The following is a 140,218-nucleotide window of genomic DNA, read 5'->3' as shown; positions in this document are numbered from 1 at the left end:
GTATCTGTAACACATAAAAAATTTGGGATAAAGAGTGTGTTAATAAATCACTCTTGTAGTTTATATGTTATTTTAATTAACTTATTATATACACTTTCATATCAAATTAAAGTTATAGTATCTATATAATACTTTTTTACCATACTAGTTTAATGTTTTATCAGATCAATCATTTTATTTATTAGAAATTTTTCTTTTTTATTTATCGATATCACTTTTGAAAAAAATATACAAACAAATTATATAATAAATACAAGTTTTCTTTCACCCATACTATAATTATAAACTTTTATTTTTCATACTAAGAAGGCCAAAGGTCCAACTGGCATGAAACAAGGAAACTAGCAGGAGCGGGGCACCATACTGACTGATCTTGGGCCCAAATAGTCTAGCTTAGTAAGTCACAACATACACCATTTTGTACCTGACCAATCTTCATATAATTTAGATTTTCAATTATTTACAAGAAAAAAGTTATTTTTTATACGACAAAATCTCATTGATAGATAAAAAAAAAAAGTAACTAAAAGCACAAGTGCCTCAGCTACATTACAAAACAGAATAATAAGGTTGCAACAAAGGATAATATCACCACCTCTAGCCTGTAAACAAAAAATCACAAGAAAAAGTTAATAACATTTAATTATGTATCACGCGGAGATTAGTTGGAACCATAGTATTCTTAGACCATGTAATAACATCTACTTTGCCATACACTACGATGGGGCTTCTAACTTGAAAAGTGCCATCATCCCACACCAGAGAAGCAGAGAGTATTTCCGTATTAATACTCCCTTCAATTATGACCGAGAATGACTTCTTCTGCCCAATTGATGTTAGTCCCTGGAGCAGCAAGTTCGGGCTAGAATTTCAAGAAATAATGTCAATGATCATTTTTTTTTTTTATCATATCAAAGATGATAATTTGATACGCATTTTAGAATTACCTTGAGAGAGTTAGGGGTAATTAGATTCGGACCTCTAGATGAAAACGAAGCTATGTAAAGGGCTAGTGAATTATTGTCTTCGTCACTCCTAAATATCGTGGCTGTTGAATTTCTGCCAATTGGGAAGCATATAATGAAACAGGTTGAAGTTAATAAATTAACATTTAAATAATTTTCTTTTTGTTCTAGATAAGTCTTGAAAGTTGAAAGGGAGAGGCAATGGATAAAGGAATGATAAATGGGGAAGAGTTCTTATATTTCAACACTCTTAAATATAAAACTCCCCATCAATATTTAGTTTTTTTTTTCTCTTCCTATCATGTCTCATTATCTATCATATAAATATTTTTCTTTATTTTTTCTATAGGTCTCAATTGGTTATGAGTGTTTAAAGAGTTTTCTTTTTTCAATGGAAAAAGACACTATGAAAGATACACCTTGCTACTACTGTTCTTGCAAATAAACTAATATACTTTTATATTATAAATTTAAATATGGTGTTTTAAATATTGTTAATAAATAAATGTATTTTTGAGAATTATTCTAAAATAAGAGTATTTTTTGGAGTTATTATCATTCTCATTGAGTTAGTTGTCTTATTCTAACTTTACAAATTGAACATTTTATTTTTATTTTTTTCATTTCAAATATGTTTTAAATTTAATTTATTTTTTATCTGTAAAAATCAAAGACAAATATAAAAAATTTACAATATTTATATTTAATTGACTTATATATAATCGACTAGGTTAGTTCCCTTGATAAATTTAATTTAATTTAACAATCAGTCCAAAATTTTATTTATCAATCATCTCAAGACTCAAATCAGGTTTTCTTTTAAGCTTTATCAGCATGCTTAATGTTCTTAAATCTTAAACTTTTTATTTTTGTCAATTTAGCATTTTCATGTCTTTTTTTTAAAATTGAGTTTTAATAATGTTTTTCAAACAAAAATCAACAATTAAAAAAATCTTATATTATAATATAAATTATTTATCCTAAATTTAAAATATAATTTATATGTTAAAAAATATTTATTGATTACGTATTTTAATTATAATACAATTTATATCTATTTATTATGAATTTTAGTTATATAAAAGTAACATTTCTCATGTGCATTCCACGTGCTAAAATAGTAATATAGAGAGATTCTTGAATAACCATTTTGCAAAAGAGGGTTTTTGAAAATAGAAAGTTTTTAAAAAAATAAAAGCCTACAACTAATTAAAAAGTTAAAATTATTCATCATTTCTATTCTAAAATAAATTAAAAAATAATTTAATTATACTTTTATATTATAAATTAAAATACACAATTTAAAGAGTGATACTCTCACTTTCCTTACAATCTCAATTAAATATTTTTAATATTTTCTCTTTGTTCTCCTTTAGAAAAAGTGCATTTCATGACTCTATTGAATTAAAGAAGTTTAACTTAATTGATTAAATAAAATATGTGAATATTACACATGTTTGTATTTATTCAATTGCTACTAATAAAAAAATACTTTACTCTTGCAATTAATAAAATAAAAACTCTAAACAATTATAAATAAGAACATATCGATACCTAGATGAAGTCATGTAAGAAACTATTAGTTCAATGCTGTTTAGGCTTAAGGAATGCCGCGGGTAGTCACTACTAGAAAAATGACATTTTATGACACAGAGACTACGACAATTATTGGGGAACCGCCTTAAAAAGATGTGCGGTGGCTTTTTTGTAATTATCTGAATAATAATAGGATTTTACGATATTAAATCTAAGACGGTTATTAAAACCGCCTTAGAATGTGCTTTTACAATTAAATTTATTAACACATTGCGCGCTTCCTCCTCTTTCCCCTTTCGCGCTGAAGTCTCTCTAACCCTCTCTTGTTGTCCTGTTGCTTACCTTTCGAAACTCTAAGTTGTCTTGTTGTTTACCCTAATCTTCTAAGCTGTCAGCAAAGTGAGGCGCCCTTTCGAAGAAACTCCCCCGCTGCCGCTGAACACTTTCTTTTAGCTGCAAAGTGAACCTTTTAAAGGTTCAAAGAACCTCCCCCGCCGCCGCCGTGGAACCGTAGCCTCAGCTCCGTCGCCGCCTTTCGCCGGAGTATCACCCCAACGTCGTCGTCACTGGTGAGTTGTTGTTTCTCCTTACCACTTGCCCCTAAATGTTCTTCTTTCTCAGAAATTAGGGAACATTTTGCACAGAAGCCTCACCATAACTTGCATTTCTGAATAGTGCTTGCTTTATCTCTTCTTGGCTCATACAATTTCTCTGCTCTGCTACCTAAAGACCGTGAAAACAATAAGTTACAAGAAGTAAGTAACATGTTTGATTTCAAGAATGTAAACAAATATTGGGGCCACTAAAATATGTTACAATTACAAACCTCTGAGCAAGATGCTTGTATTGAAAAATCATTGAAGCTGCTTATAACACACTGGTGAATCTCAAGGCCTAATGCTTCTAAGGTGTTCACTGTGGACAGTAGTAATCCTGGCTTTGTGGCACAGCAGATGCTAATCCTTGTGTCCTGGTCTATGATTTGTTCAGGAATTTGGCCTATGATTATGGATCAGTTTAGGGGTTTGAGTGAGTGACTAGAACTAAGCATACCTTGGGGGAATTTCTTACCATTACTTCATTTGGCTTTAGCTCCTTAGAAATGCCCAAGAGGTTTATCCGATTTGTTCCCTCCTCCATTTCTTCTTCTTGCAACTTGCCTATCCTTTCTAGAAGCTCTTTCATGTAATCAATGGTGTCTCCAAGAATGGAGGTCCTGTCCATCTGTCAAAGTTTGTTGTGTCATGTTAGTGTAAACAAGGTTATAAAACAAATCAAACAACAAATGCAAGTGTTGGTAAGAAAAAAATAATCAATCATGAAAAGACCACCTAGTTTAGAAAGCCAATTTCATTTCCATTGATTGAGACATTCATAAAAAGGAAATGACAAGGTAAGAATGAGGTAATAAAAAGAAAACATAATATATCTTTTGAATCACCTTGCTAATCTTAGGGACTATTGACCTTAGCATGGAAAGCCTGTCATTCAAACACTTTCTTCTCCTTCTTTCTGCCATGAGATTCTTTGATGGCTGCCCTTATAGTTTCTTTGATTTGGGCTTTTTCTCCCCACACAAGCCCATGTTAAAGACTGGAATCTCTGTCAGTTCCTCAATTTTGCAGCCAATTTTTGCTTGTTCCAAGCTCTGGCTTTCACTAGTGCAAATGTTGCTTGCACATCTTTTGCAGCAGGGCCTCCAACAAGCATCCCAGCTTCCCCAGACAAAACCTCTGTTAGATATTAATTAGAATAATAATAATAATAAGTTTTATGAGCCTTAAATTGTGGAAGATGAAAGTTGTAAGGTTGTAAGTTACAAAGTCTTGAATAAGCAATTATGTGAGTATTTAGTATTCTTGAATAAGCAAATTATGTGAGTGGTCACTCTATTTTAGTATAAATAGGGGATCATACTCTTGTATTTGGTGTGTCAAATGAAATAAAATCTTCTTCTTCTTCCAACAACCTCAACATGTCCAATAGACTGGAAGCCACCACACAGAACAATTTTTCCTTTCACCAAATGTTTATCCACAGAGTTATCGTAGCAAAGCCTGAGAATAGTAAAATATGAAATTCAAATCCAAATTTCTTTTTGTAAAAAAATTAATAAACAAGGAAAAGTCACGTATGAATTCATGTTCTGATACCTGGATATGGAACTGTTGTATCCATCGGCAGTGTTGGGTACATCTCCAGCGTAAACCATTGGAAACATTTTCCTTTTGAGATCAAAAGTGTTAATTGAAACCCCCTGTATATAAAGCAGAGCCATTCATAAAAATTAAAACTTTATAATTTCATGTAGGTTTAATTACCATATGGTCTATAGTTTAAACAAATTTTTCTTTTAGTTTTGTAGTTTAAAATATTTCATTTTAATCCATATCATCTATAATTGCCTAATATCATTACATCCGGTCCCTTTAAAACCGCAACAATACTGAGACTAAGATTGAAAAATGGTAAAAAAAATTTAGACCATTTCAATTTTACAGTAGTTAATTTAAAGGATCTGGACATATAAAAACATTAGGGAATTTTACACATCAATGTTTTAAAAAAGTTCCAATAGAGGATAAATGAAATATTTTAAACTATAAAAAATTATTGCAACTATTTTGATAATTAAACCTTTCAGATGTAATTGAACTACAACTCTACAAATTAAAATAAGGGTACCTCAAAAACCATGCCGTTGTCCACTTGCACCTTGGTAATGAACTTTCTGTCGATAGTGCTAGCAGCCACAGAAAGGATCCACGGTGGATAAATCGTCGTAGTGTAAAATCCTGGACCCAAATTCATGGCAGAATTTGACGTTAATATGCCTCTTTTCATTGCATGGAAACTTCCTATATTATATGAAGTTTGGAAATACTGAAAAATGTCCTCTAAGTTAGTGGGTCAAGCTGAAATAGAAATGATATCAACTCCATCAGCAATTGCTTCATTAAATGCTGCAAGAGCGTCAACCTCAGGACAACCTATTTTGATCCAACATGCTTTGTATATAGGAAGACGTGCTGATGGAACTCATCCTCCACGGGCTGTCCCTGAGGCAAACCCTAGTAGACTCGCTGACTTAACCAAATTTCCAGCAATTGTGGATGCAGTGTGTGATCCGTGGCCTTCTGCATCTCTAGGAGATATTATATCATCTTTGGAATTGGCACCTTCGATATTGAAGTATTTAGCACCTATTATTTTGCTGCATAATTCATAATTAAGTGGTGACATGCTTTAATATAAAGAATGAATCCGTTGTTAGTCAAAATGCATATATACTCTTTAATATTATTAATTAAAATTTATTAAAAATCATAAATTTTAGGGAGTCTTTATCTGTTGATAAATAAATTTCAAACTAGTACTTATCAAATGTTACTCTATAATCCGATTGAAACCATCATTTTGATTTTGTTTAAATAAATTTCTCTATTAAGACGTACAAAAGAAAAGAAATAAGATAAAATAAATTTAATTTCTTAAGCTAAAATCAGCTTAGACATAACTTTTATAAAATTTCTCCAATTTTTTGTCTGTTTTTTTTTTGTCAATAAATATTTATGGACAAGTTTATATTTTCTTATCTAAAATAAATTTTAACTAATAATAAATAATGTGGTAGCAATAGTGTCTTAGAAAATATATTGTTAACACTTTCTGATCATCCGAGATATATCAAGAGACATGATTACTTGTTGCAGGTAAAGTTTTGCATGATCCCTTCCATTTGCTTGGTGGAGGCTAGGACCAAATTAATCCTTTGTCACTGAAGCTATTAGACTCTGGCCAAACTCCCGTGTCTATTACTCCCAAAATTATGTCACTCTCTAAACTTGTTCTTTGGATTTGATGCGAAACGCCTAAGAAGTCCCAGGATCTAGTTGTGTGCAGATTAGTCTTCCTATTTGGGAAGACAGAAACAACAGTGTCCATTTCTTACAATATGAAAGTATTAACATTTAACACCGTGGTTTTTTCTTCCGAGAACGTTGAGCGAATATTTTAAGTAATAGTTGTTGTAAAAAAAAGGAGATTATATATAGTACCTGCCATTTTTTCCGCTTCCTGTTCTGTTAATTTGATGACAAATCCATTAAAGCTTTTCTTGTAACTGTGAAGTATAGCTTCTGGTTCAAAGTCGCTGGACAAATGCACATTTGAACGGTCAATCTTACAAATTACAATACTTGTGTTGCATAAGGAACAAAGGATTATGTTTCTACAATAATTAATAACATTTTTGCATCTTTTTGCACTTGAGATTGACATTATTCAGTGATTAAGCTATGTTTGTGAAGAATTTCCAAAGCTTTTATATATAAAATGAGATAAAATGAGATTTCATTAACTAATTTGTTTCTTTTATTTCTTAGACAAATCATATGAGAGAATTTCTATAAATTAACTAATAGAAAATTCAATTTTAATTTATGAAAAATCTTAATAACTCATTTTTTTTCTCTTAAAAATACTTATAAAAAAACTTAACCAAACAACTCCATAATATTATATACTACAAAGTTGCCAGTCAAGAAGCATTGGCAATGCTTAAACTAACTCAAACATGAACAATGATTAGACAATAGATATAAATTATAATATCGAACCTGCCAAGGACTTTTTGAGCCATTGTCATATGAAGGGAAGGTAAGGATGCGGGGTCCATGCCCTTAGGGTGGTCGCCCATGTAGACAATATAAGTCTGCATTCGGAAAATGAAAATCTTAAATTAAAGAGTAATTTTTAAGCACCATCATCTTCTTGGTAGTCATATGCAAGGCGATTTCATAATAAAAGAATGTTTATTTATTTACCTTCCGATCATTCTTGGAATATGTCTGATGAATTATCAGACCGCAGTTAAGTGCGTGAAAAGAAGGCTTAGCCTTAAAGAAATCATATTTGCCAGTGGATATCAATGAAAAGCTGAAAGTTTTAAGGAGTGGATATATGAATGCATGTGCTCATGCTTTTTCCACGAAAGACTATTTATGCTGGAAGAAAGTCAACTTTACCTCTGGCTTTCAAAGTTGTTGCACAGGAGAACTTTATTATTACTTAGTTGTTAATCCTATCATTAAAATTTATTAGGTTTAAATTATTTTTTTTTTCATTTTAGATATAATTTTTTTATTGTTTAAAATATTATTTTATTATTTAAAATACTTTAAGGATAAAATAAGCAAAGACATTTTATAATAATTAAAATAAAAAATAATAATTTATAAAGACGAAAAAGAATATAAAAATATAAAATATATTTAAGCCAATTTGCTATAAATAATTTCAAAAAATAAATCTACTTCTCATAGATAAACTACTGAATGATCTGGATGAGATTAAGGCAGTTTTTCAAGAGTAAACAATCTTAAATTTGTAATCGATAATGAGGATGTAGGAAAATTCTAGGGGTGAAGGAGCAAATATGTGGTTCACCCGTGAACTAACATATAAAAAGTGTTTTGAAGTTTGAAAGCCGTTGGATGACAAGATTTGATACTGCTTTTTATTATACAAATAATTGAATTATTATATTAATTTTTTATTTAACTACGCATTGTCCGTTTTGACCCTAAACCTACTCTCTCTCACTTGCAAACCTTCTCTCAACTCGGTTTTTTGTCACTATCTTAATAGCAATTGCGTTTGCAGTCCCACCTCCCCCCTTTTGTGTGACAGAAATTGGTTGTTTGTTACACTGTGTGTGTTAAAAAATATGAATGTTGATTGTATAATTGAGTTGCGTTTATGTGGTGATATTTACCCCTGTGATTATTGATTTTGTTAAAAAAAAAAAGATGTTGTATTCGGGGGTTTCTCTTTAGCAGATTCGGTTTTAGCATTTACATGGTGAATGAATCAAATGCATGCAATGCAATGAATCACTGTATAAAACATTAGTTATGGATGGAGCGATGAATGATGATGGCCCTAGGAACGGGAATGGACAGGTTGGGGGAAAAGTTTTTCCAGTCACAGTTTTTCAATTATTTTAGGGGGTTAATTTGTCATTTTGCACTTTTTGACTGGTTCAGGTGAACCATTTGTTCTCCCATTGTAGGACGACCACACACACAACTAGGGCAGAAAAAACAATTCATGATTGGTTTTACTTAAAAAACGAGCCCTATTATCACATTTTCACGACCAAAAGGTAAACCTGACGCAAAAGCCATGTCATATGCTTCCGTAAGACGACTATGTGCAGTCCTCCCGTTAATAATCAATAATATCCTCCCACAAGGAAATAAATTGCACTTTGCCACTTTCGGGGTTCAGTTTCAAATTTCAACCATTGATCACCTTTCGAAAACTACAAATTAATTTCTGGCTAATTGAAGCCCATTGGAGATTCCCCAAAGGCCGAAGATAAGCTTGCATTTTGCTGCATGATCCCATGGCTACAGTGAAAAGCCGCTGTGCAAGAACCCAATAATGATCTCAAATAATACGGTTTCATCTTTGTTGCCAAATTAATCGGTGTTTAGACATTAAGTTGGAAGAAGATGACAAAGTGAAAAGAAAGAAAACAGTTAGATTGATTGCTCCAAATTAGCAGCAAAAATCAACAAGGTGACAATTTTATTGGAACTTTTGCATCCATTAATAGCAAGATTAGAAACCATTAGGATTATGTTTACATTTGCTATATATACAAAACAATATGAAAGTATTTTTATTGATACCCTCAATGTCTTTTTATTTTTTTATTTTTTATCAAAACTATTTTTTTATCTATCTAAAGTATGATACTTAATCATACCAATCTTATTTAATTATACTATTTATATATTATAGGCAAATGTTTGAAGTTAGATTACATATTTACAAAAGTTTAAATTATCTAAAATATTATTTTACAATGGTTGACTTACAATTGCTAAATAATATGTATTATTGTTATTTCATTTATATGTAAGGATAATTTAATTTTATTACTTATTTTTATATTTTCTCTTTGTCACTTTTGCAATGCAGACTTTGTACCTTTGTTCAATAGAGCTTAACTTTTTCATTTTCCTCGGTACTTTTTTCCTTTGTTCTTCCTTTGATGCATGTTCCTTTGCATTTGCATTCTTTATATATGGTATCATATACTATTTCAATAATGCAATAGTAGTAATCATGATATATATACTAGTATACTTTTTCACTTTTTTAACTTTTAATTATTTATTATAACTAGTATACTTTTTCTTTAATTAATTAATACATTTGTTCTTACAAGTAGAAGATAATATTAAGCACCTGTAACCATTCATCTAATTAAAATATTTTAAATTATTCAAAATATTGAATTTAAATTTCTAAATATTAACAAAATTATTTTCATTTACATATATGTTATAAAATAATTGAATTATTTTACATTTCAAAATTACAAAAACATTTAAATTTAAATTCTTTTCAAATTTTCAAACATAAATTTCCCGTACAATTTTCTAAACATTTTAAATAAAAAAATGTTTTTTAGTTTATAACCAAATATATTTTCGTACATAAAGTTAAGAAATAAAGTGAGGTGGAAATACTGATTAGTTGACTGTTGCTCAAATCATTTTCAACTTTGTCATCAAGTGCACGAGTCATTTCGTCTTGTTTCTAGGTCAAGGGTCTACTCCATCCATATATATACAGTATCAAGGAATGTAGTTAAGAAGAAGAAAAACATGCTACACTCTCGTGATATAACGTGTTTGTGGCCATATACTTAAAGATAAGTCGTAGCCAATGGTTTTATTTATTTTACTAGATAAATCTTTTGCTGATTTTACGTAAGCGTCACTTTATTTTAATATATTTATTAATTTTAAAATATTATGAAATAATAAATAAAAACTGTTATTTTTAATTTTTTTAAAAATTAAATTGATCGTTAGAACTCATCAAGATATTGTTTAAGGTTCAATAATTCAACTGTGGTTAATTAATTAATATTTATAAAATAATAATAATAATAATACACAAAATTAAATAATAGATTTAATTATATTTTTATTTCCAACTTTTTATTTTTTTGGACAAATTTTAATCTTAACAAATTAATTTGACACAGTTGATTTTCAATCTTTAAAAAAATTGTAAATTTTATCTTCCATCAATCGATTGGTTTTTTAATACACATTTTTTTATTGGTTTTTGGCCATTTTTTACTGGTTTTAAAAGCTTCAAATATAATACAAAATGGCATCATAAAAAATTATTATATAACTCAATTAATCAAAATATATGAAGCCACGGTCCACAAAGATTAGCTAGCCATAGTTTGCTAAGTCATCTGCGGTTGAATTACCTTCTTCGAAAATATGATTGCATCAGAGTTCTGACCAGTGATCTCTGAAAGACTGAAATTTCATGAGCCTACGTACGAGGGCTTTGTCTTAACAAAGAGGAGGACATCGTCACCAAAAATAGACGAGATGATGAGGGTTTGCCCTACTCGATTGAATCTAGTTAGAAATTAAATAACAATTGTTTAATATAATTTAAATTGCACATTTTAATATTAAAAAATAGGATCAAAACATCCATTAATCATTTAAATTTGTAGTGGACAAACAACTACAATGGTTTGCTATAGAAGATTTTGTTGAAGCTTCCTTTACATTGGGTGAATTGAATTCTCCTTCATGCGTCGTCAAAGCAGGGGTGTACTAACAGAAACTTCGACATCCAACTCCAAGTCAAAAACAGCATGCGTATTATGTATAATTACATTATTTTGAAGATTAATAGCTGGTTGGTGTTTGTAATACTCTCATGACAATTATACCCTCTTCAAGTACCTTATTCAAACACAAAAAGAAAGGTAAATTTTATTTTTATTGATAAATATTAGTTGTTAATTTTGATTAGTGAAAGAGATTTAAGCTCACAATTTTTTTATTTTTTCATTTTCTTTTCTATTATTAAGTAAATTTTATAATTTTAGAAAGGAGAAGATATGATTGTATATGAAGTATATAAGTGAATAATTTTTTTGAAGGACGTACATTATATAAAAGAATATTAGATGGGTAAATATAACATTGTCGTACGTCCTAAAGAATATGCATGAAAAGAAGTGGACAAAGCACTCAACTTTTGATTGAAGAATGAAAGCAACAATATAAAGAGGCTGTAACTACATGGAGGAAAAAGGTGAAATGTTTGGTAATCATTGAGTTTGTTGATAATAGAACTCACAAGTTCGAATAATGGCTTTGTTTTGTAGTCTTTCACACTAAAGTTGGCAATCAATCAGTGAAGAATGGAAGACAGCATTGATCGGAAGATAAATGGTGGGTGGACTAAATTCATAATGCATGTAGGCATTAATTAATATTTATTGAATTCCTATCCTATAACTTCTCTCCACTAAAGATTTTCACTAGACGAAAATGGATTTCGGATAATTAATATGCAAGAGGGACATCAGCAAGTAGCCAATTTTTGTAATCAATGAGTATGTATTAAATTGTTAATAGCTCAATAAATATATAATTTTTAAAAAATCAATAAATATATTTACTTTTATGGAAAATGAGTAAATATAGACCTTCACAATAAGTTAAGATGATAATATGATTTTTTTTTACAAATTAATTTATGTATAAACTAATTTTCACTTGTAACTTTTTTAATTTTATATTCTACAATAAATATTTAAATATGCATATACTTTTTATTTTGCAATTTGTTTTACTGTAATTTCACGTAATTATTACTGAAAACAGTATTCATCATTGGTAGTATTAATTGCGTATCATATCATAGATAATAAAAAAAATATTAATCTATAAAAAAATAAAACAAATTATTAACATTTTATCCTATTAATATATGATTTTTGTAAAGTGACTCAAATGAAGAATATGCTTTTAAAATTACATGTTATTGTAAATTTATGTATAAGTAACATCTTATTCATTAACCCACGTGAATCAGCCTAGCTAGTGATGAGAGTTTAAATAATTTAATTTGCACCAGATTTTAAGTTCAAATCTTTAAATAGACACACAAAAAAGAAACTTATTAATTATTTTGGACTCATTTTTGTTAATATTTAAAAAATAACTCAAATATTGACTAATATAAGGTTACATGTTCTTCATTTTGGCCATTATCTTTAATAAACGGCTCTCAAATATTGACTAATATAAGGCTAGATTAAAATAAACTAACAATACTAGGATGGAACTATTGCAAGTTTGTACCTATATTAGAATATATTTTCATATTCACAAAAAAAAGAATATATTTTCATAATAATTTACTTTTATATAATAAGTTCTTACAATATTTTTAATAATTATAAGAGAGAAAAGAAGAAAAAAATATGTGAAATTAAATAAATGATATCACAAAGAAAAATAACAAAATATTATAAACACGTTATCAATATTGTTATTTAGATATTTGTTTTATCATGTTACAAATGCAAAAAAAATTTACTGACTTTTATAGATGAATAATCTTGGTAAAATATTTCTTTCAAATAATTTTGTTTTGGCCATTCACATCACTAAAATATGTGAAACTTCAATAAAAATATTCGAATTTAGTGTAATTATACTCGAACCAACCTAACATTGTGAATATACAAATAATGAGTCTAATATATAAATATTATAGATCTAAATAATGTTTGCTGATAATCATAAATTTTGAGTTTAATTGATGGTTAATTTTGATTAAGAATGATTAGAATTTTTTCACTTTAACATTGTTTTTAATGAAATAATGAAGAAATTAATATCATTGTAATTTTTTATCAGCAAAAGTCAAAAGGAACAAATTTTGAGTGCTTTGAAAGAAAATTGATACAAAAACTGGAAGAAAAAATCTTGAAGAAAAGTTGGAAATTTTGACAGCTCACTTAATGCACAAGACCGACCCAATGCACTTGTTCGCTTAGCGGCCAACTCACGTTCAGCGCAAAGAAGGTCCACGAAAAAGTCCAAGGTCACACTTAACCCGAACTACACGCTAAGCGCATGATTACACCACCATTCCTGCTAAGCCCAAGAATGTGCAGCGTTGAAAGTAAACTATCTTAAGGAAGCAGAAGGAAAAGACACATTGACTCTCAAAGCTCTGGGTTGAATATATCCAAAGCCTCGACATTTCTAATTAGGAAAATTCTTCTTCTCTAGTCATTCTCCCCTTCCCTTCTTTTAGTTATCTAATCCTTTCTTCCATTCACAATCCCCGAAGTGTAAAGTCTCTCATAACAATGAGAGACTAAACCCCATTGTTAGGAGCCTGATAGGACAACTTTTGTAATATAACTCTTTCTTATTATTTATTTAATACAATTATATTTCTATTACTCTTTTCTGTGTCTATTTGTTTATTATGATCTCATTATCCATATAGTGTTTAGGAGATAATGTATTAAAAAATTATTATTTTTTAAAAAAACTAGAAAATCACATCTAAATGAAATCATTGCTAGAAATAAATTGATATTTGTTTAGCCTATTTATACATCTTTGATCTTAATGCAATTTATTATTTTTATCTTTGCAAAAAAAATTAAAAGAGAAAAATATATAAGTTAAACTCTTCATACGGGAAATAAAAAATAGAATGTCTTAGTAAATATAGGTGGAAACTAGGATATCATTAGATAAAGAAAATAAGTAATTTTGACATGTTAGGTCACAACATATTTATATTTTGAATTCATCTTTTTACATTTAAATTATTATTATTTTTTTCTTTTTTTCTTTTCCTTTTATCCTCAAATTTTAACCTTACAATTCTTTATCTCTTCTACTTCTTCTAAATTTTGGATTTGTATCACTTTAAATACAACAAAACTTCTTATAGAGTTAACACTTAAACTTCCAATTATTTTACTACTTTAGACGAATTAATATTGGTACAATTTTCAATCAATTATCACTTGCATATATAACTCAAAAATCTCGTGCATGACGCGACAGTTGACTCTCTCTGCTTGATCCCAACTTAGAGGCCCATCACTCAAGTGGTGGAAACTCCATTTCAATGTTCTGATCATGATGATTATACTTATTTTGCATTTGTTCGTCCACTTCCTCAGTAGCAGCAAATCGTATAACTTAGAAATGGATTCTGAAATTGTTTCCCATTTAGTATTGGCCAAGTTGCTGTATATATATGGCCACTGTGATGAGAGTGACCCTCATGACTCCAAATTCTTGCGCTGATTGGCTTGCCAAACATGGACAATCGTCGAATCATTCCCCAATTAGTAATCTGTTTTGTTAGACAGTAGTTGTTTTTCTGTTCTTGTTCTTTGTTTTTCCCAATAATAATAATAATAATAATAAAAGGATACCGATATAAGATGATGATGTAAAAAATGTTTTTTTAATAATATAGCAACGTTCATTCGTTCAAGACGAAAGTGTGGGGTTATCATATTTTCCCTTTCCCTTTAATTATTGGTGCAAGACAAAGTGAAAGAGCAATTATTGATTTGAATGAATCATAATTTCACTAGCTACCCTATATGAGTAAATCTCTAATTGCCCTCCATAAGTAGAAGCCCGCCTACACTGATCATATACTTCAGGAAAATAAGTTTTAAAAAGAACATGGAGATCATTAGCAAGAAGCATGAGCATATGAAACTAAACTTTAAAAAAAAATTCTTATCATTTTGTTTAGATCATTCTTCAAGCGCGCTTGAATGAGCTAAAATGGTGATTACAAACATTAGTTAAAAAAGGCTGGTGAATGTGAGTGACTGACTAGGTGAGAAGTACAGTTATTTGGAACTAAGTTCGACTCAGCAACTCATACATGAACAACTAATACATGGCGGCTAAATGTGTGTAAAACATGATACTCAAAAAGGTAAAAAGAGAATAAACAAAGTCGCCCTCATTCTTTACTCGATTTCACACTTGTAATGGTACATGTTATTTAATTTTCCATCTCACTACCTCAAAAATCTCTTCCCCATTTCATCCCTAAACAAAAGTGAAAGTTGATTTTATTTTTTTTGTTAGATTACTTATTTGTTCTTTATAATTTCATAATTTTTATTTTTTTAGTTTTTATAGTTTGAAAATGATCTTTTTAATTCTTGTAAATTATATTTTAATTCTCTTTTAGTCTGTAGTTTTAAAAGTGGTATTTTTAATCTCTATAGTTTCATGATTTTTATTTTTTTAGTCCTTATAATTTTTAAATTACAAAGATTAATAGAGAATTAAAATGTAAATTATAAAGACTAAAAAAATACTTTTAAATTATAAAAATTAAAATATAAATATAAAAACTAAAAAGATCAATTTCAAATTATAGAAACTAAAAGAATCTTAAATTATAAGAATCAAATAAATAATTTAATCTTTTTTTTAGTGAATAGTGAAAGTTGATTATTTTCAACTTTTTCATTTTTCTATTTCAAGTTTTCAACCCTATATTTGGATGGAAACAAACAACAAATTGTAAAGATAAGACTTGCTAAAGTTTGAGCTTTTTATTTGTCCGAGGAAAAGTGTGTGGTTCACACCACGCGTGGTTTTGTAAAATGAAAAATAATTAGTTTAAGAATAACCAAGATTATGCACTGTTTTTATTTTTTTTAATGACTACCTAACGTGACATTGGTTTGTAGCGAGTGAACTGAAATTAAATCCAACCTTTGCCCTTTATTTTGATTTCTTTTAAAATCTAAATATTGTTTTATTAATAAGGAAAAATGTTGTTTTATTTGGGTAAATCTAATCGTAGGAAATTGCTTTACTACTAATTTTTTTTAAAAAAAGTAATTAAAAACTCTTCTTCTTTTTTCTTTTATAAAAAAAATTAATTACTTAAATTTTAAACCACAAGAATTGTTCATGTTGAGAGTATATCTGTATATATATGCCGGTTGTGTCGGACATACTCATAATTTAGTACTATCTATTTTAGCGAAATTTTTCATACACAAAATTTTAATTTTAAATTTTACTTAAAGGGAATTAAACATGTATCACTTGAATGAACCATCTGTTAATTTTTATTACCTGATCAATCTTATACAATCTTTTGACAGCAGAGTGGATGAGATACAAAAGAATAATTGAGAGACAACAAAATATTAATAATGAGAAAGAGAAGAGTGGAGGTAGCTTTAATCATTTGATATATAACTATAAATTTTTTATTTTGGGATAATGAGTGACAATTGACAAGTGAGACTTAAAACACGTACGTAGACATTGTTGGTTTTTTTTTATAACCTCTTCAATTTCTTCTATACAACTCGTAGGCATTTTTATTAGTTCTTTTTTATACCTCTATTTCTTACAATGTACTCCCTCTAATTGTTTATATGTAAGAAATAAATAGGTATATTTTTTGTGATTTTAATTATAAAAAATGCACATGTGCACCTAGTCACTTTTATGTGTATTAATTGCTCATTCTTTTTTATATCCTTAATTTAATTTAAAATTTATTAATGAGATTAATTTTCAATACAAGTGGATGTATTTGTTTGCCTATTAAGAATATAATTACACTAAGAACAATAATTATTCCTTAAATAATGTGTAGTGTCATTAAATATAAATATCACTTAAACTATTTAGTTTTATAAATATTTTGAAATAAAAGTTAAATTTATATTTGACATTATTTTTTTAGGAGATGACATTATTAAATTTATATATGACATTATTAATTAAAGTTAACTATTTTGTTAATCTTAATTAGTTAGTTGTTTGTTTCATACATCAAAGATACAAGAGAGAAGGGAGTGCTCACTTAATGAATGCACTTTTTTATTCTATTTATAGGAAATATAAAAAAAATAGATATATTATTTTTTAATTTTTTGTACTTTTAATTTACAGTAAATTCTATTAATAAAAAAAACTCATTTATTATCCATATAAACGGATGCATTCATTGGCGTGTTAACAATATAAGGTCACACTCAAGATTGATAACAAAAATTAATCTCTTGACTTAAGAGTAATGTTATTAAATATAGCTACCTCTTGAATTATTTAATTATATGAGCATCTCGCTGAAGTATAACAAAAGTGAACATGCACCAGATCTGGTACAACAGTGGAGGGAATGATTGTAGCATGACCAGTGGGCAGTGGTATTGGATTTTTGTTAAAATACACATGTGCCAATGTAAGTCAGTGGTTCACTTTCTTCCGCCATACATGCCCTTTGATGGAAGTGGAACTAGCACAGACACACATTTATCCCCTTTAAAGCTTTGCCATCTGCTAGCTAGCCACTTAGATATCATAGCAGTGGCAAATATGGTCTCTTTAAGGCCATGCTTTCTTTTCATTCTTATCTGCATCGCGATAATTAATCATGCACATTCCAACAATGATCGGAAGGCAAATACACACTTATATCTTATACTCCTACCTCTTATTCGACACTTCTTTAATTAGTTGCATATGTTCCTTTGTCCTGTGGTTTCCTTCTTTTAGTATCTTGCTTATTAAGACAATAATGGTGCTTAAATTTAAATTCCTTCCTTTAATTTAATCTTATCATTTTCTCCACACAGACTTACATTGTCTATATGGGTGATCATCCTAAGGGCATGGACTCCACTTCCATACCTTCTCTTCATACATCCATGGCTCAAAAGGTTCTTGGCAGGTTGAACCTTAATTATGTCTATTGTCTAATCCTTGTTTGATTATGAAATTTTAATTTCTATTATGATAAGTCATGTTTGTATTACATTCCAGCCTTATCGCAAGGCGCTTCAGTACTTGGCAACTTCATAATTCACAAGTTCTGAATATAGCACAACAGCTTTAATATCTTTGTTACTGAATAAAGAAATCAATGCTTAACTTAATCGCTGCAATAGTAGAATAGAGCTAGATTATTTATTTTTGTTCATTATCCAAAAGTACAATAAGATTGACTATCCAAATGTACATGTGCATGCATCCAGCGACTTCCAACCCGAAGCTGTACTTCACAGCTACAAAAACTTTAATGCATTCGTCATGAAGTTAACAGAAGAGGAGGCAAAAAGAATGGCAGGTACTATAATCTCCTTTCCACACAACTATTTTTCTTAATTATTCATTATATGTTATGGAAGATAAAGCATAATGTTAATTACTTTGGAATTGCAACAGAAATGGACAACGTTATCTCTGTTTTCCCAAACAAGAAGAATCGTCTTCACACAACAAGGTCGTGGGACTTCGTGGGCCTTCCTCAGAATGTGAAAAGAGCAACCACAGAGAGTGACATAATTGTGGGAGTATTAGACACGGGAGTTTGGCCAGAGTCTGAGAGCTTCAGTGACAAAGGATTTGGTCCTCCACCAACCAAATGGAAAGGATCTTGTCATAACTTCACCTGCAACAAGTAATCATTTATTTTTAAAATTATATTTATACTCTTACATTTCTTTTCCTTCTTATCAATAATATTATTAAAATTATTCAGTCCACATCTGAATAGTTTTTTTAAAATTTATTTATTTATTTTATTCAATTTATTTATTTTTTACTTTTTTAAATCCATGTAGTGTACGGATTTCAATATTAATTTTATATATAATTCCCATTTTCTTTGTATTTATCTCTTTTTTTTTAAGTCAAGGAGTCTCACCTATTGAATGGTGTTATAGACTTTATTTTTAAGTTTAGTATGATTTATTTCAAAACCTGATTTGACTAATTAGATTACTTTGCATAGGTCTAATTTTTATATACATAAGTTATACAATAGACTCACAAATCAATGAAAATGGGAGGTTTGTCTATTTTTTACCTAATAACGAAATTTGTAGTAGTAAAAAAAAGTTGAAAAAGAAAATCATATTTTGAAAAAAAAAAACACACACACACACATATATATATATATATATATATATATATGAAATCGTCTGTCATAGGACGATTTATTTATTTTTATAATTTTTTTTAAAAATCTACTCATTTAATAATTAATTAAAAAATTACATTAGTTTTATAAAAAAAAAGTCAACTTTCTGACTAATTAGTGTCATACAGTGTAAAATACATAACTAAAAGAGAAAAAGAGTAAAATACTCATATTATGCAATTAAAATAATAGAGTGAGAATGCCACTTTCCAACTTGAATATTCCGTGCTAATTGGATGTTTACTTTGTAAAAAAAAAAAAAAGAAAAAAAAAAGTAGATTCATTATGAAAGTCAATATTTTTATGCAGCAAAATAATTGGTGCAAAGTACTTCAATCTGGAAAATCACTTTACCAAAGATGATATCATATCTCCAAGAGACTCGCAAGGTCACGGATCACACTGTGCATCCACAGTTGCTGGAAACTCAGTAAACTCTGCAAGTCTATTTGGATTTGGCTCAGGGACTGCTCGTGGAGGAGTTCCATCTGCCCGAATTGCTGTGTACAAAGTATGTTGGCTCACAGGGTGTGGTGATGCTGACAACCTTGCAGCATTTGATGAAGCTATTAGTGATGGAGTAGACATCATTTCTATTTCAACTGGAGCCTCTGGAATAGTACACGATCCTTATTTTCATGATTCAAATAATATAGGAAGTTTCCATGCAATGAAAAGGGGGATATTAACCTCAAATTCTGGCAACAATTTGGGCCCTTCTCTTTACTCAATGACAAATTATGCACCATGGTTAGTTTCTGTGGCTGCTAGCACTTTTGACAGAAAGATTGTCACCAAGGTGCAATTGGGCAATGGGGCTATTTATGAGGTATATATCTTTTGTGTAAATTCTCCATATATATAGCTTGATTTGAATTTATTTTAATTTAAAAAGTATTCAAAGAAAGGCTAAGTTTAATGGATGAGTTTGCCTATATCTACAGGGAGTTTCAATTAACACATATGATCTTAAGAAAAAATTCTATCCACTGGTTTACGGTGGAGATATACCTAATATTGCTGGAAGACATAACAGCTCCACATCCAGGTATCAGCAAATGAATTCTACAGTTTTATTGGTTGTATTATTATTTTTTTTTTTTTTTAGGAAAAAATTGAATTTCAATTTGATACATTGTTTATTTCTCAGGTATTGCGTAGAGGACTCTTTGGATAAACATTCAGTGAAGGGAAAGATTGTTCTGTGTGACCTAATTCAAGCTCCTGAAGACGTGGGGATTTTATCTGGGGCAACTGGTGTTATATTTGGAATTAATTACCCTCAAGATTTGCCCGGAACATATGCCCTACCTGCTTTGCAGATTGCTCAGTGGGATCAAAGACTCATTCATTCTTACATAACTTCAACCAGGTATAAATCCATATTTTATTTTAGTTTTTCTGTAGGGAAAAATAAATTTAATTTTTTGAGATAAAGTTTAATTTTAATCTCGTCAATATATCACAAACTCAACCCCTCCTCCTCTTTTTGAGATAAAGTTTAATTTTTTGCGGAATTTTAGATAAAGTAAATGTATTGCGACGAGAATTATATTGGCATCTTCCCTCATGTTACAGCCACACACACTTTTCTCTAACAAAATTATTGCATCCACATCGATCTATCTTGAGTAAATTAGGTGTACGTTGGCTTTTTAACTTATTGTATAATTTTGTAAAAAAATAATTGTATTATTTAATTTCATTCAGGAGATATAAAAACTATTCATGTTACGTTTTAATAGTGCATTTTGTTATATTATTTATATCATATATTTTAGTAAAGGAGACTGTTCTGTTCACATGCACTTTTATTATTTTTAAAATGTCAATACATTTAAATATTAAGATAACTCAGCAAAAGGAAAAAAGTTCAAGATTGAAATCTAATAATACATTATCCCTTTTGGTGGAGCCTTCCCAATTCTATAAGTTATTTATATCCTCCCTAACTTTTTTCTTTTTCAAGAAAAAAGCTCAAGACTTCACTTGTAATCTGTGTGTGTTTGGTTGTGAAATGAAATTAAAAAGAAACAACTTTAAGCTGTCAGGATTCGAAGAGAAATAAGAAAGAAAAAGTTTCTTTATTCTTATTTAATTCATTAGATAAAAAATATAATTATATAAATAATATTTAAAATTTTATAAATATGATAAAACAAAACTCTAAATAAGAACATTTTTGTCGTTATAAAAAAATATACTTTTATTATTACACATATGATCTTTAGTAATAATTTTTGTTTAACTCATATTAAAAAAATTTAACAATATTTTTAATAAATATTAGATAAAAAAAATTGTTCGACATGTGTCATAGTGTTTCATTTAAGGATTTTTGCTTAATGTACAGAAAATTAACAACTCTTGTAGTTTTGCCTGTATTATGTAGGTTCCAAAACAAGCCACTTACATTGAAATTCAGATTTTCCTTCTTTGTTTTCTTTTTTCTTCAAGGTTGTGTATGTGTCCTACCAAATGAAACGTTATATATATATATATAATAGATGAGTCACGGTTAAATGATAGATTGATTCAAAATCAAACTTTTATCAACTAAATTTTAAACCTATCAAATTCAACCTTTTCTGAGTTTTCTCATTTATTGTTCTACCAATTGCTAGAAATGCAACAGCCACAATATTTAGGAGTGAAGAAATAAATGATGGGCTAATGCCTTTCATAGCTTCATTCTCATCAAGAGGTCCAAATCCAATCACACCAAATACCCTAAAGGTATAATCCAGATCAATTTATCATCCTTCAATCTATGAAATTCTCATTAGAATTAGTTATTGATATTTTAGCCTGACATTGCTGCTCCCGGAGTTGAAGTTATAGCTGCATGGTCTCCAGTTGCCTCACTTTCTCAATTTGAGGGTGACAAAAGAGCTGTACAATATAATGTAATCTCTGGCACTTCAATGGCCTGCCCTCATGCTACTGCAGCAGCTGCATATGTCAAATCATTTCACCCTAGTTGGTCTCCTGCTATGATCAAGTCTGCGTTGATAACCACTGGTAATGACTTTGCTAAATTAGTAATAATATATATACCTTTAAGTGTATTTAAAGTACAAAAATAAAACAAATTTGTCCAGTGCCCGGAGACTCCTCGCAACGGGAAGGTATAAGACACAATTTTACCGCTGTGTCAGGATTTGCCTTCATTTTTTTTATAAAAAAACTAAATTATAATTTAGTAATTAATTGCATAATTCTTCTAAGATACAACTTTAGTCCAGTAATCCGTTACACATATCGTAGGAGTTTCTTTCCACATCCTTTATTGTTATCTCATCTAATTACTCAGCCAAATTTGACCATCTTTATTGCATTCTAATGACAGCTACTCCAATGAGTCCTATTCTTAATCCTGAAGCTGAATTTGCATATGGAGCAGGACTAATTAATCCTGTTAAGGCCGCAAATCCTGGTTTAGTATATGATATTAACGAAGCAGATTATATCAAGTTCTTGTGTGGAGAGGGGTATACAGATAAAGAGCTTCGAATCCTCACAGAAGATCATAGCAGTTGTAGTGGACGAGCTAACAAGAAAGCTGTATATGAATTAAACCTCCCAACATTTGCTCTTTCTGTTAATGGCTTAGATTATAGTCGTGCTTATCGAAGAACAGTTACAAATGTGGGATCGGCAACATCTACTTATAAGGCCAAAGTAATTGCTCCATCCTTGTTCAATATTCAAGTGAAACCTAGTACTCTTTCCTTCACATCTATAGGCCAGAAAAAGTCATTTTACGTCATAATTGAAGGGACAATTAACGTGCCAATAATCTCTGCTACATTGATTTTGGATGATGGCAAGCATCAAGTTAGAAGCCCAATTGTAGCCTACAAGGCACCAAATAATTGATTGATCCTAAGAGTGTGAAACAATATAAAATAAATGAAAATGAAAGTTGAGTGACTGAATGTTTGTATGAGAATTTTAATAGTTAAAAATATTACATATTTTTAAAAAACATGACAACAATCAGGAACGCACATTTTTGTGAATATTTTTAATAATTGAAATTAATTAGTATAAAATAATTGAATATTATTGAGAAAAGAATACATTAATATGAAGGGAAATGAGAATTTAATACAGGAGAGTACCCTTGAGGCGTTAGTCTTTGACGTTGATCTGCCCAAACTGCTGCTTTGAGGCACCAAGGTTGGTTGGAATTCACCTGCACCGAACATTTAAATCAACAAAATACATACCAAGGAAAACAAAAACCAACCGCTGCACCTATACAATTCGTACCCTACTCCATTATCCTCATTAATTTTACCCAGCATATGTATTAATTGCTTTTACCACACCATTTTGTTGATGCATCCAATTCAATGATGAAGCAGCCTACTAAAATAGACAACCATCCAAATACATGTGCAATGGATAACGTTTCCAGGTTCGCAAAGTGCTGCTACCCCCCAAAAAAGAAAAAAAAAACTATTTGTCATCCCTATAACACAATATAGAAATAATTACAAATCAAGTAGAGAAGATTATAAAATGAAAGTGTTTGATTGAACTGACGAATTACTTATGGTGTTAATTAAGGAGTACATCCAGTGTCATGGTTGAGGAACATATTTAATTATTTATTTATGAATTTTGTCAAGAACAGTTAACATTGCTCAATTCCAATTATGTCAAAGCGTCCTTGGATGGCTTAAATTTCTGTGGAGATGAGTACGAAATTAAACGCTTCAAATCACTTACAATGGAGATGAATTTATCCTGGCATGAATGATTTCAAGCAACTTGCACTTTGGTATTTGTTACCTAGATATGACATGATTAATATTTTCAGTGTCCCTGCTTAAAAGAAAATCAATGAAGATTCACTGTAGAAAACCTCAGATACCATTCCTATAATTACAGAGGTGACAGAAAACCTGGATGTTATCTTTGTGACAAACAATTGCACGAAACACTTGTGAAAAACTGGATCTCATTCAAGTAAATGCAATCAAGGTACGTACCTGGATTTTCGCCCTCACACGTCACAAACCATGTCCTTGGTGGGCTTGCAAGGAGGTTTGATTTGGTTCTGATTTAATACTGCATTCAAACAAAAACAAATTAATTGAACTGCATATAATTTTTTTTTGTTTAATTTGTATGATTTTTTAACCAAAAAGTAAATCAAATCACACCGTGAATGCTCCTATAACAATAATCCAATTATAATTAAACTTTGAATCAATGTCATCAGATCAATAACAAACGTATATATAATTTAAAACATTGATATATTATTATAACAAGAATTACATTATCAAATGAATTGCTATTTTTTGTCTATGGAAAATAAAAACATATATATAATTTATATTACAAACGTAGTCTATAACAAAATAATTAATAAATTACTTTAATATAATATAATATTTAATATATTATACTATAATTTACCAATATATTTAAACATAACCTTATTAAAATTAAATGATTGGTATTTGATTTTATTAATCTTAAAAACGATAAACATATTACTTTTTTGCAATCCACAAAATTTTCACCATAGGAAATGAGATACAACTTTAACATACCATAGCTCTTCATCAAAAAGTAGTATTTCATCCCCTATAAATACTTGATGACATATCGCGGACAAGAAAGTAATATATATGTGTATTATTTTTTAGATTAATAGTTTTAATAAGGTTATGATTAAATATATTGATAAAATATAGTAATATAATGTATTAAATATAAGATTATGTTAGTCAGTGAATTTTGTTCTTTTTTTAGACTCACCAACATTACCAGGTTTAATAACCAACCCTGATTTAAAGAATTGATATATTATTTTTTAAAAATTTACACAATCAAAAGAATTGCAATTTATGTTTATTTTTATTGAAAATAAAAAAATAGATAAATTACATTACAAAATGTAGTCTATAACAAAATATTCAATAGATTACTTTAATACAATATAATATTTAGGATATTACCAATATATTTAATCATGATCTTACTAAAATAATTGATATTTTTTTTAATATAAAAAATACTTTATTAAATTCAAAAAATCAATAGATACAAAGCGATCCCATTTGGATCCAGCTATCACCCAGCACCCAGTAGACTAAAAAAACGTGGCAGACAAATAAATAAAACCTATATGCTATCCCCTTCTAGCATTAAGATATCTATATATTTCCTAAGCCTTTTATTATTCCACCCTCTATACACCAGTGTATTTATTATTTTCTTTCCTACTGTATTGATATCAATAGCTTGGCCAAAAATTTTGTTGTTCCGAATATTCCAAATCTCATAAATGGTTTCAGCAATCGCCATTTTGAGAACAGTCGCTCGAGTCCCTTTCCCTTTGGTGTGACGTATGAGCCAATGTAATTCATTAGGCCAATCACTTGGATCATGGCGAATTTGCACCCATTGTAAAACTTCCATCCAAACACGCTTACTGTTATCACACGCAAAGAATAGATGATTCATCGATTCCTCTTCTGAACAGAAACAACAGCTTTTATCATCAATCATTCCATACTTGCACAATCTATCCTTGGTTGATAATCTACCATGGCACGCAAGCCACAATATAAAGTTTGCACGGGGCCTCGCGATGTTTCCGTATAACAAATTCTTCCATTCCTTTCTTTGTCCACAATCTTGCAGCTTACGATATAGTTTACCCATATTGATGCTGCCTCGTATCATGAGTTCTTCCATATTGTTTATTTTTTCCAGATCTTCTCGCTGCTTTAGTATGGCTTTCATGATCCAAGAATCGGTGTTTTTCATCTCAATATGTATCAGGGTGTGTTTGATTTGTATTTTTATTTTTTGTTTTTATTTTCTAAAAATTGTTTTTATTTTCAAAATATTAAAATTTTAAAAACATATTTGACTTCTTGTTTTCTGCTTTCAAGAAATAAAAACACTGAAAATATGTTTTCAAAAGGAAATCTATTTTTAGATTTGCTTAAAATTACATTCATTATCACCGGGTTTTCATTTTACTCAAAATAAGGTTTCTGGTTTCAACTAAAAACATTGAAAACGAAATTTTATTATTTCTAGTTTTTTATTTATTTGAGAAAATATTTTTACTTCACCATTTTCTATTTCCAATAAAAAATGAAAACAAAAAATAATTAAATCAAACATCCGCTTACTTTCTTGTAACCCACGTAATTACATCATGTATTTATTGGAAATAAGATACAACTTTAACACAACATCGTTTTCAATCAAAATTTGCGTCTCATCATCCCTTATAAATACATGATGACATATCATAGATCCCTTATAAATACATGATGACATATCATAGATTTGAAGAAAGTAATACATGTGTATTCTTTTTAACACTAATAGTACCAATTGCCAATCATTTTAATAAGGTTATGATTAAATATATTTATAAAAATATATTCATATAATATATTAAACATTAGATTTTATTAGATAGTGAATTTTGTCCTTTTTAGTCTCACCAAGATCCAAAACTTTGAAACTATATTTACTATTAAAATGCATAGGTAATGTGTAGTTAATTAACTACCATATTTATTTGTAGTTACAAAATAACTACTAATTTTTTTAGCTAATTTCTAAAATTCTTGCACTGAATAACTCATGAACATTATGCAACCAACTTTATGAACTAGACTCCCTAGGTTTGAAAATTTGTTTATATAAAGATTAATGGTGCTTTTATATTTAATTAGTCCTCAATATTTTTTTAAATTTTAATTTTGTTCTCAACTTTTAAAACCAATTATTTTTGTGCCTATATTTTTATAACACCGAAACTTTAGTCCTTAAAACTATCATTTTCCACCGGCCTATGCATGCCTTAAAGTTTAGATATCAAAATTTATAAAGACTAAAATTAATGTTTTAAAATTCATAAAATAAAACCAAAACTTAAAAATCTCTTTATAACCATTAATAACATCTGATGGAAAATTAATCTCACTCTTTCCATTTTCATTCTTAACAAATCAAATCAGATGAGACTTCTTCGGTAGTAATAGTAGTGATTAATTAAGGTATTCAGTTGTCGAATACTAAATCATGATTACCAATAATATTGCTGATCGAAAGTGATTAATATGGTGAAGTGATTTCACAGCTAAAAACGAACAGTGAAAGTTGATTGTTTCTATCTTATCCATATCTTTGCATATTTGCTATTTGGATGGGGGCATATGAACAAACAACAAACTGTACAGACAAGACTTGCTAAATTCAATAATAAGATAAGAGCTGCTAAAACACGAACTTTTTACTTGCCCGAGAGCAAAAGTATGTGGGCATTTTTTCACGTGTTGGGGTATTCGTGAAACAAGTTTACACTTTTCCTATCATAATCAAAACTATGGAGTCAAACACCCTAATCTATTTTTTTCCTTTTTTAACTTCTAATTAACCAGTAGAAAATGTGCACATGTATTCATACCGTATTGGTGCAGTTTTTTTCGCACTAAATAGTAGGACTCTTTTTTAAAGGGTAATACTTACAAAAATATTAGACCAAAGATATACGAAATAATCGCCTTGTTTTTGCTAATTCAAGCACGTATCCTAATCTATTTTTTCCATTTTTAACTTCTAATTAATCATTAGAAAATGTGCACATGTATTCGTGCGGTTTTTTTCGCATTAAATAGCAGGACTCTTTTCAAAATTTGAATTAGATCCGATTGAAGTTTAATATCATAGAAGATAGTTAAGATTATATAAACCCTATTTATTGACAAAACATATTAATTTTAACATGATATATAATTAAATCATAAAATTAAAGAAGTATTTATATTTTAGAATATATATTTTAAAATAAATAATATCAATCTCAGTAAAATATTATGTTAGATAAAACATTATTCATTACATTAAGAAGTTATATTATTAATACATAATTGTCCTAAAAATTAAGTTTTAAAAGAATATAATAATTATAACATATTAGAATACTCTGAAATATAACCGAATTTATTTTCAAAATATATATTGAGTCTAACTAATTTCTTAACCATGCGTGTTTTTGTCGTAAAATCGTTTAAGAACATGAAAGATTACGTGTTGCTCCATTTTCTCAATGACTGCATATACACCAAACGTGACATTGGCTTCTAATTATTAAAATGAAGTTAAATCCATTTTGCCATTTTGAGTTATTATGTGTTATATATATATATATATATACACGAGAAAAAGAATTATATATTTATAGTTACATTAATAAATTGATATAAGTATGAGTCCCTTAATAAATTATAACTAAAAAATATCTTAAAATATACAATAATATAATATAATCTGTTAGCAACACATTCATATTAAAAAATAAAAATATTCATATTAATAAATACTTATAAAATTTACTAGTGTATATACGTTAACAAGTTATGATTAGATAATATTAATTTATTCATACTAATAATAGTATATATATATATATATATATATATATATATATATATATATATATATATATATATATATATATATATAAGTGAGAAGTCAAACAAATGAAATATTACATACTTATTAGCAAGTAAAGTTATAGCAGCTCAATTTTTGTGGAGCTGGACCAAATCCTCCGTCAGCAAAGCTATAAGAATTAGGCCAAATTCCACTATCAATTACTCCAACGACCGTTACTTTCTATGTTTGTTCTTCGGACATTTTCAGGGAGACCAAGGAAGTCCCGACCTTGATGTTTGGGGACTATGGATTCTGTTTGGGATAATAGAGACCACACCATCCATTCCTGGCCAAAATATCTCATTTTTTTCACAAAAAGTATACATCATATAGGAGTTATATATAGACTGAAAAGTATATATATATATATATTAAAATTACCTTTCATCCTTGTTGCTTCTTCATTTGTTAGCCTTGCCACAAACCCATTAGAAATTGTAGCTGTGCAGCAAAGCATCTGGTGCAATTTTTCTGGATGCATACATATATGCCATTAATTTGGAACTATGATTAATTATTTATGGTAAAAAAAATCATTTGAAATACAGGTAATTAGACACTATTATAGGTGGTCATTTTAGATGTATTCTATTGAAAATGGGGAGCTATTGGGTAATAATATGTGATCTGCCGAGGACACTTTGAACCAAGCTAGTGTGAAGTAATTCTGTGGATTCCACGCCCTTAGGATTATCGCCCATGTAGACGACGTACATCTATATATAAAATATTACTAGAGTATGCCCTTTCGTTGTCATCTTTTCTATCCAGTTCGTCTTTTTACTTGTCTGAACCAACATCTGGAAGCAACAAGTAGAAGGAAAAGACAACTTAAGACACATACGTACACACAGCAGGAGCTAGCCTCACCATCTAGTCTTAGCTAAGAAACAAATTACACTAAACTAAACACAAAAGACAACCAAGAAAAAGTCAAAATATTTTTACTAAGTACGTTAAAGTTAATAATAATATTGGATAGAAAAAGAAAAGTATAATAAAATATAGAATAAATTACACATATGCTTTTTTTTAAAAATCAGATTGTTTATAATATAATTTTTTATGTCCTTACACTAACCTTATTAATTGTTTAAAAACATTACAGCACTAACACCTCTAATACATTACACTAATCCCTTGTTATTTAAAAAGTATTATATGTATCTTTGTATCTTTATAAGAGAGATTGTTATAAACATAAAATAAATAAAATACCGTGTGTATAATATGAAAAAATCTCAAGAACTGTCTGTAATTTATTCTAAAATACAATAAATAAGGTGGAATTTACTTAATTTAACACATTAATTAGAGTGAAAATTAATAGTTAAAATAATAAATTAAGGAGATAAAAACTTTATCTTCTAAAAACCAAACAAATGTAACGCTTAGAATTTTTCAAGAAATCCACATGCATTAGAATCTTGGAAAACATCAGAGCTTTAATTTATTATTTACCGTATTATTTATTGTCAAAGACTTTAGGTCACAAAGCAAGAATTTTAAAATCAAGTCAATGGCTTCAATTACTAAAAGAATATTGGATGACGTACAGAGACCTATTCTTCTTCTTTTTTAACCCTTAGCTTGGTTCAATGGTTTTATGATCATCTTATTAATAAAAAAAAGATATCGATTATGTAACAGTAAATTCTTATTGGATACTTACACTTGCATATAAATTAAATTCAGTTTTAAATTGAAGATTCCACGACATCTAGGAAATAAATATAATACGACTCATGCAGTCTTAATCATAATTATTGTAACGTTAAAAATCACAATATTACAGGTATAATTGCAATTTAAAACCGTGCAATCACCAATTAATTCACCATTTTACATGGCCGTGGATCATGATCGTGATTCGAGAAGGACGTATGCTGATTTTTTTTTTTTTCATTTTGCATTGCCAATTAGAGATTTTGGGGTATATATAACAATAACCCCTTTTTTATCAAAAAGAAAAAACCGTTTTATGTAACAAGATCCTTATTCCACGATGTGGTGGTATTGCAGTTATAAGTTATTTCACTCTCATCAATATGAATTTTGAAAATGAATAGTAATTGATAATTAATTAATAATTAATAACTTAATGAATTAAAAAGAAAAACACGTTGCGATTTTCGCGGGCGTTGGAATCCCACATGAAAGTTAAGTCCGTTCAAAGTTCCTTTCTCGTCCGTTAATTTTGCTTCTGCTCACGTTGTTGGCCTTGAATGTGCCCTTTCTTCTCTCTCTCTCGCTCTCTCCTACCCTGTTCCTTGTTCCTCACTCCTCTGCAAAACTTGCACCAAAGTTTGAGTCTTCAATCCCTCTAGCCGCAAACCCAGTTTGATTATTTTACGTTCCATCGTTTAATTTGCATGGCGTTCAAAGTGGACCATGAATACGATTACCTCTTCAAGGTCGTATTGATTGGGGACTCCGGGGTTGGAAAATCTAACATCCTTTCCAGATTTACGAGAAATGAGTTCTGCTTGGAATCTAAGTCTACCATTGGGGTTGAATTCGCAACCAGAACATTGCAGGTTTAGTTAATTTATACGTACAATGTATATTATGTTCTTCATTTTTTTTCCTTTAATTTTGGATTGAGGTTTATTGTAATTTTGTTGGTTTGTACATTCTTTGATTGATTGGGGAAAAATTTGATGAAGGAATTAATGGCTCTTGACTAGTATGGAATATAATTATGTAATTTTAGAATAATGCACTCAATTGTTTAAATTTTATTGAATTTGTTGTGTTTCAATTGGATTCATTCAAATAAAAAAATAAAAAGAGAGAGAGAGTTAAATTGGTACTATTCTAAGAGCAGGGATGCGTTTACATACGAGTTCTCCAAAAAAAAAAATACGAGTTCTCCAAAAAAAAAAATTGATTTTTTGTGAACAATATGGGAATAGATGGTTGAAAATTGAAAGTCTATTAAATGAGAAGTTCTTATATTTTCAAGTTGCTACACTAATCCAGTAAAATCATACTGTACTACTTAATACATGTCACAACATGGTATCATCAATAAACTGATCTTTCACGATGTTAGGAGAACTTCCTCTTTCAATTTTTACTTAGAGAAATGCTAACAATCCATTGTTATTGGGTGAAAATTCATGAATAATTTTATTACATTTTTAACACCAGTTTTTGCACTTGTAGTGTAGCACAATTCACTTTTACCATGTGATGAAATTTAATTTGTACTTAGAAGACTAGGTGACAAGAATCCAACTCTTGACCACTTGATCAAGAATAGGCTATGAAATTTAAGCATGTGTGTGAGGTGCATTTCTTAGCAATAATCATACATTTTATTGGATTGAATAGAAAGCAAATTGGAAGGTTGAAGAACTGCAGAGTGTATTTAGATACTTTCTCCATTGAACAATAGTTAATAACTATTGACAACTCATCCTATATACTAGTATGTATGATAAAGAGATGGGATACTGCCATGCTGGTGTAATCCCATCTAATTAAGAACACATTAAGATTTTACATCTAAAAAAATTGAAATGAAATTATATAACAGTATGCAAAATTTCTCCCCCAAAAGATTAGAAATAAAATTATTTCTGTATGATGAGAATAATATGCTTGTGGTTTGAGGGCTGTCAGCTGTGACAAGTAAGAACAGCAGAAATGTGACATGTTTGATGAGTTCCCTATATGAAGAAAATGAAAGAAATGAATTTCCATTGCTAAATATATATATATATATATTTTTTGTCACCAGAAAGAAGAGTTATAATTAATTCCCTGGAAACATATATATGTTTATGCAGGTGGAGGGGAAGACTGTGAAGGCACAAATATGGGACACTGCAGGGCAAGAGAGGTACAGAGCCATCACCAGTGCCTACTACAGAGGAGCTGTTGGTGCCTTGTTGGTCTATGACATAACCAAGAGGCAAACATTTGACAATGTGCAGAGGTGGCTTCGGGAACTACGGGACCACGCAGACTCCAACATTGTTATCATGATGGCTGGAAACAAATCTGACCTGAATCATCTGAGAGCAGTGTCTACTGAGGATGCTCAAAGTTTGGCTGAGAGGGAAGGTTTGTCCTTTCTAGAGACTTCAGCATTGGAGGCATACAATGTTGATAAGGCATTTCAAACCATTTTGTTTGATATATATCACATTATAAGTAAAAAGGCACTGGCAGCACAAGAGGCTACTTCCTCTACTGGCCTTCCACAAGGAACTACCATAAATGTCTCGAATATGGCTGGTAATGCCGGCGGCAATAGAAGTTGTTGCTCTAACTAATTAACAGGGTTACCATGTAGAAAAGCAGAGGGAAAAAAGCAAAGTTTCTCAAAAATAAAAAAATAAAAAATTGTTATTTGAAAACACATGAGGAATAGTTGCTAGTTAATTGCTACCTTTTGTCGGTTTTGTTTTTTTTTTTTTCTGTTAGACCTGGGAGGCAGATGATCTCTAGTCTTCAACAATCTCAATTGAAAATGAATATGGCGTGTTAACAATTCATGTTCTTTGCTTTGGCGTTAACAGATTCTTCATTCTTGAAATACAGGCGATTCAGTAGTTCAGTGGAATTTAGTCTTTAATGTTGTAACTCTAGTGTGTCAGTTAATGTTCTCTTATTCTTTCAGGTGTATGTTTCATTCATAATAAAACCTTAGCGTTCATAACACAATTTTGTTAGTATTGACAAAGAGATGCTTGGTATATATTGTTCATTTTGATTCATTAATTGTCTATGTATAGTGTATTTAGAGGAATTTTAGTTAAATACTTAATGTTAACCAGAAAATAATAAGTTCAGAAACAGCTTTTCGAAGTCCATTTTCCATTTTACCCCAACCAATCATCTTGCATGCTATCCTGTATCAAGCATTTCTTATCAGAAAAGATAAAAGGCCTTGCCAATTTGGAAACTGAAATGAAGTAGAAATTGAACAAAAGTAAATATAAGACATCTATAAGCATTATAGAATCAGGAAAATTCGCATTTCCTATCAACTTAGTCACAACAATGTTGCCATTAGGTAGTCCAACAGGTAAAGGGATTAATTTTCTTGTAAGATGTGAACATGTTAAAAAAGAAACATATACGGTCACTGTCCAGTACCCTATCATTATGTTTTGCATCTACTGAACAAGTAATACATGTTTTACCTTCATTCCAGGCTCCAGCTGTGCACTCCAAGATAAATTCTATATATAGGAGTAATTTCCTCCATTTTGTATTCATCAAATTAGAAATAAAAATAATTCAGTTTCCTCATTTCAAAACTTTCTAGTTTTCAACTTAATAAAAATAATAATGAACGTCAAATTAAAAAGTGCTTGACTTGCCTCTCAACAAAACATTAAAATTAGGTTCATAATAGGCAGAAAAGGGTCATCATACAATTTTAAATTGTAAGACATTATCCTACAATTTTAGTTGTAAAAGGGTCATCATACTTAAAGTTGAGAAGCTCTAGTATAATACATCTACAAAAAATTAGCATTGCCCCTATCAAATTAACTTAATCTACATCTATTTACTTAGATATTGTTTTCTCATATTTTTTGGAGTCAATCTTTTTTTGGCACTCTAAATGCACTTGCCCAAACAAAAATTCAAACTACTGTTCATCACGTTATAAAAACTAGTTTCATCCGTTAAACTCAATCCCGTTGATGGTTTATGATAACTACTTTTTTGCAACTAAGGTTTGAAATCTTATCAGAATATATATTCACATTTAATATTTGGTTGTCTCAAATGAAGTTGCTTTGGAAGGATATAACATGAAAATAAACATTTATATTAGGCCAGGTTTGAAACTGGTTCATCAAGGCAAGAATGAGAATAAGGAAGCCCATCGTGCATTAGGGACCGCAGGCTCAAGGCAATTGTTTCCTACACACCCGAATTTGCTTCTTGCACCCCATTACAGAATATAATTTGCGTATTAGCTATTCTGAAATGTAAAAATTTGAGCTCCAAATTAAATTTTGGAAAAGCTAATCCAAAAGGTAAAATTTTATTCTGGATTATACTTTCTGAAAAGTAAAAAAGTGTAAGAAGGAATTATGGAAGTACAGGAAGCAATTACCCAGGCTCAATCAGTAGAAGTGAACCATAAGGTGAGAAAGCCTGCTATTGGCCCAATTTCTAGATAACACAGACCCATGTGAAAATCCGGCCCCAACCAACAAGGAAATATCTTAAACAAGAAGGACCCCAAGATGAAAAGATTCAAAATCAAACCAATGGAAATGGCTCTATTAGAAGGAATTAGTTTCTCAAAATATGATAAATTAAGGTTCCAATCTTTATTAGAAAAAATATCACATATAATATTCAATCGTATCTGGAATATGATTGTTTTCAGAGTAAGAAACCCGTGAAAAAAAAATTAAAATCAAAGAGACAACAAATGGGGTTCTTGCATCGCATTAAGTTTTCCTTCAACCAATTCTGACTTGACACGAGAGCTAGGGGAATTAGAGCACGTGGAAGTAATGGATAATACTTAGCACTAAATCACCATAATAATTTGGGAGCTGTCTTTTTTTTATAGCGTTAGATTCACCAAACATCATGAGTTGTCAAACGGATTGTGAAGTGTAACATTATGTGCATCGAAATGTGGTGTATCCGCCAAGCAGCTATGTATGACCACTTAACTGCTTTAGCTTTTGCCAACCAAAAATGTTCTGTCTGATTCATGTACTGACAGACCCTTCCATAGGTGTTTGGGGTCCCTTACACATCTGTTCAGTTTGGTGACACCTAGAAATCACAAATTCTAATTTTCAAACTACGGTAGTTAGATACTTAGATGCATATATAAACTCACACAATAATTTCAACAAATGTATATATATTCTAGTTTTGCTCATATTTTTCATCTTAAGTGACGACAATAGAATGCAGTATGCTTGAAAAAGCTGGTCCAAATAAGATACTAAAAGTTGTATAATTGTAAAGCAATATAAATCAAATTTCGCCTAAAATAAATATAATATCAAATTTCATTGATTTTACATTTTTTAAAATCATCCGAATTCTATTGAATTTTCATTTTTTTAAAAATTTAAAATTATTTTATATCTCAAATTCATCATAATTTTCAAATATTTAAATAGAAAGTGATAATTTTAAAGACTTTAAAATAAAATATTGGCGGCACAATTAAATTTAATTTACTTAGAAATAAAGTAACTTAACTGACTAAAAAAATTAATTAAAGATTAAAATTACTTACAGTCCAAATTAAAAGTGTAGTACTTTTTATGTTACAATTTCATTTTCACTTTTTTTTGTGTGTGAATATGATAAAAAAAAATACAAGAAAACTAAGTTTCAGTCTAGTTGTGCACCTAAATTAGTAAGAGGGGGAAATAATGGGGAAGAAGAGCAAAAAATTAGGAATATTGGAGTGATTCGGTTGGATGGAACAAAAAGGAGTGGAACCCACGTGTGTGTTTTTTTTCTTCTTCTCTCGTATGAGCAGATTTGAGGAGAAATTGTCATTGTGCATCTCCTTTCCCAACTCAAAGCCATAACCATAATTAAAGAAAAGAATGTACAATATTTTTAACTCAAGAACTCAAAGCCATAATTCGTTAACATGATTAACCAAATTAAAATAATCACGTCATACAAAACGTATAGCAACACAAAACCAATACCTAAAGCTAATGCACAAGGAATACTAAAACATAGCAATAATTAAATTGGAGAACATGTTTCAACCAATTAAAATCTATAACAACATATTGATGATGGAAACTGAGTGATAAAGAAGAACTTTAATTCTGCTTATATACTACAAGAAAAAATGCTAGCAAATAATTAGTCAAGCATAAAAAATATCAGCAAATAATTATAACTCAATATGACAGGTACAAACAAAGAAATTATAAGTCTCAAGTAAACTTATATATCAATCACAACATTTTTTAAAAGGTGAAGATTGCTTATACGTGAGTTTTGCTTGGAAACTCAAATTCAAAAGATAAGGTTTTTCTTTTTTAAGATTGTAAGATAAATAATTAGGAAGTAAGAAACAACAATATAACATTTAAATAAGTTCAAATAGAATCATAACACATACAAAGTTTTTACTAATCAATTAATACAAAACATAAAAAATAATAGTAGAGAAATTTTAAAAAATCTGAATCGAAATATATAAGTGTTATCCTTAGAAAGAAAAGGTCTTAATGCCCTTGTAGGATAAATTAATATGTATACACTCCCCTCTCAAAATATGACAATCGGTTAATATAATCAAGTGTAGTAAAAAAATCCTGAACCAAAGCACACCATGATCTAAAACATATAGTTATAGTAATATAATATAATTTTATAATAAAGAAAAATAGACAAATGATATTTTGGGTGTATACTTGGATTCTCCTTATTTTTACACAAGAGGAATGCAACGTCGAACAACAAAATCAAGCATGCACCAATTTAACATCGATTGAGTCCCGTATCCAAGGTATTATCCACTTAGATATTTAATTACAATCATGACTTTGTACTTATAAAAGGTGTATTAATGGGTTGAGAAGAAAAAATATTTATAAATAACATATGACTTTAACTCTTAAATGATGTGAGACTTTACTGTTGTAATATTTTTTATAACATAAATTTGATTTTAAAAAGAATAAAAATGTCATTTACTCATCTCCAATATTTCCTTTCTATTATTTTATCATTTACCAACTAACTATAATTCAAAAACTTACATTTTATTCTCATTTATTTCTCTTCAACAAAATCTTTATTTTTCTCATATATTTTACATATTTATTTTTTCTCCTCTCCTCTTTCCTCCAAACAACCCCTAAACTTCTACGATATCTATAGTACCCATTTCCTTTTCACTTTCTTTCAATTCGAAATTTATCAGAAATTCTTATCCGAGTAACGCAGTGGTTAGGAAAAGCTGCATGACGGTAAACCAATACGTATCAATCGGTGCAACTACAAAGCCAACGAAAAGCCAATGAATATTAAATAATCAAAATGTCGCTTTTTACTACTAAATGCATTAGTTTAGTTAGTCCCTACTAAAAGCTTATTTCATCATTGATTATTAAATCTCTTATAGTAACTCACAAGTAAATGTCTTCGTCAAGGAATTATCAGCACGGACATGTACTGTTTCGTAATTAATAAAACGTGAAGTTTCCTCGTCCGTACGCTTTATTTTTAATTTTTATTTTAATCTATTGGTCATGTTATTGTTGCTATTTGTTAGTAATGGCATGTTTGAGTAGTTTATAAAAGATTTTAGGTTACATTTAAAAAGAACATTATTGTTGTTATTGTTTTATTTACTAAATCAAATCTTTTGTCCATAAAAATCAACCATGCGTTTGTTTCAACTTTCATGTGTTCAACGTTTTAAGCGTAAAAGATGGCGAATGATTAGAATTTAATGGCACGTTCCTAGCAAACAAAGAGGAAAAACACCATAACGCGTTTATGTTAAAATTGAATAAAAGTTCACATAATTTAAACAGTTCAATTTAATTTTTTGATCACCTTCAAATCTTAACAAAATAACCATATAAGTGTTTTTTTTTCCAAGAGAAAATCAAGTGAAAATTTCGAACAAAGAGAATAGGCAAGGAGATATTTCATGGTTTCTTTTACTATTTATACAGTTCAATTATATTTTTTGATTTCAAATATAATTTTTTAATCAATTTTATTATTTAACGATATTATTTTTAAGGTATTATTTATTTAATTAAGAAAAAAATTATTTTTAATTAAGATTAATATAATTAAAATTAAATATTATTAACTAATTTTTTTAACTAGTGTGAATAGACTTTTTCTTTTATATTTGAGATTAAAGAATAATTCAAGAAATACAAATGTCATTTTTTGATAGGAGGTTTGGTTTAACCGACGTTGCCCTAACCTTAATATACAGCTGTCTAATGAATCTAATGTGCCTTCTGAACTTAATTTGCAGACAACGCATATTCCCCATAAAAGCAACTCATATTCGCAAATGGGACCATATCCCCTATACCCGCTTCCATCGTAAACCCTCCTTTCAACGCAAAACTACCCTGCAACCCACTGCAGCGAATAAAACCCACGCTGCTTTAACTTTTCCGGTGAACCGCCCCAACAATATACGTCACCGTTTTGCTCGAGCCGGGTCGCAAAAACGACGTCGCCGACCTCCTCGTTTGAAACTGCGCAGAGCGAAAAGTAACAAAGTGAAGAAAATGCTCGATGCATAGTTGCGAATCCTTGTTCTTCTGATAGTGAAGGTAGCTTGAGGTTTATTTTAATTTAATTTAATTCGGTTAGAGAAAAGTGCGGAGAGATAAAAGAAAATAGAAAAGGTGAAAAATTGAAGCTCGGAGATGCAAATGGAAGCTAGGGTTGGTGTGGCGGTGGATGGTGGTGGTGTACGGAAGTTGGTGCAGCCGCCGCCGCCGAAACATATTGGGACTGTTTCTCAGCTTCTTGCCGGAGGAGTCGCCGGCGCGTTCAGCAAATCCTGTACGGCGCCGCTTGCGAGACTCACCATCCTCTTTCAGGTTCCAATTTTTTTAATTTCATCTCAGTTTTATAAAAAAAAAATTTATTTTTTATTTATCTTTCTGCGTTTATCTGAGTTCGATGTAAGCTAGTGGAATATTGAAATTAAAATTTCAAAAAATAAAGAGTGAGGGAAGGAGTTTAGGTTATGATGATGTTAAACCTTACTTTTTGTAAATTTTTTCAGATTCAAGGAATGCATTCCAATGTTGCAACTTTGAGAAAAGCCAGTATATGGAATGAGGCTTCACGGATTATCCATGAAGAGGGGTTTGGAGCTTTCTGGAAAGGGAATCTGGTCACCATTGCTCACCGGTTACCTTATTCTTCGGTTAACTTTTATTCGTACGAGCACTACAAGAAGGTATGGTTATTGATGTTGTGATGCATGTGTTTGTTTTCTTTTGATTATGTTGTTGAGAAGTAAGAAATTTGAATTTGTGATTTTATGAGTGGTTGCTTGTTCATGGATTGATTTGTGTTTGATGGTATTTTGTATGAGCAGTTGCTAAAGATGGTTCCGGGACTTCAAAGTCATAGGGATAATGTTAGTGCAGACCTTTGCGTACATTTTGTTGGTGGTGGCCTGGCAGGAGTCACTGCTGCCACAACTACTTATCCATTGGATCTTGTAAGAACACGGCTGGCTGCACAGGTAAGATCAAATGTGTTAGATTTTTGTGTTGTGGGTAGTAGCCCTTTCCCCTATGGCCCTACGCATTTGACCTCCATTTATGTTCTAGCTTTGATGAGTATTATCGATCAATGATATGTTCCCAAGTTGTCATCCAGGTCAATGTAATTTTGACTCCACCCCCACCCCCACCCCCATTATAATTAGTTGCATTGCTCAATAGCGTTGTGCAATCCATGTAACCGGCTTCACCTAATGGATAAGACTTTTGTTCTTGTTGTTGTATTTGTCTTCTATGTGGTCTTTAGTATCTTTGCTTGGAACCTTGCATGAATGATGATCCTGACCTTGAAATTTACTTATTTTGAAATCAGATCATCCACTACAGATGTCTGCTTAAATTTGATTCATGTACAGCTGGTGGTTAAAGATCCTTGCATTTTTATTTTAATTCTTAACAATTAGCATTGTTAAAATTTCGCAGACAAATTTTACCTACTACAGAGGTATCTGGCATGCTTTACACACAATTAGCAAGGAAGAGGGAATATTTGGCCTTTATAAGGGACTTGGAACTACACTCTTGGTATGGTGTCATTATGAATTTAACATTACTTGAAGACTATATTCTTGTGTGTCTAATTAGTCACATCTCTCTGGTGCTAATGCAGACTGTAGGGCCAAGTATAGCTATCAGCTTCTCTGTGTATGAAACCTTGAGATCTTATTGGCAGTCAAATAGGTAATCAGTCCACAAATTAATTCATCAGTTTGATGTAACCTCTAATATTCCCTTTAATTTATGTATATTACAGTTAGTATTATATTATATTATTAATATTACTTATCTGTACACATCAGATCGGATGATTCACCTGCTGTCGTTAGTCTGGCTTGCGGCAGTCTTTCAGGCATTGCATCATCAACAGGTGAGCAGTCAAAATGGAATTGTAACTTGTATTTTTGGTGTTCCTTATCATATAAATATTCTTGGTAACTTGTGAATTTCTGATGTTCCTTCTCAGATAAGTAGTGTTGATAATTTGCTTTTTGATGTTCCTTCCAAATGCGGTTATGCACATTCTTTTGGTATTTTACCATTTTCTATCTGTGTGGCATCAGGGCACTCAATTTAGTTTTGTTGTATCAAATGTTAAATTACAGTTAAGAATCCTTTAGTCAAACTATTGAATTTGCTCAACCCAAGAACATCAAAGAAGTTAATGTCTGTAGTGGTTTACTATGCTTTTGATGCAGAGAAAGAGAGTTTGGTGCAGGAACTGCACCAAGTATCTAACCAGACTGACCCATAGAACCAGAGACCAGGTTGGAGTTGTTATTGTATCTGTGGCATATGACAATTTAGTAAGGAAAATGACAAAAAACATTTTTCTCGTCTTTCTGTAACTTTATTTTTTATCTAAAGATCTTGCTCAAGTAATCATCTTCCCAAGTTTTGTTCTATGACATGTCTCCCCAAGCTATGCAGGGGATTCCATCATGTGGTGGCATTACTTGGATGAAACTATATGATTCCCTCAGTTACCAAATGTGAGAGGTGTCCTCTTTGAGCTATGCTTCTCACTTAGGCTACCTTCACCTGATGTTTGGATGGGTACCAGAATCCTTTTCAGCCCTAAGTGTTTCTGAAGAATCTGTTCTTGTTGCTTTAATAGTATTGCTTTCAGCATAATCTAAATTATGGAAATTATGGCAAAAAATTACAATATAAAAGAAAAATTTATAAATGAAATTGTCAACAAGGAACGACTGTTCTTTACATGGGAAAAACACTAAATCTTACTTATTGGGGTATGGATATTTTGTGTCAAACTGTATATTATACAGAGATACTAACCACATGCATCCAAAATATTCACGCATAAAAAACTTTAGTAGTGCCCTTTTATCAATTGTGTTAATAAAGGTTCTCTGCCCCTTCGCTACAACAAATGTATGTTCAGGTAAGGATGTGTTTTACTTCAACCCTTGCCTCTTCTTGCCAATTTTACAGGTAATGCTTTTACATGTTTGGATTTGTATGCTGCAGCTACCATATTAAGATAGACTTGTGCATCCATAAATTTCTTCTTGTTAATTGATCACAAATTCAGAGGGCGAGCCCTGGTGCAGCGGTAAAGTTGTGCCTTGGTGACTTGTTGGTCATGGGTTCGAATCCGGAAACAGCCTCTTTGCATATGCAAGGGTAAGGCTGCGTACCACATCCCTCCCCCATACCTTCGCATAGCGAAGAGCCTTTGGGCAATGGGGTACGAAGTTTTTTTTTAATTGATCACAAATTCAGTAGAGCCACATGGCATCAATAATATGTTTCCCACAGTTATTCTTTAGAATAGCCTATGATGTTTAGGTGCAGGTTTGCAACTTTCTCAGACACGATCACTACAATAAGAAACTCCTATTTTGTCTACAATTCATAGGTTATTGATTTCAAATATAGTTGATTTTGATTTCATTTCTTGTTTTGGAATTGGTTTGCACTTCAGTCGATTAATCATCTTACCACCTTTGATGATGCACTGTCATCTCACAGATTAACGGTCTGATCTAAAATTGAATTTCTGTTGAGTAGAATGGGTATAGTTGAATTCAATTCATCTGTTATACTATTTTCAGCAACGTTTCCGTTGGATCTTGTGAGGCGGAGGAAGCAACTTGAGGGGGCTGGTGGGCGAGCCCGTGTGTATACAACAGGCCTCTATGGTGTGTTTAGGCACATAATTCAGACAGAAGGGGTTCGTGGTCTCTACAGAGGAATTCTGCCCGAATATTACAAGGTGGTGCCCGGTGTAGGTATTTGTTTTATGACTTATGAGACGTTGAAGATGCTTTTAGCAGATATTGGTACTGCATAACTACACCCATCAACCTTGGAGTCTGATATACAAGAAGTAAATGTATGAGGTTATTTACCCATACAAAAAATGTTAAGTTACATTTACGATTTAACAATTGTAAGTTCAATTTATTTCTCGAGCCTCACCTGGGCAATTTTTTAATGTTCCCGTGGGGATTGCATTTTTGCATGTACAGAGACTTGCATAACATTTAATATTAAGCTGTTATCGCATGTATTCTCATTTGGTCTTTGCTTATCTTTGCACTCGAAGAAAAAAGAGGAAGTGAAGTGAGCAATATCTATTAATCTGCAAGACTGCAACTGGTTTCTGATGGCCGGACTTATTCTTTATCTTTAAAGTTAAAAATAATACTTTCAGAATTAAAGTTTGATAAGAACGTGGGAGAACTATACTACAAAAGCTAGTCAGTTGTAGTTGGAGAGGTTATGCCTTATAAATCTCACATTTGAATTTCATACGTTTAATATTGGACTCAAATCCTGTGTGCATGTTGGATTCTAACAAAGTTAAATGATAAATTACTTGTAACGAAGTTGGACTCAAATGTTAATTTTATTATTGTTTTAGTTTAAAATTACCTTTAAATTAAAGGGGGGAGACTAAGAATAGAGACGTAAAAGCTCTTTTAATCAACTTGGAGATTTATTTTAGTTCAGTAAAAAACTGTCCTTTATTTTTTCAGTTTTTATAAAATTATGTTTGGTCTTCTCTTTTTCAAAAGAAAAGCAAATAAAAAAAAAACTTTTTAAGACTTAAGGGTGAATTGCTCACGTGATTATCAGCAAGTGAAGAGGTATCCTGCTGTGTAGCAGTGTTATAAGTGACCCAGCTTCCTAATGAATGGCTACATGAACACCTACTTTCCCATTATTATTTTTTTTGTCAAGTTAAGACGATTAAGAATTGGAATCTATTGTGGTTATCAAATTATAATATCTCCTATGACTTTTGAGTTTGTTAAAGGGTTTGTTGTGCAATCGAAAACCATTGAAGAAAGAGTAAACATTAGAGAGATTTACACTAATATGCCATGAATAATTACATAAGTGAATTTGACGTTATACTTTAATTCAAAATCTTAAGGCTTACATTTATGGATCTTGTATTCACTTATATGTTGTTCAGTCTTCTCATTCTTATTTGATAAGAGATTTCACCTCTCATTTATCTTTCAATAGGATCATTTTGATATTTATTAAATAGGTTGTCATTTTCTGCAAATATTATCTTCAAAATGTCGTTTAAATATGTAATATCACTTCTATTAGAATTACTGCAGTCACTTCTATTGGAATTATTGAAGGAACTCATTTGTTATTTAGTTTAAATTTTAATTGGGGAGGAAGGGATGCTTTATTTTAGAATATTTGCAAAAGCAATATTGCTCAGCCTTGTTAACTTCATTTACCAAAATAATTGCTAAATGCATAAAGAAATAACAGTTACTTATTCTTTGGTCAAGGGAAATAAACTATCGTTGAATACTAACTTGTCATGCATATATTTATTGTTTTGTCAAATTAGACTTTGGACTTCCTCATAGGACCCAAATATCAGAAGTTGTCCAAGCTTCTGTCTTTACTTTGAACCGGTCCTGGTCTATCCACTTGTGGAACCAAAGAAAATGAAAACAAAGCACTTCTTCTATCCATACTTAGAGAACTTGCGTTCTTTTTCCACTGGGAAAAAACCAGTCCAATGAATATGGTCAAGTGTTCTACGCAAACCATATTTATTGACAGCTTCATTAGCAGCTCTAAAGCCACCACCATAAGCTGGGGAAGAATCATTGGCAATCTGATTCTTGAAAAATTCACCCAATTTATTTTCAACATGAGATTTTGCACCCTTCTTTGAGGAGGAGGAGGACGACGAGGAGGAGGAGGAGGAGGAAGAAGAGTAGGAAGAACCAGCACTTGTGGATGTTGATGGCATGTTTTGAAAGCTAGGCATTACTTCTGACTCAAGCCACATATACGAAAGAACCTGACAAATGCCTTCCTCTACTTCGGGAGTAAGGTTGCGATAACCTTCGTAGTTCAAAGTGAATAAATGAGATGAAAGGTCATGAATACTACTGAGATGTTGAATATCATAAGGATCAAAACATAAAAGTATACTATACCATGAAGGCGTAGCCATGCATGCATCAACTCATGGGCAAGTATTGCACCTGTGAGTAACCTGCATCCCATTAAAATATGAGAACTCCTATAATGAAGTTTGAACATCATCAATAAGAAGAAAGTAACAACATTATAGTCTGTCATCGGTACTGTCTTATTAGTATTTGAAAAATATCTGAACCCACAACTATATTCTAAAGGGAATCAATCAGCTGTAATTCGAAGGGTACAAAAAGTAAAGTTTCCATTGTCCACTGGTTACCTAGGAAGACCATATAGAACAAGAATTGCTGTGACTTCACATTTTCTAGTCAGTTTTTGAGGTTGAGTTCTCATCCCTATTAGTCGATGGCCTCCAATTCTTGGTCTTCTATGTATCTGAATCAACATATAAATCATAAAGTAGTGAATTTATCTGAAACAGTGGTAATTTCATTACCACATTCTAATCAAACAAAAAGTAACCAATTTTAATATCATACACTGGTGACAGTCTGCTCTTCTGAAAGGCATAAACCTCTTGTTTCCGGTAAGTGATGAAAACCCTGGCAGAAACCACTGAGAATAAGAAGAATTGGACTAATTATTTCACTAAAACAAAGAAGATAGTTTTTCATACATTTTTCTCCCCTACAATAGCTTCATTCAGTGCTTCCCTCTCAACTAGAAGCATGGGAACTTGTTGATCTATTCTCATCTGCATTCCTTCATAGTAGTCTCTGATAGAATGGTATAGGGGTTGGCAATCACCGGTATCCATTATAGCAGATTCCATGCACTCTAAACACAAACTCCGTCCATCTTCTAGTCTATAGTATTTTATGTTCAGAGGCTTCAAGCGAAACACAACAGTAACAAAAAAGATTCAGATAAATACCTGTTCTGAAAATACGAATCATTAAATAGTCTGGAGTGCTTAAATTAATACCTCCAATCTTTCACAACTACAGCAGCGAGCTGTATTATCATACTCATGAGATGGACAATACTTTTGCGACCAAAAGGGGTGGCACCTATACTCAATCAAACCAGCAGCATTTATAGGAATCTGAAATTCAAATAAAAAGTCATTTGTGTTAATAAAGATCCTTCTTAACTGTGAAGAATGAAGATGATAGGTTAAATGAAAGACCAGAGGTAATCATTTTACTAGACTGGTTCTATGATAGGCAAGTTCTAACAATTTCTATCAAATGTCATCTTATGAGAAACTAGAATATTTGGTTCCTCCATCAAAAACAATCTAATGCCCGTCCTATTTAAGGTATATGAAACAAACTGAAATTTAACAACCTTAAATAGAGAAAATCAATAATAAAGAAGAACAGTTTGATTAAGGAAAGGCAAACTAATCTTACAAATTGGAAGCAAACTTCACATTTAGGATGAGTCAGCTCTTTAAAACAGGACTTGTGATATGGATGCTTCCCTGACAAGGAAAACTTGGATCAACAGAAAAAAAGAAAACAGTAAGAGATGGTCAAAAAGGTAAGTGATGATCTTAACATCCCCTAAAAATATCAAAGAGGGCCAAACTACCTCGCGCTCGGTAATGGGGTAACCACAAGAGTGACAGCGAAAACAATTTGGGTGAAAATAAGTATCCATGCAGCCCAAACAATTTCCATACATTATCTCTTGGTTGCAGCCACCACATACTCTTCTGTTCAATGGGAAACTACACATCATTAGTTATAAATGGTACCAAAATATCCTTCTTTTCCACTTGCTTAGATATTTTTACATAGAACTCTACCCCTCCCCCTCAAAAGTCAAAACTACATGTCTGCACATGCTGCAAGTTTCTTTTTTCACTTTTCAAATTTGTTTAGGAGGAAAAGATTCCGATTCCTTGTGCAACTTGATTCATTGAAGCAAGTAAGGAATGACGCTGCAGGACCATCATTTATTCATATATTGATATGATCATGCGATACCCTATATCTTCATAGAATTGTTTGTAAACATGAAAGTATTTAGTCAACAATAAAACAATTAATTACATAATGCAGACAGACATTGATGCACACTGTCAAAATATCTCGACTTTTGAGCATGAGGAATAAGGAACAAAAAAAGTGAATTTCCATTAATGCTGGCATACAATGTTCTGAAAACCAGCCTGGTCACTGATCCGGTAGAGGCTGTCAATGGATTAGTAGTCGAACTAGTGGGCCAGTAGTTGATTCAGTTTAACCCGGTATATATATATATATAACATAACTGTTGAGAATAGTGGCATATATAACAAACCTCAACCACCTCACTATGGACCAAATGGGAAACACTTGATCTTTGACATTCACATAATACAAGATTTACGAGAGCGAAATTTTTACCTATATTTGTGGGGATGGGGATAAAATGGTGTAGGGGCAAATGGAGGGTGTGCAGATGAGTTAAGGGTATCGTGAGGTGCCTTTGAGTAATCATCACCGGTGTCTTCTCCCCAATTATATCCTTGATGAGCAAATGGAAACACAAGTTTAATTTTTTATCAGAAAGATCTAGATAACTTGATAACAAGCACCTTTTTGAAAATCAAGTACCAACCGTTTGGTCTCTTTAAATCTTCGGCTGAAGAAAGTGCCATTGCATGGCCTAAATCCTCTTTCTCCTTCTGAGCTCTACCACGATCATCCTAATTATTACATCAGGAGTATTATTAAAAAATCTTGCCCTTAGTAAATAAATCCAAAATAATTATTGAATATCTAGTTATGAATTTTTGCTTTCGCTGCCATCTAAGTGTAGAAGAACACATTGAAGTGGACACTCTACAATATAAGGAGTAAAGGGATTCTATAAAACGTTGGAAGTAAATAAAAAAATTCTGCTTTTAGAAGCTGAATAATCTACAGAAACATAATGATGTGATGTATGCTAAAAAAAATAGTCAAAATATGATGCTATCACTTATCAATATATAATGCAGCACAATGCATAATATATGGTGTAATTTGTTGGTGCACAACAAAGATAGACAGATATAGCTATATTTGCAACGAAGCAAGATCATACTAAAATTTTCCTGTCCGAGATTTGTATATTGGTTTCCCTTCTCTGTATAATTCAAATCATTATTTAATTGAAATCAGGAAGTTAATGAAAATGTTCTGTTGTTAAACGTGCACACTCATTGCAATAACCAATAAAACTCAAATTGACTGAATAACTTTTGTATTGGCAGAAAATGAAGAAGTCAGTAAGTACCAAGGGAATGCAACATGTGAAATTAAGTTATCATTACCAACTTACATGATTTTGACTAAGTTTCGACTTTTTTTTACTAAGTTAGGAACTTAGGATCACCATGTATTGGTCCAGAAGTATAATACTACATTGAGTAACTAGTTGCATTTTTTAATTTATGCAAAAAATAATAATAGAGTGCAAGTTTCATATATTGTTAATGTAATGATTTTTACACCATTAGTCAATAAAAAATCAACTTAGTCTTAGACTTTTAAACTAATTATTATAAAAAGTTAACAAAAATTTATTATATACGTGAATATGTTATTAAATGATGGTGAAAAAAAAAACTTTTATGCTATGAGTGCATTTTAATTAAAATTCATAACATCTTGTGTAGACATTATTGAATAAAACTAGAAGCCAGAGCTTCACTTTACCAAAGCTCTAGATGGAGCACCCCGAACTATGCTTTCCTCTGCTGGCTCATGCAGGTGACGACAGCCCCTTCCTCTATTGGACCCACCTCTGAAAAGCTTACTAAGCCATTTCATGAAACCGGACTTTCTCTCTGAGCGAGAAGAACTATAATCCCCTGTTTTCCACAAAAAATTTTCACGATTTATCAAGTTAGATTAGAACCACTAGAAGTTCAAATTTTTCAAGTTCCAAACCTATAAAAACACCATGATCTAGATAACTTTTTTGAAACCATATGAAAAGTAAATTACGGAACTTTGAGGATACCCATTTAGTAAAATCAACTGAAGAAACTTAAACTTCAAATAATTTTTTGAAAAATCATTTTTTTTTCTTTCTTTCATGGACTAAAGTAAAAATCTATGAAGGAATCACTTTGAATCAGGGGTGTACATGAAGCTCAGCTCAGATTTTGATGACTAGTACAGAAAGAGAGAGAGAGAGAGAATAGTGATACCATAGATGCAAGGATGTGAAAGATGGTTAACATCTGAAGAAGAAGCCATAATTAAGGATGAAAAGGCAATAATGATGTTGTGTGAGAGGGAAGAAGGGAAAAGGGAGGAAGAGGAATGAAAGTGACAGAGAGATGAAATGAGAAGAAGAAGGGGCATTGGAGAAGAGTTAATAGTGGTTGAAAAAGAGAGGAAGAGACGAATCAAAAGTAGAGATTCTTGGCTTGGAAAGCAATGAAGAGAAAGGCAGAAAGATGGGTTGTGGGGTGGGCGAGAGGAGGGAATCTGCTCAAGAGCAGAATATTAAGTAAGGGGTGGATTGGAGAGAGAGAATCAAAGAGGATTTAGAGAGAGAGAAAAAAAAAAAAAAAACAAGTGCTGTGTTTGCACGCATGGAGTTGAAGAAGCTCAGCTCAAGTTAGAGAGTGTGTATGCAAGATTTTCTCTTTGTTGCCTTTCTTGTTTGAATTCGGAAGTATTTTGCCGGGTAAAAGGACAGACACACACAGTTTCAGTTTTCATTCTAGTTGGTAACTGTCAACTTTAGGAAGCTATTCTTTCATCCTAGCTGGTAACCAATAATCAATAATCTTAGAGTAGCTGTGAAGGAATTAACAAAAAAGAAAACAAAAATTAAAATACGTAAAATTATTTATGATTTTTTTATGTTTTTCTATAATTTTTACATTAAATATTCTTTTTATTTTTATATATAAGACTTAATTACCTAATTAATTAAAATTAAAAAAATAATTAATTTACTTCATAATAATAATAACTTTGTTTTTAGATACTTTCTTTTCATTAATATTTTTCTTTTCCTAATTATATGTCAATATATTTTTCTCTTTTTTTAATTATATATATTTTTAATTTAAAAATAATTAATACAACAAATATTATAGATTGAATCTTATAAAAAAAATTAATATTATTTTAAATTTGGTCCTATAAATATAATGAGTAACAGAGGAAGTATTCCCTGCTTGTAGTTGTCATTTGTGCGACTGTAATCATATCGTATTATATTTAGATTCTAAAATGTCTTTTACCTTTTATCCGATAGTATTAATAGTATTTTTTTTAATATATATATATATATATATATTCTACGATGAAACATATAACTTGTTTATTTTTACATTTTTGACGTAATTTTTCACATCTTAAATATCATTTTTAGAAATTAATAATTATAGCTTTCACATGAACCACATCCCAAACGTGATTCCTCCTTCTTAGCAAGTTGCCAAAGATATTGATGGTATTACCGTGTCACATCTCTGTTGAACAGCAAAGCTAATTTCGTTCAGAAATCAGGTAAAGAAACATAAGTCTCCCTCACAAAGGTAAAACCAAACATGTGGATAATTTATTTTTTTTCTTTCTAAATTGCGTTTGTTAGATATGTTTTAAAGGCGTTAACTGGTATGATTGACAAAATTTTATGGCAGGAAGAAAGAATTTCAAAGAAAAACTACTCATTAAAAAATTTCTTGTATTTTAAAATTACAATTTTTTATAACGTTCCTTCACAATTCTCCACAAACACTGTATTTATTATTACTTTTTATTAAATTGATGATTTCCCGTTGGTGAACTGCATTAATTGAGAGAAAATTAAAGTTTAAGACATTTATTTGCAAAAGGAATTAAATTTAGGGAAACTTAATGATCTTTTTCCTGTATTTTTTTTACTTGACTTTTGAGTGTGCAGGTTACTTCTTTTAGATGTTTCACCATTTTGGGCTTAGCTCCTTTTTCTCATAAAAAAAATGTTTCACCATTTTCTATCCTCTTATCTTATCAAGTTATCCTCTCTCCCTTCTTTCATATTTATTTGTTTGTTTATTTATTTAGCTCCACCTCTCTTTTCTTATGAAAAATTATAAGGAGTCTTTCCTTAAATAAATAAATAAGACAATACATCTGCAAATAATCTAGTTATCCGCTAATGGTTCTTGACAGTTCACTTAAATCGCAACTTGACTCACTTTTATCTATCTATCTTTTTTGTTTTCAAATTCCATTCATACACTGCGAATATAAATCGTTGTCCTTTTTATTCCTTCTATCAAAGCAAACACTTTTGTTCTGTTTGTCTTCTAATTGACATGACATTCAATAAGCCAAAAAATCAAAAAAGAGTCACACAATCTTCACACTCAGGAATCATCCCTATTCAATAACTTACAAATTGTACATCTCTCAGTTGTTATAGAAAGACAGCCTGAACTTTGTTAAGAAATACATCAAAAAAGATGGGATAATTTCTCAAAGATTGACAAGGAGGTGTAAATTGAGGTGTTGCAGAGTATTGTATTATTTTGAGAATCAACCACCATTTTGATCCCTAAAAATGTAACATGTTATATTAGTCTCTGAAAAAACAAAGTTTCCAAATAAGTTCTTGAAATTTTTAGTTATTTCATTCAAGTGTCTAGACTTAACTACTATTATGTTTTTTATCTCTAAACTTATGTTAATATTATTACTTTAAGTCATATATTTTTTTGAATTTTGGACTAATGTGATTGACGGATTGTACTTTTAAGAACTTATTTGGAATTTTTTCTTATTTTCATGAACTAATGTAGTAAGACTTTATACTTTCAGGTAATAAAATGATGGTTTACTCGTTATTTTGATGTAAAAATAATTGTTTCTCTACTAAATAATATCTGGGAAATTAATAGAGCAATGCCAAAGTAAAATGCTCATGTTGGCCAACCAAAAAAATCATTTTATTCCAAAGTTTGGACGGCCAAGAAATGCATATATGAGTGAAGATATTCTTCATGCTGTAGCTGATATTTTAGTTTTACATCCAAGCAAACAATGCTAAAAGGATAGGGAGAAAAAAAATCATAATACTAAGATGTAGTTTTGTTCCGAACTGATTTCCAATTTTTCAGAAAAGAATCTTTGCATGCTATCCATAAACATTTGCATGAAAAGCAAATCGATCTGCTAGTTTCATCTGTCACCACATAAAAAGAAGACAAAAGTAGAAAAGAAAAAGGCCTTCTCTGTCATTAGAAGTGTGATCATCATTGTAAACTTGTAGAAACTGAAAATTAGGAACTTCAAAAGCTATGACTAAAGAAAAAAGCATTTTACAACCATGCCTCCTTCTTTTTCTGGTTCTATATATCATATATGAACCTAGCTTTTGATCACCAACAATACTGAGACATTTCTCTTAGCCAGCAATATAGCCATAAAGTTGGGACCAATATATATGCCCTACACAACATAGAAAATTACTTTCCGGCAAATGGATTAATTGGTGAAATGTCTTCACACCTAGCTTAGTTCTATTTCTTAAATTTACATGATTCTTAAGAGTATATAGATCTTTTTTCCAAGTGTTGTTTTCATTGGTATAATAAAGAAACAAAAGTAAGTAGCTAATGCTTTACTCTCTTTTTTTTTCTCCCTTTGTTTACAACGTAGTAGGTGCAAGCATCTATATAAGGCATGGAGAAACATGGTTTTGTGGAAGATCAAAATATGTGACATTAATTAAGATGACATCCAAGTCTAAACTTGGACATGTGCCACTTCAGCTTCAAGAACCTTGACACTTGGAATTTTTTCTCTTTTGAACCACCTGTTTCATCAGAATAAAGTGGATATCTGTTTTTAATCTCAAAAGGGGATTGCCCGTCCTCTTCAAACAGTCTCGGGGCCTATAAATTAGGGCTATGACCTAGAGTTTTGAAGCATATAAGCTGAAACATCTTATTTGGCAGAATGGCAGCCTTAAAAGCTTTATGTAGCTACTAGCAAGACAAAAAAGTGCTGATTAATATTAAAATGGAAGCAAAAGGAGGAAAGGAAAGCTATTTCACCCTCAAATCTCATCTTTAGATTTTCTGTACTAGAAACACATAATATTCGAGTCAGACCACATGTTGGGGAGCACCTTGAAGATACGCTTTTTCCACTTTTTTTTCTACTTAAAATGGTAGCAGCATCTTGAAACTTAAGAGGTCGTACCTAGTTTGATGATGAAAGTTGAGAAAGTTGATGAAGCTATATGCTCCTCAGTCTTTTTTATTTTTGATTTGGAATGTCATAATCCAATGTCCATCAAATCAAAAATATAAAATCTCAAAATATTGTTTTCACAAAACATGCTTTTAGTCTTGGCAGCTTTTGCCAAGTACCCATTACTAACTAGTAATTTTCAAATTGGCAGCAGACAATAAGCAAAGGACCTCTTTCCACAGAATTGTCTATTATTGTCCGAGCAGATTTTTACTCTTTGCAAAATGAAAATTTTTTCAACATAGAAACAAATTTGATTGTGCTGGTTTCGTGTAAGTTTTCATTCCTATCCGGAGCATTTTGGCTTTCCCTGATAAAAACAGGATCATTTGGGAATTTTGAATAAATCATAATTAATTTACAAGTAATCCTAGGCATCATGAAAAAGACACTTAATGTTGCATAACTGAAAGTAGTGCTACAGGATTGTGTGTCAATTTTCAACCTTCAGAATATTTTTTGGTAGAGATCAAAGCTGTCCACTACTAAAGGCAATCCTACTCGAGCAAGTAGGATCACTATGAGCAGCAGCAAAATTCCAGCAAAAAGTCTGGATTATGACAGTTGCATACCCATACTACATGTTAAGCTGGATCAACCACATGCTAGCTAATCTATTTGTTAAGTTAATTTTGATATTTATTAATAGAGTCTTAAATAATTTTGGATCCATATAAGATTTGTATATATGATAAGAACTTTGAATTTAATGGTAATTAAATATGATTATCGAATAAAAAGTTATTAAATAGATAAACATTGGTGAGTTATAGTCGTATAAATAAGTTGATTTTTCCATGGATATATCTTTTATTTTAAATATTATATCCCTTCCACAACATCTATGATTCCTATATGTTATATGTTAGAATGATTAGGAGTTTGTTTGGTACAGAAGAGAGAAAGAGAAAAAAGAAAAATAGAAGATAAATTTTTTATTTAAAGTGGAGTGTAAGAGATATGGATCCACCGAATAAATTATAAAATTTATCTTGTATATTATTTCTCTCCTTCAAAACAAACACATCCTACAAGAGGCATACAATGAAGTAGCTTATTAGTCAACCTTGGCATCCCAAACAGGCAAACAGGGAAGGGGTGGATTGTTAATGAAAATCTCAGCTTATTTCTTCGTTTTGAAAATTAAAAAATATGTGCTTCCAAAACTGGAATACAAACATACTAAGATGTGATTGATATTTATATTAGTCAACCTCTTAGTATGTTTGTATTCCAGTTCTGAAAGCACATATTTTTTAATTTTCACATCAAATAATTATACAAAAATTGCAAAAGCTGTGAATCTTGCTTCAAATTGGACATGGATCCGTGATTGAAAACTTTGAGCTAATTAAACATGCACACTGACGTAATGAATTTAAGACAAGCAATTGCAAATAAAGCAATGAGCAGAAAACGATGCTGATTCATGCCTAATGCCACATACATGTTCTTACGAGTTTAATTAATTGTGATACATTGTGTTAATCAAAAGTCATTGTTGAATAATTTTAATTTGATGTGGAAGGTAAGGTAAGCATGCCATGATTTGCTTATAGACTTATAGTACCTATGATGCTCACGTTGGAAGACACATTCAAACACAGATTTAGCCACTCGTCGCATGAAATAATGATATACAATAAAAATCATTAAGTAAGAAATGCTAATCGAATCAGAAGAAAAATCAACTTATTGTTCACCACAGTACAAAATCACAATCAAATACAAATCACCTTTTCAACTTATTGGCATAAAGAAAATAAACAAGATACCTTTATGACGTACCATACTAACTAGAGTTTCCTTTTCCTTTCTTTTGTAATTGATTAATATTAACATAGGACCGACACAAACACAAATTTAAAAAAATTAGAAGTCAATGACATATGTCAGTGTTAACAGAATTTTGCTTTGTCAATGGAGCACACAACTGATGAAAAAGGAGCAGATAATAAATTCATCACAACAATAGGGAAGGGAGAATAAAAATTAAAAATTAAAGAAAGACGGAAAGCAAAGCAAAACAAAGCATATGGACCAAAGCTGCTGAGCTGGTTTTGTTTGAAGAATCATAAAGGGTTGCAATTTGCAAATTCAAATTTGTTAAAGCCAATCATTTTGCCAGAATCCCTTTCTTAATTTGGGCGGTATTTCAAAAGTTTAATTTATATCTCCAAATGAGTGTAATTTATAAATCTTATCAGTGTCAAAAGACATTTAATAATATTTAACTTTATTATTACATTATATTAATTAACAAAATAACGTGATAAAATGTAAATTAAATTCTATATATATTATGCTGTGCTTGGACATAAAATAGGTAATTTTAAGAGAGAAATTTATTTTCTACGTAAATTTGAAATATCATATATAAAAATAATTTGCTTGAATGTCAAATACGTACAATTAATTTTTAAAATAATGAGAATTTTATAAGAGATTTTTTAAGCATAGTTAAAGAATCTTAGATAACACTTCAAAGTTAAAAGGAAAGAATTTGAAAATTCTTCATTTTTCGTGGTCTCGAGGTGAACGTGGATTTGATTTTGAAGAGGAAATTTAAAAAAAATGTGTGGATGCACACTTCAATTACATTAATTTAATTTAAAATTAAAATATATTCTTCATTCCTATAAATATTCGAATATTTAGAATTTATCCACAAAATTTTATCTATTTTTCATTCTCACAAAATTTAAATATATTACTTTTTTTTTTCCTTTCTACCTACTTGCCACTTCCTCAGTTGCTGCACTTAGTTACTACTCTCTTCTTACTATATCTGGGGGTAAAAGAAACCCTACAAATTACAGAAAAACCGTCACAAATTTAAGAACCCTCTTCCGAATTTTCAACCATCATAGCCATAAGAAACCTGCAATTCCAATTCATAATCCAATTCAAGAAAAAAACAAATCAAAAGCCCTTCGTTCCTTTCTCAACTCATAATCCAACACCAACACGTCGCCGAGAACAATAATAATCAAAACCATCACCCCCATTCTCGGCGCTGCCCCGTGGGTTTCAGTCTTATGCAAAACTTCGAAACGATTGCGTTTAAGGCAGAGGATGCGGAGCTGGATGAGGGTGGTGAGGGGGAGAATGGAGCCGGTGAGGTTGAGGTCTTCGAGGACGAGGCGGGAGACGCGGTGGTGGTTGTGGTTGCGGAAGTAGGAGATGCCGTGTCGGGGTTGATTGTTGGCTTCTTAGTTGTTTCCGGTGCTTTTTGGTTGGGTTTTGCAGCAGAATTGATTAGGGGTTTTCGGGTTTGGGATTTGGGGGTGGACCGTGGATGACTTAGGTTCAGGTTTGAAGCCAATGAAGTAGTGGGTACAAAAATTCTGGTGTGGCTTTGGTTTTATGGCATTGAGTCCATGGCGGTGTTGGGGTTGGCTAATGGTACTGTGTTGTTTGTGATTTAATGGAGTTCGAAGATGAGGGTGGTTCCAAACTTTGTAACGGTTTTTAACCCCAAAAATTATTTTTTTAAGTTTAAATTAAAAATTCTAAGTTTTGTACTGAACCTGTGTCCAAACCAAACCAAAAGTAACAAATGTAAATGTAAATTTTGAGAGGACAAAAAGCATATAAAAACTTTAAAGGAATAAATGTCCAACATTTCAATATCTACAGAAATGAAAAAACATATTTTAACTTTAATTTAAATATTTCTTTTTTATTCTATTTCATTACATTCTATTCCAGTCTACCAAAATCAAAACATCTTAGTTATGATGTGTTTCTGTTCTTACTCTCCCCATTTCTCTCTTTCTCTTAAGTTTAGCTTCTATGAGTGATCAAGTTATCAACATTTACTTCTATTTTTTTGTCAACTAAACAATATTTTCAGTTAAAGATCGTATTGAAATCAAAACATCAAATACTAAACAATGATTTTTTTTTTATAAATACTAAAACTGAAATCTGTCACTGATTTTGTCATAATCACTGCACTGAATTGAATTAAAAATATAACAATTAGCTCTCTAAGGGCTTTTAAGGAAAAGGAGAAACTACATTCAAGAAAAAAAAATTCTTGAATTGGGAGTGAACTGAACCCAGAAGAAGAATCACAAAAATATAACCTTGTTTTACCAATCTAAACATGCAACTGAGCCAACTAGGCATAAAATTGTAGGCACGGTACATCCATTTGCCTAAGAAATCAACCTGGAAGCACCTCCAGAGATGGAACGTCCCAAGAGAAGCATGCTGACATCAGTATATTTGATAATTCTTCGTCTCCGTAATAGCTGATAAATATTTGCTTGATTTTTTTTAGGTACCGGCTCAGAAAAACCTCACTCGACTTCTTTGATAATTCTTCGTCTTCGTAATGGCTGTGTTGTAATACTCCCTGGAGCACTGTGAGCTTTCCTCTTCTCTTCCTTCCTTCTCTTAGCATCCGCCATAACGCGCATTAAAGCAGAAGCTTTGAATATTGGTCTTGGCAAGTGTCTATGTCTGTTGAGCAAAACAAAAACAAAGGAGCAATAAGCACAAGACATGAACTGTTTTGTGAAAATATATAAATTTAGCATAGAAGTTTGTCTGTCGGGTATGGTTCCAAAAAAAAAAGTGCTTGATCATATCTTCTTACCTTGCGATACGGTTAACTTCAGGGAGGTGCTTATAGCGTTTTTTTATGGCTTCATGATACTCATGCTTCTTCCGTTCCCTTGGGAGAATCTGTAGCACGATCACAGAAGTAATCCTCGGTTAAGGTCTCTTGGAATAGAAATAAAGATTAGGATAACTAACAGATAACCAATTGGGAGACAAACAATCATCCCAATTATGATAATTTAAGGGTCTTAAACATAGATGATCCACAAAAATGAAAAACAAGTAAACTAAATTAGATGTATCTGGATCCTCACAATTCTACTCCTAGTATGACCTTGTCATTAAATTGGAGCCATCAACAGAAAATTTAGGCCATCCCTTACACTAGATTGTGTCTCTCTCTACTAAAATGATAAATGACAGCCATGTTACGGGCTACAACGATTAGATCCAAATTCAAAAAAAAAATTAACAGAAAAATAAAATAAACAAACATAATTGAGATTCATCTACCAATGACATAAGCATTGCCCAAATGATGCTGCGGATATGTTTTGACACATTAATTATTTGACTCAAATTTCAGCAATACAAGAGGAAAGGAAGCTATCTTACTACTCCAAGTTGCTCCGATGCTTTTGCCTTCCAAAGCCTAAGGTTAGTGTCATCACTTCCTGAAATCACATAACTTCCATCACCACTGAACTTGACAGCAAATACCCTGCATAACAAAGATAGAGATCAGCCTGTCACAAGAAAATATAAATCTCAGTAGTAAGTAAACTCAGCAAAAACAGCAATAGTAATTTGCTACACATCCAAGGTGTACACTGGTTAAAAAGTGGAGTAATCAAAGACAATAGAATGTCCGGTTTCATATATAAATTAAGTGAACCTTTGCATTCTCTTAGTATGATAAATCTCCTTGCTGTGACCACCATTATACTGGAAAATTCTCACCTACAAATGAGAAATCCTTACCATATGAAATCATTCTTAGTATGACCAAATGCTAAGAGATTAAAAACAAAATTCAAGGAACTAACTGTTCTATCATAAGATCCAGTGACAAACTCCCGTCCGGTTGGTGAGTAGTCAACATCCATCCTGTAGAAAGAAATAAAAACATGCTGGTATGCTAAATTATAGAATTACCAAAAACACAATATTTATAGAAAAATCTTCTTACACTGCAGAAACATGATCTCTGTGAACACATTTAGCTTCATCTAACTTCCTAGCATCATAGCTATAGCAGTTACCATCTTCATTTGCCTGCAGCATGGTAATGAATTTTGACGATAGAATATAAAAATATCACTATTGAATATTGATACTGTGATAGAACTACAAAAAAAGATGTTTCAACCCAACAATATCTCCTGTTAGCCATAACCCAAAACCCTAATAGCTTCAGAACCATCAAATAAATTCATCTGACAAACTTACAGCCGTAAAATTTATGGGTTCCATTGGGTTCCAACATATAGAATTTGTTTTGGTCTGCCACAATGAAGTAAAAGTTAGTATAATTATGAACATTTGGAATAAAACCAAATGATAAGGAGAAAAAACTAAACACTAAAAATGTTGTTGAGAAACGTGCCAATGATATGACTGCAATTAAAAAGCAAAAGCATAATAGGGACTTCATTTAACAGTCCAACAATAAAATTGATGATAATAAAATAACAAAATCAAAAACTGCAGCCATATGTCAACATTTAAACTAATGATACAAAGTAATTACCATCATTATCATTTTCCTCACTGGGGAAGACATACGTAAATCATACAGAATTATGCTCCGGTCACTAAAATAAGAAGAAAACAAGTTAAAAACAGGTAATTTGCGAATGAGAGATAAGTACATTAAGCCAACCAATATTTTTCCTGATTTATATAGTAGATTAAAGTAAACAACTAAACATTATTCAAAATCTATATAAGTAAAACTTCAACAAAAAAATGCATACCAAAAGAAACATAAACTAGTCCTCTTATAATATATTTCTTTCCTTTCAATGAATGAGATGAATAGCATTTTTCTCCAGATTTATAACAACTATTGGAATATATAGCAGATATCTCAATATCATGAAAATATCAGAGAATAGTTTAGAGTATCACAAATGATCCCTTATGGTGATACTAATAGGAACATCCCTTAAGACCAATGTCTACCATCCAACAACAAAAATATAAAATGGTATTTTCTCATACTTAGGAACCTATTTATATTACAGATTCAATCATATTGACAGTACTAGGGCTTTAATCTTGGAAATGGAACATTGAAATGCGATACTAGTCTAAAACAAGCATGAGTATCAACTTTTTAAAACAGTAGAAATAACAAATAATCAATAATTGAGAAAATAATACAAAATTCAGTGAGATTAGCAAAACACTAAACAAGCAACAATACAAAAAAGATCAGGATATCTATGGGGGGGAAACTGAATTGTATCATAATCAATATTGTAGTGCTTGACCTACAGGCAATCTCACATACCTAGCTGAGGTGGCCAACAGATTTGGTTCTCCAGGATTAAACCGGACAGAAATTACAGTATCTGACCCCCATTCAAAACTGTTTATTGGCTGAGACCTGCAGAAGGGAAGTAACAATTACATGAAATAAACATAAAATTTAGAAGAGTCAACTGTGATTTTAGTGAAATAAGTAGAGCAAATAGAAATTGATATTAACACCTGTTGTGATTCCATATATCTACTTGAGCACCAGCTGTGGCAAAATGCTCGCCATCCCACTGGTGATCAGCACCCCTAAAAAAGAAAGTAAAAAAAGTTCAGTAAACATAAAAATCAAACAAAATAACAAGCTTCAATATCTTCCTTTGGGATAATTTACTCCAAAACTTACCAAAATGCATTCTTCCAAACATAAACACTTGCTGGCTGCAGAAAAGCAAAAATAGTTTATAAAATTGTGAGTTAGTAGTATACCCACTGAAATTAAAAAAAAAAAAGTAAAAAAATGCCAGCACAATATTTCACCTCAACAGTGCTCTTAGTTGAGTCATCTGACTCCATAAGAGTAGTAATAGGAACACTCCAGAGTCTGATACTGAGCACAAATTCCAGGTTACAACAGAAAAATTAGCTATTGAAGACTAAATATGGGAGCTAGATATAAAAAGGGGGAAATTGAAAAGGTTGATTCTTACGTGCAATCAGTTCCACATGACACAAGAATGCGTCCATCTGTAGATGCTGTCAAGCCTCGTACAGCACCTCGGTGACCAGGAAACTGACAAACTGTCCGTCTATTTTTTTCAAATATAACAAGCAACAATATTAGATAAATAAGTTGATGCATAAGCAAATAAACAACCAATGTTTATCCATATATATAATTCTGATGCATTAGAAATAATTTTAGCATATAATAACTACAACTCTTCAGAAAGCCAACATACCATCAACCAGAGAAATAATAAGAAAATCTCAAGTCATATTTGATACAGCAAACTAGGGTTCTTCATAACTAATAAGACAGAAATTATTACTTCTTTTGAGATACACTTATTATCTATGATAGTCCCTAAAATGTAAACAGAAATGAAAGAAAGAAGAGGCAGCTCTGCTCAGGCATTGTTAAATTCTATTTCTTTTATTTTTCCACTTAGAAATTCAAGACAATATTAATTATTATCTTTACAGATATGCCCTCTAACTAATTCTTTAATACTTTACACTTATCATAAATGAGAGAGAAATACCAGTGAAGGTCATACTAAGAAGTTAAAAATACATAGAAAAATGTGTGTTTCCCCTAAGTGAACAGATAAAAAGAAACGAATGGAGTAACACATAGAAATGTTCTTCATTTCAAAGAAACAAGTAAACATATGTGCCTGATTCAAGTTCCTAATAGAATTTTTTTACCTTTTTGAAAGAAAAAAAATTGAGAAATAAATTTATTACCTTGCAGCTAAATCCCAGAGACGAATATCTGTAAAACAGCAAAGACAAATGTTACAGGTTTTTTTATATTGAATGCAACTCAACTCACCCAGCATTGTATGGAGATAACAATGTAAAGGGGATAGAGCCTAATGTGCAACAGAAGGATAATGCAATAATGCATAATACCTAACACCATATAGAAGGAAAATCAATGAAAAAGTGAACCAAAATGACAAAAAAACGATGATTAAGTTACAAGATGGATGAATAGTAAAAGTGAATGAATATATAAGACATTTCCCATACAGCTATTTCTAATCTCTTTAGCTTGGAAATATTTTATGGTTGATTCTTCTATATAATGTATTATGCAATATGCAAAGAGAACCATACTAGTTTAAACAACTATGTGAGTGTGTTTCCTAATCAGCAATGGTAATGCAGCCAGCATGAAAACATTTACTTAAATTCTTGCCACAAATAACTAGAAGGCTTCAAAAAGTCAAGACAACTAAAAGAGTAACTGTCTACACAGCCTAGAAAAATTTGATAGAGAGGTAGGCCAAATTTTCCAATATTAAAGGGTGGTTGTTGGATAGATAAGTCACAGTAGTGTTGAGTACTCAGTACACATATATCCAAGAGTCAATATTCAATAATGATGTCAACTGTCAAGTTACTAACTCATTCTGGCAGAAGAATTCTGGTTGTCTAGTATTGGATTATGAGTTTCATACTTTCATGTATAAAAATATCTGCACCCTTGAATAACAGTCTCCCCTTATCCGGAACATTTCTAGTACTTCCTGAATTTAAAATTCAGAATCCAACCCACCATATTTTGGAAATCCACCACATAGCAAAACAAATTTCCTCCTCTTCTCTTCCAATCTTCCCATCTCCAAACCAATACTATAATTCAACCATTACTTCCTACAACTACAAGTACACATATAGCTGCAGGGGCATAACTATATAAGGAAAAATGAAGTACCTCCATCCATCGAACTGGAGAATATCCCTTTCAACTGGCTAGGGTTCCTCGTCATACACGAAACAGCATCTACATGCCCATCCAATGCTCCAATAAATGGTCTTGCAAATATCTAAATCCTCAGATTAAAAAAAACAAAACATAATAAGGAACCGATAAAACTTCACATGCAATATAAACATACTGATTACTAAACATTAAAAAAAAAAACACAGAAAAAAGGGGGAAAACCTGACCTTGTCCAACTTCACCGCATTAACAGCACGCACATACTCCACCGCCTTCTCTTGAGGACGAAGGCTGGGATCGTAATTCCGGAACACCCTCTTTCCGAAATCAAAAGAGCAACGTTAGAAAAAGCAAAAGATTGAAAATTTAATCGAATTGAGCAATTAGAAGAACGCTAGTGATGAAGGGTGGTGTGCATTGAATCACCTGAAGGTCTTGACTTCGCTCTCGGGTGAACTCATCCACGGAGCGTGATATAACTTTGACCTTCATTGTGTGTAGAAGCAGCGGAGGAAGAGAGACCAATTACTCAGTCTGTTTTGGTTCTTCGGTCTCCGAATTGGAGAGCAGAAAAACAAAAACCCTAGGATGACGCAGAAAGGGTTTAAGAGCTGTTTGATTTACGGCTATAGAATGTAAAGCGCTGTTTTCGTTATTGACACGGATACGGGTCGGGCCGAAAAAATCGATCCGATTCAATAAAAAGATTCCAAAACCCATTGAATCTAATGTATGTACGGTTTCTGTATGGTGCATGCATTATTTATTGAAACACTTTTTACCTAATATTTTAAGAGAAAAGGGTTATATCCCATAACTTATTATGCATCATGAATAATTTTTATGATAATTATTTTAAAAGATATATTAATGATAATTTATAATTAAATGAGGTTGTCAATCCATAATTATTAAATTATTAAACATATTTTTATTTATTCGTTGAAATTTAGTGGAAATTATAATTTTTTTTGTAGATTTTACTTCTTATTTAATATTTTTTTTCTTCTAATTTTATAATTTTTATTAAATTTTAATCAATAAATATTATGTAGTTAAAGAATAGGTTTTGTACTTACACTGGGATAATTTTCTTATCTTTAATGTGATGTCTAGTTTGTTTTATCCTATGTAAATTCTAAACTGACGTGACGAAAGATAAATACTTATAACAACATTTTAATGTTCAAGTCATAACTCTCTCCAAATATAATAAATAAGAATAATAAATAAAAACACTTATATTTATCTTCATCCAAAAAGAGATTAGTGTAAACACGTACAAACAAACCTATACACATATTTTAAATACCAGATCATGTTTTGCTCTACTTTTTTTACCCTGAGTTGCAGTGATCATATTATTTTGTGAAAGCATATGGCAGTGAAGGTTTCATTTGTTTTTCATTCTTTTTTTATTTTTATAATTTCATTGGTTAGGTTACAAGTACAATTTGTTTGTTGTTTGGGTTCTCTTAAAAAAAGCTTGTTGTTTGGGTCTTTCATCCTGAACTTTCATGTAAAGGCATCAAAATAAACCAACTTGACTTATTAAATTGGCTCATCCTGGATTGTGTTTGAATGGGAGGCCGCTTCTTTTTTGGTGAGCTACAAATTAATTAATCCAACGCAATCTATTACGAAAATGGATGGGTTAGACGAGTTGGCTTATCGAATTTCTTAAAAATAAAAAACAGCAATATTTTCTCTATTTCTTAAACAATAAGATAATATTGTCTCAAGACTTGAATGGAATGATAAATAATATTTTATATTCATGTATATGAAATTGCACAAATAACATAGCAACACATACATTATATATATATGCTAATATGTTATACTAAATTTTAACCATCAGTGTGATACACCGCAGGCTGGTTAAAATAATATATATTTTTATATTGTATTTAATATTTAATTAAAAATGTAATCAAATTAAAACATCTATAAGAGTATTTATATTCATTTAATAATAATGGTCAATTCACTTTTAATTGTTCAGCTGCACGATATCTATGTCTTTAGGAGAAGGGTAGCCAAACCTTTACTCTCACTCATCATTTGCTTTCATCTTCTCACACAAATTAGGTGAGCTTTTAAGTCCCAATTCGGTCATCTCTCAATCACCATTTTCCCATTTCATCTCACTTTGTTTCCTACACCGTTCTCTCTACTCCATGCACCACTATTTTCTCATTTTCTTCTTTGCTTGCAACTAAAAAAAATTCCTCCTTATGTTGGTGGAACAACAACATGATGAGTATAAAGAAGGAGGAGAAGTAGTCTCACCTCCTAAACTTCTTCCACCACCAAGTTCGAGTTTGCTAGACTAAGGTGAAGGAAAGGGAGAACATTGAATTGAAGCAAATTTTGGTGTGTGGGAAATGGGAATAAAGAAAATTAAACTTGTGAGGGTTTTGGTGCTGCACAACTCGGTCAAGTTAGGGAAAATGTGATCTTTAGGTGTGCCTAACTAAAAATGGTCATTTGAATTTTGATCCCTTGCATGTTGTATTTATCCAATTCTTTGGTGTTGTTTTCCTTTTCCTGACAATTTTGAGCATGATTTTTTTGTTGAAGTAATAATGGTTGGTTGTTCCCTGGCCTCATAATGTGTTGGAATGGTACTCTTAATTTTTTAGCGCGAAACAAAGTTGATTTAGTGGTTGAAATATGGCTTGGCTGCATTTTTTTAATAAAGAAAAATTTATGTGATTTAGATCACCAGAATAAGACAGACCTACTTAAAAGACTATATATATACATTCCTATGCCCATGCACGAATTGTCATTGTCCATAATTTTTGTAGAAAAAATTATAATGATTTTTTTAGGAATAAAAACTTGCGAGTAGAAGAGTAACATAATGTTTAAATTTCGGAACTTTTTTCTTGTAGGGAATTTGGCATTTTAGAAAGAAAAAAAAATTGAATTAACACGCGTGAACATGCAGATGATGTCAGATCTTTTTTTAAAAAAAAAATCTAGAATTTTAGGAGATTTTTAATCACACTAAAACATTGCTTGAATTCTGGATATGGCGGGTTTCATATCCTTAAAAAATTTCAAATTATTGGAACACGATTTTAGTTGAGTCAAATTATGGTTTTGAATAAGTATTCTTGAGCGACACTTGATGTTCTTGAGATTTTTGAAAGAAAAAAAAAACTAACCTTTGATCTATATATTTTTTTTAACTAAAGATGACTTATAAACATGTTTTCGAGGCTTTGAAATAATAAAATTCAGCTTTGAATAATTTATTTAATAGAAATAAGTTATTCAACAAGTTCCATCAAGTCATTATATTATTTAATAATTTCTGTAAATTTTTATATATATCAAAGCAGTATACAATTAACTATATCTAATAGGAGGAGGTTTGAATAATTTATACAAGATTTTAAGTTGAAACTTTATCGTCATCATTGTTTATTGAAAATAAATCACTTTTTTAAATATATAAAAGTCATAACACTTTAATTATAAAACTATTTTTTTAATAAATTTTGACCCAAAAAATTGATAATATATAGTCATAAATATCAGTTCAATTTATAAAATCATAAAAATTTAAATATGTTTTTTATACATGCAAAATATATTGTTTTTATATTAGTCTCTAAAATTTACTTTTGATCAATTAGGTATTGAAAAAAATATATATATTTTAACATAATACATGTCATTCATCTTATTTTAGTAAATAATGACGTGATAGACGAAGTGTAAGTTTAATCATTAACACATAAGTGTTACACTATTTTTTATTATTTAAAGAAATCAATTATCTTTTCTTTCCTCTCTCATTTTTTTTCTTCTCCAACGAAAATCACCACCAATGCACCACCACCGCCGTCCAACCCACTGCTGACTATGCTGTCAACAGAAAACAACCCTTTCTCTTTCTCCTTCTACCCTTCTTCCCTTTCTCCAACAAAAAACAATCCCACACCACCACCATTGTCCAACTCAGAGCCACCACCACCGACCAGAGGAAGAAACGATGAAGGAAGTGTTGTTTGAAACACCCAAATGGAAGCCAAAATTCAAAGCGGAGAAGCCAATAGAGAGCAATGTTGAGAACCAAAAGGAGAAGTTGTTCGTCAAACCCAATTTGATTTTTGAGGTTTTTAAAGTTTGTAGTGTAAGTGAGAGCGTGTGCACACTCGTCGAAGAAGAAACACATCAAATGGTCAACAGATCTCTGACAAAGGTGCGCAAAGCACACTCCTTTTCTAGCAAGTTCGATTGTCAAAAGTAAGAGCGTGTTCACCTTCAATTTCGAAATCCTTAAGGTGAAAGTCGCAAGCGACGTCGTTGTTGCAACGACGAAGGAACTGTTTTTAGTGAGCTTGGAGAATTTTGGTAGGGGCAGAGTTCAACGTCGTTGTTTCAAGCAGGGAAGAGTTTGCTGGATCTCTTGCTAAATCATCAAAATGGCAAAGTGAAGGTGGCTCGGGTTAAGCCACGACCTTAGGTGAAGAAAAATAGGAAAGGTCGAGAATCTCAAAATTTTTAGTACAAAGGTACCTTCTACCTAAGAACCAGAATATGAGGATCAAATATGTGATTCAAGAGTTGATTCTTTTAAAATAATAAATATTGACATGGCTTAATTTGCCCACTTATTAAGTGATTAAGATTAATTCTTCTTTTATGTCATCACTTCACAAAATGAAATTAACAATGAATACTAAATTGAAACATAAGATTTGTTTAAGTACATAAATCATCAAAATGAATTTAAAATACTAAGCCTACAATGACATATGTTTGCAGTTATGAAAAACATATTTAAGATATTCATACAAGCCTAAATAAAAAATAATAATTTTTAAAAAAATTATAAATATATATTGGATGATGAAAGAAAGGGAACACAAAACAGTAACACAGAAAGCGAGAGAAAGAGAACCAAACCAAGTACTAAGCTCTTGGTTGGTTCACCCCTTGTGCTTATTTGTTGTTGTTGAGAAAGCACAAAGAAAAGAAGAAGAGGTTTTGATCGGATGCGATGAGCACACAGGGGCAAGTGATTATTGATGAGGCGGTTCTGGATGACATAATCCGGCGCTTAACGGAGGTCCGACTGGCCCGACCCGGCAAGCAGGTTCAGCTCTCCGAGTCTGAGATCAAGCAACTCTGCGTCGCTTCCAGAGACATCTTCATTAACCAGCCCAATTTGCTTGAACTCGAAGCCCCCATCAAGATTTGTGGTACCCCTTTTGCTTTCTTCTCCTTTACTCCCCTCAATTTGCTCCCTCTTTTGTGTTTAGGGTTTAGAAATGCTTCTGGGTGTCCTTTGTTTGTTGCAAGTTCGAACCTTTTGGTTTTTGGGTGTCATGGGTTGATTCAAAGGAAATGTGGGTTACACTTTTTGTTGTTAGGGCATGTGAATTTGTTTGCTAGCTTTTCTGTGTGAGCCATTCATGTTTGATATGTTGTGCTGGCTGCTGCCTAGGGTTTTAGCAGCATCCTCTTCCTTTACTCGGGCTTGGGACCGGCTATGAAACCATACTGGGAGTTTGGTTTTTAATCGAACACAATGGCATTGAACAATGGCTGAGCTCCTTTGTGGGATAATATTGGGAAAAATCCAAGTCTTACATTGACTAGAGATAGATAGACTTTGATGCTGTTTTAGAATTTGGGTTTGGGTTTAACTCGATCCTGAAAGCTAGCGAGTGAAATGGGGATTGCTCTCCGTTTAAATACATTTTTTGGTCATATTGTTTGTCAATATGGGATCTTCAACTGATAAGACTTTGTTGTTGTTGCTTGTTGAATTGTTGTTTGTTAGCTTTTGATATATTGACAAGTTTTACATTGCATGCTGAGGGCCTCACAGACTAACACAACATTTCTCTTTATCAAATCATGAGCAAAGTTTGGTCTTTAACTGAACAACATGGTGTTGAGGAATCCATGTGGCCGACCTCACTTAGTGGGATAAGATTTTTGTTATTGTTTTAATGTTGTTGAATTGTTTGTTAGCTTTTCTATTTAACATTGGCTGTAGTGTTATTTTATGGCATGGTTGAGATCTCTCTTTGCTTTTTCAGGTGACATTCATGGGCAGTACAGTGATTTGTTAAGGCTATTTGAGTATGGGGGTTTGCCTCCTACTGCGAATTATCTCTTTTTGGGGGACTACGTGGACCGTGGGAAGCAGAGCTTAGAAACCATATGTCTTTTGCTTGCGTATAAAATCAAATATCCAGAAAACTTTTTCCTGTTAAGGGGGAATCATGAGTGTGCTTCCATTAATAGGATTTATGGGTTTTATGATGAATGTAAGCGAAGGTTTAACGTGAGGCTTTGGAAAGCCTTTACCGACTGTTTTAACTTCCTTCCTGTGGCAGCCCTTATAGATGATAAAATATTGTGCATGCATGGTGGTCTTTCCCCTGAACTCACAAACTTGGATGAAATCAGGAATCTACCTCGTCCTACTGCGATTCCCGACACCGGCTTGCTTTGTGATTTGCTTTGGTCTGATCCTGGTAGGGATGTGAAGGGTTGGGGTATGAATGACAGAGGAGTGTCCTACACCTTTGGCCCTGATAAGGTCGCTGAGTTCTTGACAAAGCATGACTTGGACCTCATTTGTCGTGCTCATCAGGTCACTCTTGGTTTTTTTACAATACTCATTCAGCTTCTCTAGTAAAAAGGTTAAACTTATGATGCTTTACTGGACACTGACATTATAACTTTTATGTAGGTTGTAGAGGATGGGTATGAATTCTTTGCTGATAGGCAACTTGTTACGATATTTTCAGCTCCAAACTATTGTGGTGAATTTGACAATGCTGGTGCGATGATGAGTGTGGACGAAAACTTGATGTGCTCATTTCAGATTCTTAAGCCTGCAGAGAAAAAATCAAAGTTTGTGATGTCAAACAAGATGTGATGGTTGGCACATCACTGTCAAGTAATTAACCAAGGTTTTGTTACTATTGCTTTTATTTCTTATGGTATAGGTGTGCTGACTGGGCATACATTACAAACTGCACAATATTGTTTATGTGAGATTTCTTGTTTTTATATTGTTATTCTGCTTTTCTTGCTGAAAGGAGGAGTGATTCTTATATTTTATAAAAATTGGTCAGTTACTTTTCGAAACAAAATAAGAGAAAGGATATTTTAATAGTTTTTTATAATGGGGTTGCATTGATTTACTTAAAACCCATATCTTTTTAATCCAAGTATTGAACAAGCATCGAACTATAAGAAAGTTGAAAGCTCAGCCTAATTATATAAAGTCTAGCTGTATTTCTGAATTTGATTTATCAAGTAACAAATATCATTTTAAAAGCAAATCATGTTACTGTTATTGCTGCATATTGTCTGGGTCAAAGATTTTTATCTTATGATTTTGGGATCAAGTTTATATTAAGAAAATCCAGTTAAATGACTCAAATCTTTGCGATGGCCATTTGTTTAATCTTAAAAAAAGAAAAAATTGATTATAGGATATAGCTTGTTTTTAAGACCCCTTTTTTCTCAGAAGTTTTTAAGAAAAACACTGAAACACTTTTTATTTTTGAGTTTTTTTTCTTTTCTGAAAACTTAATAATTATAAATTTTATCAAGCATATATTTTGATTAAAAAGCATTTTTTCATAAAGGCAACACAAACAAAAGGGCAAACAAAAGGGTAGTTTAAAATGACTATATTCCTTTTGCTGCATGATGACTACCAATATGTGAAATATTCTTGTAAATGTATTTGTGAGGTTTGTTTTCTCTTGTTACTAGTTATTATGAGTTATATACATTGGTTACTATTTTACACTTTTAAGTGCATGTCTGGTTCAGCTTATTTTGGAGGAATAGTAATTTATTTTTCCAACTTCACGAGAGTTTTGGAGAATAAGTGATTATTTCTTCAATAATAATAATCTATACCAAACGTGCACTACTTTGAAACAAAACCAACCCCCCTTGTATGCAAGAAACTGAAAAATAATAAGTCTAAGAGCAAAGCTTAAGTACTGTTTTTTTAAATGCTTTTGGTGTTATTCTCCAATCAAAACTAAAGTTTCGCTTCATCACTCAGCTGTTGTGTGTTAATTATTAACTTGTTCTTTCCTCTTTTTTATCTACTCCGGTACAGATGTATTCGTGGAGCTAAATTAAATCCTGAAGATTTAGATTGCATGGTCTTAAGTTCTATCTATTCTGAGGTGATGATGATGAACAAACAAGTTTACTGCTATAACATCCAGTCAGGCAGTGAGCATGAGGTACTACAAGAGATATTAAGCACTGTTGGATGGCCATAAAAGCAAAGGCTTTTATCTTTTTTTTTCTTTTCTTGTTTTATAATTATTCTGCAACACAATATGTACATATATGTGTTGTAGATGCTCTGGAAATGACCTTCTTTGCTCTGAAAGGTCCTCTTAGACTATCGATTTACACTGATAGAGCAGTTTGTGTTGATGATTGTGGCCAATTTTATCCAGTTAGTAAAGGTGCAATTGATGGATTTTATGGTTTGATATTGGTCTGTTTTTGTACTGTTTGATCAAGATCTCATGTCACTCGTTAGAATTCAGTACTATTGCTTGCTGATCCAACCTTGTTGGGGAACACCTATGTTGATTTGTTTGCTTGGATTTAAAGGGTTTTTCACTGGCATTAGATTGTGTTAGTTTGCTTATTTGTCTAGAGAAATCTGGAAATAATAATAAAAAAACTGATCATAAAAAAAAAGTAATGAAAACATAATTATATTATTGGGTCCTATAATGTTAGAGATTGTAATCACCTTTCTAATCACAAGGGATTATAGGAATTCTGACTACTTCTTGGTTTGTCAATTTTTTTTTTTTTTGCAGACTTGTAAAAGGAATTGGAATAGAAATGAAATGGTTTTTTTTTACAAGTGTTAATTATATATTTTATGCCATCTTATTCATTCTATTTGGTTACATTAAAAACAAATGTATGATTGTTTGTATGAATTTCAATAAAAAAATAAATACAACCAATAAAGTTAGTAAAATTCTAACTACAGTCACAGCTCTCTCGCGGGGCATTAGGATGAATAAATTTGGGGGGTAAATATCTTTTTATACCATGTAAATATATATAAAAGTTTGTTTTAGTTCTTAAAAAAAATTATTTCTGATTTTTCTATAAAATTGTTATATTTGTTTCCTATTTTTATAAATGAGAGTGTTTGGTGTGTAAAATCTTTTTTCATTTTTTAGAATCATGTTCACTGAGAATTATATTTCATAAAAATAATGTTGTTTGGAATGTCATAAATATATATATTTTTACTGTATATCCAAAATGTTCTTGAAAATAAGAGACATAATTACATTTTTGCATTATAAAAAACTTTGTCTCATTATGAGAAATTTGAATTCTCACCCTTTTTCATGGATTTTCTTATAATAAAATATAACTAAAAATTATTCTTGTAAATATTATATATTTTTTATGATTTTCATACTAAATATAGAAAATTAATATTCCTACCTAAGATTCCTTCCCTATCAAACACCTCTAAAAACAAAACACATTCTCGATCTTTAAATTTTTAACATGTCGTAATTTTTCAAGGTAATATGCCATTTGATTATTATGTATGAAAAATATCTTTAAAACTTGAAATATACAAATTAGTTTTAACTTTAAAAAAAAGTTTAAATTCATTTTACTTCCTATTTATTGAAAAGTTTGTCCTAAATCTTTTTTTAATAGAATTTATTTATAGTATCATTCTATATGAAACTTGCAGTTGCAAACTTGCAATTGCAACCCAGGTAGTGTAAAAAACAAGCAAAGGAAAAGAAAATAATAATCATTAATTAGTTTTAATAAAATAAAAAGAAGAAGCAAGAGGTAATTAATTACTAGGACAAGACTAGAGTCATTGAGAGAGAGAGAAGGTGGGAACCGGAGGAGATGATGAAGAGCATATAAAGGCGCCCACTCTTCACTTTTTCTACGTTCAAATTTTTCACTCTTTCTCTCTCTCTGGTAGAGTAGTGTGTTTATTTTGTAGGGTTTCAAAATCCGCATATTTGAAATCCAAATCGGGAATGCTACCACCCTCGCCAAAGCGCTTCTCCTAAAACCCCCATTTCCAATTCAAATTCCCTCCGTTTTGCGATTCATCAATGGCGTTGCTGGCGGCCAGTGGCGGCGACACCGTCAAACTCTTCGACGCCTCTGCCGTCAAGCCCGGCGTATACACTCCCGCCGGCGATCCCTGCGCCCTCAGCTTCACCCCCTCTCCCGGTTCCCAGGTCAATTCAGTCAAGTGGAACCACACCAGTGAGTTCATCTCTATCTCTCCCTTTTTTTCGCTTTCTAGAGTTTGCATTTCCCCAAAATTGTCGTCGATTGCGCTGAATTTGGGGTTTTCGCAGATTTGGTCGTGGCCAGTGCTGGAGATGATAAGAAGATCTCTCTTTGGCGGAAGAATGGAAATAGCATGGGGACCATTCCGGTTGCCGGCACTGATAGTGGAGACAGCATTGAGGTCATTTTCGGAAAATGCTTAATTATTTGATGTTTTGTTTTCAGAACATTTGATTGAGAATTTGAAATAAATTGACACAATGTAGCAATACACTTGCTCTCTCTCCATGAGACAAAGCTCAGAAGTCTTTTTACATTCTACAAACTTAAAACGACAACGGCTTTTACTTCATTACACACCTGTCTTCAAGGGAGTTTCTGATTCTATAGCGTAGAATAGAACTAACTAGGTAATGCAGGAAGCAGGATGAGTTATTTTCTATCACGTACTCTATTAATACATTACTACTCCTAACTCTACCCATAACCACCAATGTGACAGCGATAAGAACCGCATCACAAAAGTTAGCTGTCATAGCTGGAGAGCCCAAGGCCCTATAAGCCCCACACTAGAATCCCATACTTCCAATTTGTGACTCAAGTTCCACACCTTGCAATTGAATCCTAACATCTCACCACACTCTATAGCCCGGGGGCCGGGCCCCATGCGGGGCTGGCTATGCACTAGCTCTTTTCGCTAGTTCCGGGCAAACACTGTAATGCTGTTGTTACCACTTGCGTTGCTGATTTGCGTCTGAGAGACATGGTCGAAGACTAGTTACTAGAGTTATATATCTAATACTACAAGATTTAGCTCTTCTAAAGTGAGATGCATAGAGTGAAAGAGCGACAATGTGTTCAGGGTTGATTTGAATTAAAGCATTTTGTAAGCATAATCCACTTACATTACCAGTGGACAGGCCTTGCTTTAGAGGAGTCTAATCCAATAATACTTGACTGCAAATGTTAGTTATCAGTTCCCATCAACATTGCGCCCAAATTTTAAACCCTTGTCTTGGTTCTATTTTGCCTGAACATTGTCATCTTTGCACTTGTTTGTAGTGGCTATATTAAGAATTTCAGACATGTTAGATGTAGTGTTACTAACTTACTATCAACACAAACTTGTGTGTGAAATTATTGGGATAAATTAAATGATATTTTTAAGCGTAAAAATGAAATCAATGAATCTCCTACGGCCTTTGATTCAATTAACAGAGAATTGAACTTTGATTGTACATGAGGGGAGAGACTGTCCTGTCAAAGTTGGCTCTTTTTGGCTTTTTCAGAAGAAGCAACAAAGACAGGAAGACCCCTTTGTGTAATGCTTCTATTTCTTCTTTGGTGATCCTTATAGGTCATAGTTTTGGCACAATCAGTCAGACAATCTGTTTCTTTTTTGTTCCTTCTGTTTTACTTCATTCGTGGCTTCATTCAGTTTTTTTTCCTGGCAGGAATCTATATTGGCCATCAGCTTCAGCAACAAGGCATCCAGATATGTGTGTTCAGGAGGAACTGGTCAAGTTGTAAGGATATGGGATTTGCAAAGGAAACGCTGTATTAAATGGCTAAAGGGTCATACTAATACTGTCACAGGTGTAATGTACAATTGTAAGGATGAACATTTGGCATCTATCAGCCTTAGTGGTGACCTAATGCTTCATAACCTTGCTTCTGGGCAAAAGGCTGCGGAGCTCAAAGACCCCAATCAACAGGTTTTTCTGATTTGTTGAACTTGAACCTTCTGCTTGTTGGTGCTTGGCTTTGCATGTGTGTATGGACTAATCTCCCATCTTTGAAATTGTAAGACCAGATGTTGAGAGTTCTTGATTATTCTCGAGTTAGTCGTCACCTTCTTTTGACTGCTGGTGACGATGGGACAGTACATTTGTGGGATACAACTGGTCGCAGCCCTAAGGTATGCAATATGCTCACTTTACAAGTATAAATAGCATATGCTGCAAAGTTCTATGAAAAACGAACTTGGTTTATATTTGAAACCATGAATCGATCTTCTCCACTCAAAATAATAATAAAGAATGCTTGTATTTGTAACATCTTTCTCTTATACAACCTTCATCATCATACGTCTCAGTAATCAGTTTGGTATTATTAGAGTTTAATGAATTATCTCTTTCTGTAGTAGGTTTCTCCTTTTGTTTTTTGTTTTTTTTTTAATTTTATTTCAAATGGATAATTTTTAGTTGACAGTATATATTTTCTTTATTCTTTTTCTTTTATTGTTTTTGAAAAAAATAGGTTTCATGGATAAAGCAGCATTCTGCTCCAACTGCTGGTATTAGCTTCTCTCCATCCAATGATAAGGTTTCATTTTTCATTGCTAGTTTAAATTTTATAATATACATAGTCAGACTGTTTCATCCTGCTATGAATTTTTGACCCATTCTTTGTGTTACAATAATTTTGCTTTCTAATTTCTGTCTGCAATTAACAGATCATTGCTAGTGTTGGCCTTGATAAAAAAATGTACATTTATGATTCTGGATCTAGAAGACCATCATCTTACATTTCTTATGAAGCACCTTTCTCTTCGTTGGCATTTAGAGATGATGGTTGGATGCTGGCTGCTGGAACTAGCAATGGCCGTGTGGCATTCTATGATGTTCGTGGAAAACCACAACCTGTGGCTGTTCTTCACGCTTATGGTAGTTCTGAGGTAATTTTAGCCTTATCTAATATCTGCTATGTTTTTGTCTAGCCAGCGCAGTTTAATCCATTGAAGGAGATGGTGCTTGATGACATGCGAGTATATATATTGAGTACTGTGATTAGTGATAATTTTGGAACAGTGAGGTTTTTAAACCTATCGTAACATATAATAGCAGAAGAATTATGATATTTAATTAAATATAGATTGAAACATGAGTTGTTTTCTCTGTTGTGGATGATTATGCAAATGCAAAAGCTAAACTCCAAGAGTCTTTCTACGCTGAGAAAAGGTGCTCCTAAAGTCGTTCAATAATAAAGAATTCTACCTTTAACACAATATAAAATAATGGCATTTTTAAATGAAGCATTAATCTCCCAATGTTAGTCACTGATTTATGTTTGTAAAATTAATGTCCTTTTTATTCTAAATTTTTATAGCATGCAACAGGCTGTTACAAGCTTATGCTGGCAAAGGTCTAAACCAGTTGTTGTTGATGAAAGAAATTGCTCTGCAGAGACTGCTCTTGTGGGAGATACAGTTGAAGATTCAATACTAATGCCTGATCCTTTACCTTCTGCAACTTCATCAAACAATTCTCTTTCTACATCAGTGTCAAGTACTAGGAACTCTGGTCGGCTGGGTGCCTCCTTTGATGGTTCTTCACTTACGGCATCTGGCAGTGGTTTTACATCCAACATACTAAATGTATCTACTGCCGAAGAAACTCCACAACGAAACCATTTATGGCCAGGTGGAACCCTGTCCAGGTTGCATGCTCCCCGTGCTAGTTATAACTTCAAGGATGACATGGAGGTCTTCTCCCCTCTTGTGGATGTTCAACCATTAGCCCCCTCACTATGGGATGAAAATGGGATAAAGAAGGATAATTTATTTGCCGATAGGAAACCTTTGTTGTTTCCGTCATCTAGTCGAAGATTTTCAAATTCTGAGGATGTAACCAGTGATCATCCAGTATCTGATTGGAAATCTGGCTCAACTGCCAAGCAGGTTATTGTCTCACATGGTCCTGGGTTTGAATTTAACTGCTCTGTGAAATACTGATCTATAAACTTTCAATTCAAAGTGAAATAAAAAAGGAATTTGTTATTGGAAAAATGGGATATGAATTGATTTGGAAATCTATTCTTATGTTTGGAACCCGTTAAAAATGGAACGGTTTTGATTTGATTTTAAATATTTTTCATTTTTTCTTTTCTGCAAGGTAAAATGAGTAAGTTAGTAAGGGTAAAATTATTTATTTAAAATCAAATCAAACGCTAACAAATCCCATCACATTTGACATAATTTATAAAATTAATGAAATACATGAGATTTAAAAATCAAATCATTTTCTATTTATTAATATTTCAAACATAATATAAATTAAATCCTCTCTTTTTGCATTCCAAACACACTTTGATATTTTATATTTGACCAGGAAAATTTTGGCTGATTATATTACAATATAATTGTAGGATATTGCTCAGTCTTCCTTTCCACTTGTGGGGTCAACTCCTCCTCCATCTTCAAAGAATGAAGATTCTTCTATCACTCCTCCAGAAGCTTGGGGTGGTGAGCGGTTAAGTGATAAATATGCTTATACACGTCAGCCTGTCAATGCACCATCTCGTTTTGGGATGTTGGCTTCTGCTGGTCAGACAGCAGGATCAATGTTATCTGGATTGCAGGATACATCCTCATCCGTGGGTGTTAGTTCCTATACCAGTTCAAGCCTAAGTTTTGCTAATTTACGTGCCAAGGATGCCTCTTCAAGCCAGGAAACTTCCTTGGGGTTTACTGATCACATGTTCTCTACTTCTTTGCCGATGTCCATCAATACAAAAACCAGCCTTGGACAAGCAATTGATTCCCCAAAAATCCTTGATTCCCCAAGAATGTCATCTTTTAATCGAAGATTTTCTACTTATGCAGAAAGAATAAGCACTACATCTACCTTGAGCGATGGAGTGTCGCTTTCAGTTGGCTCACCTAAGATTAAGAAATCAGGAGCAGAAACCAGAGAAGAACTTCTAAATAGCTTGCTGTTGAAGTCTGATATATCTGCTCCAATAGAATCTGGCTCATTACCACTGACAAGTGTATGCTAATATTTACAAATTAATTAGATCTTTGGTTGCATTGCATATATTGATGTATGTGTTTGGAAGAGTAGATCTGTTATCTCTGATTCTTCATCCTAGAATTTTTCATTTCCGTGCTTCAGACTTAAAGTACAGGGGTGTGGGTTTCATTGATATAGACTGTGTTTGTTTTGATGTTATAAACCATGCTAGTTATATAACATGTTTATTTTATTTGCTCTAGTGTTCTTATCTTATTCATCTGTCAAATTTATTACAGGGAGTAATCTCACAGCCGAAAGCATCTCAGCCAGATGCACAAGGATCTTCATTTACACTTCAGCTTTTTCAACGGACCCTTGAAGAAACTCTGGATTCCTTTCAGAAATCCATACACGAGGATATGAGAAACCTTCATATTGAAATTTTGAGACAGTTTCATATGCAAGAGGTGTGTATCTGGAATTATTGATGGTGATTTTCATTTTTGTAATTCCTCTCTAATTAATTGTCTCATGCAACAGACAGAAATGTCAGCTGTAATGAACTCTATTCTCGAAAACCAAGCTGAGTTGATGAAAGAAGTGAAGTCTCTTCGTCAGGAAAACCAGCAGCTCAGACAAATGCTTTGATGGGTGTGAATAAGCTCTGCAACAAATTTTTTTGGGAGGGTGCCTTTGTCCTATCTTGTGGGATCTTTTTGTTTCTTTTACAAACTAACAATTGGTGTATGGCCTGCTGTGTCAATCTTGATTGCGTCTCTTAGCTTTTAGTCGGTGGTGATTGCAGAAAAAATATCATGAGAGAATTGCTTTGTATTAGAATAGGGCTTTGAAAATGTACAGGATGATGATTCTTCCAATTACAGAAGCTTTGTTGAGTGATCTATTTCATGTTTAAAAAAAACCTCTTCATTCTCGTGAACTATATTGTTACCTTTTTCTCAAATTTTTTAGAAAATTGGGGGGGGGGGGGGGGGGGGGGGGGGGGGAAAGAACCGTTATTGTTTGAATTACACTAAAACACATCCAGTATCTGAGTTGTTACTTTGCATCGAAGTTACTTTTTCCATCTTTGTTATTATTTTGCTGTCCTGAAAAGGAGACATTGGTTGTTGTTCGTGTTTCCTTCGGATAAAGGAGTTAGGCCATAAGTGACATCATGTCCTTTTTGGTAACTGTCATTAGTAGTCAATTTATACACAACTTTAAATGATGAGTCCCTTTGTCAATTACTACATAAATTTAAATTTTAAATATTAACATGCAAATTAAAATTTTGAATTTTCAATAAAAGCTTTAAACTAAGTAACATTCTAATATTAGGGTGTGACAATCCCAACATCTTTGTGCTTGGAATGGTCCCTTTCCTACTCTAAACAACCTCCTCATATGGGATAGTTTAGGGTAGTTTCTTTGTTCTTGTTTATTACTCCAATGAATAAAAAAAATAAGTAACACTATAATTGTTCATTAGTAAATAAAAAACTTATAAGAGTTGAGCTGATAATAAATCAAAATTATTTATGTAAAAAATCAAAATTATTATTATAATCAAAATCAAAATTTTGTGTTCCGTTGCATGATATTTTATCCCGCATTGTAATGTCTTTTTCTTTTACTGCAAATATATTCGCATTGTAATGTCTTAACCACTATTATGACTTTTTATGTATTTATTTCGCATACATTTCCTTTTTGTTTTGATATAAATTTTAAGTTATAAGTGTATTCTCACATTAGTTTATCATACACATAAATATACTTATCTTATGACGACTATTATGAAAAATGTTTAGCTTATATGAGAATTACTAATTTTATATTAGTATTACACATTACACCCATACACATATATTATGACATGAAAGCATTCCATAACTAATATATAGTATGACACCATAATAAATATATTATTTTGGTTTGACTTGAGTTCTTTCACCTAGAATTGCCTAATTATGATGTCGAAGACCATAATTGGATTTGAGTTATGGTAACTTCAGTGCCAAGGAAAAGAATGCCATTGCATATTTAATTTTGATATTGAATAATTTTATGATCGCATATTAAAAAAAAAGCACCGTAAACTAATTAAATATCATCTTATTATATACGATAATTTATAATTTATATTTGATAACAATGTAAAAAAATAATATATTCAAATTAAGTTAATAAGTAGTATTTTTTAAGAATTAATTTAATATAATAAAAAAACTCGGAATTTTAACTTCACTTAATATTTATTTATGACAAAGTTAAAAATTCAATTCTTACATTTTCTATTAAAAAATAGAATTTTTAATACAAATTTAAGATTTTTTGTGTCCATATACTTAGTACTGAAACGTATTTAGGATAAAATTATCTTGAAAGGAAACCAAAATATTAATCTCAATCTTATTTAATAATTCAATATTAGTTTTTGGAGAATTCTAAATCAAGAAGAAGGATCACATCCTTTTTGACCTAGTGAATTGAAAACATCCACATCTCTCCTTCGGTATGCAACTCCAACTGTGACAACAACAATACACTCTGCCACAGTGTAGAGTTAGCGTACTTAGCTGATGAATGATGAAGGTACCCTTCTGTAGTTCTCTCCAACGACAACAGTTGGCCAAAACAAAACAAAAATAAATAGTAAATGAAATTTAACTCAAGACGCTTACCACAAACGACAACTTCTTCTATCTCTTTTCAATCCTTCCATTTTTTCACACACACTCCTATCTACATTCAAACAGCACACTCTCTGTTTCATTCACAATTCAAATCTCAATCACCATGTCTGACCAAGGTATTCCCTATTCATCTCCATCTGTAACATGTTCATTCTTCTTTCCTTCTGGAATGCTTCCACTCGTGTTAAATTTTTTTATTTTGATGATTATTATTTATTTTTCTGTTGTGGGGTTTTTTCTTTTTTTGCAGAAGGTGGCAAAGGGTCTCCCAAATCTTCGTCTTTGAGTCCCTATGAAGAAGCAATGGAGGCCTTGTCGTCTTTGATCACTAGACGCACTCGTGCTGATGATAGCAACGTGGGGGATCAGTTCAGCCTGTTATATGATTACCTGAAGGTAAAAAAGTTTGTGAATTGGGCCATTTTTGATGAGATACTAACAATGGTATGCATAATGCATTGTGTAATTCTATAGATGCTAGAGTTGGAGGAGCCAATTGCAAATATGAAGGTTATCCATGTGGCTGGGACCAAAGGGAAGGTACTTTCACTTTAATTTTGGTGGTTGCTTGGAATTTGGAAATGAAAACATCATTGGAAGTACAATTTGGTTATCGCAATACTGATTACTATGTGGATAGTGCTTTGTGGCCTCTTATAGTTAGATATAAGTCCGGCTTAAGTGGCTTTGGATTTCTGATTCTATGCTTATGTCATTGTTAGTAATTATGTGCTTATTTTAATGATGGAAATTGTGTTTTTTTCAACTGTGGTTTGATAGGGATCTACCTGCACCTTCACGGAATCTATATTGCGTAACTGTGGTTTTCGCACTGGTCTCTTCACATCTCCTCACCTCATTGATATCCGAGAGAGATTTCGTTTAGATGGGTGAGTGCTTCATATTCTTATGTTGATTTTTTGTGTGTTTTCCTATGTATTCATCTACTCGTGTCATTTTTCATTTTGAGTTAATTTGATATTTCAAATGGGAATATTGAATTTTGATCTTCATTGTGTCTGTCATCTGTTTTGTGGAGGGTGCATACTAATTGAGCATATGAATTCTGATAATTTTCTTAATTGATTTGTTCTGCTACGAAATTATTCTTTAGTATTTGCACTTTTGTTATTTCACTGAATTTTACAGACCAAGGAAAACACATTGTATTGCGTCTTTAGTTGCCACATAATTACAGTTCTTTGATTCTGCAGTATGGAAATTTGTGAAGAGAAATTTTTAGCATACTTCTGGTGGTGTTATGATAGACTAAAGGTATGTTTCTGAGCATAAATTTCATTTGGATATATACGGGCAGAGGTTTTGACAGGATGGAAAACCAAGTCAACCTTTTCTCAATTTTTTATTTTGAGCCAGAGCCAACTTGCCTTGCTACTGTATTTGTATTACTGGTTATTGACTCCAATTTTAGCTCTACATTTTAAAAATAAATAAATAAATTAGTCGACCAGTTACTCTTATAGCGACAAAAAAGAATATTTTTCTGCCAACTATGTCAGAAAAGTTCTGAAGCTATTCAACTGTTCTCTTTGGAGTTATTGCATTGATTTCAGAAGAAAATAGTAATGGAAGAGCACCTAATTGATCCTGTTTGGTACCTTTGACAAGTTTGTGTGAACTGGTAAAGCATATAGCAGAAAGGGGTCTTAAGTGTTGTATAATTTGAGAAAAGGAACAAAAGGTTGTAAGCATTGAACTCAAGGTGGTTGGTGTTAAGACCCTATCAATTTGAATGTCATATGAAACAAGATAAAATGGAAAAAAGAAGAAAAACAAAACATGGCTTTACTTAACAATATGGTGAGTCTATAAGAATCACCTTCTGTTCTGTAAACCAACATATTTTTATACCAGGACATTGATGATAATCACAATTATGGTGTAGTATAGCGATAATACCATATAGTTAAGTTTATATTGTCAAAGTGATCATGTTACATTCTCTTTTACAATGTAACTTGATGTTCTTGCTCATAGTATTAACATAACTGGTTTCTCATTTTGATGGTGTACAGGAAAAAACTGATGACAATATTCCAATGCCTACCTATTTTCGTTTCCTTGCTTTACTTGCCTTTAAGATATTTGCAGCAGAGCAGGTTTGATCCCCGTGCTTTAATTTCTACGAAAAATTGTTCAATTATATACTATCTTTTTGTGTATGTTGTTATGAATGGATAAAAGCTTTTCTTTCTGAAATTTTATGTAGGTAGATGTTGCTATAATGGAGGTAGGATTAGGTGGAAAATACGATGCAACAAATGTGGTATGTTCATTTTCATTTCATCAGAAATATGTTTGTCTCTAGCATTACAAAACTGATTGAATAACGAGCTTTGAATCCTTTTATTTGTATTAATATTTTCTATGAAGTTAATCTAGGAACAAGTTCATGCAGCTGTGTTGATATTTCAGGTTCAGGCACCTATTGTATGTGGAATAACTTCTCTTGGGTATGACCACATGGAGATTCTTGGTTAGTTTTCTATTTTAGAATTCTAGGTAATCACTAATTTAATGGATGCCATGGCTATTGTGTATGAAAATTTGCATTTTGAAATTTCATATATTTTTATACAATTATTTTTCTGAATATGGTTGAACATAGTGTTGCAATGCCACTAATTTGTTCAATGATTTGAGTATACTCATGCTGGATTTTATTAACAGGGAATACTCTGGGAGAAATTGCCGGTGAGAAGGCTGGTATCTTCAAGGTATTGTTTTGGAGTATAATATTATCTTCTTTTCAAGAATAGAAAAACTTTTTGATGCCTATCTGCAATGTGCACTTTATTCCTGATAAACTCCTTTTATTTATTTATTCATTTGAGTTGAAAAAGAAACTTCTTTTATTAATTTGTCACAAGAATTACATTCTCTAATCATGCTTTTATAGGGGAACAACTACCCCTAAGATAAGGAAACAAATTCCTGACTATAAATAGGAAAAAGATGATAAAAAATCAAATAAGATAATGTTGGACCCCTAATATATTTCTGTTATTTACAACAATTTGTTTTTAGAATCGGATTCCAGCTTTTACAGTGCCTCAACCTGATGAAGCAATGCATGTACTTGAAGAGAAGGCTTCTCAATTAAATGTAAGTATGTTCTTTTATGAAGTTGTTTTGCTTCAAAAACAAGTTTGAATGACTCATCACTTGGTGTAACTGTATAAATATAATATTGGCTTGTCAATATTAAGTAAAGGGGTACAATTTGGCAATGTATTTGTTTAGGAATAAAAGTGAAAATTCACTATACATGTGATGACTTGAATAGCAATTAAACATAGTGTCTTGACGTTTATTTATTCTGTCAAATGATGTTATATATTTACAGGTTCGTTATTAAGATTTTTGTATTATCTTGGAAAGAGAAAAATGTCTTCAATGTGATTCAGCATGGCTTGTCATTCTCTTGCTGCATTTCATTTGTCTTTATGCTTTATGTACTTTTCTATTTGTCAGTGATCTTCTGAAAGCCAGGCTATACATAACACTTATTCCAAGTAGCTTTTCTAACTGCCTTTATTGAAAAATATTTGACTCTTTGGTCCTTGCATTCAATCAGCTAACTAAACCTTGCTAATTCCAGGTACCTCTTCAAGTGCTAACTCCATTAGATGCCAAATTGCTAAATGGTTTGAGACTTGGTCTTGAAGGCGAGCACCAATATTTAAATGCTGGTCTTGCCATTGCACTGTGCTTTACATGGCTGAAAAGGACTGGGCATGTTGGAGATATTAATTTGGAACAAACTGTAAGTTTTAAAATTAGATCTTTTTACATCTTCTTCTTCTTTTGCGCCTTATTGCTGAAGTGATCTATCTACCTGCATGAAGGACACTTTGCCAGAGCAGTTCATAAAAGGGTTAACAAGTGCAAGTTTGCAAGGAAGGGCTCAGATTGTTCCTGACCAACACATCAAGAGTGAAAGGTCAAATGAACTTGTTTTCTTTTTAGATGGGGCTCATAGTCCTGAAAGCATGGAAGTGTGTGCAAGGTGGTTTTCTCTAGCCATTAAAGAATACAACCCGGACCAAACCTTGTTTCATCAGCAACTTAATAATTCTAAATTGCCACATGAAGTAGTGAAGAGCACACACCACGGCGAAAGAGGATCCCAGAGAAATTCCACTCCGGTAGAATATAGATTTAAAATCTTATTTTAAGTAGATTTGTTAAAATTTAAGCACATATCATTGTAAAATAAAGTTATTCAATGTCTGTTCTGTTGAGGAGATTCCATCCACATATGTTTTAACTAAGAATAACTAATGTTTAGTAATATCTAATGCCCTTAGTTAGAAATTCATCATATAGGGAGCTTGTCATGTGTTTTAACCTTATCCTTGGGCATGTAAATTACTCTTAATAAGAACCATAAAGATACAGATTATCAATTTCTTCAGGCTTCCTAGACCTTATCTTTTTGAAGTATATTACTTGAGACAGGCTAATAATCGTCTTGGTAAGCTTACCCCAATCTTCTATTTAGATATCAGTTCAAAGCATTATAATAACTAAATCGCCCATGGGATGTTATGTATCTGAACACTTTACTCTTATACAAGAGTTATAGTTGTACCTTTGTTATCCATGTTTGTTGTGAATTTTATAAGTTTGTACACTGTACTGGCTGCTATTTGACTTCAACATATGGGAGGTGAGAAATGTTGACCATTAAACTAGGTTCCATTGTTAGAAGAAATGAGAAATGAGATGCAAATGTGTGTCAACTGTCAAGTTTGGACACGAAACACCCTGTTTTTATGGTTATGTTTCATGGTTTTGCTTGATATCTACTGATTCAGGGGTCTTTTCTCAAATGAACCCGGTGTATCAGATATTGGGATGATCATATGCATTCAGCTGTCTTTTAATTTTTTTAAAAAAAAAACCTATAAGCTCATGAGATAAGAGTGGAAACGCTAACACTACAATTTCTTTTTAATAAACAATGGTCTTTTTTTCATGAGACTTTTTTAGTTGAAGTAATTGAATTACTTGCAGATATTGCTGTTCAATTGTTTGACTGTACGAGATCCACAGTTGCTTCTTCCTCAGCTGATGAAAACATGTGCTGATCATGGTCAGTAGTTTCTGGATTATGCTAGAATATAATTACCCAATAATGACCTAATCCAAGATATTTTAAAAACTAAGTAAAGCTTAATATTTGGCATTTAATTGGCTTTCTTCTTTAGTAGTTCTGCGATTATTTATAATTATTAGGTGGAAAAAGTAATTCAATTCATTTTTCCAATGACATTGCTTTCCCTGAAGAAAGTATTTTTTTTCTCAATGGAATAAAGGAACAGTTAAATTGAAATTGTAGGTGTCTACTTCAAGAAGGCGCTCTTTGTACCAAGTTTATCTGTGTTTAATAAAGTTGGACCCCAGGCTTTTACACCGGCTGATTCCAAAGTTGATCTGTCATGGCAGTTCAATCTTCAAAGAGTGTGGGAAAATCTCATGCAAGGCAGCAAAGGTAGTGATTATTCAAGATTGTTTTGTAGGTATGGAATATAGTTAGAACCATAACTGTTGATGGCAACTACCAAGTGCAGATACTAGTCTGTGTCATACTGCCGATTTAAGATGTACTAACTAACTCTTGCCCCATTTATTCATTTAAGTTTGAACTGGTTAGGTTGAACTATTGGGCAGAAAGACTCAAGAATACCAATGAAATCTTCTTGTGTAGAGATAAGGGGAACTATTACATTACATTCATCCCTTATTTACCTTGGTTGCATGCTATTACTTTTTGATACTTTCATCATCATGGTAGTTTCTATAATTAAGCCCGGCTCTAGCCTTGCAGTTGGTTGCCTAAATTTGTCTTATTTTACTAGATGGGGTTGGCCAAATGATCAATTAATGGCACTGGGGTTTATCAAAAAGTCATACTACTCTCAAGCCTTTTCCCACTAGATGGGATTGGTTACATGGATCAAATGACGTAATAATGTTAATAGTTTTATCTGAACCAAATTTCAATAAACCATTTATAGTCTGGTTAGTTTAATGATTCTCTTGGAAGTTCTGCTTCGATGGTTTTCTACCCCTTTTAATCAGACAACCTTTTCACATGATCGGAGAACTTTCTCCTAAAGACCTTCAGTCCCAATCTTATCTTCTTTTGTGAGTTCATTGAGATTTACTGTATGATGGGAGAATTGCCATGTCTGTTCTCTACCCATCCTTTTCCTTGTTTTCCTTCACCGGTAGTGTCTTTTAAGTTAGAGGCTTTAGAATATTTTTTTACTTAAAATAATTTGTTTGTGATCACTTGGCTTAGCAGGTAGAAGTACTGACATTGTTTCTGAAGAACTAAAAGATGATATGGAAATGAGTGTCAGTAATTGTGATCATAGTGCAGTGTTTTTGTCATTGCCATTGGCAATCAAATGGCTCAGGGACAGAGTGCAACAAAATCAATCAGTTCGTTTTCAGGTAACATAAATTACACTTAAGAATTGCAAATATTTGGTATCACAGGATAAGAAATTTAATCAATGTAACTAAATATCTAATATAATGTCCACTCATTAGTTGCAAATATATAATGTAATCTCACATAATCACAGCTTTCTGTCAGTTCGCATTGTTGCATGTTTTGCTCACATTTTTCTTCTCTCTAATTTATGTTGTACTTGAAAGACTTTGTACACGATTGTATACTTTGAACATTTGGCTCAATGTTCCCACTTATTAGATTTGATATGTTCTCTCTCAATGCCCAACAAACAGTGTGGTTATAGAATAGAGAATATGGCTATCTACAAATTGCTCTTGAAATATATACATATTTTTTTTTACATCAGTATAGAATTCTGACTGCAAATTTGTGTGGCTGATGCATCAGGTCCTTGTGACTGGCTCTTTACATCTTGTTGGTGACGTGTTGAACTTGGTCAAGAAGTGATTCGTTGGACAAATTTGAAGATTCCTTCGAGATAGAGATTTCCATTCTAAAGCTAAAACAGTCCATAATTTGATGAGTTTTCTCTGGCATTGACACAGTCCATTGCAGGGGTAGTTGTGCACTTTGTTCTGAAAATCCAACACCATTGGACATTCATTTGATACATCCTATATTCAAGAAATGTACATCCAGTTTGATACATCCGGCCCATTGGTTCATTCTCACGTTTTTATATTTGTTTCTTACGTAACAATTTCCCCATATTCAATGATTTAGTAGTTCAAACTTTCAAAATTCAGTTTATAATATTTCAAAATGCAAAAAATAATCATTTTGCATGATTATTATCTCATTTGTTTAATAAAAATGTATTCATAAAATACAAATCAAGTGTAAATATTCTGTACAGTTGAAAAAAAAGCAAGTGTAAGGGATCCACTTCCAAAAAAAAATCAATCGAACCTAAAGCATTATTGAATTGTTAGTGCAAACACCAAAAAAAAACAAATCAATTATTATTCAACAAATAATTAATTTTATTGCATTCTCACGTATCGAACGGTATGGCGTCTGAGTCACAACTGATACATGATAGTATTGAAGGCATCAAAGGGCAAAGGAGGTTGGTTCCACTGGAAGTGCTTACTCGCATCCACACTCAGCACATCCATAAACGGCATGTCGTTTATGTGTCCCTTGGCACACACCCTGCACGCAGCGCTTCCCCTATCCACGACACGTTCCCGTACTTCACCACGCCAAATCTCAGCCTGTGTTTTTTATTTAAAGGAATAAAAAAAAGTAGTATAAAAGAAAATAAAATATTTGAATTAAAATAGAATATAAATACTCGAAACCTATATCAATTTTTTAAATTTTCAATCAAACACTACCTCCGTCTCAGTATTATCAATGACCAAGGCGCCTGCACGCACTCGCCTCGCCCACGCGTGGGGACTAGGGAGCGGGGGCAGCGTGACGTCCTTGTGTGGGGAAGCACGAGATTTGAACGGCGTTTTTCTTCAATTCTACCAGGTTCCGGTCCGGTTGGAGGGGGATTCCGTCGCAGGAAAGGTAGAGGTGGTCGGCGCCGAGGGTGCGGTTCCAGTACGGGAGGTCGTTGCGGATGCGTGTAAGGACACGCGTGGAGAAGTCTGGGGAGAAAGGGTCGAAGAAAAGGTGCGCTTCCTCGGGATCTTGGGTGAGGTAGGTGCTGTTCTATAGTGAAGAATAGAACAGAGACTCCACCGTGGTCGCGAATTTGATTTGGGGGTTGTTTGGCTTGTACATGAACACTTTGAAATTCTTAACCATTTTCTCGTAATTGAGAAACACCGTGGCGGTTGAGATGTAAGGAGATGATGAATTGTAATTGTGTTGCGTTTGTGTTTGTGACATCACAACCGAAGCTGCATAGTGACAATAACAGTAACCGAAACATTCTAGTACTACAGATTGAAGCTTCAGTTTGTGAAATTTAAGGGGGAAAATGACTTACTTTGGGAATTGTGAGGTTGAGGATGAAATCAAGCATAATAGTCAAACGTGAGTTTCAGTGTTTCATTTCACTTACATGCATGTATCCTACGTTGATCTTAAACATTTTATTAACTAAAGGAGGATTCTAGGGGAGAGAACTATATAATTGTATACCCAAAAATGAAAGGTTGAATAACAACTTGTCTGGGTGGTGTAGTTGGTTATCACGCTAGTCTCACACACTAGAGGTCCCCGGTTCGAACCCGGGCTCAGACATTTCATGAGTATGAACTTTAGTAATTTTAGTTTTGGTGAATGCATGGGCCTCACAAATTGGTCCCTGGTTAAGCCCAATTTTTATTCATAACATCGAGACTCTATTTACACTCTCTTTTTTCTTTGTACCCTCTTTTCTTTTTTGTAATCTTTTTTTTTTTTATAAAAAAATATACTTACAAAAAATTGTTTCTGAAATGTTATTGAAAAAAAGAAACTAGTTTCTGGAAATCTTCTAATAATATTCTTGAAATTAATTTTCAATAACATTTTTCTAAAAACTAGTTTTCAAACACTTTCCATTGGCAGGGGAAAAAAAGTTAAAATTCAATAAAGAAAACGACATCCGTGAAAGAGAAGACTACCAGGAGGAAGGAGAGTAGAGAGGAAATGGGTAAAAGGAAAGGCAGGATAGAGACAAGATGGACGGGTGTTTGTGATGGAGAAGGGGAAGAGTGGGAGTATTTTAAAATTAAAAAAAAAAGTGTTGTGAAATTATGAGAAAAAAAAGGGTGGGAAAAAATGTTAATAAATGCCCTAAATGTAATGGTTAAACAATAAAAAATGATTTTTTTTTTATTGAAAAGAATAACAAAATACTCATTTGTGATTCTCGTTACAATTCTAATAATAATAATAAAATATTTATTGATTTCATAATTAATGCCTTTTGAGAAATGGATTATCTGTATTCCTGAATTGAAACCATTGAATAAATTTATCAAGATAAATTATGAGTGGTTTAATTTATATTTAATGGTTGCAATCAATTGAATGCGGGAATATGAGAATTTTTTAACTACTAGGAATCTTGATCCTACTTTTAGGACATAGTTTAGAAAAACAAAAATAACAAATTTTAATGCTTATGAATTGTATAAAATAGTTTATATTTTCATTTAATTATAAATTATTTTTTAATAATCTTTAAGATAATTATTATAAAAATGAATAAACTTATCATAATATAGTAATTTATGTTTAGATGATTGTGTAAAATTATGTTGCATTGTCATTGATCCTTTTTTCTCAAAAAAAAAACTTCATAATTTAATATCTTAACACACATGCAGGCACGTGCCCTACTCTTGAAAAGCTGAACCGAAAGTTGCCGAGCCCATAGAGCGGGCCCATTCTCGTAGCCCAATCACACGAGCCTCGTTGGAAATAGAAGCCCCTGAAACATGGAAAACAAGAATAACAATTATTAAATTAAAAAAAAAATGTATCAGGAACGTGTGTGGCCCGACGAATTGAATTTGAAGGTGGGGTCCAATCCTGTGTATCAGAGACCACGCTATTTTGTTTGCAGCACGTTCCTTCCAAACGACGAAAAAGAAAAACAACGTTTTCTTCTTCTGCTATCTATCTATCTAGGGCTCAATTCCGATTCCGATTCCGATTCATACTCATAACCCTTTCAATGCTTTATTGAACTAACGAGGTTTTCTTCACGCACCTTGTTTTCTCTGCATTGTTTCGAATTCCATGGAGGAGTCTTCGTACACCGGTCTTCCCACTAGCCACTTGCTCGGTTCAGTTCCTGTGAGCGAGCAGCTTTCGTTTTTTTCCCCCTTTTTTATTTCAATTTGTGCTATTTGTATGCCATTACTGCTTCAATTCACTCTCTGCATGCTCGATCGTGTTCAGAAAATTGTTCTCATTTTTTATTTTCTTTAGGAATTAAGTTGATTGTGCGGAAATTTAGCGAAATGGAATGAAATGAAGTGAAATTATGGAAATAGAAGTGTAATTGTTTGATTGTACACTGACAAAATAGCAAGAACTGTGAAGTCATTTCTAAATTTAGCAAGAGAACTGTGGCCGGTGTTGAATATGCCTGTGATTTTAAGTTTTTGGCATTAATTTGATTTTGTTAACTTATGTCTTTATGGTTATTTCTCTTTCAAAGCCGCTTTGATTTTTGAATTTTATGGTTCTGGCGCTGTAAAAGTTTTTTTTGTTGAACTTGTGTGATCTAAAATACTATTTTTTCTAACTTATTTCAATATTTTTGGTTCTGTGCTTTTACCTGTTTGGTGCTCAGGCTGTCATAACTGAAGAAAATAATGCCACGAAACATGTGGGTATGGAGTTATATCAATTTTTTTGTTTCTTACATTTCTTAATTCTAATGTTTAAGTGCCTCTAAAACAAATGGCTTATGAACATATATGATGCATGTAGCCACCGGTGCAAATATGCAAACATTCCCTCCCAACAATGGAGGAGACAGAGGACCAGGACATCAAACTCTTGGCAGTCCTACTGGTATGTTCTCCAATTTTTGTGACTTTCAGAATTGAGATATTTGTTTTTTTTTTCTTCTGATTTCTCTCTCTTCTCTCTCAGTTTAAATGATTTAACAATATATTGGCCTTTTCCCGTGACGTGAGTACAGGACAGTGAGAGACTAATCAGTATATTGTATAGTGAATTCATGGCTGGCTGGAGGAGATTTGTTTTTTCTTTTAGTTGTAGTTATCTTAGAACTGACCAATGCAACTAGAGCTTTCTAGCAGTTTTTAAACTTTTTTTGCTTATTCACGTCATATTGTCTACTAATTTATGTGTTATATGTTCTAAATTACTTGTCAATTACATCCATTCGTAACACTTCTGATATTGTAGAATTAGAAAACACCAATTATAATCCTAGACCTTTACTCAGCTATTTTGGGGGAGAGTTAGCATATTCTATGATTTCTTTAATGTGTCACTGCTGTAATTTTACATTTGCTTAAAGTCATTTTCATACTCCCAAGTATGGTTGCTGACACTTAGTTCCTGTTTTTCCCTTTTCAAACTAAGTAGTTATTTTATTTCCATTCTCAACCCAATATTCTACTTAAGTTATATTTTGACCCCTTTTGCCTTATGCTACTTAATGAGAAAACTATTATGCTGTTCTTAAATAAATAAAATTTAATGTTTTCTTTATACCTGCATCCCAAGTGCCTCTTTTGGTTGAAAGGAATTTTATTGACTAATTAATCATACATATGGATTTGAGTTTTTGTTTATTTTATATTTTCTTATGTTATTCACTATGACAAAGTTATGATTTTTTATCTTATTAGTTATTACATCTTAGTCATCAATTGCTTCTTGTTAAAAAACAAATTAAATTTTGCAAATATTTTAGCTATTTTTTAATTCTTATTATATTTTATACTTTATATGAACTTTTTAATCAAATTGTCAATAGTGAGGACCAATCACCTGAAACCAAGAAAAGAAAGTTCCTGTGTGCATTATCTTATGGACTTTCATATATCTGAAATATAGTTATATAATTTTATTTTAATGATGTTAACTGCCATAAATTTTATTTAAGCTTATTTTAATGATGTTACTCTGCTAGTATCTGTATAAATAAATAGATCACCATGCCCAAGCATCACCAAGCATTATTTCTAAATTCTAATTATGGTTTTACACAATTAATAATTGCATATCTTAAGTGTGGTTCTCTGCATTAAACCAATTGTTTTTTCTGAATTTTCAATTATCTATAGATTTTAGTTTCATCATTGACCAAGATTCACACCGTTGATTGATTCTATGGTCAGATTTGTGAGTAGAGGCCATTTGTATTTTCATTTTTCTTTGTCACTTGCTGATATAATAATGCCGTTTATTTTTCTCTTGTTTGTTCATCCATGCAGAAGCTTTTGAACAACAGCCAGCAAACAACTGGAGGGGAATCTTTAGCATGTCATCATATTCAGAGTATTTCAATGTAGACACAGATGTTGTCTTAATCAGATTGATAAGTTCCTTGAATCCAGTTGCTGCAGACTTTTTCAGCAAGATAGATGCTAACCCTGATTTGTGCGTTATTTTTTTGTGCCCTTGTGCTTTTATACTTCCAATTATCAAAATAGAGATATTGATTTGGATTACTATTGAAATGTGGTAATTGGGGGAAATTTTAATTCAATTAAACTGTTACCATAAGATTTTGGGGAAAATGCCTGTTATTTTACTTTCTGCCCCTTTTCTCTCTCTTTTTTTTTTTCTGTAGATATTTGAGTTAAAGGAGACATTTTTCAAAACATAACCAGATTTTCAGCACCCTTGCCCAAAAACAATAAATAGTGCATATAAATGGATATCTAATTCTAATGGTGAGTCTTTTCTGTTGTATAGATATGGGCTTATATGGATCTCAACAACATTGGTTTTTGTGCTTGCCTCACTTGGAAATCTGGCCACGTTCCTTATGCAAAAACATGCAGATAACAGTACCTCTTGGAGCTTTGATGTCAGCTATGTGAATGTGGCTGCATGCTCTATCTATGGCTATGCAATTGTGGTTCCATTGGCATACTACTTCTTCCTTCAGTATATGGGTTCAAATGCTAGCCTTATAAGGTTTTGGTGCTTGTGGGGGTATTCCCTCACCATTTTCATCATGTCTTCTGTAAGTTTCTGCTTTCTCCAATGTGTTAAATTGTATTATGCAATTACTTATACTACAAATAATGTTGCACAATTATTTATACCAGTACCACACATGTTCAGTGTGGGGGATGTGGGCCTGAAGGGGAAAATTGGAATAGACAGTGCCTCAACAAAGTGAGGCCCTCCTCCTTTAAAGATCAATGGACTTTGAGCTCATCATCCCTCCTCAGTCCTCAGCATGAAAATATCAGTTAGAAACCAAGGTTTGGGTGGTAATATATTGCAGTGACTGGATAGCAGTGTACAATGATTTTTTTCCCCGAGTCTGTGCAGCATAATTATAATATATCTCAATATCCGGATTGGATACACGGCTTCTTTTCACATGTTTGTTGTTATCATAAAGTTCGATTTAAGTTGAAGCTGAATTTTTATAAATTGTGGTAGGAAATTACGTCAGTAGTTTGCTAATTATGCTTTAATTTTTTGGAGTCTTTCAAACTGTTATCTAATTCGTATTTCTTGGGATATTTTCAGTTCCTGTTGATAATTCCTGTTGAGTTTCTTCGGTGGGTTATAATACTCCTTACGGGCGTTGCCTCGGCAAGCTTTGTTGCCTTAAACCTGAGATCTTATATAGAAGGCAATGAACTTTCAGTGGCGATTATTGCAGCATTTTTCTTGCAAATGGCTTTGGCAATCTTCATCAAGGTTTGGTTCTTTCCGTAGCTAAAATGCACTGCAGTGTGAAGAGTAAGACCCAAACACTATCATTATGAGCTCACTTCATTGGCTAACTTTGTTCAAGACGCGAGTGGAATCGTCTGAAGCAGAATTGGTTTGTGTATTTACTATAATGGAATGATGAGAAAGAATTGCAGAGAGAGTAGTGCGATTTCTGTATCAGCTGGGTCTGAGTTTCCGTATGATTTCTGCCTAAAGTCTTGTGGAAGACCCAATACTTTGGAAGGGGATGAACAATCATGATTTGTAGTATCTGCCTATGTTTGAGCTTCTTGCATATTTCTGTAAATATACTGCGTCAAGTTAATCTTTTTTTAATCGATTTTTTTTAAAAGTAGCTGTTTTGCGTGAAGCCAAGGCAATTTCCTATGCTGGTGAATCAAATTTTGCTCTTTTCATCTCCTGTTTGAAAGTGACAATGTAATGTGACTCCTCTTGTAACACGCTTGCATGTTATTTTTAGTTGAATAAGTATAAGTACTAGGTAGCGTGTAATTGGGTATCCTAACATTGAGTTTAATCTTGATTTACATGCTCAGTTTTTAGTATCATCTAATTATAAATAAAAATATCATTTGAAGAGTTTAGTAGATAACTTTTTTTATTGTCATTAAAATAATTTTCATTAATCAAGATTCGTGGTGACCCAATATTAAAACTAAATAGACTGTAATACTATAATGAACTAGTGTATTATAATTAGGTGTAAAATCATGACAGCATGAAAATTCCTTTCAATATCCTACTAATAATAAAAGTTTGTAAGTCAACTAACTTACTACCCGTTACGGATTGTTGCAAGACTAGGGCATGACAACGGGTGGAGGCGGGTTTAGTCTCCTCACCTCCCCCGTCTTGGACTCTCTAAGCCCTTCTTGTCATCAATTTTTTTTGGGTTCAAAAATTAGACTCATTTTTGTTCTTATTTGAGGATTAGGTTTTTTCACCTCACTTTTGATCCAATCTTGTTTTTTTATTTATACAAAATGAAGAAAATAGGACATTTTTTTTGTTGTAATTGGATTAAATCTATTACAACATGCTAAATTAAAATTTCAAGTGATCTCATTTATTTTTGGATAGTTAAAAAAAATAGTAATTATGACATCTTGTTTATCAATGTTGAAATTTCAAGTGTTCAATAACAAATTAAATAAAAATTGTTTACTCTCATTTATTTTTTGAGCTCAACATAAAATTAAATAAAAATTATACACAATTATAAAGAAAACAATAATTTCATATATAAAATAAACACTAATCCATTAAAATTGTAAGGTTATAATAATAATTTAAAATATTTATTATATCAAAATAACAGTAAAATTGGAACAAAAATTTTTTCCATCAAAATTGATCTCATTCCCAAACTCGATCAATTCAACTTTTTCCATTAAAATCGAGATAGATTTGGATCAATCTCCACAAAAATGAATACACTTGCCTATTCAAAACAAACGTTATATTGAAAAAAAAAAGTACGAAAATGAATCATGGAAATGGGAGCTCTTAGAGCAACTTTAATAGTACAAACACAATAACTTAAAATTACTCCGGAAACGAAAACCATTCTAACAAAAGCCACTTTGGATAATGGATATGGACTTTTGTCATATTTTCTTATAAAGAAATAAAGAATGGTTGCTCACAAAAAGTAACTTCAATTATTGTTACTCCTACAATTAAAGTCTTGAAATAAAGCGATTAAAGCAGCTGGTAGTATATCACAAGAAATCATTTCATTCGTAAAATATATTTTAAAAAATAATCGCAACAATTAGCATTTTTCAAATAATTTGGGTTAAATTACTTATTTGACTTTAGGTTTTCATTCCGAAATTTAATTATCTTTGACAACTCGATACACTTTGAAAATGTTTGCATGTTCTTTTGTTTTAGAAAAAAAAAAGAATACTTTGAAAATGTTTGTATAATTTTAGAAATAATATAAAATATTTCATATTAGTTTGATTTTTGTTATTTGAGTGCAATAATAATAATAATAATAATAGGAATTATTATATTTGACATATAAATTACTCCTTTTACATTTAGGAGTATAAGAATCGGTTTTCAATGTTGGTGATTATACTAAACTTTTTACAAATAGTTAAACTAAATTAACTTTTAGAAAAAAATGTATTTGTAATTTATCCAAGAACATGCAATCATGCAAGTCAACTCATCATACCCAGCTATAGACACAGGTGATAGGCTCATAAAAAATTAGGAATACAGGATAAACCAGCTGGAGTGTATATTTAATTAATTAATCATTTTTTAAAATTTTGTTGCCTTGAGTTTTCCAATTTTGGTTGCAGGACAAGACAACGTGAGGGCTACAAACTATTTAAATGGAGTTTAGGTTGTTTACAGCCACCCTAGCTTTTTATAAATATTGAATGGTGAATATTTTTGCTGACGACGTTAGACAGTTGCAGAAAATCCACATGCATTCAAATTTTCAAATGACGTATCGCGTGTTCCACAAGGTTTTTATTTGTTATGATTTACAAAATTAACAAAAACAATTTGTTATTTTTAAAATAATGTTATTTTAAGAGGAAATAGTTAATTTAAGTAAGTTTATTGATTCTTAAAACTATTATTTTAAAAGTTATACTAATAATATTTTCTTATTGAACCATAACATGTAAAAATTTATATTAATTTTTCTTGTGTACAATAGCATCAATAAGATTTGAAAAAAATATTATATAAATTATCTAAATTTTCTCAGCGCTCTAAGCTGACGCTAATGAGTAAGTTTTTTTTGGCAAGTTAAACTGTTGTTTTAAACACTATCATAGTGACATAAACTAAAATAATAACATTAAATTCTTCTAGGTTAAGTCTATGGTTAATAGAATGAAAATTTTCTTTTTACAATAATTCTTTCACATTGCTCAATAACTAAACCACACAATATTTAACCAATTGATCTAAATTCGATTGTTACAGGACAAAAATTATAGCTGCACACTTATGTGTATGCAATTTTCTCATTATTAAATAAATTCTACATGGTAAATGAAAACACAATCTAAATTTCATTAAAAAATATATATTATTATAATTATAATTTAATAAAAAAAAGTTATTCACTCATAATATAATTTTTTTTACATCATCATTTAATTATATAATTTATCATAATAAATTTGTTAATTTTATAATAATTATTTAAAAAAGATGAATTTGTGATTGAAGTATTTTATCCTATGAGTGTAAAAGTATTTAAAAAAGATGAATTTGTGATTGAAGTATTTTATCCTATGAGTGTAAAAGTATTTTATGGTGTCTGATGATTAAACTACTCTTATAACTTTGCAGTATTTTTTTGTACATATATAATTTTGTAGTATTAAGGAGCGATTTGCCACGAAGGTGAAAGAAAGTAACGCGGCAGGTTGTGATTCGGCGGCGCTATCCACTTTGATTCCATTTGCATTCGAAGGTCTTCTCTGCTCCGCTCCAGTATCAGCACGCAGCCATGGCGGATCCTTCTCGGAGTTTCATGAAGGACGTGAAGCGCGTGATCATCAAGGTCGGCACCGCCGTGGTCACTCGCGAGGAGGGAAGGTTAGCTGTCGGAAGATTAGGCGCTCTCTGCGAGCAGATTAAGCAACTCAACTCCCTCGGATACGACATTATTCTCGTCTCCTCCGGCGCCGTCGGCATCGGCCGCCAACGACTCCGCTACCGCAAATTGATCAACAGCAGCTTCGCCGACCTCCAGAAACCCCAACACGAACTCGACGGCAAGGCCTGCGCCGCCGTCGGACAGAACAGTCTCATGGCTCTCTACGATACTCTCTTCACTCAAGTAAGAAACCACTTTATAAATTGTTATTACTATTACATTCATGAACAAAATTTAGATTCAGTTTTTTAGATAATGTTTTCGAATCGGAATTAGAGTTTTGCGTTGGTGATTTGCATTTCAATTCTAATGTCAGAATAACGCTAAAGTCTTCTAGGTTTTGTGCTATATTCATTTTCCTTGAACTGCACGTGCTGTAATTTTAATTTTTCATTTCGCGGTTTCAGCTCGATGTGACGTCTGCTCAGCTTCTTGTGACGGATAACGATTTTCGAGATAAGGATTTCAGGAAGCAACTTACTGAGACCGTGAAATCGTTGTTATCGCTTAAGGTTATTCCGGTGTTCAATGAGAACGATGCTGTCAGCACTAGGAAGGCTCCCTATGAGGTTTGTTACTCCACTTCCGTAATTTTGTTCGTGGAACCTACCAATGTGTTCTTTGTAGGTCACATGATATGATCCAAATGATGTTGATTCTGTATCCGAGGTTTTGTCTGCCTTTTTGCAACCGTAAAGCATATATTCCATCGGCCTCATTTTATTTTGACACTTTTTTGTTTGTCCCAAATTATTTGTTCACTCTCAATGAAATGATAAATATACTAGTAGATGTATTGGTGCAATTGTACAGTTTAGTTAACCATTTATGAAATAAGAGTATCTGTTAATCAGATAAGATTATTTTTAATCACGATAATAGGTATAATGAATTGCTTTTCTAGATGTGTGTATTACAAGAGAGGGAGTAGCAATTTCTGTAAGGAAAATAAGACTCATTTTTTCTTCCATTCTTCAACGGATTTTATTTGGTTGTTTGGAGGTCAACATTTTTCATTTGAACTTTTTCTTTTCCAGATTGAAAGTTTAGTTTGAAGTTGCTGCATTCTTTCCAGTTCTATATATTTAAGTACATCAAGTGTCATTAACGTTTTTTTTGTGCAGGATTCTTCTGGTATATTTTGGGATAATGATAGTTTATCTGCTCTGTTGGCCTTGGAGTTAAAAGCCGATCTTCTTGTTTTGTTGAGTGATGTAGAAGGTCTTTATAGTGGCCCTCCAAGTGATCCACATTCAAAGCTTATTCATACGTATATTAAGGAGAAGCATCAGAATGAAATTACTTTTGGTGACAAATCTAGAGTGGGAAGAGGTGGAATGACTGCCAAAGTAAAAGCTGCTGTTCATGCAGCTGATGCTGGCATTCCTGTTGTTATTACCAGGTGCACTTTTATACCATATTGCAGTGAAAGATTATTACTCTGCTGTGTTTAGGTTTTAATCAAAGCATTTCTTATCAGTGTTGTTTTCAATTAGAAATAGGTTAGTTAGGCCTTGACATCTAAACACTGTTTTGTTAAACCACAAGCAATTTTGGAAACTTGAAAAATTGTTTAAATTGTTTGCACTTACCTGTTTCTTTATTCCTTGTTCTTCCAATTTCTTTTGTTTGCCTTTTTGTCCGCCACATGTTTCAAGTTCATAAATTTAAATGAAAATGTGTGTACATGTCCACATAGAGAATGAGAGAATCACTTGTGAAACCCCCTCCTTTTCTTTTTGATTTTTTTTTCTACCCCAAGAACCCTATGAAATCAAGTGTGTTATTGGATGATCATCTTTACAAGTTGTTGGTTTATCCTTGTTTCTGTCTCATTTTTTTCTCCTTACAGTGGTTTTGCAGCTGAGAATATTATCAATGTTCTCCAAGGACAACGCATAGGAACTCTCTTCCATAAAGATGCACATGAGTGGGTCCAAGTAAAAGAGGTTGATGCTCGTGAGATGGCAGTTGCAGCCAGGGAATGTTCCAGAAGGCTCCAGGTATCTTTTCTATCTTCACATTTACAATATGTCTGACAAATCATAGATATATTACTGAGATGTTAGTGAAGCAATCCTAATATCTTAATTTTACTATGCAGGCCATATCTTCTGAAGAAAGGAATCAAATTTTACATAAAATAGCTGATGCCCTGGAAGCAAATGAAAAAATAATCAGGACTGAAAATGAAGCTGATATTGCTGTGGCACAAGAAGCAGGATATGAAAAATCCTTGGTGGCAAGGCTAGCTATAAAACCTGGGAAGGCAAGAAAGTTAACTTCTAGAAGAAATTGTCCATATTTTAACAAACTGAAGAGTTTATGATGCTAAACTATGATAACTGACAGATTGCAAGCCTTGCAAACAACATGCGAATTATTGCCAACATGGAAGATCCAATTGGTCAAGTATTAAAAAGAACTGAGGTAATGGGAAGTTGATCTGGAAATATATATTTTGGATCATGGTAGTTTCAAAACAACAGTTGCTGAGCCCACTTTCTGAGTATAATCAGCTTCCTTTCTGCATAGTATTAACATCATATTCCAATTTTACATCTTAATAGTAGATAAGATAGACTTGCATTTTTCTTGATCTTGTTGAAGGCAAATTAATTTAGTGTAACTTGCATTTTTTTTTTTGGGTGTTTTTAAGCATGAACAAATTTCTCGTTGACAGTCATAATTGCACCCAATTTGTTTTACAAAATATTGATCTGTAGTGTTTCTGACAGCTACCCTTTTATTTAGCTATCAGATGGGCTAATTTTAGAGAAGACATCATCTCCTTTGGGAGTGCTCCTTATTGTTTTTGAGTCACGCCCTGATGCTCTTGTACAGGTGAAAGCCTTTTTTCGTATTTTCTCTTTCTCTTTTCACCCTTTGTTTAAACTTTGTTGAGTACTGCAGAATTTTTTCCCCAAAGGGAAAACAAGCTCTCTTCGTTTAAATTTGTACTCAGTGTTCAGCATTTATATTCATTTTATCCTTGTTTACTGCTGTTTGAAGTATCAACCTCTAAAGATGTTAGGGAAGATCTGTTTAAAGGCTACCAGATGAGTGGGTTTTCAAATGAGCTAGATGATATCATGGGTATGGAAATTTAACTCTGATTTATATGGTCCTTAGCAGTAAAAGTAAGAGTTGAAAGAACCCTGTGTTCCTCCACTTGGGCCATGCAAGCAAAAAAGTGGAATATTTTATTGTATAGACACATGAACTTTTTTGAATTTTGTTTTGCTTCCTATTAACCAGTTAATTTTTTTTCTGGCATGGAATTTTCCATAATCTTGAAAATGTTGTCTCATTGACTGTGCTGATTTTTTTTAACCTATTGAATATAATTTTTGATAGCCAATACTTCCACGTCGCTGATGCTGTTGTTTTTCTATGCCAATGTATTGTGACATGGTGATATGCTGGTGTCATATATTTCTCATTTCATTTTGTTCACATCCTTGAGGAGCATCATTTTTTTACTTATGTTTTCCTTTTCCTTTTCTAAATTTGTGCATGAACCTGTTAGAATGGTATGCATATGTTCGTAATTTATTAAGTGAATATAAAGTTGTACTGCTAATCACTATTGATCTGTAAATGGATTAATGTTATGGTATGAATGAACTTTATGAGCTTAAAGCAGTTTGATTGGTTATCTGTATCTACATTTTAAGTGGTAGCTTCTTATCATCTGAACAGATAGCTTCACTGGCAATCCGAAGTGGGAATGGACTTCTCTTGAAAGGTGGCAAAGAAGCTAGGCGGTCAAATGCAATTTTGCACAAAGTTTGGTTTCAAATAAATTAATTTCTGAACTATTTCCTTTTTCAATTTTATTTTGTTTCATAGTCGCCATTAATAAAATATTTATGGGGGTGATTTTGTATCTCTGAGATGCAGGTAATTACTGAGGCCATACCAGATACTGTTGGTGGAAAACTTATAGGACTTGTGACCTCAAGGGAAGAAATCCCTGAGCTACTTAAGGTGAACTAATCAGTGGAGCTTAATTTCAGTTTCATAACCCTGTTCACCTTAAGCATTGGCACCTTTCTATTTAAATTTCAGCTGGATGATGTAATCGATCTGGTGATTCCAAGAGGCAGCAACAAACTTGTTTCTCAGATCAAGAGTTCCACTAAAATTCCTGTTTTAGGTCATGCTGGTAAGACTATTATGCTTAATGGCACTTTTACTTTGGACTGTGTGATTTTGGTCCCTCAAGTTTTTTCAAGTTGATTAAGTCCCTCTATTTTTGAAATTAAGCAAATTTGGTCCTGCTGCTAAATTTTTTTTACCTAAGACCATCAAATTCTCATTTTCTACTTAAAATCTTCTCAAATTAAATCGGTTAAATTGTTTTAAATCATCTTCTACTCAAAACTCATTATTCAAAGCATCAAATTTCATATAAAATAGAAAATTCTCAAAATTTTCAGTTCCAACCATAATCTTATATCCTATAAAATCCTTCAAATTATATCAATTTTTTTTATATAAATTTCTGACTTTTAAACTTTTAAAACTATCAACCTCAAATCCATCATAAATCCCTAATATTTGGATATAAAATAATAACTTGAAGGTTTGAGATGATTTTTTTTATGACAAGGCAATTTTATTTTTGCTTAATTTCAAAATCTGGACATAATTGGTTTGAACAAAGTTTGACAGATCAAAATCGAAAACGTTCCAAACTAAATGGACCAAAAATGCAATTAAACCTTTAATATAATATAGAAGCCGCGCTTGATATTACTGTATTTCTTTTTTTTTGGATTAATAATCTGCGCTATTACTAATCCAGATGGAGTTTGTCATGTCTATGTTGATAAGTCTGCTAATGTGGAGATGGCAAGGCGGATTGTACTTGATGCAAAAATAGATTATCCAGCAGCCTGCAACGCCATGGTAAACTAAATGTACTCAATGACCCTACAAGATTGGTAAAGCCAGCAATGTCTGATGTACATAACTTCTCTGTTTTCAAATTCCAACATTCAGGAAACACTTCTTGTCCACAAGGATTTGATAGAGAAAGGTTGGTTAAATGATATTGTTGTTGACCTACGAACTGAAGGTATGATTTATAGCCATCATTTCCTCTTATTCTGTATTTTTTCAACTACATAGGCATTATCTTTTAAAGTTTTTTGGAATGACTAAATTATGCAGGCGTTAAATTATATGGAGGACCAAGGGCAAGTTCTCTGTTAAATATTCCACAAGCACAAACATTTCATCATGAGTACAGTTCGCTGGCTTGCACTGTTGAAATTGTGGATGACGTGTATGCAGCTATTGATCATATAAATCTTTATGGAAGGCATGTCACTGTTTTCTTCTTGATAGGAAACATGTTGAAATATATTTTGGTTTCATTTGTCTTCTTTGCTCTTGTCCATTTCAATTGACATCTATGTTAGTGTAGTGAACTTAGATGGAAAAGTGTCATATATTCTCTTTCTTTTATGGCAGTGCACATACTGACTCCATCGTTGCAGAAGATAAAGAAGTTGCTAATGTGTTTCTACGCCAAGTAGACAGGTAATATTTGAAATATCATGCTTCTTTTTATTTAATGAAAAAAAAAATCCCGGGAAATAAAATAAAAAAGATGTTTCACTCAATTCTCTACTTTGTAGCGTCTCATTATTGTGTGTAATTTAGGTGGTCTTTGACAAAGTTGCTAATTAGTAAACACAAAACAAACATTTCCTTTAAACTATTAACTGCTTTCCTAAAAGATATCAACGCACAAGTACAATGACATTTATGTAAATATTGTTCATCTTGTATTGGCAGTGCTGCTGTTTTTCACAATGCAAGCACCAGATTCAGTGATGGGGCAAGATTTGGACTAGGCGCAGAGGTATAATATTGTTTGCATTTTATTTGTAATCAATCTATTGCATTAAGGTTGTTGATTTATTATGTAATTCCCTTCTGGTTGAATAGGTTGGAATTAGTACGAGCAGGATTCATGCTCGAGGTCCAGTAGGAGTTGAGGGATTGTTAACAACAAGATGGTATGAACTAATATGGTCATTATGCTGATAAGTTACTAAATTAAATATTTCAGTCCTTCATTTGTCCGTTGTCACTGATAGTGTACACTGTACACCTTAAATATCAATAACTTGCTGCTACACAATCACGGAAAGTAGCCAAACTAAGACACTGTTTTATTTTAATGGAACTATTTCGCAAGACTACTCTAGAGTCTACATCACTGTCCTAACCATTTATGATTTATAATATAATCATATTGACATTTTATAGTAAAACCCCCGAGTTGTATGTGGTATTTCCTTTGTGTTTTATTGTCCCTTTTGCGTATGCAGGATACTAAAAGGAAGTGGACAAGTAGTGGATGGTGATAAAGGGATTGTCTATACCCACAAAGACATTGCAACTTAATTTGAATGGTCTAATTGCTATACTTCCTTTTGTAGCCTTTTCATTTATTTTGACAGTTGAGAACGGTATAAAATTGGGCAATTAAATAAAATAGGGTCATTTGTATCATCTGATGGTTCCTTTCCTTCAAGAATTTTGTCAGCAATTACAGTTTGTTGTTGAATTTGTTATTTAACGCATCCGTTTCTGTTATGGCATACGAATAAAGCACCACCTCTAGGAAAACAGAGAATATGAAGTCTCCGCAATGGAATCCATTTATTGCTTTGTTAACGACAATTGGATATTTATAGTTTCAGTTTTTGAGATGTTATTTTTCTTTATATACAACGTTGTATTTTTCCCACAGAAAGGGAAGAGGTTGCCCCTACCATTCCAGGTTGGAATGGATTAAATACCTACACTGAGGTAAAAGTACAGGAAGATATTACTATTTTTTGTTATAGGAATTGCAGAATTGCCGATCTTAACCATGTGGACTAGACTATCAGAAAACCTTTATCTTTGTATAGGGGAAAACAGAAAGCCTTAATGCTAACACGAGAAGAAAATCCAAAGGATTTCAACAATATACATAAATTGCAAAATTAAAGGAAAATTCAGTTATTTACCAACCTGAAAAGTGAGGAACTGAGAATTGACACGTTTCTAAATGAAGACAGCAATTTACTCAAAATGGAATGGAAAATAAGAGAGGTTTAAGACATACATCCAATACATACTTTTAGCCAAATACCAAACACGAAAATCCCAGCTAAAAGTTTTCTTAACAAAGCATCCCTGGGAAGGCGAATAGATAAATTAGGATAATTTTGGTAAAAGCAATTTTAAACTATTGTATCTAAATTTTGTCCATCAAGTTAACCAAACATTTTCAGGCATAATCTACCCTCCATGACCAATAGGAGATACAGCTAAACCACGATGGTAAAATCTCCTTTGTATCTTTTCCTTCGAATGTATAGCATGTGATTAAACAAAAATTCAGTAACATTCATGCTTTCTTCAAAGGCTCATGCTTGAACGAAGCTCTTGAGCTTGTTCAACCACACTAAGTACTCTTTACTGTCCTTGTTGATCATGTACTCATGCAAGAAATTGATTGTGCTAGGCTTGATTCCTCTGATTTCTAAATACCTATGGAAAGACTTCTGCAGATTCTCATCCAAGCCCCTGCAGAAGACATTGAAACAGACGAAGTTCAGCCAAACAAACAAGACCTTACCAGTTACCACATTGTAAAAAAATTCAAAGAGTTGCAGAAAAAAGAACATACTGGAAGTCTGGTCCCTCATAAGCAACTTGATCCTCAGTGAGATCAGGATTCTTAACTGACAAGCCGTCAATAACAATCTCATCAGGGTAACCCACACAGTTAAACTCTAGATAGGGTCCGCCCTTCTTAAGAACACTGATTGAAAGTGGAATACTCGACTGAGTAACTCTTTCACTATCATTATCATTATCATCGTCATTTTCTTCCCCAGTGACCAAATCCGGCATGTGAACCTCTACCTTAATTTCCTCGTCTTGGTACATTCTCTCAAGCGTTATTGTCTGTTGTCCGGGACTATCGATTATTTTAAACGGAAAATTACCCGGAACCTCTTCAGCCTATCAACCAATTCAATTTTCAGTAAGTAACCAACATTGTCATTATTATATGAATTGAAGAAAAAACAAAATATGGAACTTACTGCGTTATGATCGTCGGTCTCTTGGGCGCATTCGATTTCGGATTCGATGAGCCGGAGAAGGTTCTCATCGGAGGTTGGTTTCTTCTTGGAAGCTACAGAAGAAAAGTGGAACCTTGGAACAAGCGAATCCTGGTGCTGGTGCTGGCTGATGGCGGTGGAGAGTAAAGTGCGATGACCCAGGTGGTTATTCTTCGTCAATTGACCCGAGACAGCAAGAGCCCTCGCGAAAGAACCCGACTTGCGAAGAATTGAGTTGAGCGCCATTTCCAAGCACGCAAGGGTTTTACTAGGGTTTTACGATGTCTGAGGATTGGGAAATTGTTCCAAACATCAAGTTTATATAACCTGGTTAAGGCCCAGCTGTTAATCTGGGCCCATATTCACATTTGGGCCCATTGTTAATAGTCCGGCCCAATAAGGGGTACCGGGAATTTGCCCTATTTAAAACCCCTCTATTCTCCGCGTAATTTGATTTCCCGCTCTGAAAACCCTAACTACCACTGAGACTGAGTTGAGCGGAGAAGAGAAGGAAGAGCGAATGGGGCAGAAGCAGCGTTCAAGTTCCGAAGCCGACAACGAAGTCAAGAAACGACGCCGTGTTGGTTTCTCAGGCGTTGGTAAGTTTTCACCTGTTCTGCAGTGATTTTTTTTTTTTTTTTTTTTGTATTGAATTCTTCAATTCATGGTGCTGCGACGTGTATGAACATTTTGGTCGTGTTTTCTAGATTCTGGAGTTGAGGCCAAAGACTGCATCACAATCTATCTAGGTATGCTTAAAATATGCTATAATTTTGTCATGTTATTTGGTAGTTCTGGATTTAGATGGTTTCAGTGTAACTCGATTATGGGATGGGGGAAGGTGGTTTCTTTTGGAAATGGGTTTCCGACCTTGTAATTTTGCTAACTATGACTTAATTAAATTATATTTTTTACTTTTGCTATCTTTTGGAGTCCTGTGAATCCTTATCTGTAATTTATGAGTTGAGAGTGGTGTTGTTAGTCTGCATTGTAGGTAACCCGAAAGATATTAGTTGTTAGATAAGAACATGGTCTGAGCCATATGATATGTAAATAATGATGGTAATGGTAATGCCAGCTTATCTTGATGTTTGTTTGTTTATACTAGTAACTAGTAAAGACCACTTAATTCATATTTGATTTATTGGGTTCTGTAGACACTTTTTTAATGTAGCTCGTAGATTGGACTGTGTCATTGAGCAATATTTCATTGGCAGTTGTAGCTAGTATGTTCCAGCTCTTTGCCTAGCAATAGGCTTTCTTGAGCTTAGTTTGCTAAGGACATGGTCTTGCTAATCAGTTTCTGGTCAAGTTCGTTTAAGTGTTCTTTACTGCTATTTAGTTTTCTTGCTCATTTCTTTGAGTTGCTTGTCAGTATGTTGCATTTTTGCAATTGGCATGCATACTTTAATTTTAATATCTGCTATTATGTACAGTTTCAAGCAAGGAGGAATTCGATGCTCCAGAGAGTTTTGTCATTCATCCTGTGGATCTGAATAGCTTTTTTGATGATGATGGGAAAATTTATGGTTATGAGGGTTTGAAGGTTGGATTCATTTGTTTAAAAATAACTGTATTTGAATTTTTAATGGTGTATGATGTCTTATTTTTTCAGCTTGTTTTGCATTTATTTCTTTTGCAGATTACCATCTGGATTAGCAGCATATCATTTTATGCGTATGCTGATATTACATTCCAGAGTTCATCTGATGTAAGTTCCAAATTCATTTAGACTTTAGACTAATGGAAAAAGTAATAGGCATGTTATTCTTTTACCTTGTTGATTAGTTCAGAGTTTTCTTTTGTTTTGCTTCACTCATTATGACTTTGACACTTTTCTGAATGTGTTGCTTAATTGTTTAAGCGAGGCAAAGGGGTCACAGATCTGAAATCTGCTCTTCAGGTATGCATCAATATCTACTGGATGAACATATGTTGGCACCTTGTACTCACAAAATTAGAACTTGGTTTATTATTTTGTGCAGACAATTTTCGCTGAGACTCTTGTTGATAGCAAGGATGAATTCCTTCAGAAATATTTGGCAGATAATGACTTTGTCAGGTATTAAGTGTTTATTATTGTTTTCATTCTAAACATGCACAGTTTCTTTCCATTTTAATATGTTATTTGAAATTCAATTTATAAAGTTGTAAGTTGTAACAACTGTGGATGACTATTTTAATTGATTTGCAGAACAAACATCTCAAATGGAGAAACTTTGAAGCACAAAGCTTTTAAGGAGAACATTTGTGATTCTAACCAGCTTACAGATTCTTCTACTTCTACTGTTGAGGTTGTAATTTACATTTAGGCTCAATGTATTGCACTGTAGATAAAAGTTAGGTTGTTTGACTGTGAATGCCCAGTTTAATTTTTGTTTTTCTATGAAAAATACATCCTATCATACATGTTGCATCTCAAATTTGTCTGTGTTTTGTGCTATTATTTAATTAAATTACTGTTTTGAGACATTGGATGACCGAAAGAGAGTAACTGTTAGAATAGCTCTGTTATAAACCATACTTAGCATTTCTCTGTTAATGATCAGATGTCCACTGTGCTAGTTGGATGCATCTACATGACTATCTGAAAACAAGCATTTTATTATCAACTGTCTTTTTCCAATTTTCTAGTGCAGTCTTGTGAATTTTCCAGTGATATTCTGTTTCCCTCTGCATTGAAGGAGAGGAATTTTCAATTGACTTGCTATCCTCTGTAATCTGTATTCATGTTTATGTTATGTGATGTTGAATTGATGATGATGATTTATAATACTGCCATTCTTCTGGAAAACCTGTTGGTCTGGTCATTAAAACCGTCTCCCTTCTTGGCATGAATAGATTAGGCTAGAATGTTTTTGGTTAGGTGAACTTTACACACCTGCTGTATTGTTATTTTTATTGGTAATTTTCACTAAATCTTCATCTGTTAAATTTAGATTGTTCTTTTGTGAAAGTTTATCTGAGAAATCATGTATGTGACATTTGTGTATGGTGTTACATTTTCTTGTCAGCCTGTGACCTAATGTGCTTTGTATGTGACACTTGATATGCATATTTTAGGGGCAGATTGTGAAAATGAATGCCTTTTTTACATGTAACTTCTTTGCCAGGTTGTCCGTTTGGTGGCTGGCAACATGGCTACTGGACAACTTTACAGTCATCTAATACCCCTCACACTACTTCTTGTTGATGGTAATTTTCACTTATTATACTACTTTATGTACCCTACTTGCCTTATTAAACAATGTTTAGATTGCATGCTGCTGTAGTTTATTGCTGTTTTACCTTTCTTGTTTGCCCTTGTAGGTAGCAGTCCAATTGATGTTACCGATTCACAGTGGGAGCTGTATATTGTGTGTCAGAAGAAAACTGATCAGCAGGGAGAGATCCAATATAGGTTGACTGGTTTTACTGCTGTTTATCGATTTTATCACTATCCTGATGATTCCCGATTGCGACTAAGCCAGGTTTGTAATATACTGGACATTCAGTAAATGCTGCTGTACTCTTGAAATCGGCTTTAACTTTTAACATGCTTTCTTAAAATTCGATGAAGTGCTTCTTATTGCTACCTTTTGACTGGAACTTCTATTGATGGCAGATACTGGTATTACCTCCTTACCAGCACAAGGGTTATGGTCGATTCCTTCTAGAGGTGCTATACGATGTTGCTATATCTGAAAATGTTTTTGACTTCACAGTAGAAGAGCCATTAGATCACTTCCAACGTGTCCGCACATGTGTTGACGCACTTCGCCTGCTTCGTTTTGGCCCAATTCAGAATATAGTTACTAAAGCCGTTTCACTTCTGAAGCAAGAAAAGTTATCAAAGAAAGCACATTGTCCTCGACTTTTACCACCTCCCAGTGCTATTGAGGATGTAAGGAAAAGTCTGAAAATTAATAAGCAACAGTTTCTCCAGTGTTGGGAGGTTTTGATCTACATTGGCCTTAATCCTGTTGACAAGAACATGGAGAACTTTGTTAGTATTATTTTGAACCGTGTTAAGTATGATATCTTAGGGAAAGATTCTGGGACGTCTGGGAAGCAACTTATTGAAGTACCAAGTGATGTTGACCAGGAGATGTCATTTGTCATGTTCAGATCAGAAGCTAACGAAGCTAGTACTGTGCAAATGGATGACAATCAGGCTAATCAAGAAGAGCAACTCCAGAAGTTAGTTCAGGAAAGGGTGAAAGAAATTCAGTTGATTGCGGAAAAGGTAACCCTGCATCTTGGGAGCTCAGGGTTGGTGGTTAATTAGATTTGTCCTTCCCAAGATGGCATGGGATGAAAAGGTCATGCATCTATGATATTGTGTGATTTTTTTCCTGTGGACCAATTAGAGTTTGTTTTTCTGGACAATCACTCAGTAGTGTATTTGGGTTCTTCCTTCTAGGATGTTTTAAGATTCTCTTATAGTAGTCTGTGAAGGAACCAGTGATCTGTTAAGCTGTAATTACTGAGATTAACCACAACAAAGTTGATTGAGTGACATTCAGTGGTTATTGTCCATTCTAATACGTCTTGCTCGTACCTTTTCTTTTACTTCCGTGCACTAGTATGATGCATCCAAGAAATGTGGGTTCCGGTTTCACAGTCCTTCCTCTTGAGTTTTATTCTTAAGTGAGTACCCAACCTGGAACGTTGAATATCATTTAGCTTCAATGTCATTTTAGAATGTTTACCCCAACTTTTTATTATTTTAAGATATTTTGATTGTATACTGTTGGGTATAATATAAATTGGTCTAAATATACATCCAAGTACCGTGGCAGTATACACAATTTAGAACTATAGATGCCAATATATATATATATATATAAAATCTAATAATACAAGATGAAGTACTGTGACGGATGTTGAAAGAGTTTTGGTTTGTCCCGATTATCCTTGTAATGTCGTAATCAAATCTTGGCGGATCTGGATTTGGTATTGTTCTCGAGACACCCATTAATTAAACGCTATTACTGACTATATGATTAGCCTTTAGAAAAATAAATTCACTATTCACCCAAAGCGTCACGTACTCACCTGAGTTAAATTATCACCCATTATTTTTTTTCCTTGTTAAATTAGGATTTTTTTTCCTATAATTTAATATTTTGATTTAATTTCGTCCTCTAATTCTTTAATTTGGTTCCTTCAATTTATGTCCATATCTTTATAGAATTCATTTCTAACTTTTCGCCTATTCTTTTCGCTTGCTTCCAATGCAAAATTGATTTGTTATATCATCACCGAATATATACATTAATCGCGTTTGAATTAAAACTAACAGTAGAATAAATGTGTTACTAAAATAATTTTTTAGGGAATCATTTTAGAACTTTTAAAATATAAGAGATCAATTTAAGAATAAAAAATAAGTTAGGTGATGATACATATATTTTAGCAAGAAAATTAAACATTTTCCTCTATTTTTTTAACAAAAAATTATTTTTAATTGACTTAAATAAATTTTTACTCTTTTGTAATTTAGTATTTTTTTTATTACTTTTCGTCTTTTGTAAAATATTTTTTACATTTTTAGTCTTGATAAATTATGTTTGTTTATTTTTTTATAAAATTTGATACTATCACCGTTTTTTTCCTTTAACTTTATTCTTCGACAAAACACTCCTGCATTCCCAATCGAGCTAATGGATTAAAATCGAAACTTCAAATAATTTTATTTTTTTTGCAATGGTTAAGATGAGTCTATCTACAAATTTCCGACGAATTCATTAATACACCATGTTTACAATTATTTCCATCGATATTTTCGTAGTGTTGAAAAATATTTGGTTTGTTGTGTTATGACCCCAACGTCACATGTTCTGCCAGGAGAAGTAGGCCTCACTGGCTCGAGCCCATAATATAGAATTCTTTTTTTATCAATTCATAATATGGAAATCTACCTGTATATGATAACGACCTAACAACTAACCTAATTGTCAAATTTGTAGTAATATTAGATTACCCCAGTAAGATACGTCCTTAGTTTAATGTTCGTGAGAGGTGCAATGGCTGGAGAGAAACCACTAACCAATAATTTATTTCTATACACACTCAAAATACACAACTTTTGCACAGACCAAACTTAACGCCATTTACAAAGATGCTGACCTTTTCATCAATGCAATGGCATCACTCATTCTAATCCAAAAAACTGACCTATAAAAAGAAAAGAAACGCCATGAAGTAAAAAGAAAAACAAAATGAAACGGACAAACATTTCAGACTCAATAATTTTTCTACCTCCTCACCACATGCTACCATTTTGAACATCATTGACCTCACTCACATGACAATCTCCGGCTTCAGAATATTTGACTTGATCTCCTTGTGTGGCAAAACAACACCACCATTGCTGTAAATTTCATCACATACATGGACATCTTCTCCAAGGATGGTCATATTATCCACTCGAGCCCATTGCCCAACAGTGGAATGCCACCCAACAATACTGCTGGATACACAAGCATGCTTCTTAACCCGGACTCCACGCATTATTGTGCAGCTTTTGAGTCTAACACCTTGCTCAATAATGCAGCCAGGACCAATAGCAACATCAGGTCCAATGAGACATCCCTCACCAATTTTGGCTGTCTCATCCACAATGACATTCCCTACAAATTGAGAGCCACTGGCCAACTTAGATGATGACTTCTTCTTCAATGAGTCCAGGTAAAGCCTCAGGCCAGAAATATAGTCCCTCGGTTGTCCAATGTCCATCCAAAATCCTGGCAGGACCATTGCAAATAGCTTTTTCTCTGCAGCAATCTTTGGAAACACCTCTTTCTCAATAGAAGTGGGCCTCAGTTCAATTCGATCCAAAACAGAGGGGTTCAGCAGGTAAATTCCAGCATTGATTTTGTTACCAACAAACAACTTCGGTTTTTCAACAAATTTATCAACCTGCCCTGTGCTCTCTTCCATCACAACCACGCCGTACTTTGATGGCTCATCAACCTACACAAGTAGATGAAAAATGATATTGGATTCTCCAACTTGTATGTATAGTCTTAAATGTCAGCAATGGGGTTTTATTTTTCTATCAAATGGATTACCTTTGTTACCATTATGGAAGCCTCTCCTCCATGGCTTTTATGGAATTCAATCATTTCTTTAAGTGGATACTCACTGATAACATCACTGTTGAGAACAAAAAAGGGTTCTCCAGAATCATCTATCAGCTTATCCCTAGCAAGAGCCAGGGGACCTGCTGTTCCCAGTGGTTCAGTTTCCTGAGAACATGTGATCTTGATGCCGAGCTTTGATTCAAAATCCTTCAAGAAATTCAACATAACCTGCAGTAGGAAGTATACACCATATTAAAAATAAATATACTTTAGCCACATAAATTTCTTTAAGCATTGACTAGAACAATGTTGTAACGAGACATCTTTACCTCTGGTTGGTAATTGATGGCTAGCACTACCTCAGTCACTCCAATGGCCTTAAGGGCTTCTATCTGAAAAACAAGCCAAATTAAAAGGTAAATCAGTAGGATACTCAATTATGTCATATTAAGGAAATAGACATAAAGGATACATACTCATGCTATATGCACACACAAAAACTAGTTCCTTTTTTTTATCATATATCTAGAATTTATAAATCAGATTTTTTTTTCATTAAAAGTTTGATAGATCTCTGTTATCTAGAATGGAGGGCATCAAATGCTGCATGGAAAAGGGATTCTACAAGAAAGAAAATCCCTAAATCATTTATATAAATAACAGATGTAAACAGTAAACCTTCTACAAAAAAGAAATGGCTTAGATTGAAATAGCTTTACCTGATGCAAAATCATAGGCTTGTTAGCAAAATCAACAAGAGGCTTAGGGAAACTGAGTGTCAGTGGCCTCAGCCTTGTTCCAAATCCCCCAACCAGAATCAATGCCTTCATTGTAATGTGCCCTTAAGCTATTCCTGTAAATTTATATATTAGAAGCAGATCAAGATAAGTGGACAGAGAATACAATCTTAAATATGAGCAGATAGATACCAATGTGTCCTGTAAATATCAATGCCAGGAAAGAACTTGCACATAACACCTAATGAACAACTGGCATGTAAGTTGAACCTGAGCTAACAAGTAATCTTGAGTGTGGCACGGATCCTTTACGTGTCACAACGTGAACAATAAGCTAGAACTTGAACGTAAAAGCACATGAAAGTTTTAACCATATATGAAAAACAACGACACAATCCACTGATACACAACTAATGTTTCTAATGAGAATGACAAAATGGTTGAAGTCTGGTACAAGCTTCTCTATAAATGGCATCAAATATACACTCAAATCAAGGTGCATGGTAAAATAGGGGTATTTGGCTACTCTGTCAACAACATTTGAAGCCAACAATAAATGAAACAAAAGAGTTAGAATTCGTGACATAAATGAAACAAAGGATGCAGTGAGATAACATGAATTGAGCAAAACAAGCATTATTGCATGACATATATGATATATTTGCAACTGAATAGTTTATCCAACGTTTTTGCAAGTGAAAAACCCTTACTCCTCCGCATTAGTCTATTTTTTTCTTCACATAAAATTCAATTCCTCGGTATCAGGTTCAATCAGAAATTTCACAAATCCATGAAAATTTAAGTGAAATTACTGAACAGAGAAATCAATTAAACACAAAAAAAGGAAGAAAAAAAATCACAACACGCAGCACCAGATCTGAGTAGCACACTGTAATATCTATCAGAAATCAAAATCAGAGCAAAAATTCCAAACCAAAAAAAGAATCAGGAACATGAACATTGCGATTAAATAATCGGAATTCGGAAAGAAGGTGCATGCACTGATTGATTAGAATTAAGAAGAGAGCAAAGCGAAACGGCACTGGCAATAGCAATGACATTGTTAGAATGAGAATTACCTTAATATTAGATCCGCGAGAATGAAAAACGGAACCGAGTCAACGCGGCTAGTCGGAATCCAGAACTAGAATGAATTGAAGAACCCACACCTGCCACATACGTCTCGTTGATCTTCCCCTATATATAATAACCCGCACGCACCAACGATAATTCTAACCAATCTTTATCATTTATCATTTATCTTTTATCTTTTATCTTTTATTTATTTAACTCTCTCTTCAACAAAAAAAAAAAAAGAAGAAAAAAACTTTTTCTCATTTATCATTTATAATTTAATTAATTAATTGATTAATACTATTTCTTTTAATATTATTCATTTTCCTTCTTCATCAAATTTCTTTAATTAAATAGTTTTATATTTGAATAAATTTTCTTTCTCGTTTACTCTTTTAAAAAAAAAATATTTCTCATTATTTACTAGTATCATTTAATTAGTCAATGACTACAGTTCAATCAATACTGTTTCATTTAATAATATTATTATTCATTTTGCTTCTTCATAAAATTTTCTTTTATGCTTAACTCACCAATCAGAAATAATTGCTAGAATAATTACAATAAAGCCCAACAAATATATCTACTCTTTATATTTTAGTTATTACTACGAGCTTGTTTTAAAATAAAAGGAATGTTAATAATATACTATTTTTAAAATTTATCATTAAAAATAGAAAGTCAAGATGAGAAACTCATTAAATAAAAAGTCAAATCTATAGAAAAAAAATTTAATTAAAATAATATAAAACCCGTTTCAAAAAGTGTGTACTGTTGATAATATTTATAAAAAATAAATAAATTACCCAATGGGCGTGCGCGTAGTTTCCCTTGATTTGGGTGTCGGTGGCTTCCTCCGTAGTTTCGGATTTTGGCCAGTTGTTCTGTTTTATGTTAATTTCAATATTCTTCTGTTTTCGTAAATCATAATTTTGTAACCTCTTTACTTGCTTATTATTATATTTGTACTTTACAAGCTACCAAAATTTGTGCCTTCTTCACCTCTCTGTCCTCTAGTATGATTGTGATTGTACTACCATGTGATCGAAATTTCCTTTCCTGTTCAATTCTTCATTTACCTTCTTTTTATTTAATCTGGATGTAAATTAAATGTATAGTGTTTATTTAAAATTTTATCTTATTCTTATCACACCTTATCACAATAATAAAATAATTTGGTGAAAGATTTCATCACAATTTAATGACTTTATAGTATTATTTAAATAATAATGTGCAAAAGCTTTCTGTTAATATCTATTTAAGATAGATTGTACATGCAAATTCAAACTTTTGAAATTTATACTAGTTTTCATTTTTTTTTATTTTTTAAATATCCTCCTTTAAATATAATTCTATTCGAAATAGATCTTTTAACAATAATTCGAATATTATTAATTCACCATGTTATGACGGTAGGTTTAATTTAACTATTTAAATAAATTCACAATTGGCATTTCCCAATCGTGGCGGTAGGATCAATTGTGGCCAAAACGGCATATTCCTGTGTTATACTCTACATTTCTTCTTTTCTTTTTTTTGAACATAAAGATAAAAAAAAAAGAGATAAGTAGTTAGGAAAATTAAATATACAGATGAATTAAGATAAAAGGAGAGTAGTCTGAAATGGTTGATTTTTTTATCCTCGTGCTTTGATTTGATAAATACAAAATCAGTTTTTTTTTGTTTTTTTTCTAAAATATTTGAACATAAAGATAGGAATAATAAATTAAAGAGATAAGTAATTGAGAAAATAAAATATACAGATAAAGATAAAATGAAAGTAATTTGAAATGGTTGATTTGTTTCTTAAGAATTTTTGGTTCATTTGTGTTGTTTCCTATATTTTTCTATTAAATAAGTAAATAAAATAAAATGAAAAATCTATAAAAAAAAAAATACTCTAAAAACCTGACTTTTTTGTTTGTATATTTTCGTGGGCAATAAAATTCCTCACCAAAGGAGTAGAAATTAACGACAGATTTTGCTTGGATCAGAGGAAGGGGGTGACATATTCAACATCAAATTTTTTAAGTTTATTTAAATTGTTACAAAATTATTTTTGCTACTCCTCTCCTATCTCAAAAAAAGTATAATTTTTTAATCTAATTATTCTCCTTTCTTATATACATTATTCTTATACTTAAGACAATATTATATATATAATATTAAAATTTTAACATGCATTAAACACGTGATATTTTAGATGTTCTTATTAAGTAATATTTTTTTCCTGTCCGCCTTTAAATAAAATGTTGGCATGCTATTTAAAATAACTATAGTGGGTTTAGAACTAGAATATTAGGGATTGTGTGACAATGTGAGACACATTTTATGTGTGACAATGTTTTTTTTTTCTTCTGAAATCAAAGTATTCTTTTAATTAAAAGTTATGAAACTAATTTTTGAGGTGTGCAAATTATTAAAGTGTGTTTTATCTTTCTTAACAAGGTTTTTTTTTTTTACACACATGATTAGAAAAATCAAATCTCGTATCAGCATATTTAAGAAATTGACTAATTTATTAAATGTGTTGGATTTTGATGGTGATTTATGTTATTTTAATTTTTCTTCAAATTGGAGTCAAATTCTTCAAAGGGGTGATTTCGTGTAAATGACCTAACTATACGTGTTGAATTTTGAATTCCCTTTGACATTATAATAGGTCAGATCTGGTCATGTTGCTCTTTTGGGACATTGAGCGCCTTGGTCTTATTCTTTACTACTATATTTGATTAATGCATGTGCGATGATGCATGAGAAAATATGAAAAATCATACATTGAATATAATAATTTTCATTTTTGTACATTATAAACTTATTCAAATCTTCTGCTAAGTATGAGAAAACTGATGATCGGATAAGCTCAGGATCAAAGTCATTTTGTTCCAATTATGGTTAAAATGAATTACTACATTTTAACAATACCCTTCTAGTTATTGAAAAACTTGTACAAATGATATAATTTTTATTATTATACATGATTTATTTGCATAAAATAAAAACACAAATGAAAATAAAAAGAAATATTTTTCTTTGTTTATTCATTTTCAAATATTATTATTTAAATTTGATCAATCTCAATTTATGTTATTAATACAAAAATTTTAATATTTATTTATTTGAATTCTGTAAATTTGAGTTTTAACGTACTATATTAAATTAATGTACTAGTATATTGATAATTATTTATTTAAATATAAAAATCACCATTAATTATTGGCACGTGAGCTTGAAATTCTGAACATAAAATTCAATATGTTCTTGTTACGTGAGCAATTTTTTTGTATTATCAAATAGTAATTCTTATTGTAATTTGTTAGTGAAAGGGATTCTAATTTATAATATTTTTTTCTTCAACCAAGACAACCTTAAAAGTATAATTATATGTAAACAACTTTAATTGAAACACATCAGATAAACTATGCTGCATAATTTTTTTCGATAGAATATTGTGGATTTTGGTAGAAATTAAAATTTTTAAGTATGTAAAATTGTACCACTGTAGACAATTACAGCCTCCCAACTTACACGTGGCGCAGATACGCTGTCATGGAGTATTATTAAAATGCTTCTGTTGCAAAGCCAACATTACTCTTATTAAAATGAAGTAATTAACTTGATCCATATGCCAGCAATGAATTCAGTGCCAGGGCATTCACTTCCAAAACTGGACACTCCAATTGCTTGATGTTATGTAACTCCTACGTTATAACTTATAATGTTACTTCTCCTAAGCCTTCTAATCCAAACAAATGTAAACATTGCATATCACGTGTATAGAAAATGGTTGGGTGTCAAGGATATATTTTGCTACTGTTCAGAATATAATGAATCTTTCTATTTATACTTTTTTAAAGAATACTATAATTTTATATTATCTTTCTATATTATTAAATTTGCATGCAATGACGTGGAAAATTATATAATTTAAACACTATGCACACCACATTTATATGACTATTTTTCTTGATTGGATCTTACGAACAATTTTTTTAAAAATTGTTGACTAAAGAATCAATTAATTAAACATTTCCACTAAAAATTAAGGTAGAAGTATATTAATAACATCAATCATTATATTTTCTTATATATAGTTTTTAATTTTTAATAAATTCTTTAAGAACATTTATTAACAAGCTTTTTTATATATGAAAGAAAAGGTTTTGACCCTTTGACAGACACTGTCCAACAAAAGTTATTTGATTTTGATTAAGAGGCCGTTGCTAATAGTACTAGTGTGCGGCAAGATTAAGATCCAACTAATGTGATGTCAACCACAAGATTAGCATAAATACCAGGTTGAATAAATGAGGGGAATATTCCATAACTGTTAAGGTCTATCAACCTTGAAGGGAAGTTGGAACAATAAAATTCACTATTCAGGGCAATTTATTTGGCTACCGATTTTTTAATAGTCTCCACAAATTGATAGTTCCATTTTTTAAATATTATTATATAAATGCTGATTAGTGATTAATGACCAGTTGCGAATTGGAAACCACAATTTTGTCTTATAATAAGCTTACACGATTTAATATATCACTCTCAAACGATGATGTGATAAGGAGAGCCCAATTTATGGTCTAAGATAGCCTTATTAAAGCCATTGACTGTGAAATTGGAGAAGCACCAGAAATATGGATCCGAGAGCATCTTCTCTGAGAGCTAATTGACTGACGACTGTTAGGCCCAGCTTCGCTTTCATGGAATGATTCCTACTTGTTATGTTTTGTTTTCCTCCAACAAGAAAAGAAAAAACCACTTTTACTTACATAAAGCGGATGGCAAATTTTGAAAATATATAAGAAAAAGTTAACCATACTATCCCAATTTTTGTTCTACGTTCTAGTTTTGTTGAAAATCCTTCACACTTTCGTCTAAAAAAAAAAAACTACTGGCTGAAAATGATGTAAGAGGAAATCCTTCATAGTCTTTCTTTGTGTAGTCATTGTCAATCTTGGGGGCCTATGGAAGTTGAAAGAGTCCATGACAAAAAGGGAAGAAAAACGTTAATTTTGTAGACATGGAATATTTGAATTTGATCCCATGATTCTAAAGAAAAAGAAAAGAAAAGAATTTGGTCCAAGACAAACTTGTTTTGTTCAATTAATTTCTCCGGTTGAATGATTCTGATATAGTTTCGGGTAAATGTGTAGTGGTAGTAAAGGCTTGTTTATCCGGTCAATCGTATATCCTTTACAGTATAATATTAATGTTGATGCACTCTCTCGTTCTAAAAGTGAGCGAATTATATCTCTTTATAACATATGCGTGTCAAACAGAAAGGCAAAGGAAATTGCTTGATTCAGAATGGTGGAGGCAGCGGTGTTAGTCCAGTGAAAGCAAGACTTAGAATGTGCAAGATGTGGAGCAATGTATTTATCTATTTTTATTTAATTAAAAAAACTATTAAATGAAGTGGCAAAATAAAGGAATGTGATTGATATCCGTGTAAAATACTGGCTTATAGACATTAATCTCTTACAATATTGATTGTATTAGGATTTAGGACACAAGAATTAAATTTTAAATTTTATAACAACCAAGTTCTTTTCAATAATGCTATGTTAATAAACTAGCTAGGAAAGAAAAAGAAGAAAATAATAAGGTTACCAACAGAATTTAGTTCCGCGTCTTATCAAATCTTACTAGGTTAACTTATATTCAAAGGATCAATAGTGAATAGCAATTTAGCGAAAGCACAATGTTATGACTGATATCAAATCGTGTATTAACAAAAGTTTAATGATTTTATGGTCAAAATGCTAAATGATGAAAAGGAATTCAGTACAAAAAATAAAGGAGTTGAGCTGGATTGCGAGCTGTTGTTGCTTCCTGCACTTTTCTGGAACATTTTTTTACCTGTCGGATGGATGAATCTAGAAGCCGAAAAGGAAAGGGAGTGCAGGAAACAATAACCTGGATTGCGGTAGGTTTTAAACTATATGATCCAGTGTCATAGGTAAAGCCCAATCCAATAAGAAAAATACTCATTGGACCTACCAAACAAAGAAACCTTAATAAATTCGAATCAAATCCTCAGAATATTGTTGAGTCTCAAACATACTGCTAACCACCTTAGTAGTGAGTGTAATCACTCTACTTTCACCAACAGATGGAACAAGCTGAGACCAATAAGAAACCAATAATCCATAACAAACAAAAGGAAGTTGGGTCGGGTGATCTACAGTTATATACACTAATTAAAAGGATTACATTTACACCTAACTAACAATTACATGCCATCATACTAATCTCCAGTATACATAATTATACTTGACAGTTTATACTATATAAAATAAAATATACATAATGGTTAAGAATGTATACATATGTGGAAAGGAACCAATACTTCCTTCCAAGCCAAATATCGCTCTTCTGTGGTGTTAAATACTAGAGCTAGTCATGGTCATTCACACACCATGAAACAATACAAACAAGTATGTATTTGTATACCACTACTGTATGTACACATATACATTGCCTTCCAAAAGAACCGCTAACTAACAAAATTGGGTCAGGAGCACCATGGCATCAAGTGTGGGACTCGGCCAGAAGAAGAGTATGCCACCAACCACAAGCAACATTTTTAGGGACACAACCTTCAATGGTGACTTCAGAAGGAATGTTACGGTCAATCACGTCCCCAAGGCCCAGCTGCCACACCCAGAAAGCACAATTTAGAAGAGTATGATTCCACAACAATGTTACTAATAGTAATACCCAACACTACTCCTCACTTAAAATAAATGTGGTCAGATAGAAAATTCCAATAATGTTCGTAGTTTAAAACATGAAATAAAAAAGTATTTGTATAAGGGTAGTGTGATATAAGAACCTGTCCATATTTGTTCCATCCCCAGCAGAAAACTTTTCCGCCCTCTTGAAGAACAGAAACAAAAGAAAGAAAACTAATTATAATATACAAAAAAAATAGACGTGCCAATTTGTGTTTTAAATTGCCAATAAAATAAAAAATTCAACATCAATTGTGCAAAAGTCCATGATGACTATTGCAAAAGTAAAACTAAAAACAGTAATGTACAATATGAATTTGACGTTTTGCCAGAAATCTAATTCGGTATGATATTAAGTTTTGGATCAGGTGCGCTTTGGCTAATACAAAGACTATATCTAACCCATTCATTGCAAACCCTCATCAAGGATTGTTCAATTTTACTAGCACCGTTGTCATTAAATGTCTTCAATAATGGAAGCCTAAATTGACAAGGCAGCTCTGAAAATGACATAAGCAGGTCTATAGGATGGTATACCTGTTACTAAAGCAGTGTGGCGAGCACCGCAAGATATATTCTTAGCATGCAAATTTTTCAAACTCGGTGAATCCACTAGTCTTGGTAGAGTCTGCTTCGAAATTGAAGTTAACAATTAAAAAACTGAAATTACAGATTGCCTATAACTATAATAGAATTGTCAATACCACATGCTTAACAGCTCTTTCAGTGACACCAATATTTATGATGAATGCACAATCACAGTACACTGGTGATTGATATAATCTAGTAATTATGTTTTGTTTTAGCGACAAAATGAGTGGTGAATCTATGGAATGGCACTAATTACATCATACCTCGGCTTGATCAGCACCAGTTCCCAACTGCCCAAACTGATTCCCACCAAATGCATACACATCACCATCAGCAGATGTACAGACTGTATGCCACAGTCCTGCAGCAATTCCCTCTATGTGGATACCCAATAGGGAAGATACACAAGTTGGGCTTAGTTCATCATCGGTAATTCCTTGCCCACACTTGATAAAAAACAAGATGACATAAATAAAGTATAATGAGCAAAAGCATGCATTGACCAACAGGTGACAAGAAAGATGAAATATTGTAAAGGAATAGAATAGATAATCCCTCGTTAGAGTGAACCACATCTTCAACATCAACATTGCTTTTGTCCACCATATTCTACTTTACCTACAGATTGATCCTTAAGAGTGGTTAAGGGATGACAGTATCCAAGCAGTTCTGTAGATGAATATATTTCGACCAGGTATAGTATAATTTAGTTGGGTTCATGTATATGATAAATACTCCCATAATCTCAGGCAAGTCAAAGCAAAATTTTAATCAGGTACGAGTTGCACTTCATATTTTTCACAGTACCAAGGAAGTATTAGATTGAAGAATAAACAACAGTATGTTGGTGACATGACATGCAAAGTGAAGTAATTCTGAGCATGTTGTGCTCCTCATTATAAAGGGTCACCCTATTATCTGATAAGATCTAAATGATAAAAGGGCTGAAAAGCAAAACTAACTTCTCATGAAAATAAATTCAACGCCAAAGAGGAGCTGGACAAGAGAGGGTTTAAGTTCAGTGGCTTACAAGAATACCGCATTAGAATGGGATTTTCTAATAATAGGATTTAGGAACCATGCGAGCAAACTACAGGCTTGCACACATCAGAAGATTTTATTTACAATAGATACTGACAAAATTGCTAAAATGGAAAAGCTCTGGAAGTTTGATCTGTTATAACATACAAGATAGGCTGATACATCAAAAGCCTTTTTTACAGAGCCATGAAAATAAATTGGGATTTCGGAATATGCTTGTGACAGTATATAATTACTAATTCAGCAAGTTTCATTGTCAAATAGAATATGAACTTGCAGTAGTACAAAACAATATTCTAGTTCACTTTAAACTTTACCTGTCCATAAAGTCCCCAACCAAAAGTAAGCAAGGCTCCAGCATCTGTCAGCTCAACAGATAGATATTCCAATATTAGTACATATGAATTTACTAAAGATAACATACAAGAGATATTGGAAACAAAATAAGCTTACTAAGCAAGTTTCTATGCTAGTAATAATTAACTCCTAATATGGTATCTAGAAACACAACACTATTTATAGATAATTTTTTCATTAAGTGTTTGGATCTTTTGTTAAGATATTATTTCTTCTTGCCAATAACACTATTCCTGGCCAGTCCATTACATCCATTAAGAAACTAGTTTTCTCCTTCTAAACAGTAAACACCACCAAGCGCAACATTTAACACCAGGTAGGCAAAGTGCAACATTATAAACAAAGCATATGGATATTTTCATTTTAGGTTCTTCAAAGTAACTAAAATGAAGGCAGTCCAGTTGAGTTACTGAATAGACTGACACGTATGTACCTGTAATTACTGCACTATGTCGACCTCCACAAGCAATTCTCTTTATGTAACTTCCAGGAATTCTAAAAGTCTGTCCCTCTGAACCCATGTTTCCTCGAGCCAGTGTAGCAGATCTATCTTTAACATAATAAGAGGAATCAATGCAAGGAACAAGATGAGGAGTGGAAACCATACGTATTCTGGAACCCAGACCAAGCTGCCCTTCACCTCCATAGCCCCAAGCCCACACCAGTCCTGTATCTGAAACTCTCAGAAAACCAGAATCAATGGTAAGTCTTAGAAGTCATAGTTGTGATACTTCAACCAAACCACGCTACACAATGGGAAGAAAATAACAGATAAAATCTTAGATTTAGGTGTAAAAATACTCCATAAAAAGGTTCCGTACCTGACAATGCTAGTGTATGACGTCCACCAGCTGCAACACTAGCTATCCTTATCCCTGGATTTAGTGTGACAAGACATGGGAATGCTGTCAGACTATCATCACTGGATGACGAGCTTTCAGCTGTTTGCTTTGCTGAAGACACTCTCCTTCGCTTTGTACTTTCTTCTCCACTGTTACTGGAGGCAGTACCTCCAGTAGATCTTGAGCCTTGAGAACGAGGGCTCACTATTGCAAAACAACTCCAAATCAGTCACCAAGAACAAGGGCTCATGGTCCCCCCCAGGGAGGGATCATTGGAGGCAGTACATCCAGGTGGGGAATGAGGGTTCATCATAGAGGGGTAAACCATAAAACATTTTTTCTTCTTTCTTTTCAGATTCCAATGATTCTATCATATATCCCCCACTCCTTTTTTGGTGCACCTTGGCTTGCTTAGACCACTCCTTGGGAGGGACAACTAGTTGTACATAAGCGGTCATCGTAAAGAGGTCAAACATACCTTGCTCTGTGAACAATGGAGTATGCCTTCCTGGCACATCTTTTTCAAGACTTACCCCTGTTGATGATTCACCAAATACCTTCCCAGAGGGAATGCATTCTTTCCATCCCCATGTATAAACTTCTCCATGTTCTGCGAAGGAAAAACAAAAATATATTTGTAGGGTGATACTCGAAAGAAAACTTTGCTTATTGGACAAGAAAAAAAAAAAAAAAAAAAACTCTTGCCCAATTGGATGATATTATTGAATTCATTTTGGATGTTACTTATTAAAGAAATAGATACATGTAAAACACTTTTAGAAAAACAAAACTATAGGTTCTATTTTAGTTCAGGACTTCTCCTTTCAGTCTCATCATCTCGTTTCTTCTTCTATTTCTTTCAAGGTTGCAAGGTAAGGAAATCCACCTTACCTGTTACAGCAACACAATGAGCCCATCCTGCTGCAGCTTTTACAATAGAGGTTTCGGTTGGAAGAGGGAAAGGCTCTGGAGTTTCCTTTACAAACAAACCAGAAAAGTTAGTTTGTTGACAAAGAAAAAAAGAGAGACAACAGGTCATTCTATTTTATACATAGTTATGCATTACCCCATGCTTGCCAGAAGTCACATAGCTTTGGCCTAGATCATCTGTTGAGCCCCATGTGATGAGCTTCCCTGATTCTGATTAAGGACGAACACGTGAGCAATGATGAACCCTTTATACAAATAAAATGGTAAAAGAAAAGCAGCTAATAGAGAGATAGAGGGATGCAAAGATGTAAACACGAGCATTGAAAGTAAAAAACATGGCATGATTCCCAAATACAATCATTTAAATTATTTACAACAACATCAACACAAGGAAGTACACAATGCATTCCATGAAAATGAGGGGCAAGAGATTGGCAAAAAGTAGTCTCAAAGTGAAACAGTAGTGAAAACCTCGCAAAATTCCAAACAACCTCTCAAACTCATCTCCTTGGATTTGAGTATTTAACCATCCTAACAAAATACGACCCCATCAAAGTTCAAAAGCAATACTTTATTTAATCAAATTCAAATTATTAAAAAAAATACTGTTCAGTCAGACACAACTTAAGAGAAAGAGCCCCCTAAAAACCTTGGGTAAAATGTGATTTAGATGCTACAATTTTCGGTCAAAATTGGTCTTAATCCCAATATATAAATTTCATCTTTCTTTAAAACTTAGAATAGTAGGATGAGAGATGAAATTCATTAATTATTATCAATAATACGAACACCAAAATCATTAATTTGTCAAATATAGGGAGTAAGGTCAATTTTGACCGAAAATTGATACAAAAAAAAAACTCCAATGAGAATAAAATCAGAGAATGAAGCTGAAGCTGCTGAGCTGAGTTGATTTTCTGCTTCAACGGAGCTCAAGAACTTCCCCTAAACCTGCTTAATTTTCAAATCCAAACCATTTTTGAAGAAATCAAAGGGACCAGACCACAGGTCAAACAAAGCCTCCAATTCTTAAACTGAAAACAAAAACCGCAACAAAATCAAAAAGACCGGTGAAAAAGGTAAGGCACCTGATATAGCAATAGCGAATCCACAGCCACCGCCGCAAACATCATTCCAAGAATAATCACACGGCGGAACCCTAACGGCAACCGGCGTCAAGAGCGGCGTCCTTTGCGGCAGAGCTCCGGGAAGGTAACCCCACATGTAAAGCACCCTCTGCAATGCCCCTCCGTCGGTTCCATCGCCATTATTCATGGCCATTCCCACATTCAATTCCAAAGGTCAACAACACCACACAAACACTTACACACACACACTTTATTTTCTGGCGGTTTCTTCTCGCTGAAGAGAGAGAAAGTGCGTCTGTTTGTTACTTTGGACTTTGGAGTGGCCAACGCATAAAATGAACGAATCATTTTCAGCGGAACGAGGGTGCCACGTCGGACGCCCACGTGGTTGCGCTTCCATGTGGCCTCATGCTGGCCGCTAGATGCCTCCGCCATTTCTAGCCACCAGTTCCCGCCGAAGTTTCTGGAAGGTCACGCGCGTTCTGTGATACCTGTTCACTCCATTCGTCGCCACGTGTTTGATATGCATAAAAAGTCCAATCATTGTGTCGCCACGTGGCATTTTGCAGACCCAAACGGAAAACACATCATCATTTACCCTAGTGAAACTCTTAACTCTTGAACCCTTTTATCTTTTATTTGATACCACCTTAGTTAATACTTAAGTTCTCTGGTAACATTTTAAGGTATTGTCACAAACTTCAGAAATATGAAATTAATTTTTGTTTAATTTAATTATACTTAAATTTATCACTTTTAAGAATATATTATATCAAATTAAAAAAAAAATTCTCACAAATTTAACATGTATTATTAATTAAGTTATATGTTCTCATGAGTCTTTTGTACTTGAGGTAAATAAATTTTTTATTTGATGGGAAGAGTAGGTTTAAAGTTATAGTTGAACTTAAAAAAAAAGGTTGTAGTTGAACTTGAATGAATTATATTTAAAAAAAAAAAATCGATGAGTTTTTATTTACTGAACTTTATAAATGAGGTTTGTAAGAATGTCATGTATAAATACATTAAAATAATTGGAATAGAATTTATACTATAGGCAAGTAAATTGATCGGTAACATTTTATTGAAAAAAAAAAAACATTAAAAGCTTGACGTAGAAATATAGCAATAAATGAATGGTTGCTTCGTGTGACCTTTTTCTTGGACCATTGCAAATTTTGAAAGAACTATACGACGAGTTTATTTGACTATTTTTTCAAGAAAAAAATTAATTAAAAGGTATATGTTTTGAAGTTATAATAACAATCGGGTCAAAAATAAATAAACATAAATTATAATAACCATATAAGTTTATGAAATAATTACAAAAGGTTGATTTTAACATTTTTAAAAGGAAGAATAATGACTTTGAAATTTCATTTTTTAATTTGTCTTAATTCACTTTAAAAATAAGAATTATAACTTTTTTAATTTCATTCTCATAATTTATAAGTGTATTTATTAATGAAATGAAATAACATAAAAAGACGTATTTTATACTTTTGTTAATTCCATATCATAAAAAAATAACATATGATGAGGGAAAGATTGGACCAATAAGATTAACTTAATGATAAAAGTTAAGAATTGCAATAAATACATGGAAAATTTAAGTTTCATCTTGATTACCACTCTTATTAAGAAAGAGGGAGAGGGAGGGGAGACTAAAAAGAATTTTAAACATAACAAAGGCAAAGAATAAATTCTAATAAGATACTGTTAAGGATAAAATGGGGGTAAAAAAAGAAAAGAAAAGAAAAAGTTAAACGTTTACATTTATAAGTTCAAAACACTGCCGAGGAGGGTGTGGCAAATTTACTACAAGTAGCTTGTAATTTATTTGATCTTATACGTTAATGTTTAGCAAAAGTAGTAAAAAAGTAAACACTTAAAAGTTATAAACCGTTAGTTAAACACTTTTATGTTATTTTTAAAGTTAATTTATTAAGTGAGAAGTGTTGGCTAAAATTAATTGTAGAATTAGTTAATAAATGTAAAAGGAAATATTATATAATTTTTAAAATAAAAAATATTTTTAGCCAATTCACTTTTAAATAGATTTTTAATTCACTATAGTTTTGAATTGATTTATTAATTTTAAAGGATTAAATATTGAAGGGTTAAACAAAAACTATATAATAAAAGATGAAATCAGACACAATTGCGATTTACAGCAGAGACAGATCTAGAATATTTTAGTTGTGGGGACAAAGGTCACATATATAAATTAGTGGAACAAGATTTATATTATAAATTATTTTTTTAATTAAAATTAAATTATAAAAATAATTTATAACTACATATATGTTATATTAAGAAAAAAAATTTAGTAAACACAACTGCCTTCTTCCAACAAGTAGATCTGTCCAGCTTACGGGGAGAGGGACATAATTGAGTTAGTTTGTTTAAGCATATTATTTAAAATAACTATTTTTTAAAAAACAAAATAAACAAATTATGATTTTCTAATGCACTTGTTTAAATTATTTTTACTCTAAATTTTTTTGTTTTTTAATTAACAAATTTATTCTATTTATGATATATATATATATATATATATATATATATATATATATAAAAGTTTAAATAAATTAGTCCGATATCAACTGTAAAAGTGAAAGCATGCATGCACCGAAAGTGAAATTAGACCGTGCAGTCTAAGGTCAGCATCGACCAAATATGTCGGAAAGAAATAGTATATTTTCTTCAACTTCAAGTGATGTATGATTGAATTTGTTTATTTTTCATTAAATTATTTTCATCAAAATAAGTTTTTAGAAATATTTTTTAAAATTATAAAAAAATGTATCTCTTTATTGTTTTATTTTTAAAGAACAATGTTTATTGACAATGACCATAAAATTTTTTAGTATTTTAACGGTCAATTATCATAAGAAAATTTCATTTCTACTTATTTAGAAACCAATATTTCAAGAATATATTTTTTCTGGAAATTATTTTGGTTTATTTATACTAAACCTGAAAAACTTTATTCTCATCATCTAATGCATGTGACTATTTCATGAAGGATTGGGAAATAGAGTTTTAGAGAAAAGGAGAAGGGAAAATAATGTTTTAATTCCATTCTAATAATTATTCCTAATTTAATAATTTTAAGAAATAAATGAGATATTAATATAAGAACCTAGTGTTTTATTTACAGTATTTTATAAACATTATATAACTCTGTTAAATTAAAAAAAAAAATATCTTCTATTTTTTGGTTCTCTAGATTATAAAACTCTATGCCTAAATAGGGTATTCTAGCTGCCGATTATGAAATCTGCAATTCGTGTAGGTTTATATTAGATAAAAGTTGTCTCGTTCAATTTTAAGTTTACATAGGTTAATATGCGAAACTAACTTAATTTGGTATATACAATTATTACAATTTATTTATTTCCTTAAAACATGATAAAATTTATATAATAAAAACTTATTTTTGTATACAAATTTGTACTTGTTTACTGCATTAATTCCCTTTTTTCTAAGGAAAAAAAATACTGATTTTAAAGTTTACAAAAAAATCCATTTTAAATTGGTTCATAAGCCAATTATTAGACTAACCCATTTTTTCAAATTAAAAAAGAAAAAAAATGCAGGCTATTCCACAAGTTGGTGCATTTAATCGTGAACTTATATTGGATCAGTTCATTTAAAATTATTTGTTGAAATAAACACTTATTTTAATAAAATAAGTAATTTTTATTTTTTTAGTGTGCTTGTCTGAATTATTTCTATTATTAAGGCAAATTCTATTTGCTTCTTAAAAAAAAGCCTATTTTAAAGTTTTTCTCAAGACTAGTTTTTGTTGGTTTTGGTGTGTCTTTTTTTTATAAAAAAAAAAAAAGCAGCAATTTGGTGTGTGTCTTTGATTATCTTCTCAGTCATATATGTGAGACTAATTACCAAGGTTGGATATCATTTATTTACTTAGATTCAAAGATATTGTTCTGTATATTTATTTTAGTTTATAAAAATGAATAATAACATTTGTAAAAAAAAACGAATAGTAACAATTTGGTAAAATGAAAAACTTATAAATAATATTCTATATCTTAATTGCTAGTTTTTTTTTCTCATTTTATTGAATTAGTATTTAGTTGCGGGCAAAAAAAATTCTCATTTGATTCTCATGTACCAAAACAAACGATTCCAATGTGTTTTTGGTATATATAGGAAACATTGTCATACAAATATTATGCCGCATGGTTTTCTTCAAGAAAAAATTTAAAGAAAAAACAGAAAACATGCACTTTCTATAGAGCCAGATTTCCTTTTCTTCTTGTCCTTTTCTCCTTCCTTTTGCATGTTAAGCTACTTTCAGCCTGTGCCTTCATGAGCTTTCTCTTTTCTCTCCCAATTTCCCTTTTTCACTGTGCTCCTGTGTGTACACAGTACAAATAGTGACCACAATTCAGAAATCTGATTTTATTTGTTGGAGGGTATCCTCCAAAACTCTCTGTTACCAAGATTTTGTGAGAGATACAATAAGATTTTTGTAGCACACCACAGTTAAGAATCACTGATATGCCATATATGTGCACACGAGTACAAAACATATATGCATTAATTTTGTGTATGTATTTGAATTTCGTTACAGCCATGCTCTATCTGTCTATGGCCACAAATAAGATTCGGTTACATATAATAATAATTGTTTGACCGACAGTTTGTGTCCTGTTAAAGGTTTCAATCACCAACCACAGCCATAAAGAAGATTTTGTTACATAACGATTAAGCTACTGTTTTGTGTGATTTTGTGTCATTTCTTCAATCCATGAATAGTATACAATCTTATCACGTGAAATAATGTTATCGCTTTTCTTTGTTGTTGGGAGTATATGCTGGAGAAAAAATAAAATAAAATAAATGGGCAACTGATAAGAATTGAGCGTGAAAACACACACTATCTAGAATTTAGGTAATTCAATATCTCCCCTGTCAATGTCCACACAAGCCTTTTACAATAAAAATTACTCTCTAAAACAAAATTGCACATTTGACTACTCTATACGGTATCGTAAGTTTTTTTTTTTTAATGACCACCATAAGTTTTCTACAAACTTAAGTACCTACTTAAGAGTTAAAAAAAATGTGTATATTTACATAATAAATAAAAGTTATAAAAAAAATTCTGTTATCAAATATGATAGCAACCTACAAACATAGGTCACTAAAGTTACCATTAATAACTGATTTTGCAACTAAATTTATAAATTAGTTACTACATTTGATATTTTAGCAACCAAAAACATCGATCACTAGTATAAAGAACATCGATCACTAAATTGACTTTTATCAATTATTAATGTTGTATTGAGATTTCATATGATAAAGAACGAGAAGAAATAGAATAGTAGGTAGTATATATGAAAATTTATTGTTTAATTCCAATAACTCTTCCTTCAAGTCTTCGTACTTATTATACTATTTAGTTTTTACACTCCATATCCCAACAGAGTTTTGTACATTGTATTTCCTAACATAATTGGTAACAAATAGTTATATCCCTAATTATTCTCTATATCTAGTTGGTTTCCTATCTTCATGCATTGGTAGGCAATTTTCCCTGTTTAGGGTCTTTTTAGAAACAAATTCTCAAAATAGGGCTGTTATGGAGATATTTCCCAGGGGGTGCTTTTTTTGCACGTACCCTACATGGGAAGCGCCAGTTGAACTGGCGACTTGATGCATGTGCGACAAGTGGCAAGCTCTGGACGAAAGCGCAAACATGGTTGGCGATTTCATGTTTGAATTGCAAATCGCAATTCCCGTTAGCGCGTTGACTGCAGCAGGGTCAGGCAACAGCAGCACCGTCAGGCAGCAGCAGCAGCAGCAGTGCAGGGCCTAGCCATAGGTGCAGGAAAACGCCATTGCCATTGGCGTTTCCTGCCTCCTGAAGGCGCTGCTTCCATTGGCGCGTCGTTCTTCTTCTATAAAATTCGTTTGGCCTTCATTGTAGCTGCGTTTTTGTTGAGTTTGCAGAGTGATATTGTGTGAAGAGAGAGTCCTTGGTTGGTGTTTTTCTTGCTTGGTTGGTGCTATTTGCTTGTGTTCTTCCATTTTTCTAAAAAAATTGTAAGTTATATATGGAATCTTTTGTATATTTTTATTTATATTGATGTTTATATTCTGATAATATAATGGTTGTATAATTTAGGTAGTGTAAGATAATAATTTTGTATAATTTAGGTAGATAGTGTAAGATGATAATAATTTTATATAATTTAGGTAGGTAGTGTAAGATAATAATAATAATTTTGTATTGTTTAGGTAGTATAAGATAATAATTTTGTATAGTTTAAATAGTGTAAGATGATAATAATTTTGTATAATTTAGGTAGGCAGTGTAAGATAATAATAATAATTTTGTATAGTTTAGGTAGTGTAAGATAATAATTTTGTATAATTTAGTTTGAATTCTTAATGTTATAGGATATAATAGATTTAGTTTAAATTTTTTATATGATAAATTAGGAATAATTTTTTATATGATAAATTAGGAATAATTTTTTATGCTAGATTAAGTTTAGTTGAAATTTTTTATATAGGTTTAGGTATCATAATTTAATAATTTTAGATTAGGAATAATTTTAGGTACCATAACGTATTAAGTTTAGATTAGCTTTAGTTTAAATTTTTTATATGGTAGATTACATTTAGTTTAAATATTTAATGATAGATTAGAAATAATTTTATGTATTCTAAATTATTAATTAAAAAATAGGTTTGAATTAAATTTTTTATATTATGTTAATTTTAATTTTAATTATTATTAGTTTCATTTGTTATGTTTAAATTAGAATAATTTTAGGTATTTTAAATTAGTGATGTTGTATGTTAAATTATTTTTCTCATAATTATTTGAAGTCATTAATTTTGTATATATTTGTTATGATAGATTAAGAATAATTTTATGTAGTGTAAATTAGTAATTTTAAATTAGGTTAGAATTAAATTTTTTATATTACGTTACTTTTAGTTATTATTATCAGTTTCATATGTTATGTTTAAATTAAAATAGTTTTACGTATTTTAAATTATTGATTTTGTATGTTAAATTATTTAACGCGTAATTATTTGTAGTCATTAATTTATATATTTAAATTTATATTTGTTTGTAATTTAATTTATTTATAGAATATATATGAATTAGGTTATTTGTATAATATATTTTGTTATTGAAATTTAAAACATATAATTTCTTATTTATTTTAATTAATTTTGTGTAAATATACTTAATTTGTGTATGTATAATTAATGTATAAATTTTATTGTCAATTAATTGTATTATATTTTATTTTGTAGGCTCAATGGCTTCTTCGTCGTCATGCTCATCAAGTATACAAACTAGGTCTGGTCCAATTGATAGTGACGTGTTGTGGATGCAACCCAAGCATGTTTCAGAACATGTTTGGAATGGGGAACCAGACAGAAAACTACACATCAGGCGAGCAGTCCCGACGTATCAAGGTGAAGAACAAATACCGGAGGAAATTGTTCCTTTGCTTCGGCAATGTGGGTTTTATTGGATCATGAGGATGGGATACCTAAAGATAAATGCGGCCTTAATTAGTGCGTTCATTGAAAGATGGAGGCCCGAAACCCACACGTTTCACCTGAGATGCGGAGAGGCTACCATTACTCTCCAAGATGTGTCAGTTTTACTAGGTCTGCGTAGTGACGGAGCACCATTAATTGGTTCAACTAATCTTGTTTGGGCCGACTTGTGTGAAGAATTATTAGGAGTCAGACCACAGGAAGGGGAAATTGAAGGCAGTGTCGTCAAATTAAGTTGGTTGGCTCACCATTTTTCTCACATAAATATTGATGAGGGTAACGTTGAGCAATTACAAATGTTTACCCGTGCGTGGATCCTTCGATTCATAGGAGGTGTCCTCTTTGTTAACAAAAGTAGTAGCAGAGTTTCCTTAAGGTACCTAAAATTTCTACGTGACTTTGAACAGTGCAGCACGTATGCGTGGGGACCTGCCGTGCTTGCGTATTTATATAGAGAGATGTGCAGCGCCACCGATTACAAAGTTAAATCAATCGGAGGTATGTGCATCTTAATCCAAATGTGGGCATGGGAACGATGCACGACCTTAGCTCCAAAGAGGACGCCTCCCATCATAGAAAATAAACCACTCGGACACAGGTTTGTTGTTTAAAAAATTAGGTTTGAATGATAAAATATTTAATGATGGAACGTGTTGACAATGATGATTTCATTTTTATTGTAGGTGGTTGCGACGTGGAAATCAGCATATTGGCAATGATGATCTTAGACTTTTCCGTCGCAAATTGGATTTGATGAAACGACATGAGGTAAGAACATCGTAATGTAATGCTTAAATGGAATTTTAATATGTTATGTTTGACTGAAAATTGACAAGTGTATTGTTATATGCAGTTTGTCTGGGAGCCATACACAGCAACTGTGATGGCAGCGTTGCCTCCAATTTGTGTGGTTGGAGGAGTAGCCTGGTTTGCGGTGGTGCCACTGATTTGTTTCCATGTTGTTGAGTGGCACCAACCCGATAGAGTTTTACGACAATTTGGATTGCAACAACCCATTCCCGGGTGTCCTTCGCAACCGCAAAATCTCCATGGCATAACGCTCAAAGGCAAACAAGATGAGAATTGGTTCCACCTGTTGGCCCCAATCATTGGTCAGTGGAACAATCGAGCAGAGTTTAGGGTCGACGTTTATCCTCGACAGGAGGGCCTACTGGGTTATAACTCGGACTACATGGTGTGGTATAGGCGTAAAACAAAGATGTTTGTCGACCCAAACAATGCAAACACAGCTGCATTGGTATGTATCTGTTTTTCAATGTTTAACTTCTAATTAATTTCTTAAGCATGAGCATTAATTTGTTGACGCTACTAATTGCAGGGTGAAGTTGTGGAGACTTTACAATATATGGTGTCACCACAAGGGAGGAACACGTGGACGGTCGATGATCTTGTGCCTTACGTGGATAAGTTAGCAATTATATCTGAAGAGCAAGAGAGAATCACTGAACCAGTGTCACATGGTCCAGCATCAGAGCATGAATTCCCAGCCCAAGAGTTTCCCATTCTTCAGTCAAGTGTTGAAACTCAGGGCATAGGCAGACGAAGGGAGCCTGTTCAAGCGGAACAATATTCCCAACAAATGATGGAGCGTCAACACGGAATGTATTACACGCCTGCAACATTTTCCGAATATCCTTCACAGATGTATCAGTATCCTTTTGCAGGTCATCATACTGATACTTCTGAGACCTCACATTCGTTCGGTGGTGTTGCGGAAACACAGCCTCATTTTTCATGGCCCACTATTACTCCTTCACAGCAACACGATGCCCCCATTGCAACACCCAACGCCCCATTTGGTCCACAATGGAATGTACCCGGAGCAATACCTGATATGGGCGACTTATTAGGTGTTGATTTGCGTCAGGAGTTTTCTGCAGAGGCTGAGCAAGCAGAAGCGGGGAGACAACGCGGCGGCAGAAGAAATCCTGATCGTCAAGCGCGAAGATGGGATCGACCATGTGACACATCTTCACGACATCACGGACACCATAATGACTGATTTTGATGTATCTGTGTAATTTGGTTGTTGTTTGTTACACATTTGATTTTGACAATTAATCTATCGCATCTCATTTATTATGCCTTACTAATGCCTTACTAATGTATAGAGTTTATGTGGCGCATCAAACTATAATAATTAACCAAGTTTACAACTAAAACTAAAGTAGACAAAGGAAAAATAAATTGGATTAGGGTTAGGGTTACGGTAAGGGTTAGAGGTTAGTGGTTTATGGGTTTAGGGTTTGGAGGATGGGTTAGGTTTAGAGGTTAGTGGTTTAAGGGTTTATGGGTTATGTTTAGAGTTTAGTGGTTTAAGGGTTTAGGGTTTGGATTAGGGGTTTAGTGAATTGGGCTTAGGGTTTAGGTGGGTTGCGGTTGGAGCTTAGTGTGTTGGGCTTAGGGTTAGGTTTGAGGATTAGGGTTTAGTGTTAGGGTGTATGGATGTGTTTTTAAGTAACGAATTCATTGAAACCCACAAATAGCTACTGCACACAAACCAAAATAAGTAATGTTTTTAACTAACAAATGTATTCAACTCCACAAATTCAATACATTGAAGAGAACTTAAACAAATACAAGTCACTCGGCTAACATACATAAATCAATGATTTGAACAACTCCCACGCTCAGATTGCATTGGACAGCGACGCCTGTTATGCCCTTCAGCTCCACATCTACTGCATTTTATTCGGTGCTCAGACGGTTCGACCCAATCCATCTCATTCCTTATCCTTGTTGATTTTGGCCGACCTTTCGCACGAATTGTGGTTGGGTCAGGGATAAGTGTCCATGCATCATTAGAAGGAGGAATAGCCGCTTCATTCCCAATAGGCCACCATTGTGCGGAGTAAGCTTTTAAGATGTGCTCATTTGTATAAACAACATCTATATATTGGTAGTAGTTCAGGCTCACGTAACCACAAGCTGCAATAATATGTGAACATGGATAGTGAAGCACAGAATACCTTCCGCATTGACAATAATGACCGTTCAAGTTAACTGCCCACTTTTGTCCGCCACGTTGCGTAATAGGATTGAAGGTCTCCTCTACTTCAAACCTTGTGGAGTGGATGTCATACACGCGAACGATGTGCGAACAAGCTTGTTCTTGATTTTTTCTAAGTTCTTTAACAAGCTTTGAACAATATACTTGGCCTTCATTTAACTGTCTCTGGGCTTGGCGGCCACGCTCAACAAAGTACTTTCGACACCTACTGTACGTTGATTTGACCAAGGCTGTTATGGGAATGTTGCGACAATCCTTCAAAACCTTATTGATACATTCTGAGAGGTTGGTTGTCATGTGGCCATATCGACGTCCTTCTCTATCATAAGCCATCGTCCATTTTTCCTTTGAAATGCGATCAATCCATGTAGCTATGGCTGGACTTAGTTCACGAAATTTTTCTAAATTTTGATCAAAAATGTGTTTGCAAGGAGTGTAAGCTGCATAAAATTTGTTATCAATAACAATTTTAAGTATATAGGGAAGTTAAATAAACGTGACCATCAAATATGAAATCTTACCCAACTTCTTCAACATTTCTTTTTGTTTGACGTTATTGAATTTTCGATTGAAGTTGCTTGCTATGTGTCGCACGCAATAGACATGATAACCGTGGGGAGGTTGCCAACCAAGTGCTTCGTTAGCGACAGCGGACTTGATACTCGCGTGTCGATCAGATATGAGACAAATATCATTCTTATCAGTGACGTGTTCACGCAAGTGTGCCAAAAACCATGACCACGCTGTCAACGTCTCACCTTCAACCACCGCGAATGCTAGAGGAAGGACGCCACCATTTCCATCTTGTGATGTGGCCATTAAGAGGGTCCCCCGGTATTTGCCGTACAAATGTGTGCCGTCAACTTGTATGATTGGCTTACAGTACTTGAAAGCTTCTTTACATTGCCCAAAAGTCCAAAAAACTCTATGAAACTGACGGTGTTCGCGACTAACCGTATTCCCAACGATAAAATCGTCATGTAGTACTTGAAAATATGATCCAGGAGAATGATTTTGCATGTGTGTTAGCCACGACGAAAGTTTCGCATATGACTCATCCCAATCGCCATATTCAATTGCAATGGCTTTCTGTTTCGCCAACCAAGCTTTTTTGTACGACACCTTGTACGCAAATTCACTGTTAATCCTCTCTTGAATCAAAGAAATTTTTATTGATGGATCTTCTCTGATCATGCCTGTCAATAACATAACAAAATTTAAATGATAATTTAAAAAATGAACATAATATGAACATAAAATACGTACCTACTACACAAGTGGCAATTAAATCTGAATCAAGTTTCTCGTGATCTTGTGTCATGGTCATATTCAGACATGTGTGTGGTCCACCCCATTGTGTGACTTTCCACGTATCTGTTTTTTTAGATATAATTGCCCTCATATAGAAAGGGCAAGGATACTCTGCATTTTTATTCACACAACAAACCACATACTTGTTCGTTTTGCTTTCAACAACTTTGAAGCTTTGATGCACCTTCATAACATATTGTTTGACTGCATTTTTTACCGCATCTTTACTATCAAATTCCATGCCAACATATAATTCTTGGCCAACATTAAAGGTTGACGGCATCTCCAAACCGCAAATGTCCTCCTCATCAGGATAAGTCCAGTTGATATTGTTATAATGTGAGGCATCATTCCAAAATGGATTTTCAATTCGTTGTGCACCTAACAGTTCAAAATAAAAAACCAAATAATACTTATTTAGCATTGAATACAATTGTCATCAAATAATAAATGTATTGTCTAATTTTTTTATACAACACATTATACCTTCTGCTGGGTGAACAATTCTTACTGATTGAGGAATGTTGGTGACTTCATCGTCTGTGTCAGATATACCGTCAACACTGTCATCTTCGTCTAAAGACTCTTCAACGTATGAGTTAGACACAAGATAATCATCATCATCATCATCGTCTTCGTCAATATGTAAATTACTCATATTTGTTGCCGATTGTGTCTCATCATTAGATAAGTAATTTCCACATGATGTAAGCGAATTGGCAGAATGAAACATTGAACCACCAGCCACATCCTTTTCTATGTACAATTTCAGAACTGACATTTGGTCTTGTTGTTTAAAACTTTCCAACATTGTTTCAATGTCTTCGTCGTCACAAATTTGCAAGGCAATATATTTTCCTGACACTAAAAATCTACAGCTAATAGCAGAAATAATTTCATTATTTTATAACTTTACCTTATCTCCAATTTTTTTCTTCAAAACATTGAAACTAATTCCACGTTTAATCTGAATCGCTTTTTTACTGCCTTCAAATATTACACCATCATTGTCTTCATATACCCTTCCATTGAAATACAACAGTGTTATAACCGAATTCATCGTGTACCTACAAAAATAATATTTGAACACATCAAATAAATTACAAAATGGGTATCACAAAAAATCATTACTGAAACTTAAAAAAAAAAACAATTTTAAAAATAAATTAACTTAAAATCAATTTCACATTAAGACACTTTAAAAAAATTAACAATTTCAATGTAGTAATTTTAAACTAATCAAGATGTAATTAAAATTATTAACTTTAAATAAATTTCACATCAACACACTTAAATAACACAAACGATTTTATAAAACTTAATTTTTTAACCAAAACTAAAAAAATTTAATCACAAAAGATCTCTTTATTGGAACTTCACATTCAATTTTTCTTTTAAAAATATTTAATTAACTTCAAATTAATTTTATGGGACAAACTTATAAAAAATGAACAATTTCAACATAGTCATTTTTAACAGAAAATTTAATAATTCATTAACAAAGTTAGTAGTATAAATAATTAATTTTAACCATTAATAACTTTAAAATGAAAAAAGGTAATTACAAAATTACTACAAATATAATAAAATACTTGTAGTACGAGGAAAAATAAAGCATCAAATAACACTTTCAAATTCAACGTTACCAACCTAATTTATTTAAAAATATACTACAAATACTTACTTCAAATAAATATCAT

At 32.2% G+C, this 140,218-nt stretch overlaps 15 protein-coding genes, 1 long non-coding RNA gene and 1 other non-coding gene across 31 annotated transcripts; 10 read left to right on the top strand and 7 right to left on the bottom strand.

Annotated features, from left to right (window-relative positions):
- Positions 1–2,991: 2,991 nt before the first annotated feature.
- On the bottom strand, positions 2,992–4,183 carry LOC106797762 (transcription factor bHLH93). 2 transcript variants are annotated; one of them, XR_005888201.1, is made up of 4 exons: positions 3,943–4,183; positions 3,555–3,725; positions 3,328–3,476; positions 2,992–3,224 (listed from the first exon to the last, which is right to left on the bottom strand). XR_005888201.1 is itself a non-coding variant. In XM_014772640.2 (4 exons), exons 1-4 carry the CDS (start codon positions 4,018–4,020, stop codon positions 3,126–3,128), a joined length of 492 nt encoding a protein of 163 aa, XP_014628126.2. In that variant the 5' UTR covers positions 4,021–4,131; the 3' UTR covers positions 2,992–3,125. The 2 variants fall into 2 exon arrangements, 1 of the variants encoding a protein (XP_014628126.2); XM_014772640.2 differs by having other exon boundaries at positions 3,328–3,471; positions 3,943–4,131.
- A 13,379-nt stretch (positions 4,184–17,562) lies between these two features.
- Positions 17,563–23,300, top strand: LOC100815516 (cucumisin). 2 transcript variants are annotated; one of them, XM_003518351.5, is made up of 10 exons: positions 17,563–17,845; positions 18,022–18,116; positions 18,421–18,512; positions 18,611–18,845; positions 19,677–20,196; positions 20,312–20,415; positions 20,518–20,739; positions 21,992–22,103; positions 22,175–22,388; positions 22,717–23,300. In XM_003518351.5, exons 1-10 carry the CDS (start codon positions 17,576–17,578, stop codon positions 23,244–23,246), a joined length of 2,394 nt encoding a protein of 797 aa, XP_003518399.4. In that variant the 5' UTR covers positions 17,563–17,575; the 3' UTR covers positions 23,247–23,300. The 2 variants fall into 2 exon arrangements, with proteins under 2 accessions (XP_003518399.4, XP_040864803.1); XM_041008869.1 differs by having other exon boundaries at positions 17,573–17,627.
- A 7,535-nt stretch (positions 23,301–30,835) lies between these two features.
- Positions 30,836–33,358, top strand: LOC100813743 (ras-related protein Rab2BV). Its single transcript, XM_003519321.5, has 2 exons — positions 30,836–31,390; positions 32,648–33,358. The coding sequence occupies exons 1-2, from the start codon at positions 31,226–31,228 to the stop codon at positions 33,134–33,136; spliced, it is 654 nt and encodes a 217-aa protein (XP_003519369.1). The 5' UTR covers positions 30,836–31,225; the 3' UTR covers positions 33,137–33,358.
- A 5,450-nt stretch (positions 33,359–38,808) lies between these two features.
- On the top strand, positions 38,809–43,139 carry LOC100813211 (mitochondrial substrate carrier family protein B). 4 transcript variants are annotated; one of them, XM_006575460.4, is made up of 8 exons: positions 38,813–39,409; positions 39,598–39,774; positions 39,916–40,065; positions 40,529–40,630; positions 40,716–40,786; positions 40,906–40,973; positions 41,302–41,370; positions 42,009–43,139. In XM_006575460.4, the coding sequence occupies exons 1-7, from the start codon at positions 39,233–39,235 to the stop codon at positions 41,355–41,357; spliced, it is 801 nt and encodes a 266-aa protein (XP_006575523.1). In that variant the 5' UTR covers positions 38,813–39,232; the 3' UTR covers positions 41,358–41,370; positions 42,009–43,139. The 4 variants fall into 4 exon arrangements, with proteins under 4 accessions (XP_006575520.1, XP_006575523.1, XP_040864793.1 ...); XM_041008859.1 differs by having other exon boundaries at positions 41,278–41,370; XM_006575457.4 differs by lacking the exon at positions 41,302–41,370 and having other exon boundaries at positions 38,809–39,409; positions 42,682–43,139.
- A 1,144-nt stretch (positions 43,140–44,283) lies between these two features.
- LOC100814983 (protein DA1-related 2) lies at positions 44,284–49,710 on the bottom strand. 2 transcript variants are annotated; one of them, XM_041008840.1, is made up of 12 exons: positions 49,185–49,710; positions 48,688–48,842; positions 47,606–47,693; positions 47,392–47,512; positions 46,592–46,730; positions 46,411–46,494; positions 45,981–46,100; positions 45,672–45,884; positions 45,535–45,597; positions 45,315–45,430; positions 45,052–45,110; positions 44,284–44,956 (listed from the first exon to the last, which is right to left on the bottom strand). In XM_041008840.1, exons 1-12 carry the CDS (start codon positions 49,339–49,341, stop codon positions 44,571–44,573), a joined length of 1,701 nt encoding a protein of 566 aa, XP_040864774.1. In that variant the 5' UTR covers positions 49,342–49,710; the 3' UTR covers positions 44,284–44,570. The 2 variants fall into 2 exon arrangements, with proteins under 2 accessions (XP_040864774.1, XP_006575519.1); XM_006575456.4 differs by having other exon boundaries at positions 46,592–46,715; positions 49,185–49,706.
- A 7,465-nt stretch (positions 49,711–57,175) lies between these two features.
- LOC100812671 (DDB1- and CUL4-associated factor 13) lies at positions 57,176–63,365 on the bottom strand. The gene is made up of 17 exons (XM_003519319.4): positions 63,170–63,365; positions 62,971–63,060; positions 62,735–62,846; positions 61,759–61,786; positions 60,999–61,097; positions 60,829–60,898; positions 60,695–60,729; positions 60,523–60,597; positions 60,323–60,418; positions 59,558–59,621; positions 59,257–59,310; positions 58,997–59,082; positions 58,854–58,914; positions 58,703–58,767; positions 58,423–58,528; positions 57,842–57,930; positions 57,176–57,705 (listed from the first exon to the last, which is right to left on the bottom strand). The coding sequence occupies exons 1-17, from the start codon at positions 63,233–63,235 to the stop codon at positions 57,543–57,545; spliced, it is 1,359 nt and encodes a 452-aa protein (XP_003519367.1). The 5' UTR covers positions 63,236–63,365; the 3' UTR covers positions 57,176–57,542.
- A 4,257-nt stretch (positions 63,366–67,622) lies between these two features.
- On the top strand, positions 67,623–71,346 carry LOC100811593 (serine/threonine-protein phosphatase PP1 isozyme 4-like). Of its 2 annotated transcripts, none has more exons than NM_001415735.1 (4): positions 67,623–67,965; positions 68,812–69,371; positions 69,471–69,680; positions 70,866–71,346. In NM_001415735.1, the coding sequence occupies exons 1-3, from the start codon at positions 67,764–67,766 to the stop codon at positions 69,657–69,659; spliced, it is 951 nt and encodes a 316-aa protein (NP_001402664.1). In that variant the 5' UTR covers positions 67,623–67,763; the 3' UTR covers positions 69,660–69,680; positions 70,866–71,346. The 2 variants fall into 2 exon arrangements, with proteins under 2 accessions (NP_001402664.1, NP_001240026.1); NM_001253097.3 differs by having other exon boundaries at positions 69,471–69,693.
- A 1,261-nt stretch (positions 71,347–72,607) lies between these two features.
- Positions 72,608–78,579, top strand: LOC100814451 (protein NEDD1). Of its 2 annotated transcripts, XM_003518349.5 has the most exons (10): positions 72,608–73,042; positions 73,138–73,250; positions 74,524–74,784; positions 74,883–74,987; positions 75,329–75,394; positions 75,525–75,746; positions 76,188–76,748; positions 77,216–77,839; positions 78,102–78,272; positions 78,346–78,579. In XM_003518349.5, the coding sequence occupies exons 1-10, from the start codon at positions 72,886–72,888 to the stop codon at positions 78,451–78,453; spliced, it is 2,388 nt and encodes a 795-aa protein (XP_003518397.1). In that variant the 5' UTR covers positions 72,608–72,885; the 3' UTR covers positions 78,454–78,579. The 2 variants fall into 2 exon arrangements, with proteins under 2 accessions (XP_003518397.1, XP_014625225.1); XM_014769739.3 differs by lacking the exons at positions 72,608–73,042; positions 73,138–73,250 and adding an exon at positions 73,323–74,390.
- A 1,721-nt stretch (positions 78,580–80,300) lies between these two features.
- Positions 80,301–87,661, top strand: LOC100811054 (folylpolyglutamate synthase). 2 transcript variants are annotated; one of them, XM_006575453.4, is made up of 16 exons: positions 80,301–80,620; positions 80,755–80,900; positions 80,979–81,044; positions 81,285–81,394; positions 81,719–81,779; positions 82,541–82,624; positions 82,735–82,791; positions 82,941–83,001; positions 83,196–83,242; positions 83,553–83,630; positions 84,127–84,291; positions 84,374–84,673; positions 85,545–85,623; positions 85,870–86,022; positions 86,836–86,990; positions 87,403–87,661. In XM_006575453.4, exons 1-16 carry the CDS (start codon positions 80,608–80,610, stop codon positions 87,460–87,462), a joined length of 1,635 nt encoding a protein of 544 aa, XP_006575516.1. In that variant the 5' UTR covers positions 80,301–80,607; the 3' UTR covers positions 87,463–87,661. The 2 variants fall into 2 exon arrangements, with proteins under 2 accessions (XP_006575516.1, XP_006575517.1); XM_006575454.4 differs by having other exon boundaries at positions 80,302–80,620; positions 86,839–86,990.
- Positions 87,662–87,980: 319 nt separating this feature from the next.
- On the bottom strand, positions 87,981–89,367 carry LOC106796760 (uncharacterized). The gene is made up of 2 exons (XR_001385744.3): positions 88,356–89,367; positions 87,981–88,232 (listed from the first exon to the last, which is right to left on the bottom strand). It is a non-coding gene; the product is annotated as an uncharacterized lncRNA (long non-coding RNA).
- Positions 89,144–89,217, top strand: TRNAV-CAC (transfer RNA valine (anticodon CAC)). The gene has a single exon. It is a non-coding gene; the product is annotated as a tRNA-Val (tRNA).
- Positions 89,368–90,458: 1,091 nt separating the features above from the next.
- LOC100810521 (protein YIPF1 homolog) lies at positions 90,459–94,863 on the top strand. Of its 2 annotated transcripts, XM_003519315.5 has the most exons (6): positions 90,459–90,762; positions 91,265–91,304; positions 91,405–91,488; positions 92,886–93,051; positions 93,370–93,643; positions 94,162–94,863. In XM_003519315.5, exons 1-6 carry the CDS (start codon positions 90,706–90,708, stop codon positions 94,351–94,353), a joined length of 813 nt encoding a protein of 270 aa, XP_003519363.1. In that variant the 5' UTR covers positions 90,459–90,705; the 3' UTR covers positions 94,354–94,863. The 2 variants fall into 2 exon arrangements, with proteins under 2 accessions (XP_003519363.1, XP_006575515.1); XM_006575452.4 differs by lacking the exon at positions 90,459–90,762 and having other exon boundaries at positions 91,259–91,300.
- Positions 94,864–97,713: 2,850 nt separating this feature from the next.
- On the top strand, positions 97,714–104,542 carry ALDH18B2 (delta-1-pyrroline-5-carboxylate synthase). The gene is made up of 17 exons (XM_003519314.4): positions 97,714–98,194; positions 98,419–98,580; positions 99,136–99,413; positions 99,864–100,014; positions 100,116–100,280; positions 100,364–100,441; positions 100,766–100,855; positions 101,714–101,800; positions 101,915–102,001; positions 102,083–102,179; positions 102,822–102,925; positions 103,019–103,094; positions 103,190–103,340; positions 103,493–103,561; positions 103,820–103,886; positions 103,973–104,043; positions 104,359–104,542. Exons 1-17 carry the CDS (start codon positions 97,862–97,864, stop codon positions 104,432–104,434), a joined length of 2,142 nt encoding a protein of 713 aa, XP_003519362.1. The 5' UTR covers positions 97,714–97,861; the 3' UTR covers positions 104,435–104,542.
- A 541-nt stretch (positions 104,543–105,083) lies between these two features.
- LOC100809454 (MAM33 domain-containing protein) lies at positions 105,084–106,443 on the bottom strand. The gene is made up of 3 exons (NM_001255899.2): positions 106,132–106,443; positions 105,711–106,048; positions 105,084–105,607 (listed from the first exon to the last, which is right to left on the bottom strand). Exons 1-3 carry the CDS (start codon positions 106,393–106,395, stop codon positions 105,448–105,450), a joined length of 762 nt encoding a protein of 253 aa, NP_001242828.2. The 5' UTR covers positions 106,396–106,443; the 3' UTR covers positions 105,084–105,447.
- An 80-nt stretch (positions 106,444–106,523) lies between these two features.
- LOC100808905 (histone acetyltransferase type B catalytic subunit) lies at positions 106,524–110,647 on the top strand. Of its 2 annotated transcripts, XM_003519312.5 has the most exons (10): positions 106,525–106,748; positions 106,857–106,898; positions 107,586–107,695; positions 107,792–107,860; positions 108,014–108,052; positions 108,135–108,211; positions 108,344–108,443; positions 109,263–109,344; positions 109,459–109,619; positions 109,754–110,647. In XM_003519312.5, the coding sequence occupies exons 1-10, from the start codon at positions 106,670–106,672 to the stop codon at positions 110,414–110,416; spliced, it is 1,422 nt and encodes a 473-aa protein (XP_003519360.1). In that variant the 5' UTR covers positions 106,525–106,669; the 3' UTR covers positions 110,417–110,647. The 2 variants fall into 2 exon arrangements, with proteins under 2 accessions (XP_040864782.1, XP_003519360.1); XM_041008848.1 differs by having other exon boundaries at positions 106,524–106,748; positions 107,586–107,860.
- A 1,511-nt stretch (positions 110,648–112,158) lies between these two features.
- LOC100808375 (mannose-1-phosphate guanylyltransferase 1-like) lies at positions 112,159–115,129 on the bottom strand. Of its 2 annotated transcripts, none has more exons than NM_001289330.2 (5): positions 115,033–115,129; positions 113,936–114,069; positions 113,546–113,608; positions 113,205–113,444; positions 112,159–113,106 (listed from the first exon to the last, which is right to left on the bottom strand). In NM_001289330.2, exons 2-5 carry the CDS (start codon positions 114,044–114,046, stop codon positions 112,435–112,437), a joined length of 1,086 nt encoding a protein of 361 aa, NP_001276259.2. In that variant the 5' UTR covers positions 114,047–114,069; positions 115,033–115,129; the 3' UTR covers positions 112,159–112,434. The 2 variants fall into 2 exon arrangements, with proteins under 2 accessions (NP_001276259.2, XP_014619044.1); XM_014763558.3 differs by lacking the exon at positions 115,033–115,129 and adding an exon at positions 114,146–115,030 and having other exon boundaries at positions 112,171–113,106.
- A 6,188-nt stretch (positions 115,130–121,317) lies between these two features.
- On the bottom strand, positions 121,318–126,938 carry LOC100807837 (ultraviolet-B receptor UVR8). Of its 3 annotated transcripts, XM_003519310.5 has the most exons (11): positions 126,614–126,935; positions 125,662–125,735; positions 125,487–125,571; positions 125,074–125,205; positions 124,575–124,799; positions 124,187–124,426; positions 123,714–123,757; positions 122,619–122,801; positions 122,302–122,392; positions 121,866–121,909; positions 121,318–121,684 (listed from the first exon to the last, which is right to left on the bottom strand). In XM_003519310.5, exons 1-11 carry the CDS (start codon positions 126,804–126,806, stop codon positions 121,562–121,564), a joined length of 1,434 nt encoding a protein of 477 aa, XP_003519358.1. In that variant the 5' UTR covers positions 126,807–126,935; the 3' UTR covers positions 121,318–121,561. The 3 variants fall into 3 exon arrangements, with proteins under 3 accessions (XP_003519358.1, XP_006575513.1, XP_006575514.1); XM_006575450.4 differs by lacking the exon at positions 121,866–121,909 and having other exon boundaries at positions 126,614–126,938; XM_006575451.4 differs by lacking the exon at positions 122,302–122,392 and having other exon boundaries at positions 126,614–126,938.
- Positions 126,939–140,218: the final 13,280 nt, after the last annotated feature.

This window comes from Glycine max, chromosome 2 (assembly GCF_000004515.6).
Source record: "Glycine max cultivar Williams 82 chromosome 2, Glycine_max_v4.0, whole genome shotgun sequence".
In the NCBI taxonomy this organism is placed as follows: Eukaryota; Viridiplantae; Streptophyta; class Magnoliopsida; order Fabales; family Fabaceae; genus Glycine; species Glycine max.
This window is presented reverse-complemented; position numbering and strand designations above follow the sequence as displayed.

Excerpts from the sequence above, each read along its gene's own strand:
- ALDH18B2 (XM_003519314.4), top strand. The coding sequence starts at position 97,862 with ATGGCGGATCCTTCTCGGAGTTTCATGAAGGACGTGAAGCGCGTGATC. Across the intron at positions 100,281-100,363 it reads TAGCTATAAAACCTGGGAAG|ATTGCAAGCCTTGCAAACAA; the intron begins GCAAGAAAGTTA and ends GATAACTGACAG. Across the intron at positions 100,442-100,765 it reads AAGTATTAAAAAGAACTGAG|CTATCAGATGGGCTAATTTT; the intron begins GTAATGGGAAGT and ends CCTTTTATTTAG.
- LOC100812671 (XM_003519319.4), bottom strand. The coding sequence starts at position 63,235 with ATGAAGGTCAAAGTTATATCACGCTCCGTGGATGAGTTCACCCGAGAG. Across the intron at positions 60,730-60,828 it reads CAACTAAGAGCACTGTTGAG|CCAGCAAGTGTTTATGTTTG; the intron begins GTGAAATATTGT and ends GCTTTTCTGCAG. Across the intron at positions 58,768-58,853 it reads CTGGATCTTATGATAGAACA|GTGAGAATTTTCCAGTATAA; the intron begins GTTAGTTCCTTG and ends TCTCATTTGTAG.
- LOC106797762 (XM_014772640.2), bottom strand. The coding sequence starts at position 4,020 with ATGGCAGAAAGAAGGAGAAGAAAGTGTTTGAATGACAGGCTTTCCATG. Across the intron at positions 3,726-3,942 it reads TAGTCCCTAAGATTAGCAAG|ATGGACAGGACCTCCATTCT; the intron begins GTGATTCAAAAG and ends AAACTTTGACAG. Across the intron at positions 3,225-3,327 it reads TACAAGCATCTTGCTCAGAG|GTAGCAGAGCAGAGAAATTG; the intron begins GTTTGTAATTGT and ends CACGGTCTTTAG.
- LOC100807837 (XM_003519310.5), bottom strand. The coding sequence starts at position 126,806 with ATGGCCATGAATAATGGCGATGGAACCGACGGAGGGGCATTGCAGAGG. Across the intron at positions 125,572-125,661 it reads TGACTTCTGGCAAGCATGGG|GAAACTCCAGAGCCTTTCCC; the intron begins GTAATGCATAAC and ends TTGTTTGTAAAG. Across the intron at positions 122,393-122,618 it reads CTGGTGCTGATCAAGCCGAG|ACTCTACCAAGACTAGTGGA; the intron begins GTATGATGTAAT and ends ATTTCGAAGCAG.
- LOC100808905 (XM_041008848.1), top strand. The coding sequence starts at position 106,670 with ATGGGGCAGAAGCAGCGTTCAAGTTCCGAAGCCGACAACGAAGTCAAG. Across the intron at positions 107,861-108,013 it reads CATTCCAGAGTTCATCTGAT|CGAGGCAAAGGGGTCACAGA; the intron begins GTAAGTTCCAAA and ends TAATTGTTTAAG. Across the intron at positions 108,053-108,134 it reads ATCTGAAATCTGCTCTTCAG|ACAATTTTCGCTGAGACTCT; the intron begins GTATGCATCAAT and ends TATTTTGTGCAG.
- LOC100814983 (XM_041008840.1), bottom strand. The coding sequence starts at position 49,341 with ATGCCCCTTCTTCTTCTCATTTCATCTCTCTGTCACTTTCATTCCTCT. Across the intron at positions 47,694-48,687 it reads GTGCTCCATCTAGAGCTTTG|GATGATCGTGGTAGAGCTCA; the intron begins GTAAAGTGAAGC and ends TGTAATAATTAG. Across the intron at positions 45,111-45,314 it reads GTTCTATATGGTCTTCCTAG|GTTACTCACAGGTGCAATAC; the intron begins GTAACCAGTGGA and ends AATGGGATGCAG.
- LOC100811054 (XM_006575453.4), top strand. Across the intron at positions 81,045-81,284 it reads TGGCTGGGACCAAAGGGAAG|GGATCTACCTGCACCTTCAC; the intron begins GTACTTTCACTT and ends GTGGTTTGATAG. Across the intron at positions 81,780-82,540 it reads GGTGTTATGATAGACTAAAG|GAAAAAACTGATGACAATAT; the intron begins GTATGTTTCTGA and ends GATGGTGTACAG.
- LOC100814451 (XM_003518349.5), top strand. The coding sequence starts at position 72,886 with ATGGCGTTGCTGGCGGCCAGTGGCGGCGACACCGTCAAACTCTTCGAC. Across the intron at positions 73,251-74,523 it reads ATAGTGGAGACAGCATTGAG|GAATCTATATTGGCCATCAG; the intron begins GTCATTTTCGGA and ends TTTTCCTGGCAG. Across the intron at positions 74,988-75,328 it reads CAACTGGTCGCAGCCCTAAG|GTTTCATGGATAAAGCAGCA; the intron begins GTATGCAATATG and ends TGAAAAAAATAG.
- LOC100808375 (NM_001289330.2), bottom strand. The coding sequence starts at position 114,046 with ATGAAGGCATTGATTCTGGTTGGGGGATTTGGAACAAGGCTGAGGCCA. Across the intron at positions 113,609-113,935 it reads AGCCTATGATTTTGCATCAG|ATAGAAGCCCTTAAGGCCAT; the intron begins GTAAAGCTATTT and ends CTTGTTTTTCAG. Across the intron at positions 113,445-113,545 it reads CCATCAATTACCAACCAGAG|GTTATGTTGAATTTCTTGAA; the intron begins GTAAAGATGTCT and ends TTCCTACTGCAG.
- LOC100809454 (NM_001255899.2), bottom strand. The coding sequence starts at position 106,395 with ATGGCGCTCAACTCAATTCTTCGCAAGTCGGGTTCTTTCGCGAGGGCT. Across the intron at positions 106,049-106,131 it reads AGACCGACGATCATAACGCA|GCTGAAGAGGTTCCGGGTAA; the intron begins GTAAGTTCCATA and ends ATTGGTTGATAG. Across the intron at positions 105,608-105,710 it reads TATGAGGGACCAGACTTCCA|GGGCTTGGATGAGAATCTGC; the intron begins GTATGTTCTTTT and ends TGTCTTCTGCAG.
- LOC100811593 (NM_001415735.1), top strand. The coding sequence starts at position 67,764 with ATGAGCACACAGGGGCAAGTGATTATTGATGAGGCGGTTCTGGATGAC. Across the intron at positions 67,966-68,811 it reads AGCCCCCATCAAGATTTGTG|GTGACATTCATGGGCAGTAC; the intron begins GTACCCCTTTTG and ends TTGCTTTTTCAG. Across the intron at positions 69,372-69,470 it reads TCATTTGTCGTGCTCATCAG|GTTGTAGAGGATGGGTATGA; the intron begins GTCACTCTTGGT and ends ACTTTTATGTAG.
- LOC100810521 (XM_003519315.5), top strand. The coding sequence starts at position 90,706 with ATGGAGGAGTCTTCGTACACCGGTCTTCCCACTAGCCACTTGCTCGGT. Across the intron at positions 90,763-91,264 it reads ACTTGCTCGGTTCAGTTCCT|GCTGTCATAACTGAAGAAAA; the intron begins GTGAGCGAGCAG and ends TTTGGTGCTCAG. Across the intron at positions 91,305-91,404 it reads TAATGCCACGAAACATGTGG|CCACCGGTGCAAATATGCAA; the intron begins GTATGGAGTTAT and ends TGATGCATGTAG.
- LOC100815516 (XM_003518351.5), top strand. The coding sequence starts at position 17,576 with ATGACCAGTGGGCAGTGGTATTGGATTTTTGTTAAAATACACATGTGC. Across the intron at positions 20,197-20,311 it reads GCAATGGGGCTATTTATGAG|GGAGTTTCAATTAACACATA; the intron begins GTATATATCTTT and ends CTATATCTACAG. Across the intron at positions 20,416-20,517 it reads CATAACAGCTCCACATCCAG|GTATTGCGTAGAGGACTCTT; the intron begins GTATCAGCAAAT and ends TTTATTTCTCAG.
- LOC100813211 (XM_006575457.4), top strand. The coding sequence starts at position 39,233 with ATGCAAATGGAAGCTAGGGTTGGTGTGGCGGTGGATGGTGGTGGTGTA. Across the intron at positions 39,410-39,597 it reads GACTCACCATCCTCTTTCAG|ATTCAAGGAATGCATTCCAA; the intron begins GTTCCAATTTTT and ends AAATTTTTTCAG. Across the intron at positions 39,775-39,915 it reads CGTACGAGCACTACAAGAAG|TTGCTAAAGATGGTTCCGGG; the intron begins GTATGGTTATTG and ends TTGTATGAGCAG.
- LOC100813743 (XM_003519321.5), top strand. The coding sequence starts at position 31,226 with ATGGCGTTCAAAGTGGACCATGAATACGATTACCTCTTCAAGGTCGTA. Across the intron at positions 31,391-32,647 it reads TCGCAACCAGAACATTGCAG|GTGGAGGGGAAGACTGTGAA; the intron begins GTTTAGTTAATT and ends ATGTTTATGCAG.